Source organism: Aptenodytes patagonicus, chromosome 7 (genome assembly GCF_965638725.1).
Source record: "Aptenodytes patagonicus chromosome 7, bAptPat1.pri.cur, whole genome shotgun sequence".
NCBI lineage: Eukaryota > Metazoa > Chordata > Aves > Sphenisciformes > Spheniscidae > Aptenodytes > Aptenodytes patagonicus.
This window is the reverse complement of record NC_134955.1, coordinates 30,765,327-30,907,753: the sequence shown is the minus strand read 5'-3', so window position 1 is coordinate 30,907,753 and position 142,427 is coordinate 30,765,327. Positions and strand designations below refer to the sequence as shown.

Genomic DNA, 142,427 nt, shown 5'->3' with positions numbered 1-142,427 from the left:
TCATATTAACATGGCTCTTTTCAAGCAAGTGGTCTGGTTTTTTGTCAGATGGAATCCCAGGTCTCTATTTATTCTTTTTCTAAATTAACTTTTATTCAATGCTATTGATTTATTTATTAGACATCTTGTATCTACAAGCCCATGTTTCCTACAGGCTTCCCTGCTCCTCAGTTCTGCTGTAGTATCTTTTGTCAAGAGAACCTGTTATTGTGGGCCAAAAATGGAAGCCTTACAAATCCCTTTGCCCTCAAGGTTGAGGGTCTCTTCCCAGGTGGTGCACAGAAACATAATCCTTCTGTTTACCGCTTAGGTCAGTGAACATTTACCTGTGGTACATATGACAGCAGCCCATACAGCTCCTGTACAGGCTATATGCCCAGGGTTTACCTCCCATGGAAACAAGAGAGCAAAAACGGCAGACGTGCTGATGTGTGCTGGATCTCATCACAATATAGGACGGGATGTAGCCAGAGGGCACAGCCAGACCTGGGAATTTGGAAGCACTCCCAGGTTCCCGTATACAGTTAGAGCTTTATTGTCTGAAGGGCAAAAATTATCCCACTGACAGCAGGAAGCATCTAGGCAGGAAGTCTGAAGACAAGCAGAACGAGGTGTGTGAGTGCAAACGCTTTCCTGCCCTTCCTGCAGGTCTCCAGCAGCCATGAAGGGGTCACAGAGAACAATGAACACTTTACCCCATTTCAAAAAGCATACAGTGGAACAGAAATAATTATTCAGTATCTCTGAGTTCTCTCTCTTCAATAAGAATACAGAGGAAAATGTCAGGGCTGATCAAAGAGGTAGAACAGCTTCCACGCAAGGGGTGAATAGATAAGGAATCTGCAACCTAGAAGAAGGACAAAAGGAGTAAAGGCAAAGACAGAGATCTACGAAATCTGGAGTGCCCTGTGGGAAATGAACAAGGAGTGACTGGGCACCTCTCTTCTAACACAAGACCTGGACGGGATCAGACAAAATTAGCAAGCAGCAGGTTCGAAGTTAACAAAGAAAGGTAGTTCTGCACACAACATCTAATTAAGTTACAGACCTCTTTGACCCTGGATGTTGTTGTTGATAAAAGTTTATGAGTTAAAAAAACTGATTAGTGCATTCACTGGAAAATTTTTAAGGACTAAAAAATACAAAGGCTCCACATCTGCCTCAGTCCTGCACTGAATCATCAATTCCCAGAGGCTGGGAGGACAGTCTGAGACAGCATTGTACCTGCCCTCTTTCTGTGATGTCGCCAGTCACTAAATACTGGATGCATCAAAGACAAGTGCGAAAGCGTTCTCACCCCAGACTGCAGTACTTAGGTTTTCCACAGCTCAGATATTTTTGCAGATAATAAATGATCAGGAGTAGTCAGAACTCCTAAAGATGTGGTGATACAAGACTCATTTAAAAGCAATTATTGAAGTAACATGGAGAAGATGTAAGTAACTGCAAGGATAACTTAATTACCTATGGATTAACCTATGGGGAAAAGTCATGAAAATGAGAGGAATGCAAAACCAAACTGTGACAAGGGGATTTAAAAAAATGAGGAAGCCAGTCAGCAAGACCCTACATGAAATGGTATAAAATCTTTAGACTCAGCATGGAAATTGCAACAAAAGAATTGCAAAACACATGCACAGCCCTAAATAAAATGTGAAGTAAGGAACCAAGAAAAGGCAGAGTGGTTAAATGCTCAGGACTGAGCGTTATTAAAGTCTAACATCTTTTCTTTGAGGAACAGCATGGGGAGGAGGGAGATGGAAATGGCACATCTAAACCTATTGATGTATCTAGAAAAGAGCTGGAGCATATAGAGAAAAGGTGGTATTCAAGATGGAAATTAGGAGGAGGAAAGGTACATAGCTAAAACCTTGAATCAGTAGATGTGCCGGACCAGCAAAAAGGGATTTAAATGATAAGGACGTTGCAAAGGAGCCAAGGCCATAAACGTGTAACACAAAAGATGATACACTTCTACCATAATTTTTACACACAGATTCAGCAAAATATCCCCCTCCTCCTTTTGTTTTTAACCAGGAGCCCAAGCTTTTGTTTCCTAAGTAATGAGTGAGCACAGACGAACCTTTATGTCAGAGAAAACAAATATTCATTTTACCAATTTCTTCAATGTTTTAGTGAATATGGTATTGTATTCCATTAAAATCCCTTGTAACATCGTTGGAAAAGGTGATCCTCCCACGTGGCTTAACACAGTATCAAGACTTAAGGTTAAAACTAACGGCAGTATCTGCCACACACGTCCCACAGCAAAATTTCAATGTTATACTAAGAATTTTCACTGTGTTTAAAATCGTTGCCTAATGTCGTCACTAACCCCCACGGTGCTTAGTCACACGCTTCTTTGGCATCCAAAGACAGCAACCATCATCAGAAAAACATGAAAAGCATTTGGGCGATTCTATGTTCAGATCCGAGTTGTCAAAGGGTTTCTGGATTTCATTTCAAGGGGCTGAAATTTTAGCGTGGAAGAGCAGCAGGTGCAATTAACCTCCGGGGGCGGATTTGTGGTAAGAAAAAAAAAATCCTCCAGTTCTGAAAAAAGAACAACATCCCCCCCCCACAAAAAAAAAAAAAACAAAAAAAAAACAAACCAAAAACACAACACCCCAAGAAACCCACCAGTCCCCAAGGGGAGAGGCGCGCTGCCCAGCCCCGCCACCCAGCCCGGCGCGGGCAGCGCTGCTGGCGCCGCCCCCGCGCCGGGGCCGGCTCGGGGCCGGCTCTGTCCGCCCGCGGCTGCGTGCGCGGAGAGGAGAGGAGAGGAGAGGAGAGGAGAGGAGAGGCGCGGCGGCGGGCGGGCGGCAGTGCGGCGGGATGTTCAGCTGGCTGGGGAAGCAGGGCGGCGGGCGGGAGCGCGGCGGCGGGAGCGACGTGGTGCAGACGGTGACCGGGGGGCTGCGGGACCTCTACCTCCGCAAGCTGCTGCCGCTGGAGGAGCACTACCGCTTCCATGACTTCCACTCGCCCGCCCTGGAGGAGGCCGACTTCGAGAACAAGCCCATGGTGCTGCTGGTGGGGCAGTACAGCACCGGCAAGACCACCTTCATCCGGTAGGCGCCCCCCGGTGCTGCGCGGTTCCTTCTCCCGAGGCCGCCGCCGCCGCGCCCGGCCCCGCTCGGAGAACGCCGGCCAGCGCCCCGGCCGCCTCGCCCCCGCCGCCTGCTCGGTGATCCTCCCTCATCTGCCCAGGGCGTTTCTGCTGTGCGATAAATACCTACGCGCTAGCAGCTCACCCCGCGGCGAGCTCTCCCGTGCGGGGCAGCGGCCGCCCAGCCTGGCCGCCCCCTACGGCGTGCCGAGCCGCGGAGCGGGGAGCGCCCGTCTCGGTGAAAGGCGGCTAACGCCCCGCAGCGGGGTCGGCAGGGCTGGCGTCTGGCTGCTGGGAGCGCGGGGTAGCGGCGGCAGCCCGCCGGCCGCTGTGCGCCTCCCTGCCGAGGAGCGGGGCTTACCCGGGTGCCTCCCATGCCGTGTCGAGGATGGGTGCCGCTCCCCGGCCTGTTACATGCTCTGTAACTCCCCTGCCAACTTCCTGTTTAAGAATGTTATTTCGATTTCATGTTCTGCTGAGAAAGTGTAACGTCGCTGTCTACTTCCTCTTAACTTTTTTTTAATCTCTAAATTATTTCAAAGGAAAAATAGGCACTTCGAGTTAAAACGGCATGACTGCCTCGGCCGTCACAGACCATTTAACCTTATCTCCTCCCCCTTCTTTCCCAAAAGTAGTTTAATGCATAGATCGGATGTGAAGATAAGAGAGAAACGCGACAGCAGTTTTGGGCAAAAACCACGTGGTATCTGGAAAGACCTTTTTTTTCCCTCAGCTCTTTCGGTCAATTGCATTGAATGAGCAATATCGCTAATAAGGCAGCTTAACAACGTTGCTGCTGTTGTAGTATTTTCTGTCTTTCCTGCCTGTCTTATTGCTAAGTTGGTTAGTAACTGATTTTAGGAAGCTGAAGTGTGCCTCGGGTATTACAAGCTTGTGAATATTTTGCATATATTTCAGTGTGTTTGCCTCTCATATGCCCCTTACAAATCAGTCTAAGGTTATACAAAACTCTGCAAAAGACACTGAGAGGTCACTTGGATCAAATTTTGACCTACGTATTGTATCTGAAAGTCATTATAGTCCTTCTGTAAATTTTACAAATGTTTCTCTTTCGGTTCCAAAGGTTACTGTCAGCCTTGCCATAAGACTTTTCTTTCTGCAGTGTGAAAGACCTACCTCCCTTCTCCATTGAAGAGCGATGTTTGCCTTTACTCACCTGAGAGCTTTTCAGATGTTTACAGAGCTAATCATGTTTTTTTTTCTGAATTTACAACTAGCTAATTGGAAGCTTAAAGTTGAACTTGGTTCCTTACCGATTATTACTGAATTCCTGCAAACACTTAAAGTGGGTGATTTGGGTTTTCCTAACATTTCTTTAGCCATGCTGATTCATTTTCTTTAAAAGTACAGCTGCATTGTTAGTCTGTATATATTTCTAGATGTGTTCTTACCTGGCTTATGGACAGGGGATGGTGAGAGCATGGGTAATATGGAGACGGAACGGTCCCAAATACGTACATACCAGAACCTGTTCTGCCTGTCAGCTGAGTTGCTGTGTCATTTGTGATTCATAGGAAACTTTGTTCCCCTCCTGTAAGTGTTTACCTTGGATGAGAACACACGTTCTTGATTTATGGACATTCAACTTTTCTGTCCTTTACAGTTGCCCATATTTGACTGGAGTGCAAGTCAATATTGCATGTAGAAACATTAATATTCCTTGCAGTGCCTTAGATGTATTTTTGGTACTGTTGCTTTGTGAGTGTAACTTATGATCACCTTAACCATAAAATACTGAGCGATAGGGTTGATTGATACTAATGTACAGTCTGAATGAGAAAAGAAGTATCATTTATTACAGCTATTTCCAGCTTTTTTTAGCATTGGTCACTGCTGGGCGAACATGCCCAGACAAATTTGGCAGAGATAAAGTTTTCAAAGATGTTTTCTCATGTGTTTTATTAAAATACCTGACTCGATGGAGGAGGTGACTTCTACTGTGATGTCCCTTCTCTTCACCCACTTACCCCTTTCTCCTGTCCCCATTTTAGGTAGATTGCAAAGTGGTTTAATCCCTTACTAGGTATTGGAGAAGACGGGAATTGACTGTTGAGCCCCAATCAGTAATAGAACAGCTGTTACTGTTTCTAAAGGACCACAGTCTGACCTCACCATGATGAACGTTCATTACATCAGCGTTCTCTATAGAATACATAATAATTGGCTGAATCAGCATGAGAAAATGCTCCATTCAAGATGGGCAGCAACTTAGACAATAGTGTCACAGTGACTGCAACTCAAAATCCAATTTAGAGGAGAGAGAAAAGCAAAAGAGAAGTGCTTGTATGCTGAAGGCAAGACATAGAAGAAGACATGGGAAAATATTATAATGTCTAGGTCAGCCACAAATAAATTTCCCTTGTGGTAGGGGAAATTTCCCATGGAAAAATGTCATACACTCTCAAGATTGTTATAATTCTGGGTTTATTATAGATAGTTTCCCTTAGAATGAAGTTGGACTATAGGTTTTTTTTCCCCGCTAGCCTTTTAACAAGCAAAGATTACTTTAAATCTTAATTAAAACTGCTTTTTGTTCCACATTTCTCCTTTTCATAGTCAGGAGGGCATACTAGATCTACTTAAGTGTTTAGTATTAGGTTTATGGATGAACGTAACAATTCTGTTTAGCTGACAAATAGTCATTTGGGGTTTACTTTGATTTAGACACTACCATGCAAACTTCACATTTTCATACCTCTGACACATCCACATCCACCCAGTTCCTTCCACTGAGTCTTCATGGAAAACACTGATCTAGCAATGACTGAATGTCCCTGGGGAGTAAGATATACAAACAAACGCTTCCAGGTTTCTCTCAGCTCTTTTGGTTTTTCACTTGATGCTGTTTATCCTCTTTGCACTTGGAACAATGCAGTGAAACCAGCCAGTTTGCTCTCTAAGGTGCTGATATTGTTTTATTCAAGTATTTGACAATGCTGACAATTCAAACAAATATATCCAGGCCCAAATGCTAATACTTCTCTGATTGTTTTTAATGGGGTGGGAGGATGGGTGAGAGCCAAATGCGTATCTTGCATGTGAGCTGCTTGGCCTTGCAGCTTCCGTAATTCTCTCAGTTTCTCCTGGCTGCTTTAGAGGAAGAAATGGGGAAAGCAGAGACAGGAGAGGAGAATTGTAGTGCATGGGAAATAGAAAGGAGCTGGTCAGTGCAAGTTTGTAGTTGCTGACCTTTTTCTTTCCTTCTAACAATGAATTAAACTTCTAGTCTAATAATGTTTAACTTATTAATAACTTTTCTATTTTAAAAGTGTAAGAGACTGACTTTTTTTTTTTAAAGAACTTATCAAGATGAGGAAAAACAGAAGTAAATTCATCAGCTTGCCAGACTGTGCTTTTACTTTGCTCTGAGGTATTACTCAGAGGTTAAAATGGTAAACTTCCTTCTATTTAACTCAGCCAGAGCTGGGTTTTGTGAAAGCAGCCTTTTGTATGCATAATACCTGAAGTCTGCAAGTAGCATGCAATCGCTTGTATGGCAAGAATGGGCTGCATCTATTTCTTCTGGGGGGAAAAGGTCCCTCTTAATTTCTTCAGGTGAAAGCTGAAACTTCTTTGTTACTAGCTCTACATGAAAGTTTTATTTGAGTTATTTGGAGCAGAATTCTTACATTAAAGCAAATGTGCTAGTTCTGTTGTGTTAAAAAAAAAAAAGGTGTGGAGGATTTGGTGCAGTATGTACTATGGAGGTGAGCAGCCTTATGAAAGGAGACTTGAGTTTGTCTTCCCATGCATCAGATGGTATCCCTGCCCAGTGCTGCTCTGTCCAGCTCACCTGTGTGCATTATAGTATGGTTTAGCTAAAGCATTTAGACTTCCAATGATTATCAGTATCCCAAACTGTGAGTAATCTTTGCTATCTCTGGAACTTTGTAAACCAGTTTCCCATAGTCTGGCTATAGATCTTGCAAAGGAACATAGATGAATGTTTATTGGCAAAGCAGAAAGGTTATAGCCCAGGTAAAAACAAAGGGAGAAGAGTCAACAGGATGTCTGTTGTTCGATCTAGATTGTCTTTGGGATGTTCGCTATTTTTAAGCATTCTTCCTGTGAACCTTTTTGAACTCCCTTTCTGCTGAAAATTCCTGAGAAGGACGTGCAGTTGCGGATGTTAAACATCCAGGTATCTTCCTGTGTTAATGTAGCATACTATAGAAAAACACTTGCAGCTTTTCACTTTACAGAAGACTACTCATCCCTTTTGTGTGGCTAAGCGAAACTGATATTTTCATGCTGAGGGGAAGTGTGATATAGGTTGTACAGCCAGTGCTCAAGAACTAGGGTTTATTTCAGTCTGTACTGATTCTTGATGTGCAACTGTGAGCCAGTCTTAATGGAAAATACCTGCCTTGCAAAGTGTTTCCTGTGTCTGTTGAATAGGTGTACCAGGCTCAGCACTGTGACTGTTGGGTGGGACTTGGTATTTGGAAGGAGATCTTGCCTTCCTGGATTGTTATCACTATAAAAGCCTGGTTTTTAAAGCTGCATCTGTGAAACTAACTTGGAAGTATCATTGCAGTTCAGTAGCACTTTATTCTTGTTTAGTCATTTAAATAAGCAGCTAATCTGAATTTGCGCTGTTGAGTTCTGAGCTGAAAATACAGATGTTGGAAATCCTGAAAGGTGCTCCGTACTTCCAACTCTTTGTAAATTCTGCAAGTGTTACATGTGCAGCAACTTCATGAGCAGGCCATGAGATTATTTTTTTAGTCATCTGAAAGACCACCACCACTGAATGTCCATAACCATGCCTGGCAGGTTCATGAGCTTATAATGGATAGCACTTATCCTATTACACTGGATGTGTCCTATCCTGCATTCAGATCCCATCGTGTAGTTTTCTGTGACCTGGGATCTGGGACTTCTCTTGTGTGCATTTGATTCAATACAGTGTTCTTTACTGCTGCTCTAGGAGCTTCTTGTCATATGTGTCGCCACCTTATGAATTGCTGCCTCTGTCAGCAGAAGTCTGGGAATGACAATTCATATCAAGAGAAGAACTTAGTGACTTATCCTTTCTCTTTTAAAAGAAGGGCAGTGAGGAAAAGCAGGCTTGAGAGACTTTGAAATAGAACATTTTATTGTGGCAAGTTAAAAATCTTATTTTAGAAGTTAAAAGTATAATTTATCTTTCAAAATCAGTGCTGTGGATAAGTCCAGCATGGCCTTAGTGAAAAATGGTAGTGGCTCTTGTGAGTTAGCCTTTGCATCCTGTTTTAGAGGGCTCTAGTCTGCCATGGTGTTCTGTGAGGAGGCAGGAACACACTTTAGTGTTTCAGGTGTTTAGCTGTTTGCTACAACACTTGAAAGTCCTGGGTTTCCATGCATAAAGGCTTCAACTGCTGAACTATCAAAGGAGTTTTGTCTTTGCTTTGATACATGATCTACTTCGTAAAGATGAGGGGTCTGCTGCATTGTACACTCCTGCATGTGCGGAGAGGTTTGAGTGTTGGTTTTTTTTGCTTTTGGAGAGGGATTAGTTTTATTTCCCTGTTACTGTGCATTAGGTACAGCTTATTCTAGAAGTAGAACAAATCGACTTTGGCATGTTCTGGCATGATTGTTCTTGTGTTCTTCCCTTCCCACAGTTTTTAGCATTGGCATTTTTTTCCTTTGTTTGTTTGGAAGCAGAAAGCCGCAGGAAATCACATGTAAATAAATGTTTATGCTTTAAGCCTCCCAGATCAAAGGTTGAGCTGATTTGAGCCAGTTTGCTAAGGCTAGTGAAAGAGATCTTTGAAATGTGTAGTATATATGTGGTGGAGTCCCCATCCCTGGAGGTATTTAAAAGACGAGTAGATGAGGCACTTAGGGACATGGTTTAGTGGACATGGTGGTGTTGGGTCGACGGTTGGACTCGATGATCTTAGAGGTCTTTTCCAACCTCAATGATTCTATGATTCTATGATTCTATATTTAGTTCCTTAAATTTAGCTTCTGTGCACTGATCTATAAAGTCTGTGAATGTTTGGGTATTGAATTTAAAGACAAACAGAGATTGTTCAGCAAGTACAGATACTTTGTAGAATGGTTTTTGCAGCAAAAGCAGCCTGCAAGTCCTCTCAAATCAATATTGGTTATGAAATTATAGCAGAACAGGCATAGTGCTATTGGATTAAGGGCCAGAACAAACCTATTATTCAAAGACCAATGTTAATATAATGGGCTCAAACCTAACTAGTGCTGTCATTGAATGCGGGACCATCATTTATGCCTGAAGAAGAATTCTCATTTAAATCCAGCTTTGATTATGTAAAAAGTTAAATTGTACTTGGTTAAAATTGTGGGGTTTGGGTTTTTTTTTTTTAAGAATTCCAGGGTGACTTGGAACCCATGGAATTAATAATTACGAGATGACTTGATTGGAGAATGTTAATGCTCCTGTAATGTCAAATTACAGCATAATTGAAAACAATTTGGTCTTAGTCTTGATGTGAACATTTTCAAGATGGTGCTGTTGTGAATGAAGACAATAGCACTCATGCTTTAAGGTTAAGCAGGGTTGTCTGCTTCTGTTTTTGAAAAGTGGCAGTTATCATAGTGTAGGCTGGAAGAACGTTGTAAGATGGAGGCTTGCTTGATAGGCTTGGGGCTCCTCTTGCTTCTCATTTGCCATCCAGGAAGGGATGCAGAAAGGCTTTTTCTGTAAATACATGCTCCGGTTCCATTAAGTTTTAGCATTTAAATACGCACATCCTTCGTTTGAGACCTTGTTGTCTGGAAAGTCAAGACTTGGTGTATCACGTTTGGTCCACTGAGTATGTGCTGTCTGCATCTGTGAGTGGATTACTCAAAGGGAGGTGCAGGATGGTTTCTGTTGGTACAGCGCTGCCTGACTTGCCTAGTGGAAGTTACTGTTGGGCCTCAAGTTCTGCAGGTCTGACTTAGTTAACAATTACTTTTTGATATGCAGATCAAAAGAAAAAAATCGTTTCCTCACTCCCAAACAGATGTAACAATTGTCTCATGACTGTGTTATCTCTGCCTGTGGTAAGATGGGTTAAAGTTAGTAAAATCATACTGAGTTCATCAAAGGGTTAGGTCTGTCAGCAAACTGACACTGCTGATGTACTGTTTCAAACCGCTCCCTTTTAGTACCAGCAGCACTTGTATAGGCTTGAAAACACACACAAAAGCAGCAATGTCTTGTAGTGTAACCTACAGCACTGCGATCATTGGTAGAAGCATCCACTTGAGTGGTTGAGGGAATATTTCCACTCTGTTTTTGTAAAGGGATTTACTTTATCCTTTTACCTAGTTATTGTGAAAAACTGGAATTCAGTTGTGTGTGGGGGTGTTTTTTTCTCCCTAGTTAATAGAAATAATGAAATGCAGGGAAAATGTAATTTTATTATTCTAGAGTGTGTATATCCTTGGGAATTTTCAAGTGAATTACAGGTATTTGCTTTTGCTATAGTTCCCAGTCATTAATTCTGTTACTTTATGTATTCTCCATCTCTAGATACCTGCTTGAACAAGACTTTCCAGGCATGCGGATTGGTCCAGAGCCTACTACAGATTCTTTTATTGCTGTGATGTATGGAGATTCAGAAGGAAACATTCCTGGAAATGCCCTAGTTGTGGATCCTAAGAAGCCGTTCCGCAAACTCAGCCGCTTTGGAAATGCTTTTCTGAACAGGTGAGACCTGTTTGCATGTTGTCTTTTGATTTTTATGTTTAAATTTCTACTTGATACCATCTTCAAGCATCAATGTTTTTTACTAAATTTTTTCTGCTGTATTTGTTTTGAACAGCATGGAATAAATACTCAAAGACAAGCAGGAGTGGTGGCAGTTCAAGTGAACTAAAAAAAAAAAAAAGGCAGTACTAGGTAGGGTAGTACTAGCATAGAGCTGTGTACCCTTGGTAAAACTAAAAAAAAATTTAAAAGGTAAGGAGTGTTACTATATATTCAGTTATGAGAACAGAATCATTGTTAAAACCAGTTTACAGAAAACTGCTGAAACGCTCCAGCAGCTAACTTGTTTGTAAGGCATTACGCCAGCTGGAACTCAAGATCAGTTTAGGCACAAATTTCTCTGCTCAGTAAAACTGGTAGATTAGTAATATTATTAAAAACTACCATTCAAAAAAGGAAAAGATCTTTTCCCTTTGATGCTGTCTTGTTCTTCCTTTACGGTGGTCTCCCCTGAGGTCTTGGTGGTGTAGCCTCTTGAAGTTGTGAATTGCTGGGATATGTAAAAAGGCCTATAAGAATGGAGGCTATTTGAATATGCCTTCTGGATTAAGTACATATTCAGCTAGTTAAAATTAAACGCTTAACAGCTTGGTCTTCAAGCAGTACCATAGATCAGGATGATAGTGTTAGCTTCTGGATGGCTGCTGGATATTTTCAAAAAAGGGGAGAGTTGTTCAGGGGCTGTGAATATTGCCATGGGTAACTTAAGTAGCCAGCTAAATCTTTCCAGTTAAAAGTTATTAATAACTTTGCATTGTGTGAGCAATCACCTTGTTTTCTTCCTGTATTTGATGGTGGCTTGACATGGAGGCCTGGTTTTGCAAGCCAATTAATCTAAATTGGTTCTCTTTTAACAATAAACTTTCCTGTTTGGCTGATAAACACTGGCGTATGTGTTAAAAGTTCGTCATGTACAGTCTTATCTCTCGCTGTGTTTATTCACAGAAGAAAGTTTATAGCTTCTAATAGTTGGCTTGACTATCACTTTGCTGAGAGATAAGAATATGTGCTGTGGGAAGATGCAGTCAAGTCCCATTTTAAATAATAATTTTGTGGTCCAGGACCCCTTTCTGTGAGATTATTGGCTAAGTCTTGTCCTCCAGATCACTGTTCTATTTCTCTTTCCCCACCATCGTGCTCTCTGTGAAAAGTTAATATAATAATACTGTAAATTGTATTTTGCACAATATTCAAATATTGACACAGAACCTGTAATAATACTAAATGTTTGTTTGGATGAATGGGTTACATAATTTTTGGCTAAATCATCTGCCCAGCTAGTTGTGTCAGATCCTGAATCTTAGGCAAGCAAGGTTATTTGCTAGCTAAAAAGATGTACATTGAAAGTAACTGACTGAATTATTCCAGTTCTTTTGGTGACTGTGGTATTGTTGCATTGCAGTGCTGTAAGAATCTTACCTTCCCCAGCATTCACATTTGCTCCTTAGTTTTACAGCAGAGATCTAGGTGCTTATATTCCCCTGGCACCATACTTGGTCTGCCACGCTGATCATACTGCTGCTTTTTCAAAATTGTCAACTCATTTCTCTTTCCTACTTTACCTAGTTGAAAATGTCTTAGGCTTTATTTCAGTATCTTTGAGTAACTTGTTCCTGTTGTCTTTACTTGCAATCATACTACATATTTTGCTTTGCCTTCTCTCATTTGCCATACTGGCAGTGACAATGCTTTACACCCAATATTACATTTTTCACTCCTGTCTTAATATATTTCTCTCTACTGCTCTCTCCCCCTCACCCCTACTTTTTTTTTTTTTTTTTTTTTTTTTTTGGAATGATTTCAGAATCCTAGTCTTTTGTCTTGTGGAAAAACTAAAGGTATTACTTTTCCAAGGCTATGGACACTTAGACTATGAAGTAAAGCGCCCTTTTCATCTACATGAAAGGAAACAGTGACTGAGGTAATGGAGAAACTAAAACCAAACAAGAGCACAGTAGCACAGTCAAGGCTTGTACTTACTAATTAGCTGCCTTAATTTATTTATGTTACCTTGCCTCTTTTTTCCATGACCCCTTCTTATTTCCCCCTGTATCTCACTGCTTGTGATAGATGTCTCTGTAAGGCTTCTGAGTGTAGAAACTTGTCTCTTACTTCTCTTGTGTACTTTTAAGGAAAGTTGAGGGGGGAAAGGGATGGGGACAGGACCTAGTGTGCCCTTGGATGCTGGTGTAAGTAAGTGAGGAAAGAATATTGCAGTATACCAGAAGATCACGGAAATAAATTGGTGCTGCTGTGAAGAAACGCATGGTCCTGCTCTATTCTAATGGGTATCTGAATGGACACAAAAAGGAGTATAAATTCTTACTAGGTTCTTTGAGTCATCCAAAGTTAATCTAAAAAAAAAAAAAAATCAACGGATGATTACAAGGTTGTTGATTTCATTTTTGCAAACAATGTAACTTATTTTTGCAAGATAGTCTAATATTGCTGGTTTTCTTTAACAATAGTTTTATAATAATATGAAAAACATGACAGTATCAGATGTGTCATAAGCAGTTACAGTCATCTCATTCGCACAACTATTTTTGTAACAGGTTTTTTTTTGTGAAGGTCTGTTGTCATTTAGGTAGATAGTATGTAGTTTTTCTTTTTATGATGCAGCACTTAAAATCTCACTTCGTACAGGTCATGTAAGAAATAGTGGTTCAGAGCCAAGTCTCAATGTCAAAAAGAGATACTCAAATACGACTAGCATTACAGATTTAAGTTGTCTGAAATATTAGTTTGATGTAAGATTTTTAACCCATCTGTTGTCTTTAGATTATGGATATATTCTAAAAGCTACAGCCAGTTAATTCCAAGTTTATCCTTCTATTTCATCCTTTTCTTATATACTTTCCTCCTCCCTTTACCACTAATGACTGCTGCGAAGACTGCAGTGTCTTTACATTTCTAAGGCCTGTAGTTCTCTCTTTTCTTGCACAGCCTTTTCCAGCTGTCCCAGTTTGGGTGATGCCTAAGTGAAAATACTGCCGTATTGTTCAGCTGAAATAATGGTGCCAGTCTTCCTGTAAGATAAGCCTAGAAACATCTCAGTGATACTAAACAAGTGCTGGCCTTTCTAAGATTGAAATAAAGTGATAAGAAAAAACACGTATGAAAATTCAGTCTTCAAACTTCCAAATTTATGAAAACTACTTCATGTTGTACATACTAGCGATGTATTTTTTTTTTTTAATGGTTGACATGGTCAAATGTATTTTCTTTGTTGCTTATGCACATCCACTATGCTTCCACAAAATGTGTTTGCTTTAACATAGTGTCTCCTTTAGGTTTTGGAAAGTTCAAAAAAATGTTATTCAATAGTACCTCACTGCTCTTTCAAAAGCATCTCTTAAGTTAGTAGAAAATTAGCCTTAGTGGAAGAGTTTGCTTCAGATATGCAGTATTTTCTACACCTGGTGTTCCACTAAAAAAAACCAAACCAAAAGGGGTAGTGCTGTTTACATACCCTCAGGTTTTATCAGGCCAAGATGGCTGCTGTTTCCTTATCCCCTCTTGGGTTTCAGGGAGAGGCGTAGCTGATGCTGCCATTTCTGTTGTACCCAAGAAGGGACGCTGTGTTACAGACTCATTACTACAAGGTCACCTGAAAAAGAAGGTGGAGCGAGGTGTAAGGACTTTTTTCTTCCTGATTTCCTTTGAATCATCTGAATCGTTATCTGTCCAACAACATCTTCCAAATTTTGATATATCTTACATTTTGTATCTGACTGCCTGAACTCTTCCTAACTCAGACTATCTTTGGTCTTAAAGTTCTTGTTTGACTTTAGCACGGTTAAAATTTGCTGTCTGTGATATGCTATTTCTTGAGGTAGTGTGCCTTCTAAAGCGATGGGTTAACGCAGGGTGGACATCTTACAGCCTGAGCCTGCAGCTTAACCCTCTGCTAGGCTACCTCTGGGCAGCTTCACAGGAGGAGGGTAGGTTAGTTAACATTGTGGGGTTGTTAGTATGGTCTTCAGCTGCTACCCGATAAGAAGAAAATCTCTTAAAGGCAGTTTATGATGAAAGCAGGTGAAGTTCTTCAGTCATGAACTATCCCAGAAGCATCAGAGTAGTTTCGATTTAACATAGGAAGTGTTCTGCATGACTCTCAGCAGCCTCATGAATTATTTATTTTTCATAATACCACTATTGAATTTGTCTCCCATCACGGAGGCAGGAGGTTATTGTTTAGAGCATGCTGTGTGTAATTTGAACTCTTGGCTCTGGCAGTGTGAAAGCTTTTGCTCCGTTTGTAGGAGAAATTGTTGGTTTTGGTCCTCCGCAAGCCCCACGTAAGGAGGGTTGCTGCTGGAGCAGGTGAGAGGGTGACTTGCCAGTGACTGGAATATAAACATACCGTCAGCATGGCTTTCTGCCTGCTTCCCTTTTCTTTTGAATCTCTTTGAATTTGGGCAGAAGTTGGAGTACATAAAGAGTTGTTTCTTGTGTATACTAATTTTGGTGCTAGCAAAATGTTTATTTTATGGAGTCTTTTTAATGTTGCATATAAGGCCCATGTTGTCAGCTCTTGCAAAATTTGGAATTTTATCAGCACTTAGGCATATGGTTTTACAAGGTTTTCCTGTGGTTTTTTTATGAGAAGCTCTCTGTTTACATTTTGTTTTCTTTAACATGTATGGTTGCCAAACATAGGGGTTCATTAGGAATTCAGAAACTTTTTTTTTTTTTTAAATCTCACTTGAGTCTTTCTAAAAGCAGATACATAAAGGGGAACTCTCAAGGGACAATCTACATGTGAGCTAGAGCTATCGATAATGTTTTTTTTTTCTCCTCCTTTCCTGCAGGTTCATGTGTTCTCAGTTACCTAACCAGGTACTGAAGAGCATCAGTATCATCGACAGCCCTGGCATTCTCTCTGGAGAGAAGCAGCGCATCAGCAGAGGTGAGTTGCAGGGCTTGAAAATAACTGAGCTATTTTTGCTGTACCGGACAAGTCATCATCCTAATCTGCTGGGGGGCCTGTTCTAGTGGTATTGAGTGGTGGCGTGTCCCAAACTTTCTTACTACAAGGCCTATTACACCCATGTTTTAAGGCTGGATGTAGGATTTAGAATTTTTTTCTCTTGAAATCTGGTGGGGTTGGGATTTCCATCATCCTGCTGCTAGGGCTGCAAATGGCTATGGTTTTATGGTCTGTTGAATAATTAGTGCTTTGACACTCCTGAGAAGAAGCCTTATTTCCATCATTTTAATTGCTTTCCACAAAGTAATAGTGAATAGACTCTTATATATACTATTGAAGTTCATGAATGAAGAAATGTTTCATAATAGCTGTAGCTCTTCAAGCTGGTCATGTTTAAAAACTGAGGGGGTTGGGCTATAAATAAGGTGCTTTTATTGTGGGCACAGCTGCTAGTGTTGCTTCCTAAGGTTGCTCAGTCATGCTGTAATATAATTTTCAGTCAAAAGAGTAGCAGGAGGAAGAGGGAATGAGAATATTTTTAATAAAATGAAAATTCTGCAAAGAAATGAACCCTGTTTTTAACATGCTGTTTAAAAATAAGAAATTAGCTTGTCTTTGAGAAACTATTAAAACAAAACAGCATAATGTAAATAACTTTCTTCCCTGGTTCCTTGAGCTGCATTTAAGTGCGTATCAGAGACTTCTGTGGAGTTGTAAATGGTAGGGATCCAGTGTGTGGCTTATGCTGCCCTCTGTTTTCAGACCTTTGCTTAAGAAATGGAAACTTTTGTGTTTCATGTCTGTGGGAAGGGAAATTATCAGTCCTTTAACATCTCACACCTGGGATTTTTTGAGGAAAGCCTGGAATGAGCACAATATATGGCAGCTGTGCAACCATAGACTTTACATTGCACTGGCAGAATAAGAGACTAAATTCTTAGGACTGTAATCTAAACTATGCTTGCTTAGTAAACTGGTCTACTAGATGTTTCTGGATTCTTTGTTCAGTGACAGAATGTGGGGGGTTTTTGTCCTCTTTATTGCTCATATAGTCATGTAAAGCATTCATCATGGGGAGAGAGCTGTGTTTTCCTATATGTGATACATTGGTGAACTAGTAGAGATGAACAGCATGAGTGCTCTACATCTGTGCAAGCGAAGGCTTGAATGTTGTGAAACCAGATGAGTAAAACAAATACTGCATGTTGGCACTCTTATTTCTAGGCAGAAATAACCAAGTGTATAACTAATGATTTTTAATGCTGAAAAATCTTTTTATAAGATGTCCACAAAATGTTTGAGTCGCAGTTTACACAGAGAGTCTGATAAAATCAAAGATGGTCTTAAATCTCCTATTTCTGCTTCTCCATTGTGGATTCCAGCTCCCTTTTTCCTCTACCAAGAAAAATTAGGTGCATCGTTCTCCCTCTCTGCTTGTTAAATCAAGGGAAAATGATGCTTGGCAGCATTCAAGTATCTGTTGCTACTTTCATAACAGTATGGAAGTGAACATGAACTAAGCAGAAAACTAGAGCATCATATTAATATGCCACTGAAAAACTGAGCAGTTGGGTGACAAAATTCAACACCATTAGGGATTGCTGTGGAAGTCCCAGACTTCATGTGTGGGACAGAGTTGTGTTTCACTCCACGTTATGTTTCACTGATAGTCCTGTGTTGCTTAAAGGACCATGGCTCTTCACTGCCATCTAGAAATGCTCGTGTCTTAACAAAACATATGACTGTTGTTCCTTTATTGTTCAGAAACTCCATTTCTTGATGGTATGTGCCTTATCAATTGTTTTTATGGCCTAGCTGGCCTGCCCTTTGGTATGGTAGACTTTCACCTAAGTTGACAGTGCTCATTGATAACCTCAAACTCTTATCTGTTTCACAGGCTTTAACTTGACTAGTTTGCATTTCATGATTTTTTTTTTTTCAGTGTGTTAAGGGTTGTCTTGAATATGTAACTTGGCATAGTTCTTCTATCACAAATGTGGTTCTCCTGTGTGCTGTTTAGCTTTAACCAGTGTGGTTGTACCATAAGAAAGGTTTTGGGAGTCAGCTTTAGAGCATTGTTCTCTGTGTGCCCCAGGGTTGTGGGACAACTGCTGCCAAGGCTTAAGGTTTCGTATACTTAGGCATCAGCATACATGAAATACCTACAAGGCACTGTATGGACTTACTGCATGCACCTATTGCATGCTCTTATGATTAGGCAATACTGCACTCACTCATGTCTGAAATATTGCATAGTCAGATACATCTCCTGTGTATGACTTTTGGGTTGCTTATGCAGTTTCCATACAGGTGGTTTTGTGCAGTACAAACTTGACTTGGCCTGTGGTGCTGCACACAGCAAGGCCTGTCTGACCTGCTTCCTGAAGGAGTTGGACTGACTTCAGCATATTTATGCTACAAGTCTTAATTTAGCACGTTTTGAAGTTTGAGTTGCTTAGATTACTTTTTAAATTACTGTGTGCAAATATAAGTAGGATTCTACATGATGTTTTCTGCTGTCCCTAAATATGCCTCTGTCAGAGCAGGTTCTGTTTGCATACCTTCAGACCAACAGAGGTGTTTTCCTACAAAATGTGTGGTGTTACCCCTTAAATTCACTGGCTGCTTCTCACTGAAAAAGGTTGCAGCTTCGCTATGGGAACCGCTATTTCCTTTCACTGTAAAGGTGATTACAGATTTAAACATAGGGATACTTTTCTGTGCTTGCCAGGAAAGCTCTAAATATACAGGGTGATACTTCAGAATTTCTGTTCTGACAATTTCACAATTTTGTATTTCAAAATTTTATAGTTCAAACTTTTTAAGCTTTTGGTTTCTTTATATTTCTCAAACTTATAAATAGTATAAACAAGATGAGATTTTTCATAATTCAGTAGTGGAATATGACATTTAATAACACCTGATAAGTATTCTTAGATGCTTTCTATTCTGCACATTATTGGTGTCTGTTCATATCTGAGTTTTTAAATTACCTTTCTAGAAGTTTAGCTTGTTTCTAACATCGGTGAGTAGCAACTTTTCTTATTGGTGATGTTTTAATGTGCTCAATGGAAGAATAACGTTACAGGAGCTCAGTGTAAAACCTTCACTCCTTGCTGTTGGTGTTTTTTTCCATCTTCCCATGAGCAACTGCTTAACTATTTACCTATGAATGGACGTAACACCTGCATAATGATAGAATTTTACAGGTATCACTAGGAGTAAAGTGAAGCCTTCTGAGACCAGCAAAGCAATCAAATGTTAACTTTCAGTTTTAAAATGCAGGAAAACAGTAAAGGACTATGTAAAAATACAGGATATGCACTACTTCCCATGTTTTATTTCTAATTCTGGAAAGCATCCAGGCCATGGATGAAGGAGCTGATTGCTTTCTGAAGGGTCAAAAATATACAGAGTGCAACATTCAAAGCTGTCTCTCTTGACGCACCTTTCCCGCTTCTGTTGTTGGCAGAAGGGTGTGCCAGAAGCTTCCCGCCTGTCAGTTCAGGGGCTGCACAAGTGGCTGGAGGAGAATGTGCAGACGTGTGCCAGCATTGTCCCCGGCCAGACAATGCCTATCCCTGTGCTGCTTCTGCAGCATCACTGGTGACGTTCACAAAGCCCATGTCAGACAGAAACGTGTGTATAGTCTGCAAGATGTGGAAGGAACAATGAGTGTAAGGAGAAGAGGAAGGAGAAGCAATGTCTTGCAGGGTGTGGGGAGGAACTGCTTTTAGAAAGGGAGAGGGTGTTTGGTTCATGATTGAGTGGCATGAAGGCAAGGGTTTCAAGAAGTACGGGGAAAGAGCTCAGAGGAAAATGGAGGATATCAGGTAGCTTGCATTTTTAGAACTGGAGTTACTTAAATACAGGTAACTTTCTCAGTTCAGTCTGGCTTATGAAAATGTAGTCGTGGATTAAGTAAGGTGATGTATATAGTTGCAGCATTGTGTCAGGCTTTCCCTTGCAGTGAGACACTGTACATTCTCCTTAGGATTAGTCCACCAACAGGAGTGCAGTAAGAGTGTTATCCAGGAGTGCTGGATTGAGACAGGCTTTCATCAACATAGCTGGAAACTTTCACCCCAGACAGCAAAAAGTGCATCTTTCCATGTGGGACTGAGCTCCATTTGAAAGACTGGGAAGTTTAGATGCTCACCTGTGGCAAAGCATTAGAAGAACAGCAGATTGGGCAGGGGGGAAAGGCTGCTCTTGTCCGTGTCCAAATTGTGTGTTGTAGCCTTGGTTGTGTGTTGCTTAGACAGCACTGGCAGGTGGGATCACTCCAGCACTCTGCCCACCCCGATTCCTCTGGTAAGTGGGTACTGTCCTCTGAGCTTGGAGGCTCCTCATTGCAACATTCATCTGAGAGGTGCCTCTCTTCTGCTGTGCCAGTAGTGCCAGCCCCAGGGGTGGAAGAACTGGATGCTCTGCCTGTCTGTGCTTGCAGAGGATGGGTGGAGCCCATCAAGCCTCCCTAATTTTTTTCTGAATTGCAAAAGCTTTGGGAGATGGTATTAGGGCGAGCTGGAAATTATTTACCTTGGGCCCACAAGGGAAAGCCTACCGTTTGTTTAAACCTTTATTACTAACTGGCACAGAAAACTGACCCACACTCATATTGCACGATTGCACAGCTGTATCTTTTGAGTATGGCTGGTGGCTGTCATGCACAGGGCTGATACTCTGCCCTGTGCTAATGACACGAGAGCTCATGATAATTCCTCTCATCAGTGTTTCCAGGGCTGTTAACTGCATGCAGTTTCTCTCCAACTTTTTCATCTCTTCTGCATTGTTTCCTTTTATTCTCCTCTGTGGTCTCTGCTCAGCCCATTACTGATGCCCGACAGTTATGCCTCTGTCGGAGGCATCAGCTTGCTCCCTCCCTGCAGCTTGGGAGGAGCTCAAGAGCTCTGCAGTGCTGCTGGCGGATCACTGCTTTCCTCTCTCCCTTAGCTGGGTACAAGGGTGACTTGTGACTTTCTAATATGCATTTGCTCGTAGATGTTGTACCTGGTGAGACATAGATCCTCAGGCTGGATATAATTGCTGACATCAGTCATTGGGAACAAACCTTTGAAGAAATAGCAATAATAGAGCAGCAAGAGGCTGCGAGGTATCAACCCCAAATTTTTTTGGTCAAGTTTTCCAAACTGATCAGTGTTGACCTAGTACTGATCAACTTTGAAAGCCCTAATCCACACATATGTATTGTATGCGACAGGATCCTAAATGCATTGTGTCTCAGTGCTGAAATATTTAACCATATATCACTTCTCTGTAGTTCAGGTATACTCTAATGTGTAACTACTGAGTCTGTATATAAAATAGGTTCACTTCTAATGACAAATTTTCATTAAAAAGAACAGACTTTTTCAGGTTTTTTGAGGTCTTTTTCTTACCCATTTTCAACAAGCAGACTTTTCTGTCTTAAAGCAAATGCTTCATTAATATTGAATTCATATTTAAAAGAAATTTATTGCTAGTTAACATACACTTGTTGACTGTACAATTGTTTTTACAGTTCAAAATCCATCAAATGTGTGGTGGGAATTTATATATTTATTTCACCAGCCTTATAAGTTACCTTCTCACATATCCATTTGTGGAAAACTTAATAGACTTTAACTTGCTTCATTTTGCAATTTTATGTATTTCATTTCAAGCGTATTTCCTTCTACATGAGTGAAATCAGAACAGGTTATTGCATACCTCAGACTTGTGCACTGTTGCAACTATGTTGTGACATGCAAGTGACGTACAAGATCCCGCTTCTCCCTTTCTTTCCTGCTAAATTTTTAGAAAGATAAATTATTCGTACTGGTTTTGATTAGATTGTTAGTGTAAAGTGAGAAGAGTTCTCTTCCAGCTGTGTTTTGTGCAGCTTTCCTCCTTGCCTCTACCTTTCATCTCGCGTTCCAGTCCTTCAGGAACTGGTCACAGGAAAAAACGTATGAAAGCGCCAGAGCAGCATTATCTGGAAAGGGGCTGGATTTTGCATTCCTTACAAAGTAATCCTTTTAATGGGAAAGGTTATGTTGGCTTTTTTTTGTATAGGCAGTTAATGAGTCTGTCCTGCATCCTTTTGGATCCTAAAATAACGCCTTTTTAACATAGCGCTATCCTTTCAGTTTGATGTGCCTGTGCTGGGTTTTTAGTGAAGTTTTATGATCTCTTTTTTGGGAGCGGGGGGCGCAGGGAAGATGGGTAATTGGGGACATTTTCTTACTATTAACTAGAATTTCTGGATTTCATTTCATATGCTATTTGTAATTTTTCAACAAAAGATTTAGGACTGAATTCTTTCTTTGTTGCTAAACATGCACAAGTATGCTCCATGACAAATCTGGAGTTCACCATTTTTTCCCGTTACTTTCATGTATGTCTGCTTTTCTTGATGTTGGCCCTAGTCAGGTTCTACTGGAAAGCAAAAAAAGCTGATGTGCTTTTGGGTTCCCTCTTAAAGACCAACAACTTGAAGGTACAATGAATAATGACTTGACTGAACCAGCACTGTTTTAAGAAAAGCTAAGCAACTTTACAATGTCCCCATACCCTTTTATTTATACTGTTTAAAAGATGCTAGGGAGAATGAGGAGTGGTGAAGAGTCTTTTGCTTGTATCTGGACCAGGTGTATGAAGTGTTTGGATAACTGGTTCATGTATGAGTAGTCTAAGTGGGTTTTCTTTGCTGAGGGATTGGAGGTTTAAAGGCTTATCTTGCACAGCTGACAAATGACCAAAGGCACCCTGGAGGGCTCACTGGTGGTAACTGAGCTTTCTTTGCTGTTGGCCTTTAAATACATGCTGCTGGGAGCAAAGCTGTTGATTCTGTTTGGGTTACTTTACACCAGTCCTTGCATTTTGACTGCTCCCTCTTTTAGCTCTGATTTGTTTCTGAGAGGAAGAGGAGGGGTGGGATGTTGGCTCCCAGCTCATACCTTGCTGTTCCTTACTCAAGCAAGGTGAGTTACATCCACGCCAAGCCCAATGCCACATCACTAGTGGTGAGACTCTGCGGATTAAATGTGTCACTTCTGAATAAGGAGTTCCTGAATACTGTTTGTTGTGTGGATTAGGTATCAGCTGCACTTACAAAAGTGTTCAGACAGGTGCTATGAATAGGCTTTCCTTTAGAACATCAAAAAGTTTGGTTCAGATGATCAGAAAGGTCACTGCTCGTGTTCTGTAACCTGTCATGTCTCCAAAGCCATCAGCAATGCAGGCACATTACTGGTAAATTGGATCTCTGAGTCTGCTGTGGCAGAAATAACAGCAAGTGTTGCAATGCAAGGACAGATAAGTTTGGAAATGGTTTTAAAATCCAAATATTTTTGGTTGCTGACTTAACGCTGGAGTGCTGCACTTCCGCTGTTTTCCTTCTTTGTACAGATAGGCAATGCTACCAAAGTTGCCAGTGTTAACAGGGGTGAAGAGAGCTTGTGATAAGAGCCCCAGAGACCTGCTTAGCTTGGGCATTCTGCTGGAGCCAGAACTCCTGGGAAGAGGCAAACATGGGTGTGAGACAGTAACTCACAGCAGCACAAAAGATAGTGACATAAGCTATGGATGGCAAGGTTGAGGGAAAAGCAGCGATAAAAACGAAAGGCAGTAGTAGTGAGACTGGTCTAAGGAAATGTAGGATACAGTTGTCCTGACCTCATTGTCCACAGACAGTCTCCTCCAGGTGGTCCATCTCCTCTTTTCCCCCAGGTAGATGCTATGATCCCCTTGTTCTCTATCCCCAGCCCTACCTTCTCTGAGACTTGCTTTTGTGAATGCTAGGAGTGTAATAGTGTATTCTTCCTTCAGGCTACGACTTCTGCCAAGTCCTCCAGTGGTTTGCTGAGAGGGTTGACCGCATCATCCTCCTTTTTGATGCCCATAAGCTGGATATATCTGATGAGTTTTCAGAGGCTATTAAGTCATTCCGGGGCCAAGATGACAAGATTCGAGTGGTGCTTAATAAGGCTGACCAAGTGGACACACAGCAACTGATGAGGGTCTACGGTGCACTCATGTGGTCCCTGGGAAAGGTGATCAACACTCCAGAGGTGCTGCGGGTCTACATTGGCTCCTTCTGGGCCCATCCTCTCCGAAACACAGAGAATCGAAGACTCTTTGAAGCCGAGGCACAGGATCTTTTCAAGGATATCCAGAATCTCCCACAGAAGGCTGCTGTGCGGAAACTCAATGACCTCATTAAGAGGGCAAGACTTGCAAAGGTAAGAAAAGATAAAAACCCTAAATTAATTGAATGAGCAGTCTCTTCTGTCTCTTTCAGTGTGTGCTTTCTCACCCTTCCCAATCTTCCTCTACTTATAAACTGTGTGTTTTTCAGCAAATGGATTGAATTGTCAGTTTTTCAAGGAAGAGGTAGCCACTCAGGATATAGAAGCAAGTAGGAGGAAATCGAGACTTGCACTGGCATGCCTCCCTAACTTTAGAGAAGGGATTTGATGCCTTTTAGGCCATTAAAGCTTGGTAGGGGAGTGAATTTTTTTTTACACTGTGCAGCGAGGTAATCTTAATGTTACTTTTTGGAGATACACCACTTTTTTAATAATAGTTGGTATGTAGAGAACACTTTAAAAAGAAGGGGGGGGGGGGGCAAAAAACCACAACCAAAACTATTCACTTGCAACCTTCCATATGCTTTTTTGCATATTAATGCTTTAATGCATACTGTCAATCAGCTGCTGTGGAAAAACACTTTGACTAAATGCATTTATGTTATACCCTGGAATACAAGACTGATTAAAAGCCTCACTCTTGGCGAAGGACAGGTACTGATGAATTGGAGAGGTGCTTGTGCATTAGATTGAAACTCTTGAGCCTCTCGGATTATATCTTCTTCATTCCCAGTCACAGAGACACTTGGGTGATACAGACTTTGCATCATAATATCCAGAAAAACCCATCTCTCGTTATCCAGGAACATGAGTTATGTGCCCCACTGTAGGTAGCCCCTGTCACTGTTCCCCTTGTTTTCGGCTCTGGAGGAGTACATGCATTGTATGCAACTTACAGTCACTAACTAGTGTGTGTGGGCAGGCTGTGTGTGACAATGCTGTGACTGTCTACAGCTGACTGTTGAAAACCCGTTTAATTTTTGTGATATGTCTCTAGTTATCTTTGATGAATGAGTGGATGTCACTTTAAAGCTTTGTGAATTATCACCAAGTTTTAATTACCTATTTGTAAAACCTTCTGTTTATATTTTACACTACACTAATTTTCAGACTCCCTGCTTAGCTTCATCTGTCCTTTCTTCTCATGGCCTGACTAGAATAAGCTTTGGTTGCAGTCTGAAATATTTCTTTGCCTGTTTCTCTGATTCTGCAGTGAGTTTCTTTTATTGTAGCACTGCAGCTGCTGTTAGAATAACAGTTAAAAGCACTGCCAAGCTTCTTGTTGTTTTGAAAAGCTCAAGAACAAAATGAAAATTGGTGGTTCAAGAATTACGATTTGTCATTTGGAAAATTGGAAAAGAAGGAAAACTAACCTCAGAAATACTTGGGGAGAAAGCTGGTGGTACCAGACAGAAATTCTAATTTCTTACGCAGTTATCAAACAGAATGTGAGTTAATGCAGTTGTCTTGGAACGCATTTTCATGTGGAATTCTAAGGAAAAATGAAGAGGACTTGAACTTACATTGATTGAAGAATAGTTGTGTGGGGATGCATACCACTTCCTATGTTGACTTAATTAACTCTCAAAGTTTTTTTTTGTGGCCTGAGCTTTAGGGCACCCCATAGCAGTTGCTTCTTTGAAAATTCCATTTAAAATCATGTTCCTGATGATGATGTGTTAAAAGTTGCTATGATCTCAATCTGTTTTGTGGATGTTGTTGGCAGCTTTTTGCTTTCATTTGTTACAATCGTTTTGGAAGTGGAAAAGTGTCAGATGGATCATCTTTAGGTGTTTCTATGTAATGTAAAATAAAAATGGATAAAGGTGAATATAAAATACAATGCTCATAGGGCATGCTAATTAGACAGCTATGGAAGGGGGATAAACACTTTATCTGCAGGAAAGCAGCAATGTAATCTTGCCAGTGTTGTCTTTCTATGTTCTAAACTGAACTTAAAACTGACACTCAAAAATCATTTTTTACAGCATTGCCTGGCATTTTTTTTGTCCTATTTCTATGCCACTCTGTTCTTAATCTCTTCTAAAACATATACAGTAACGAAAACCAAAAGCAAACTGTTAACTTGCTGTCAAATTTGGGCATTAGGCTTTTTTCTTTCTTTCTTTTTTTTTTTTTTTTTTTTTTTTTAAGTCCTGTGGCTCACTATCCCATTTTGAAGATGTCAACTGTTCTTATCTACAAGAAACACATGTGCGTACTGGCAGACCTTGGACCACTTAACATATACATGTGAAACTGTTAGTGCTTGTGAACTATAAACATACTTTTCTGGTTTTGCTAGAAGTATTATTTTAAACATAAGATACATAAAATTACTTACAATGATTTATAAACTCTCTTAGAAATATCCCTGTTGAATGAGTTCTGTCATTCTGGAGAAATACTCATATCTGACCTATTAGAAAATTTCATGGTTTTATGCAGAAACCCTGCTTCTTTATGCTGTTTATTTTTTTTTCTCCTCTGTAAAATTTAAATTTACCTGCAATTAAAACGCATGCACTCTTTTTAGACATGAGGAAGTCATGTTGTGTGAAAGTTGTGATCTTAAGACGTGCAAATAAAAACTGGTTACACCGTTTTTCTTTAAAAACAAAGGGATTTTTTTTTGTTTCCAGTAAGCCTCCTAAATAAATAAGGAAAGGAATGGGAGAGCACTTCTCCTGTACAGATTGTGTAAGGTTTGTACAGAATACTATAAAGCACATTATGTCATGTTTTGGTAGGTATTGATTATTATACTTACACCACATCTACATAATCTACACTTTTTTCTCCTGATGTTTTCTTGTGGTAGTCTGTCTTCCCCCAGTCTTCAAAATTTCAGCTTCTTACTGTTTAACGGTTTGATACAAATTCTTACTTTTTAACATTTTTTTTTCTCTGTGTGTGAAAATTGTAAGTAACTTCTGTTTTGGGAACAGCTGCATCCTTTTTTAATGAAGAAGGACCTGAGTTCTGTAAAGATTTATCCTGTTGTGGAAGTCATTTGACTTCAGTGGTCCTGGCCGGGTCGGAGCTTAGGAAAGCAGTTTGATTACGTCAAGTTGTGATAGATGTGCATTGCTTCTAAAAGAAGGCTGCCCTTGCGCTTCCCTCTCGTGTGCAGAACGAGTATCAGTGTCCACACAATGCACTGGATAAGTGAATTCACCTCAGATACAAAGTGCAACCACCGTTTCTGTCCTGGACCAGATCACTCTCTGAGTGGCCAAGCAGATCCTTTTGGTGGTGAAAGGTGGTGGGAGGGCGGTAAAGGGTAAGAGGTGAATGGTTCAGGGTAAGGGTGGCAGGAGGGTGCATGGGCAGGATGGATGTTTTGATGGTAGTGCTGGATTATCTTGATCATGGCGGATGGGAAACTGATCTCTGCAAGTATCAGTGTTTTAGGACTTGTCATCCTAAATTAATGTCTTTCCATATATGCTGTAAAGGTTCTACTTTCCTCCCTAAGGCTTCGCAAGGCAGCCATGGCATGCTGTTCAGTATACTAACTGCTCTGTCATCCTCTGGTGGCTGCATAAATATAGACCATAGGTACTCACTTTTCTGGGAGTAAATAGGTAGGAATGCAGTGTCACTTCAATTAGATAGCCCTGCCACTTAGCACACTTGGATTACTTGAGGCATTATCCCATTGCTTTCCACAATAATTGGTGAGACAAATGGAGTTAGAAATCTCTACCACTGAGACAGGTGGACCAGTATGGCTGGCGCTCTGTGTATGATCCATGCATGTAATGTCAGGACATGGTTTTGGGACCTTGCTTTTTCTCTCACTGTTGGTACTGATAGAATGCTGTACCGTGCTTCTCCTTAAACTGCAAGTGTGCATCTGTATTTCTTTTACATGTGTTTGCTTTCTCTCTGCCCCTCACAGGAACGCTGAAAGCAGCAAAAGCTAGTTGATTAATTGTTCATGTAAACATGAAGTTCCAGAAACAATCGTTGATAATATCTTATCCTTGAACTGACTTAGAGAAACATAGTTTTTCTGTTTCTTTTTATGACCTGGGTGAAGAACACTAATGTTAAGTGTAGATAAACAGTAGTTTTGATTTCAGTTTTGCTTCTTTTTAGGTTCACGCTTATATCATCAGCTATCTGAAAAAAGAAATGCCCTCTGTATTTGGAAAAGAGAACAAGAAGAAGGAACTGATCAGCAGATTACCAGAGATCTACATCCAGCTGCAAAGGGAATACCATATCTCAGCAGGGGACTTCCCTGAAGTCAAGAAAATGCAGGTAAGATGATAGATTACAGTTCCACTGAAATAATACTAACTTCCCAACAGGATTGCCAGATTGGAAAAGGTAGGACAGAGTATCTCAGCATTATAGTTTAGAGTCTTCAGCAATAGAGCAGCTGAAGTGACAGTCAATCGTGTCTGTTAGCATGACTTGGAAGCAGTGCAGAACAAAAAAACCTGGTAACTTGCTTAGTGTATCCACTGATACAGGACTACAGAAATTGCCATGAGGAATCACACCTTCTGTCCTTTTAGTCAATATTTGGTCCCTCATGGCAGACGATACTAAAGGTTTTGTGCAAGTGAAATGGCAGTGGACACTTGGGGATTAAGCTGGTTCTTGTTTTGTGTCCTAAATGTGGGTATTTGTATTGCTTTTGTAATGCTATCATATGCTTGTGTATGTGAAGATATCCTTAGTCACATATGACTCATTTTTACCGTACTCTGTTCTTGCTCTTACTGGTACTGTTTGCCAGTAAGTAATAAAGGCAATGTGTTACCTGAAAAGTCCAACTTAAAACCTATCTCTTCTGAAAATGGTGCCTTTCAGTTTTTTCCTGTCCTTTTGAGCTTGTATTCTATGAAGAAGAGAGATAGAAGTTCTCAATTTATACTCTTATTGTTAACTTTTCAATACCTTTTGTCTCTTGTTCCTCTTTTGAACTTTATGCAATCTTACTAGCAACTTTTTGTCACTTTCTCACCTTTTTGTTTCTGTCCTCTGATTTGAGGTGATTTGTTCAGAGAGTATCCTAGGGAAGAACAGCTAATGTTGTGTTAGCAATGCTTTTCAATTTATTCCTCAAGCCTCAATTTGCAACTTTTGGATCTCGGATCATAGGCTTCTTAAATGGCCTTTGAATTAGAAGATAATTCAGCTTGGAAGCTGAAGAACAGGAGATCAGGAGCCTGCAGTTTGGTCTGACCGTGAGTTAGTCATGAGCGTGATGGAGGATGTTTTCCAGATTGACACTTGCGTATCATTCTGACAATTTATGTGGTACACTTACACTGCTAATCATAGGTTAATCAGCCAGTCATTACTCTATCTATAGGGGTGCACAAGTTTCTTTTATGGACTAAAATATTTGACTTGGGAATCAATTATTGGTATGAGACAGTAAATTATAGATGAAGCACAAGATCTATTTCAGCTAGGTTTTCACAGGCAGGATTGTTGGAAGAGTTTCATGAGTTAGGCTTTAAAAGGGGGTTGTGTGGAAAAAGTTGACTCTTTCTTCCCTTGCCACTTTTGTTGGTGATGCGAAATGAGAGAATGAGAGGTAATCATTTGTCAGTTTGAATATTGAAACAAAATTTGAATGGAACTTTATCAAACTAATAGTACATGTTGCTAAGCCTCAGCAGCAGATGGCAGCAAATATATACATGAGAGATCAGTCACTTCTATAATGAGGAGCAAAATTGTGAGAAAACAAAATTGTGCCAAAACTGATAGCAGGTTTGACCTTTGCTTTCTAAGATTTATTGCAGATCATAAATTTATACTGATCAGTTGCCGTAAATCAGGTGATTGTGTATAAATGTCACCTGAACAGAGTGATGGTTGCTGGTTGGTGGTTTTCCTCCAAGAAATCCAAAGTTCTGTGTGCATGGGCAAAGCCACTTGCCTGTGCTTCAGGTTTCTTGGATTCATATCATTATAGTTCTGATATGTACGGGAGCAGCTCCCTGAGGTGATAGATGTGATTTGTTAAAGCAGTTTGACACCATTTTGAGAGGGGTTTTGGGTGGGGTTGTTTGGGGGTTTTTTAATAGTTTCCACTGTAACTCTCTCTTCCCGGCTAGTATTTTGCATGTAGAAATCATTTAATAATTGCCTAAAGCATTTTTAATTTTCCAGTGCTCTGGTGTAAAACATGCTTGGGCTTGTGTTGGAATAGCACATATCGACTAGTTAAACATCTCACTGAGGTTAGTAGGAGTTTATGTACAAGATGAAAAGTCGGCAGGGACCATATGATTTCATAAGTTCTGGCAGCACTTCTATAAATACGCTGCTGCTGTTATCCCAACTCAGTTTTTCTTTATTGGCAAAGGACACTTCTTCATGACCTAACCACAAACAAGAAGTTTAATCTATAAAATCAGATTAGTCCTGCAAACTCTTGGATTTATTTTTAACTTTAAACGCTTGCATAAGTGCTAGCAGGACTGAGGACCTACTTGCGTGCTTTCTTTGATCTTTGGAAGAAAATCACCAAATGGAAAGTTGTTGGGTAACATTCATCAACTGCCATGTTTTTATGCATTGCCATTTTGAAAATTGTATTGTAAATGTAATTTAATATACAAGCTCATACACTGTTGCAAAATTGTCTTAGTGTGTTTGATCAATATATTGGGTGTATGGTACATATGTGTCAACTCTTCTCCTTCAAGAGGAGTTTCAGTTATGGAAACTGCTTCAGAAGATAACAGATTATTTTAATTTGAAGCCCATTCTTTAACCTCTTCAATGTATTGGAAATGTTTCTAATTACTGTCACTGAAACCTTTGTCATTGGCAGGAGCTGTTGGAGACTTGTGACTTCACTAAATTTCATTCTTTGAAACCAAAGCTAATTGAAGCTGTGGATAACATGCTGGCCAACAAAATTGCCTCCCTGATGAGCCTGATCAGACAGGAAGAGAGCAATATGCCCACAGAGATCGTACACGGTGGAGCATTTGATGGCACCATGGCAGGACCTTTTGGCCACGGATATGGAGAAGGTGCTAAGGAAGGAGCTGATGAAGACGAATGGGTTGTTGCCAAAGATAAACCTGCTTATGATGAGATTTTCTACACTCTGTCACCAATCAATGGCAAAATATCTGGGATTAGTGCAAAGAAGGAGATGGTGACTTCTAAGCTACCCAACAGTGTCTTGGGGAAGATCTGGAAACTTGCAGACTGTGATGGTGATGGGATGTTGGATGATGAGGAGTTTGCATTAGCCAAGCATCTCATCAAGATTAAACTGGATGGATATGAACTGCCTGGCACACTACCTTCCCACCTGGTGCCACCATCTCACAGGAAACCTTTCCAGACAGTAGAGTGAAAAATACAAGAAGAATGAGGATTTTGGAAATCTTTCAACAAACGTGTTGAAACCACCAGAATTTGAAATTAGGCTTAGATCCTTAAACCTCACAACGCATTTCATGCAAGTTACTGAAATTAGAAGCATGGTAGCAGGGAAACATTTGTGTAGCTGTCCCTGCTGACCTTCACTCAGACATGCTTATCACAAGTGCCTTGTATAGATCTATCGTAAGGTGAAAATGTTTATGTAGTCCTGCTTCTGTGTCTTGCTGCCTTTACAACTATAAAGGAGAAAAAGCCATGTATAAAAATCACTGACCTTCACCAAACCTAAATACTTATCAACTGTAAGTTTCTCCAAACTATTTTAAATAGCACAAGGAAGCTCTACATGTTAAATTCACCTGCCTATGCAAGGAACATTTTCTATGCTAAAACATACTTTAGGCATCGAGTGAATGTCAGCATCTCTATAGTTTAAGAAAGGGCCAATATAAAAGGAAATTTTATTTTTGCTCTTTTTATTATTTAATAGGGGGTTAGAAAAAGAGAGAAGAGTAATGGGGAGAATCTTTTAAGTGCTCAGAATATGAGCAGACTTTTTTTAGAACTTTACTGATTATAGTTAGAACTGCAAAATATTAAAATGATTCTTTCAATCTGTCATCATTGTGTCTTGTTATCTGAAGAACTGCTGCTTCAGTTTTATACAGCACTATATGCTCAGATTTATCATTAGAAGAATTGAATCTCCTTTGTTCCTTGGATTTGGAGTTTCTTTTGAGGTTTCAGTTTAGCTGCTCTGCAGACAAAAAATTCCTAAATTGTTCAAAGTGACAGCAGAATGTTTTCATAAGCTAAAAAAAAATAATCACACTTCCACTGAAACCAAGCTTCACTTTCTGTTCAGAAAAGGTGCATTGCTCAAAGTCAGCCTCTTCAAAGCACATCAAATTGTCTCAAGAAATTTTCATTGGTATTTAATTTCTATTTACAGGTAATTATACAGTTATCTCTGTATATTTTTTTATATATAATATTTTTAAGAAAAGTTTTTAACTCTTTCTTTTGCCAACATGTAGCTGACAACCACAAAAGAGAGAGATTCGATTCCTATGGTGGCAGATTTGAAAGACGGGGAGGCTAACAGGAATCTTTACATTGACTGTAATAAATGATAGGCTGGTCCCTCCAGATATTATTCCTTTATTGAAAACAATCCATGAAAGGAATGGATGCTTAATAAGCATTCATTTTTCTGACAACACAAAGTTGAACATATCAGCTGCTTACAACTGATTTTTATCAGTATCTGAAAAGACCGCAGATTTTTGGCCCTGTGAACTTGAGTCTTTCAGGGAGGGCCAATTCTTTTCTAAAATCAAACTTGCAGTCAGATTTGCTCTATGCATGTGAGCAGGAATTGACTTGTATTCCATTTGTAGTATGAAATACCTTACACATCAAAGGTACTGTAGTTTTGAGCACTTTTTCTTTGAGTCTCAGTAAGTGGTAGCAGTAGTGCCTTCTGAGACAGAGCAAGCCAAAAAGTGTTTTAGCATCCTTGCAGTAGGGGTGGGGAGGGAAGTAGTTTGGGTGTTGTCTCCCAGTTAAGATTTTAGTACATGTTCAGATTTCATTTGTAGGTGACCTAAGAAGAGCCTCAGCTTCTTTTTTCAAATCGTACATTTGTAGGTTGTCAGTCAGGCTTAATACTTCAGATCTTTCTGGACCTCTTGATCTTTCTGCATCTGTTCTATTCTGATGTGAAATTACCATGAACTTTGCCAGGGCTCTCCCATGGGAAAACAATGAAGCTATTTTAAGTAATGACAGAACAACACCTTTACCTTGCCAGGCTTCCAGGCCTGTATCAGGGATATCCTGGCATAGTTAAATTGTTCTTGAGAACTTGCTTGCTTTTTTTTTTTTTTTTTTTTTTTTTTTTTAATTCTTAGGTTTTTGTCTTATCGTTCAAGCATACCAACTTTGGGCCTAAATTAAGAGCCAAATTAGCCTTAGTGCATCTCTGTGCACTTTAGTAGAGCTGTGAAACTTGACCATGAGTCTACCTGTGTGACTGTACATCTGCAGAGTAACTGATTTTCTATGTAATTTATTTTTAATTGAACAAAAAGTACTCTATAGACATTGCAGGAGTTGTTAAAGAAAACAGGCTGCAGAAGCAGTAATGTATGCTTGTTTGTGTGTAGTGTCTGCAGTCAGTAACAAATTCATACACCGATGACCAACCTGACTAGCTTAGTAAGGAAAGCCACCAGGAGAAAGCAAGCAAGCTTGTGTATTGTGACTGCTGTAGTGTGGGCAAAGCTGAGAGGATCTGGGAAGTTGCTGGTCTTCCAACTCTGTCTGCCTTACCTTGCTCTTCAGCAGCACAGGGTTCCAGGGGTGGACCCATGTTTGAGTTCCCACTGTGTGTATCTTCCAGGGGTGATGCTCCAAATGCATTGGAGCCATGTGATCCTATGCCAGTAGAAATACCCTCCTTCAGTGAAAGGAGCAGGATAGGTTCTCAGTGATTTTATTTTTCTAGCTTTATTGTTAGTAAAATGGAGAATGCAGCCTTTTCTTCAGTCTCCATGACAGTGTGCTAATTTGGGCTTAGGGGAGACAAATTGAAATGCATCATTTTGATAAGTTAAAATATTTTGTCTAGATGGGATTGAAATGTTTTGCTTTGTTTTCCTGTAGAATTTGGAAGGGGAATGCACAAAGCATGTATAGGAGTAGAGGTGGATTTTCTCTGTTATCTGGTGGAATAGAAGTGTTTCAGGATGGCATGCAGAGCTACATGCATAAATGTATTTCTAGATATGTGGTGCAGTGCACTAGCATCGTACTTAATTGATAGGAATAAAGTACATTTCATGTGGACTTTAAACAGCAGTTTCTTGCACAGCTAAACTGATATAGTAGGTTGCTGTTGCTCAGGGGAAGGGATCTCTTTTCTTACTACCTCCTCGCAGACCCGTGGGCCTACTCCATTTGCCTTGCTGGCTCTCTTGGCTTGTCAGATCCTGCGAGCCCACTCAGTTAGTTAAACCAGCCACACGCAACAGTTTTCGGATAATGTTCTGTGGAGTTTGTGAGTCCATGTGTTAGGAGCATGAGAAGTAAGCAGGATTACCTTCTCTGATGAAATTGTCCTTTTGGTAATTATTGGGAGCTTTTGGTGTTCAGTTTGATGTTACTAACATCTGCTGAAGAAAGACTAAGATGTTGGATTTGTTGGCAATTTTATGCCTAGGATTTTGATTACATTTGCTGTGAGATCATTCAAAACTGTTAATAATTCATCCTGTCTGCTGCCATAAACCAAAATAGACACTGCTGCTTTTACCTCTTCTCCAACTATTCTGCAACACAGTTTTAATTCCCAACCCTAATCTGTTCCCACAGAAATTAATTAGAATTTTGTTATAGATTGGAACAGAAAATGTGGGGCTGCCACTCATAACCACACTACAGGACAGCGAGAGCCTTTTAAAGCTGTGACAGCTTGAAAATGGTGGGTTTACAAAGATTTTTAGGTCAGGGTGAGGTCCCAGTTGTTGGTGATGGTATGGATTTGTGAGGAACCTTGTCTCAAAGCAGCAGTATCGGTCCCTGACTTTCAACAACATCATTCATCCCCATTACTTGAAATGTGCCCTCTTTTTCTTCTCACTTCCTTTCCTTCACAACTTGCACTCACTTTGGTGGCTCTCTGTATTGTTGAAATTCAAGCAGAGTTTGAAGTGTATGGTTTGATGGCTATGTGTAACTTAGCGCTAGGAGAATGAACGTGAAATTTGTTTTCTACTTCACATGCTTACCTTTTCTAATATATTTGTTAAATACTGTGTTTTCACTTCAAAGACCCTCTAATATTTGAGGGAAGGCTTGATCTGTGCAGTATGCTTCAGTCTGTCCAACCAGGCAAACAAAGTTGTAAGTTCATTATTGTTGCACTTTTATTACACAATAAATTCCTTGCAGATACTGTAATATATTTTAATATGCTTTGTAATCATTTTTAGAAAGCGGTGATAACAATTGCTGATTTAATAAACTAATATTGAACTACCTGAGATTTTTTTGTAAGCTTCTTTCTGGAAGGTAACCTTTCAGTGACTAGAATTTTGTAATCCTGCTACTTAAGGCTCATGGGCATAGCAGCTATTTGGCAAGCTGCTTATTTTCTCACCTCAGTTTATGTATCCATAATAGGTTATGGCTATCTCTTTTCTGTGTCCTTGAACTTGTTGCTGAAATTACTGCCCACACCAAGGCTTGAGTCCAGAATTAAATTTATATTTAAAAAGGAAAAAAAAAACCTCTAGCACCTTTCTGTAACTAGCTTTTTATAGCGGAATGTAATTTTGGAGTTTCTTAATGTCTAAGCATGGAAATTTCTTAAAGTCCAAGCGTGGGAGATAAATCAAAAACTTCCTGTGAGGATTGAAAGCTTGAAACTTGAGCTGAGAGGCACTTCTTTTAACTTCAGTGGGGGTACTAACCTTGAAAAAGAAGAGTAGATTAAATAACAGTTTAGCAAAATGTACTTTGTTGATATGTTTGTCCCAAAAAATCCAAGGGCATCTTTCACACTGTGCTACCTACTACTTAAAAATAACCAATTATATCAATATAACATATTGATGTTGTGCCTAAATTAATTCCTTCTGCCCCTCTCCTCCTCTTGTATACACACAACTTACTTGAAGCATCTCCAAAGATACATCTGTGCCACCAGGATGCTACAGTTTAGCTATTGCTCCTACTATTAGCAAATCTAAGATGCTGCAGAGTTAAAAGGGTTTGTATGCAGCAGTGTTAGCTGCTAGTTCCTGGAGGCTACGCTGCTGATGAATTGCAGTGGCTTGTTTGAACTGTTCCTTATAAAAGTCAGAAATAGCTTGGAGAAGATGAAGTTTTAATGGGGTTTGGAGGTGAGGGTTTCTTTTTTTAGTAGAATGGTGTTTTACATACTCCACACATAAGACATTTCAGACTTTGAAAAATTTGCAGCACGCTTCATAGTCAGATGTTCTGCTCTAATCCATGATTTATATTTGGACAACGGGAAAAGTGGATGAATGTCCACACTACCAATTCGACTGTAAGTTTTGCAGTAATTGTTACTTCTAATGTTTGGTACCCTTAAACTGTGAAATACTTCTATTTATGCCTACCATACCATTTAGTTTCTCCAAACCTTGTTACTGGCTCCCATGTTTGATCTATTTGTAAGGGCTTTGGAGCAGACACCACTTTATTCTGAGCATCTCTGGTCCAAGGCTCTATCGTGCTGCAAGTACTAACTGTGAGCGCAGAGGACCTTTTAGAAAGCTTGGCCCTTGGGCTAGCCTGCCTGACTTGGGTAGGAAACCCCAGGACAAAGAGTTGGCTTGCCTTGTGCTGCTAAGACAGATGAACAAACGCATCTGCTGAAGGTGCCTCCCTTCACTCGGGATTCATGGCAATGAGCTATCTTCTGGAAATAAATGCCCAAACCCAGCAAACACCTGTTGTGATCAAAGCACAGTCAGGAGGAGGTGTACATGTTTTTCACAATTATATTCAGAAGTCCTGTATCTATGCAGCTTTTCTGACCTCTGAGGGAAAAATACCTTCTCTCGTGGAAACCATGGTATCGAGATGGGTTCCTCTCCCTTTCCCCACAGGACTTCATGCTAGCACAGACTTGCACCTGGTGATAGACTGTGGGCTCACAGTTACTTTCTGGTCCAGTGAATACTAGAAATTCATTAATGCCAAGTCTATCTTGTTCTCCCACCTATTCTTTTCTCTGAGATGGTCCTCCATGTTCTTTCCAAGGTGTTGCTAGCTCAGCCTTCCATGTTCCACTTCAGTCTGGAGCTCTGAAGATTTCATCGTAATGAAAGTAGCTCATTTTACATGGATGGTATGTATCTCTCACCGGATGCTGTATTTCAGATGCACTGTAAGGTTTCTATGTATGATTATCATTTTTTAAACTTTTTAAACAAGGAACTGATGAAGGATGCTGCTCATGCTTAGTGATTTCCTATTTCGGATCATTCTGTGTTTTTTCTCAACATGCATTCATTTAATGTCTAGTCTGAAAGTAAGAAATTAACCAACAATGTAACTATAACCAGTAAGTTCAGGGTTTGGCAATTTTAGCCTACAATGGAGAGTAATTGCAATTTTTCTTCTTTTTGCACTACCCTGTCTTATTTCTTGTCTGCTAAAATTCTCACCCTTAATGTTAACTGTTTATACAATGCTGTCTTTTGCCAACTACCTTCAATCATTCCACGTGACTGGGTGGCCTTCACAATGAAACTGGGAAGTCGGCTGGGAGGGAGCTGTGATTGTAATCGGTAATCTGCTGACTGGGGCAGTGAGGGACCAAAACCTGAGAGCACACTGTGGCGTGCGCCATCCCTGTGAGTAGGGTGCAGTGCTCTGGCACTAAGGGTGCTGGGAGCCAATCTGCCTGTAAGTCTCACAATTTTATTTCATCGATAAATAGAGCTAAATGTTTTATTACTCCAATATACAAATAGTCGCCTAAAATACAGCTGTAAAGGAGAAGTAGTTTTGCCCTCATGCAGTGGTCTTCCTTAGTAGCAATGAATAAAAATGAAAAAATATGAACCATATGATAAAAATACACTAGTTAGATCCGGCATTGCCAATGCAGTGATTTCTAAGGCCCATTTTCAGTATGATGTTCAAAACATTAAGGCTATTCTATCACTTGAAACCCTTTATCTATGTTTGTATGAAACAAAAAGAGAATTAAAGTCCTCTGTCCCATGTGTTCCTCCCGCAAAGCCTTTGAAGCTCTTATGTTAACTGTTTGCGATTCAGAAACAGAAGGAAAATTTCAAGATAATATAAACAGCTCCAAGAAAAAAAATGTCTTTAATTCATGACTAAACAAGCAAATGTATATTTTCTGTTTCAAAAAGATGACTGAACTTCTTTGTGCCAGGAAAAATAAATCCATCTGATTTTGCTTTAAGCTGTCCTCTTTTTCAAATGCAGTGAGGGGCTCCAGTTCCTTTGGATGATGTAATTCGACTGTTCTGCTTGAATTCTGCTCCCTATTGATGTCATGTCACTGCTAGCCAACTATTCAAAGAGAAAAGCAACTTCTAGTTTAGACTAGAGCATGGGGAGGCTGAGATTTGTAACAGCCCAGCATCCCGGGATGCCGGTTTAGATCCTCCCAGGCAGAGCTCAGCTTTAATAGGAGCTGGGACTCCGTCTGCTGGCACCCTCCTGCCCGCGGGTGGGTGGAACCCTGGGGCGGCTGGTGACGGTGGCACTGGGAAGGCAGGTATGTGGGGAGCAGACGGGGGCTGTGCCTGGGGGTGGTGAGCTGGAGCCTCTCGGGGAGAGAAGCTGAGAGAAGTATTTGGCTATTTAGGGACAAAGTTCAGCTGAGAGTCCTGTGAAAGCAGGGAATCTGTGCAGACTGACGGCTGGAGGTCTCCATGCCTCTCCTAAGTTGCTTTTGACTAACTCCCCAACTTTTCTTCAGTCTTAGTATCCCAAATGAGCAAACAGCTTCTTGCAATAATTACTGCCTGCTGCTTTCTGGTGTTCTCAGTATCCAAAGCGTAGCTCCTCTGTGCCATGATGTGGTCTAAGATTTGCTGTAATTCAAGATGCGGTTAGGAAATATTCTGGGATCACAGTTCATCTCACCTGTGTCCACACTGCCTTGATGAAACCGAACATCAGCTGTTTGTTGGAGCTGGGGAGGGCGGCAGAGGGGAGGGACTGTGGGACCCAGGCTGCAGGCTAGTTTCTGCGCTTACTTGGCATGCTGTGGGCTACAAGACCATGGCCCTGAGAGGGGGCAGCCTTCCTACTCCACAGAGTCAAGGCCCAGATGTTTGTTGTTTTGAGACTTTTACATGTGAAAGCAACATGGCTGGAGACACAGTGGGGGGTAGAAGGCTGAGCTGTCATGCATGTGTTTGCACTTAACAAACTTATTTTCTCTGAGATTTAGGGAACCTTCTCCTTAGCAGAGATCAGACAGGATTTTCATGTACCTTCAGGAATGTGTGTATGCAAAACATATGTAATGGAGGGTGACAGGCTGTGCCAAACCTTTCACCTGAGCCATGTGAATAAACTCAGTCCTCTGCAAGAGCAGGCATGGGTATGGCCACATGGCTTTTAAATTGGAGCTGGCTTTGCTCAGTGGCAGCTCAGAGCATGGATGTAGTAGCTTGGTACAATGAAGGGCTCATTTAGTTACAGGATTGTCAGCTGTGAATGGCCTTACGTAGGGACACTGGCACACAAAGGCATCTGCATCCACCTGTGCAAATGTATTCCCCTCTGGCAGACTCCTCCATCCCAGTGGGTGAGGGCAATGACGGGGGCAAGCCAGTGCTGCCACCTGGAGAGCAGGGCAGGACCTCCACAGGACCAGGGGTCTGCTGTCCTGGGAAAGCTCATGGCTATCAGCCCTCACTCAGGTCAGGGGTGGGAGTGTGAGCAGCAAACTCAGCATCTGCAACCCTCTGCTGGTCCTGTGACTGTTGGTTTTATGCTCTTTGCGATGGGGATTAAACATTTCTTTCCGTCTCAGAGAGGAGCTGGGAATTCACATACGTGTTGTGGGAGGAGGAGGACAACTATGTTTCAAAAAAAACAAATAAAATTTCAAACAGGTAGAAAGGAAGTGTCACATCCCTCTTTGTTTTACATGGTGTTGCCAGGAGTGGAAGAGCAGTGGGGGAAGGGCTGAGGGCAGAGGAGCTTTGGGGCTGCAAGCCAGACTGCTTGGGCATGAGGTCTGTTTGATCTCCATGGTCTCCGTTTCCCTCTTAGGCAGAACAAGGTTGTGGGCAGATAAGAAAGGGTGCTAAAAAAACCTAACATGTCTTACGTGGCTGCTACTTTGCAGAAGGGAATCCCACATCAGGGTCCTTTCTGTTAAGAAACAAGAAAACGCTGCTGCCATTGTGAAAAACCGCTCCAGACTGAAAACAGAGCAAGGGAAGGGTGCTCTTCGGGCCCTTTTCCTCCTTCCTGAGGTCGGTGGCAAGGCTCCCCTTTTCTGCAAAGGCAGCAAGAGAGGGCTCGTAATTAGCCTTGGAGGGGTGATTTTTTCCTGGTCCCTCCAGGAAACTGCACACAAATATTGTTGTGCCCTTCCTCTCACCTTGTTAGGATATGAATAACTGAGGAAATGGCTTTATTTATAAGTGTCACATAAGCATCCACCATTTTAACTTTGAACTGTAGATAGATACTACAGATGGAGATAGATACTCAGGAGTTAATGAAATTTTATACCACATCTTTGATTGCTTTGTATCATCATAAAAAGCAAAGCCAGTGTTTCACACACTTAATCATTTAGATAATAATTAACTTGCAATAGGAAGAAATGCCTGCATCCAGGGCCAATTCACCTACTGGTCCTCTGCCTTCTATTTGATAGAAGCCAAGGACATTTTCTCAACACACACAACCTAGTCAACCTGTACCAGATTTAAGCCAACTGCCTATAATCCTACCTTTAGAAGAAGAACATAGGTATAACTAAAAGCAAGACAGAAAAGAGAAGGGTGGAATTACAACCAGGCAATGAGCTTACAGAAGAGATGTAAACCGTTGCTGAATTTATATTCCTTTCCTCCTGTCATCCTATTCCCGTTTAATGATCATTAAGAATTACATTGTAGTAGTTGGCTGGTGAACACAAGTCCAGGAATATGGAGGGAATATTTTGAGTAATAGCTGTAATATATGTATTCAATTTTTTATTTTTAGCTGTCTTATGTGACACTGTGTATGACATTTTTCTAGGGTGCGTACGAAGATACAGATTTTGTTGATAAAGTTTTATCTGTACTGAGGTTTGGGGGATTTGTTCACTTCTTCTTTTGTGTTTCCTCCCATCACCTCTGGATGCTAACTAAACTACACTTGCCAGAAGGGAAAAGACTGGTATTCCCTTACCTCATCTCTGAGCTGGACATCTTCATTTACAGCTTCTGATTTCAGATGCCTGCCCATTTTCTAGCGGTGATTCCCAGCAGCAACCCTCTGGTTCCCAGCAATGATGCCAGGTCAATACGTTCTGTGCTTGTGCGACCTTGTAAGTGACAGAAAGGACTCATTGCTATATAAGTTACCAGAATTATTTTCCCTTTTGTTATTAATGAGAAGTCCACAAATTCAGAAACTTTGGAAGCAGCTGGCACTGCCAGCTTGATCCCAGTTTGCCCCGCCAGCAGCAGGTATCTGTGCACATGAGCTTCCCCAAAGCAGTGACTCGCAAATTCCTAACACTTCACAATTTCACCTTCTCATGTGCCATATCCCAATTTAACCGCTTGGGAATTGCTCTGATCTTTGTATCCTCTGTTGTTCTTTCATTTTCACACTCCATTATCGGGTTCTATTTCCCAGGTAAGAATTCCTTTAGAAAAGCAGCCTGTGATCAGTCAGAGCCTTCAGTGAGACTGTGAAAGATGCTCTTTACAAAAGCATCAGCATGGTGGATGACTATTTTCACTGCTTTATAGCAATTTTGGTGCTGTTCATACATTATTTTTGAGTGTAAGAATTAGACCAGGCCTGTGACAACCTTCACTCCTTGTGTTCTAATGGGTTATTTCCTTCAGATCAGATGAAAGGTTCATAGGTAGACCATAAATACTTGGTCTCTGTTCCTGAATTCAAAGGTCATTTTGCATGAAAACAGCGAGCTGAACATAGCAATACAAGTGGATCTACAACAGAAAGTCATTCTCCAGAATGACCAGCTGCTGAATGTCAGAAAGGAGTTCCTCCAAACCCGAGTAAGTCCATTTTTTTTAACGTTCTTTGATCTTTTTTCTGTAATGTATCATTATAGCCAGATTTGGCTTTTAGCACTGCCTTTGCATCCTGCAAATGCAGATAATCTATTACAGATCTGTCTTCAGGTAATCATCTAGCAATGCAGGGAGCATTTCTAACTTAATTTAATAAAACAGGTGAGCTATTGTGTGAGGCAATAGCTCAACAAATAAGCTTCCTTTGCACCTAAATGAAATCAGTTTGATCATTGTTCAGGGTGGCTGTAATGCTTGGATAACAACCCTTTTAAAAAAAGGACCCCACAGACATTCTGAGAACCATTTGGCAAATTCAGAAATGGCATTATGGTATGGGTTAACTGTATGGGTTTATTACATGAGAGTGAGTTAATATCACACCTCTGGCAGGGAAAGGCAATTCTTTGAATATCTGCTCTCCAGATGGAGAAAGTAGGCAGTGCTGAACTAGCCCAAAAGGTCAGAAAATATTGTGAGGATCTTCTTTACAGTTCCATTTCAAACTTTGCTAAATTCTTTCTTTCTTAAGGTTTTCATCTATGGTCGTGATCCTTCCCTGTGTTGCTGCTGAACTGTCAGGCTTCAATGCTGTCCCTGTTTTGCAGAAGTCAAGCACTGGGGGTTAAGAAACATCTGCCCCCCCCCCCCAAAAAAAAATAGAAAATGCAGTAACAAATCATTGCTTCTGCATTTCCCACACCTTTTCATCTTGTAAAATGGCAACATTCTTCATATTTATTAGAGCACGGAAAACTATCAGGCAAGCAACTTCCCATTTGCAGTGGCTGCTGTTGCTAGTTCCCTATTGCTGTCTTCTCACACTAGGACAGATAATGTTTTTTTTTTCAGTATTTTATGTTTAATGAATTAAAAGGGCACAGAGCCCAGGATAGTTCAGAACTGGGCCTTCACAAAATGGACACGGTATATTTGGGAAGCAGGTCACCCTGCTCCACACCTCTGCAGTTTGTCAGTTTGTTAATTTTTCATTCCCTTCTCTTTGCAGTGGGTTGACAGCAGCAGACACCTCTCTCCTCTTCCACCATTACAACAGGTTTCTTGGTTTCACAGCTAGGCTGATATCCAGGTAATACTTACAATTATGGCAGTAGTCCAAGCAGATGATGTTTGGTCACTAAAGATGTCTGTAGTTATGGATCTTACACTGGTTTGTTTTTTTTTTTTAAGTGATTCTCTTGCCTTCATAACAGCAAGGTCACTGCTGTTATAGATTTACACCGTAAGCCAAATGATGCCCAGAGTTGTTCAGTTAAGCTGAAATCCAGTTTATTGTGTCACAAACTCTAAAGGGAAGACTCCTCCTTTCTAATCTTCCTGAATGTTCAGCTTGGGTGCTGTGATGAATTACAAGCCTGATTTTTCACTGATATGGATGAGGCAGACAAGTCTGTGATAGCCTGGGGAAGAGGAATAACACGTCCCGACTTCCAGCCCAGGACCTTTTCCATGTGATTATGAACCTGTGGCACCATCCTTACAGTGACATCTCCTCATGAGAGGAAAGAACCAAGTTGGTTCCATTTCCTTTCTAAGCAGCTATTTGATTTCTGTTGGAAATACTGTGGTCTGAAAGCCAACAGCAGCGTCTCAACCAGTCCCCAGAGAACATAACACACTTTCAAGCACTACATTGGAAGTGATTTGCAGATCCCTCTTTTGACAGGATCTAAGATCAGTTCTCTGTCATGTGCTTCCAGCACACCCAAGGAAGTTATTGATAGCTTTCAGATCATGGTGCTCCTCATGGGATCAAGTGACGGGGGAGAGACTGAAAGAAAGAAAGTAAAGCTGTGCAGGTACATGTCACATTTTCACCCTGAAACTAGAGAAGCATTTTAAAAGGGAGAACTCAAGTAAGTTAAAAATAAAGTTGAGTGAAATTAAAGTGCAAAGTACAAGCAAAAGGAAATTAAGGTATTATACTGGGTGTGGTATTGAATCTTGTATCTGTTGGGGCTGTGTTCCCTACATACACTGGGCATGTTACTGGTTTTTTTAGCTGACCAGGCAGATCTCTTCAGCACTGAGCACCTCACTGGAGTTTCTGACTTCCTAGGTGACCATGGGTACCGAATATGAAAAAGATCATATCAAAAAGCTGCAGGAGCAGCGTATGTCCATGCAAAAGAAAACCTTCACCAACTGGATGAACAATGTCTTCTTCAGGAATAATGTAGGTAGCTCCTTCAATTTGGGGATTTTTTTCTGTTTTTTAGTTTATTTCACCCACTGTATTCTTTTTTTATGTTCTTTTTTTACATATTTTTCCTGAGTGTTGTCATTACACATATATGCAAGCAAGGAAGGCTTTGACTAACCAGAGTGCTCCAGCCTGTATCTTTTACCTTACATCTGTCTCCATTGTCCATGTTACCAGTCTTCCTTGAAATTAGGGTTCGCTTTTGTAGACTTTATAACCCTGTCATATAGTGATGTCCACTGTATCTTGGTGATCATTTCAGAGGAAGATCTTTATTTGCTCTTCTTTTTCCTATAAGTAAAGTGTCTGGATTTCCCCAAACAATGCTCAGTTCTTAATTGCCTGGCCAAAATTTAAGACTTTCTGCTTTGCCTTATCAGTCCAGCTTGATTTGCCACTCAATGTCTCTGAAAAAGTTGCCTTAAGTGTAGCAATTTCAGACATACTACCATGCAAGTATAGACCAGTTTGTTTTCAGTAAGCCTCAGACTTCCAAAAAGCTTCAGAGCTAGCGTACAGTTGATTTGTGTGTGCAAGGTAACTCCAACATATTCCAAAAGTCTCTAGGCTTACTGCAGATAAACTCATTTCAGGCACAAATGATGTAGCTGTGTCACAGTAGGGAATTACATCATCCAAAACCAATTCCCTTTTCCAGAGTCTGTAGTTGATATTAATGTAGTTGATATTAATGAAAATGGACCTTGGCGACACCAAGCAGGACAAGGTCTCTTGGTTCCATTCTACCTCATCACTATTATATGATGTTTCAGTACTAGATGCATTTTTTTCAGTGTAATGTTTTAAGCTGGTGATTGGTGCAAAGGCAGCCTCAGACCACAACAAACTTTTAAATTTATTTTTCTTACCATGAGAGAAGAACTGCAAAACACATTCTCATTTTGCCACCTGCAGAAAGTTAGGTTTTTATGCTGTAGCAAATTATTTCTGTTTATCTCCAGATAAATACATATACTTTCTCATTTTAAAAACACCTTCAAGTTCAAAGATTAAAATGCCAGTCTTAACTGCCTGCACAGTACTTGTTCATGTATCATAAAAGCCTGCGAGAGCTTTCCGAACCATATACGGTAAGAAACAGTGCAGAGACTGACATCTTATCTAGGTCTTCCCAGCAACGTAGTCTCAGCTTTTCAACACACGCTTTAATGTGATTGGATCATGCTACAGCACACTGCAGTATTCTCAGTTGCACTGTTGACTACTTCAAGTCTGGCACTAAGGATGCTATTGGATTGAATTTGTTAAGCAATCTGTGATTGGTATCTTTATGGGAAGAATGATGCAACAAAGCTATTAAAACTATTGCTGGCTGAGGCATAAAGCAGATATATGAAGACTGTCTCTTTACAAATTTAAATGGAACTATTCTTCATTTATAGAAGTGTCACAGAATAGAACAGCTTTAACTTTTTTTATGGTAATATACCGTAGGCAGAATTTTAAGTTTATTTAATATGCAAAAAGAAATAAAGTTGGCAACTAAACAGGGAGTTTTTCATGGAGATAATCAGTCAGAGAAAGTTGTAAATTCTTGTTCCACACACAGTACAGACTTAAAGTCTCTCTGAGTTGCTTTTATACTTTCAGTGTTTTCTTCTTTCCCTGGAGAAAAGATCTGTTAAACGGATTAATAATTGGTCAGGAATGAAAAAGTGCGTGTCTGTTACTTGTCCTTCTTTTCCCCTACATGTAACTATTCTCTGAATTAAAAAAAGCTGCTATTTAACTTAAGAATTTTTTTTTCCCTGAAGACAAAAAGATTATTTACCATGATTTCAAAATCACAGTAAATTATTGTTGGGTGTGTGGTATGGTTTTAATGTCACTTCTCGATGGCTAGTGGCATAAGGCCAAAAGGAAACACCCAAGGCAAGTTCTTGTTAGGTCAGAGTACACACTATGTCGTGTTGTATCACCTAAGCACTGGGTGACCTCACTACTGGCAGAAATGAAATACATTTTTGTAAAAGATCTTAATCTTTTGCGTAGTGTGAGACTGGCTAAAAATATGGTGACAGCACAGGTCTAAGCAGGATGTAATAGACTTTGTTGAGACTATGGAGTAAGAACTGAGTCATTGAATGGGATTATCAGCTCAATTTTTAAATGAAATGCATTGCTCAGAATAAAAAGTTGAAAAGATTCATTTGAACTGAAATAGAAAATGTCAGTACTTCCAAAATGTTTGATTTTGAAAATGCTGAACTTTTTAATATTTTTCAAAATCTCCTTTTTTCTTTATTTGCCAGTTGTGGGTTTGTTTGGTTTTTTTACTTCAGCCTACTTTCATAAATAATGTCAGTCCGCCTGCAAATCCATTTTTTGTGAATTAAGATTCATCACTTTTCGCTTATATGCACCGACATACAGCAGGCTCCGTGAAACAGCAAGAATGTGTTGTTTGTTTAGTATTAGAAGTAGAGTGTTCTGTGGGCCAAATGTTCAGCCAGAGTCTGTATTGTCTGACGGGTCTTCACAGGTAAAGGTTGAGATAGAAGATATTTACACAGACTTGAAGGATGGCATCTCTCTCATGCAACTCCTGGAGCTGCTCTCTGGAGAAGCTTTGCCCAGACCGAACCGGGGAAAGATGAGAGTGCATTTTCTAGAGAACAACAGCAAAGCCATCACATTTCTGAAATCCAAGGTAAGTTAATATTGATATTAGAGATCACAATAGCTTATGTATGTTACTAACTAATTATAGAATTATGTTCATTATGATTTCCCCCTCTAATACACAGTAAGATATTCTTTGAAGACAGGCCAGGGGTATTATTAAAAGAAAAAAAAAGTCATCAGATTTGAATTTCTTTATTTGTGTAACATGACTTATAAACAGCTAATGTTCCCCCAAAACAAGTCACGCCTAAATGAAAACATACTGCATTTCTATATCTTTGTAGATGTTGTGTTTTCCCAGATGTTGGGGGAGAGCAAACATCATTAGGCAAAGGTGAAGCTACCTGGTATAAAAATGGAGATTTTTTTAGAGCTCCGATTCTAACAGTTTCAGCAAGTCATTGCAGTGGTTTTATTTATTCCAGTTGTGCATCCTCATTTCAGCTACAAATTAGTATGTAATTTATTTTCTTTTCCAAGCAAACAATTTATTGTAGACCTCTCTGGAAAATCATCACACAAAACTCTGTGCTATGAAATCCAAAGGAGCAGAGGGGTTTCATAGCAGTAGACGTGGGAAAGTATATAATGTCTGGATTTTTGCTAATTACAAAATAAATGCAATACAGCACGGGGCTCCAGCTGACATATGCCTGCTAAGGGTACACACCGTGTAAGGCCCAGTGGTATGTGCACATCCAGGCTCTGCCAGCTGGACCAGCCAACCATCACTTGTCACATGCACTTGTCACATGAGTCCAGCCTCCAGGGAGGGGATCATGCAGGTAGCAGGAGCCAGTATAGCATGCTCAGACTTCTTGAGGAGATACCGCCTTGTTGTCATAAACTACAACCCTGCTTGCTGCTCAAGTAATAGTGGAGAAGGCAGCCATGGCTTGTTTAGTAGGATGTTTGTACTGTTTGGTGAGCCCAAGAACTATATGTTGACTAGCTGACTGGAGACCAGATAGAGGAGATGATCTCTGAGTTTGCCCTGCTGTCACTCCTTTTGAGGAAAGGAGCGCTGAATTGTGTTTCTTTCCTCTCCTTAACCACCAGTTTTCAAAACCCTTATAGGAACTTTAAATCTTTGAGACCACCATCCCTTTGCCAGGCTTTTGCTGAAACACATCCTTGGTGCACGTGAGAGCTAGGGGGTGAACATGGGAGCTCGCAGGTATATAGACAAATGAAGACATCACGTAAAACCTGTTTCCGTAAGAAAACAGCCTGAACACCTTCTTCAATAGCAGCTTGTTACACAGATACCTCCTTCAGAGAGCAGGACATGAGTACTTTTATGCTGAATGGGTATTGGTTTATTAGCAGGTACAAGTAAAAGTGATTGGTCCTGAGAATATCGTAGATGGTGACAGAACCTTAATCCTGGGACTTATCTGGATCATTATACTTCGATTTCAGATTTCGTCTATCAAACTTGATAAGGTAAAACAGTGTCTCTGTCTTTTTGCCTGATTAGAGTATTTCAGAGACTTTGTAGAGTTTCAGGCCAGCAAGGATCATTTTGATGATGTTTCCCCACCCGTTTTGATCATGCAGGTCTTATAATATTACCCAGTTACTCAGCCAGCTATTTCTAAAAGCAATTGAATCCATTTTATAGTTTCTCAGACAGAAAACAGTAACTTGGAGGTAGACAGGATATCTATGTTCCTTACTCTCTTCCACAAACTTTTTACTGGCTTTTGACTCCAGAAAGAATTTCTCTGATGACAGTTCTCTCTAGATTTGAACTGCATGCTTCTCCTTTGCTCTTTCTCTGAAGAAAAGTATTCTTTTTAAAATTATTTAATATGTACTCTAAGTACATGAAAGATAAGATCCTATGAAGGTATTATGAAATCAAAGTTAATAATTTCTAACATTAGACCTGGATACATTATATTTGTTTCTGAGTTCTAGTTCACAGCTAAGGAAGCAAACAAACTGAGCTTTGCTTTCCACTTGATTTCTACAAACGTTGCAGAAGAGAAACATTTAAAAACTTTTTAACACCTGCATTTCATGTTATAATTTTTTAGTTCATTCAATTCACTTTTACTTTAATAGAAAACTTCTACTTTCATGTTAAATCAGTCTACCTTCATGGCAGATTCTGTCTGCAAGTCGTGACTTTAAGGTGATTTGTGAATAGGGCAGAAGTAATACAAAGTGATCTTTGGGAACATAAGCGTAAACCCACTGATGCTACTTCCATAGATTGTTCACACTGATTTTTCTTTTCCCTGCTCTCTTCACAGGAAGAATTTGGAGGCAGAGCTGACGTTCTGTTTGCCAATGAAGCCTTACTACTCTGGTGTCAGCATAAAACTGCCAGTTATTCCAATGTGAATGTGAAGGACTTCTCCAAAAGCTGGAGTGATGGGCTGGCCTTCAATGCTCTCATACATGCTCACAGGTAAGATCTGATGGATCAGTTCAGGAGGAGTTGCTCATTGCTGTTTCTAGCTCCGGCACAAGTTGTTCCAGGGTCTGAATTACGAGTATTTGTCGAGAAACTGTCAAGTTCTCCCTTTGCCCTTTCTCACTGAAGACTTTCCTTTCTTAAATGGATATTCTCTCTCTGAGGAAGGAAGGACCAAAAGCTCCTGTTTGGTAGTTCCTTTTGTTGGGCATAAAATCGAATTTCCAAGGGAATATCACACATTTGAACAATGCTGCCCATTATTTGGTCTTAGCCCCTCAATCATGTTCCCATTGCTCTTTTCAAAAGTCATTATTTTAGAGACTGGTTTTATTGTATTAACTTTGTGAGCATGTATACCTTCTGGTTCAACTGCAACAGAGTAACAACTCCTCAGTCTCTTTCTCTGGCCCTTTGAAAAAGTGTGAAGAAAACAGCCCAAAGCAGAAGAGAGAAACCACTTGGGAGAACCTCGAACATTTCTTCTCCCATTAACAGTTCTGCTGAATGTTCTAGCAGGATACCACTGCGGGATCCTCTAATTTACCCAGCTGGGAGTCACCTCCCTTTTCAGAATTGCCTCTCTAGTGGGCTTTGGTTTTCACCCATCAGTGAAGAGGATAAATAAGTGAAGGGCAGATTTGCTGGGAGTGGTACTTCAATTTCATAAGGGACAATTTTCTTCCTGTTATCTAGGCAAGGGGTGATGCTCTTGAATGAAGCTCAGGGTCAAAGTAATGTCAGCGTTAATGTCACATTCCTTAGTCTAATAAACAGTTTATGGTTTATAATCTGAAAGAACTTATGACAAACATAAATCTTTCTTCCCCTCCACGCCCTGTTCTTCTCCTTGCCCAGGCCTGATCTTATCCACTATAGTTCACTGCGGCAGGACCAGCCCATCAAAAACCTGAACAATGCCTTCGATGTTGCTGAGAAAGAGCTAGGAATCAGCAAACTGCTTGATGCTGAGGATGTGGCAGTACCCTACCCAGATGAGAGATCCATCATGACTTATGTGTCACTCTATTACCACTACTTCTCCAGACTGAAACAAGGACAGACAATACAAAAGCGACTTACCAAAGTAAGTGCATTGCTAACTTCAGAAGTTAAAAGTTAAATACATAAAGCTAAATTTATGTTGGAATTTTTTTTTTTTTGGTGCGAGCTCAACTTCAGGATCATTTGAACTGAATCAAATGGCATAGCCTTTTGAAAGACCTCTTATCGTCACTTGAATCTTGAGAGGTGTCTGTAGACTCTCTGATCTCTAAAGGGGATTGTATTTATCTCACTGAAAATGAATCCCTTTTTGACCTCACAGTTTCTGTTTGAAAACTGATGTGGTTCCAAGGCAGCTTGAGGCATACAGATCTCATTAATCTTGGGAGGATTACTGCTAGGCAAAAGCAGATCTAGTCAACAATTTTCTGATTTAATAGGAAAGATGATACCTTATTCTATGAGACTACTTTGGATTTTTATTTCCTGTGAAAATCCTCATCCTTTCTTTTGAACTCCTTAGTCAGGTACTAAATAAATAAATAAATAAAAAGACATGAAAAAAGAGGGAGTGCAAAAGAAGGGGAAACACTCCTAGGGGAAAAAAACCCCAAAGCTAAAAAAAGGGGTTTTTTCAGTTTCAACATACCTTTTGTCTCACATATGATCATGAGTTCTATTAAAAACTACTTGCATCCTGTTGATGGAAAACTGAAGGAATTTTGTGGTTGTTCCACTGAAGACCACTTTCCTTAGAGAGAATTTCTTTTCTACCTTCAGAATAACCTATTCTGGTTTTGTCAAAAATACAAAACAAATAGCCCACAGAAAACCTACCCACCCAGGATGGGTCCTACATGAACATCCACATGTGCATGAACGTGCAAAAAATCCAAACTAGACTTCCCTGGTGGTGACAAGGTGAAAAGCTTTTGCAAAGCAGGGCTTGCTCAGCTAACAAAGTGGTCTGGGACAAGAACAAGACGATCCCGAAACATGTATCAGTAACAGTGATGTTCTCTGAAGAAAAGTGTTAGATGAGAGCAGGACTTGGAATTCGGTCAAACAAAGACTGGGCATCAGTGAGGAGAGTTGGCAGTAGGATTTGACTGATCTACACGCGAGTCTCTGGATTTTGGCCAGGAGACATTATATTTCTTCTGATAAACCTGAAACGGTCCTTGAGTCACCAAGCATGTATTAGAGGAACTATAAGGATCAAATAGGACATAACTTTTGTATTATGGGAAAAAACAGAAAGAGTATTTCTTACTCTGTTCTTTTTCAGTTCTTGTTGTGCTCCACTGTTTTTTCCATTTTGTATAGGTATATTTACTCTTTCTTTTCTCTCTCTCTTTTCACTTACCTGCTTCTTTTTCTCTCTTTGCCTCCTTCCCTGTTTTTAGCCCGTCTCTAATATTGCATTCCTGTCTTCCTGCATTTCTGACACACACAAACATTCAGAAGGAGAACAAAACAGATGTTAATCTCTTCATGTCCTTAGTCCCCTCAAATAGGCAGCTCTGAATTTACTAATAGGATTGGGGAGGGAAGCCTGAATGTGTCAAGTAAGCTTTTGCATTCAAACTAAGTGTGTGACCAGGATGGCAGAGAGAATCAACCCAGGGAGGTAAATCTCCTTTCCCCCTCCCATGTGAGGTGACCATGCATTTGCTAGGATCTTTCAGCAAGAACTGGGTACGATGGCAGAAAATACAGAAGGGAGCCCTGATGTCACGGGCTGCTTTTCCTGCACTAAAGGTTGGTGCTGTTTTACTCCTCTTCCAACACTGTGACACTTATTCATTGCCAAGTGCGCTTTGTGGTAGGTAAAAGCAGGTTACCTACTTATCTGCCTTACTAATTACCCTTACTAATCTGCCTGTTTGGAGCAGGCGCGCTCAGGGGAATGATAGAGGCAGACAACATTGTTCAGCATTAAACCTGACGTCTGCAGGAGGGCTACTGAGTTAGGGGGAGGAAAAAATATAATATAAAGTAAAAAGACAAAGATGGAAAAAAATGTAAAATGGAAAGAAAGGATGATTTTATTCTAACACTTTCTATTTCATTACGGATTTCATTCTAAATGTTTGCCCCAGTGTTTACCTGAACTTGAAATAAAGGCAGGTCAGACCACAAATGAAACAGATATATGTCCTGGACTTGGAAAATTAGTATTGAATCAGAGTTAACTTCCTTACCAAATCCCTGTTTGGCTATGAGTCATTCTCTAATAATTTATATAAAGAAAAACAGCTCCAACAGAAGAAATTGAGAAGGGGCTTTTTGACCACAGTCTGCTGTGGGCATGTGAGAGAACCAGGATCTTGTCAGATGGTCTCCTGCAGCCTAAGGTGGTAAAGCTAAGAGGGGGTAGTTGCATATTAGATGGGATAGGATTGCTTTGTTTTTAGGAAGGAGAATGGGGGAAAAAAAATCTGTTTTTTTCCATTGTGAAACAAAAAATCTGAACCCTCAGTTTGGGATTCTTGCTTTCTAGTCAGCCTGCATAGAACTGCTGACAGTCTCCACATGCATGCTGTTTATTCCAAAATTAACCTTTTCTTAAATAAAAACTGAAATGAGACATTAAATAATATTTATTTATCTGTGCTTTATGGAAGGTTATTCTAGGATTTCACCTGGCCTCAGATGTGACAGCTATATCACCACATTGGTATAAAATTGCCACTGTGGCAACCTGCTTGTTAAATACTATTTTCCTGACATATATTCAACTGTTTGAATCCTAAGCTTGGTTTATGAAGATGTTGTTTTCTGTTCACCCACCTTGCTTTGTTCTGCTTCTTATGTGGCTTGTAACTTCATATTCCCACCACAGATCATGTTCTTCCTGAAGGAGATAGATGACTTGAAGCTTCTGTATGAGCAGATGGTCTCTGACCTCCTGAAATGGATTAAACAGAAGGTGATGGAACTGGATGACCGTCATTTCCCCAACTCTCTTCAGGAAATGTGGCTGCTCATGGCCAACTTCAAGACCTTTCGCACTGTGGAGAAACCCCCCAAATATCAAGAGAAGGGCATAATTGAAGCTCACCTCTTCAACATAAGGACCAAGCAGAGAGCCAACAACCAACGGCCATACTTGCCCCCAGAGGGGAGGATGCTGCAGGATGTGGAAAAGCACTGGATTATCCTGGAAAAGGCAGAGCACAACCGGGGAAAAGCACTGCAGAAGGAGATGCTGAGGCTAGAAAGGCTGGAACAGCTAGCCCAGAGGTTCATGAATAAGGCAGCCCTGCGTGAGTCCTACTTGGAAGACATGAGGAAAGTGATTGGGAAGCAGGACTTCTGGCCGGAGAGCGCAGACAGGATGGAGGCTGCCAGTAAGAAGCTGGAAGCCATTGTGGCAGATGTACTCCCCAGGAGGGAACGCTTCACAGCTTTGGATGAAATGGCCACAGTCATCAGCCAGGAGAACTATCATGGCAAAGATCAAATCGTGAAGAAGTGAGTGACAGTCATGAGACTGTGTAGTGGTGGAGGTTGAAATTAGCTGAAATTCTGTGGTGTGGTGGAAGAAAATGAATTGTAGCTATGAATTGTAGCTCTGCTCTTCTTGAGTAGGACTGGCAGGAATTTCTTCTACCTGTGAACAGTTTCAGCATATAAGACAAATGCTTCATCATCTTTAAAATTTTATTTTTTTTTCTTGAATGATCAAACCCTCAGGCTGATTTCTGTTGAAAATTAGTTTTAGAATATTTTCATTATATATGAAAATACTTGTTCTGCCAAAAATCCTATCTTCCATCAAAAATGCTTAGAGGGATACAATTTTTTCCAAATCAACACATTTCTGTTTGTGTGTTGTTTGGGGACACACAGATTAGTTAAGGCACAAAGTCTTCTCAGATTGATTCCAGTTTGGAGCAAATCTTGAGAAATTATGACTTCTCTGAGTATCAATATAGTCTGATTTGGGAATGGCTAAGAATGCCGCACAAATAACTTCTCTTGTGGTATTTCAGTGCTTTTCAAAGTTCAGACAAAATCAGAAACCTGTGAGAAAACTAAGAAAAACAGTTATAAAAGAGTAAACCAAACTCTTTATGAGATCAGATTGTGACTCATGATATGGTTTAGATTAATTTTTTACTTTAAGCAGCCATTTAAAGACCACTTCTTTTTTCCAAGCCTTTCCATTGTATCAGATGAAAGCAATGTGGGATGTCAGGTATGAGGATCCATAAAAAACAATGTCTAAATTAAAAAAGTCAATGACAGTTGATGTGCTAGTCAAAATTCCTCCTCGTGATCACACTAATTAGATAATAGCATTGCTTTGATCTGTTTTGTGATCATGGCCTGTCCTCCTGCACTAGTGGCAAGAGTTGTGTGTGTTCATTTAGCTCCTCTAAAGCTGCAAGCACCGAGAATCTCCCAGTGCTGCCCAAAGTCTTTGGTCCAAATTGGTCATTTCTCTCCCTTCCTTTGTAGGCAAAACAGCATTTCAAAGCAATGGCAGGATCTTTTGGATCAGCTGCAGAGACGACAACACTCCCTGGGTACAATGCAGGAAATTCTGGGCCTCCTGAGAGACATTGATGCCATTACAGAAGAGCTGAAAGAGCTGCAGGTACTGAGCCCTCTCGACCGACACACAGTTTGTACTGCTACCAGTGTGTGTCCCTAAAAAAGCCCCCATGTTCCCGGGACTGCCTGGTCCCAACAGAAGACAAACCTATCAGCTATAGAAAAAATACACCATGTTTACTTAGATGCCTAACTATGCATTTCAGTTCATCATTGCAGGTAACTACATGAGAAGAAACAGGCTTTGCTACAGGGGCTCTCCCTAATCAGAAAGCGAGATATGATATTATAGGGAGTGCACTACAGGTTCAAGTTATGTAGTAAAATAAAGATGGGAGATAATCTTCATCTAAATTTAGAAGTGTAAAAGCGAAAGTAGAATAAAACAGCAACCTGTTCCCATTCCACATAATTCTTCTGGATTACCTTCTGGAAGTACCTCCAGTGATTCTACAGTTGGGGACTAGCTCAGGCATATGTCTAGCTTTCAGGTACCGAAACTTGTGAGAGCGAAAAGTTCCACTGTAAATGCACAGTGATTGCTTTTAGCAAGAATTTCCAAGTGTTACCAGAGTGTCAGAGCCCAAAGTCTTCTCTTTAGCATAAGAAATAACTGGTTTCATATTGATTTTGTAATGGCAGGAAGTATATATACATCCTTTGGTCTTGCCTTGTCTTATTTAAAGACAGAAAAATCCTTACAACTAGGGGTTGCCTTGTACCTAAGTTGAAAGAGTCAACAGGCTATAGGAAGTTGTGAATTTCAAACTAAAGATAAGAGCTATCCATAAGTTATGAATCTTTCTGTTCTAATGTTAGTAAGCAAAGAACACCTAATGGTAATAATGTTGTTGGAACCGTGATAGCTTGAGGATATGGAGAAGATAGGTAAGGAAAGATAACATCCTACAATAGGATTGATAATTGTATCCATTGATACAGTTAGAAAGAGGACAGACTTTAAGCACTTGGTACCTTCATCAGCCACCAGTTAAATACTATGAAGTACTTATTTTCATTATTTAGATAGCAAAGGCAAGTAAGTCCCTCAAACAAAAAAAACCATTGCAGTCAAAACATACCATAAAATGGGATATTATAGAATTCTCCAAATACAGACTGTGAATCAATCTGCCTACAGATGGGTGTATAGCAAAGGGCTATTCCTTGCGCCCACAATTCTGAGACCTTGAGTGCTTAATCAATAGAAATAACTTAGGTGTGAAAACAGATGCTTATTTGAAGAGACCATTACTTGTACTGCAGTAGATAGAAACTCTGGATTGTTGCCACTAGCTTGTGAAATTGAAAGAAAAGTATGATTCCTCTAATTAAGCAGCTTTTCAGCTTCACCTAGCTGAGATCATTCTTTTACATTTAAAAGCTATAAGAGTCAACAGGAACCTTTCAACGGATTTCTTTGTACTGAGCCCCTGGATGCACTCTCTGCCAATGCCTTTTGTTTCTCACTTTGTTTGCAGGTGCTAGTGAATTCCCAGGACTGTGGGAAGCAGCTCCTGGAGGTAGTAGATTTGCTGCAGAAGCACAATTTGGTTGACTCACAGATCTCTTCCTACGATGATAGATTAACACACATCACCCAGAGGACAGCAGAAATCAGCAAGGACAGAACAGTTAAACCAGAAGTGCTTTATGCGAAAGTTCAGATGCTTCGTCAGCTGTATCAGAACCTTATAGCTGTGAGCAAGTCACGGTAGGGCTGCGCTTATGGCTTTTTCCTTCTATGGCCAATCACTCCCTTAATCAGAAGACACAGCTTCCCAGCATTTGAAATTTTTCATTTCTCCATTTATAAAGACATAACACAAGCAACTTGAGTGTCTTGATTGCAGTTGACTGAAAAAGATCACTCGCTTTCATAGGTGAAGAATAGCTTCACTCTCAGCATTTATTATGACTTACTTTATGTGAAGTCTGAATAGCATGTGATTATCTCATCTCCTAGAGGAAGAGGGAAATGTAATTTTGTTTCCTTTGTCTTCTTCCATGAATAAATTAATCTATGACAAAGAGGAGTTAAAGGCATTCAAATTTTGGATTTTCTAAATTCCTCTTTGATTATGCTATCATTGTCTCCATTGGATCCTAATTCTGACTGAGATATACTGTTTGTTTCTTTGTTTCAGAAAATCTCAGCTAGAAGATGCTTTGAAGCTTTTTGAATTCTTCCGTGACTGCAAAGAGGAAGAATCGTGGATCTCTGAGAAATGGAAGCTAGCAAGAACGACAACATTAGGGAAAGATGTCAGCCAGATTACAGCCTCTATTCAGAAGCACAAGGTATCTTACTTTGCTGGTGGTGCCTTGTCTTTGTATTATAGCAAGGTTTTAGAACATCTATGTCCTTCAGTTCAGTCAGCGCAGCACTTCAAGAAAGCTGTCAAACCACTCGTTATCTCAAGTGTCATGACCAGTGATCGGAATTTTTAAAAAATGTATAGGATAGGGATTTTTCCCCAAGAGGGGAAGGAAAGGGTAGAGAAGGAGTATGTTTCAGTATACTGGAGTAGAAGTGCAGCTTCTAGTGAAGACACTGGGCTCCATATTAGCTCACTTTGGATGGGAGGGAAAAAAGGTTGCTAGTTTTTTGGTTTTCCCACCCACCTTTCCTGGCCAAGAGAGATGTGGGGAAAGAAAGAGATAGGGAAAAGAAGACAGATATCCACAGACAGGATGGATAACATTGTGTGAGCTTACAAATCTGTTACCACTTTCCCTAAGAGCTTGCTGTGGGCTAATATCAAAAGTTTAGCTATATGAGCTACTACCTTCTTACGGCAAAGAATCACTGTGAACAAGTGAAAGAGACCTGTGGACTTGAGAACCTGCATGACAAAACTGAAACAGGAGCCTCTTCTGTAATTTTTATATACATTTGTGTGCATCTGTTTGTGTATTTGTTGCTTCTGGAAAGCATAAGACAGCTAAATTGGTGGACGACAAACAAGTATCTCCTACAGAGAAGACTGCATAACAAGCTTCACATCAAAGACAAAAAGTAGGACAGTAACTTGTGTGTGGGGAGCCAAGGGGCAATCATCTCAGGGCTCAGGGAAAAGTCATAGGCATGGATAAGACACAGGGCTCTTGGAATTGTATGTGTTACAGTAGTGGAGAATAGGACCCCCTCTTTGCTCTCAGCTGGTGGGGAGTGAGTTTTGCTGACGTGTCTCCCATCCTTCTGCTAGGCTCTCGAAGTGGAGTGCAATTCCCACAGGGCCGTATGTGCAGATGTGATGAGGAGGGGCTGGGAGCTCAGCCAGAAGAACCCTACGCACCAGGAGGACATTCTGAGGCAGACAGACAACCTCCAGAAGTTGTGGCAGCAGCTTCAAGATGAGGTGGCTGATCGCAAAAGCCGCCTGCAGGCAGCAGCTCTCATCAAACAGGTAAGCAGGGCTCTGCTGTGGTGTGTGGTATGGGGGGAACGGATGTGGTTCAGTTCTGCCCCGTGCCCCTGCATGCAGGGCAACAGTGGCAGGAAGCCTTCAGGTGTCAGTCTTCAAAAAGATCTCCAGCAGCAGTCTCAATCCTCCTGCAAGCCAGCCAGGCAGGAGATTTGAGCAGCTGGGAGCTACTCTAAGTTAAAAATGCTAATGGAAATAGCTCACATAATAGTCCTGATGCAGTCTTTTCTGAGGGTGGGATCTGGGTAGCTGTGTGCCATTTTTCTAACATGGAAAAAAAAAACCAACCCAAAAACCAACAACAAAAGAAACATGCCATAAGACTTGGATTGACCATGAACTTCCCAAAGCCTGGGAAACGTTTGACCCTGCCATTCTGATCTACACTTTTACACCTACAAACATTCACATATGTGCAAATAAAAAGCTCTTGTAAAAGCAGCATTCACAAATCACGTAACTTCTCTCAGATATTCTTATTCTCCCTTTCCTAAGTTTTTTGCTCGGTCTGTTGTTCCCATGAGACACTTGAACAAAACTTAACAGCTTTGTTCTTGACAAAGTCTAAATTCTCTCTTCTGTCTAGTAAGTTTAATATCATTATGGTGTTTTCGTTCTTTCTTTTTCCTTCACTACTATAGGTTTTCTTTTTTTCTATTGTACCTTTATCATAGATCTCAAAATCGTGTTTTGCCTTTTTACAACCCTAGCCAGACAGACCGCAAATTCTGGAAAAAAGAAGAAAGCTTTTGTTGTAGACTGAGTTAATTGTTGGAATATTCCTTAGAACCTTTAGTAAATATCTGTTGGAATTACATGGTGCCTACCAACATCATACATTGTGGGTTCCTTTTACCACTGCTATTAAGCACCATAAAGTTTTAGTTAGTTAGGAGTTTTTAAAGAGTTATATAGGCAATCCTTGAATCTATTTGCTCACTGTGATTCTGTGAATTATCTGTGCCTGATGTGATCATGAAATACATCACGGATTTAGAGCTACCTTATTCATAGCTTTCACAACACCTGGAAGTAACCTTATAGCTACAGACCTAACGGCATTTCTGCCTTATTCATTATTTTCAAAACAAGAAGGAGCTAGATATGATACTTTCAGGATGAAACCAAGTGTTTTCTTCCCTGTGTTCCTTCAGTACTTTGCTGACATCGATGAAGCAAATTCATGGTTGCGAGAAAGGCAGCCCCTTCTGGCCAGCAAGGACTACGGAAAAGATGAATCGAGCGCCGAAGCACTGTTGCATCGTCACTTGCGCCTGGAGAAGGAGATTGCAGCCTACTCCTCTGAGATGAGACGCCTGAAAGAGCAGGCTGACGTTGCAGCAGAGCAAGCTCCAGCTGCAGTAAGTAGATGAGGGGTTGTGTCACATTTTGCTGAAGAATGTAAATTAAATGTTTTTTAATTATGTAAAATATTTTGATTTGGCCAGAATAGAATAGTCCAAAGGACCTAAACAAGAACATTTTTTTAATTCAAAAGCAATTTTTAATTAGAATTGAGGCAAATTTTTAGGTGACAAAGAAGTTCATTGACCACTCATAGCCCACCTAGTTAGTGTTCTGTGAAATGCTAGAAATATGCTATATTAGTCTATATTAGTTCCCTCTACCAGTCCTCACAAATACCTTCTCGTTTTTTATTCTCATAACATTATTAATTTCAATCAGCTTTAAAAAGCAGACATTTAATCTAAACATCTTTACAAACTCTTTCTGCATCTAATGTAGTGATGGACCATCCCACAGCTCCAGGAGCAATTCATACTATCCTAGGACGGATGTTTAAGGCACATGGGTTGAAGTCAACCTCTGCAGATGCCCCTCTTTTTCACTGTCTAGAAAGGGAACTTTTGACTTGAGATCAGCTCGTTTGATAATGGAAGTCAGGGGAGATGAATGACACATTTCATAGCTTGCTTCTTTCAGACTTCTATGATCACTCAATGTTTAGCCAAACCAGTTTGAGAGCTATGAGCACCACTTCAGGTCTTTCCTTTACCTCATCATTCCAACATTAATTTTCATTAGAATAAAAATTGTATTGCTTTGTCATTAAACATGAAAAAGCATGTGACAAGATGGTATTGATGTGCAAATAAAAGCATTTATTCACTAGGGCACTCACAAGCTTTGAAACTGGAAACGTTCAGGTACTAAAACATCACCACAAAGAGAACTGTGAGCACAGTCAATTCCTTGGTTTGATGGCAATTTTAAAAGTTAAAAAAACAGCCACAACAACCTTGATGTGGGCACAATATGAGAATTTTTACTGAATCAATATATTTTAAAATGAGCTAAATGAAGCTTCTTCTTTAAACAAAATTAAAATGTTTTTCAGTTATTTGGTTCATTCAGAATAAAACAAAGGAAACAGATTCAAATAAATACTGGAAATGTTTTGTTTAAAGGGTCAGAATGCTGTGATTTGAACTAGCAAGTCCAAATTTTCCTTCCATCTGAAATTTTTATCCAAATCAGAAATATTCACCCACTGATTCTGTCAAATTTTGCTTAACAGATGGTGAAGACGGAAGCCCCAAGTGAGTTAAATCAAAAGACAACTAAGCTACCATTCAGTCGAACCTGGGCAACGTCTGAAACTGCATTCCCTGGAACCTCCAGTCCAGATGTTCATTTTCTTCCAGAGAACATCTGGAAGACCCAAGACGAAATAGATTCACTTTATGAAAATCTACAGAGCATGGCTGAGGTATAGTATCCCCTCCAATGCCTCGCAGTTCACAAAAATAGTCAAGTCCAAAGCAATGCAAAGTGAGGTTAAGTGCTGTGCCGGCTTCTGCTTTTCAGTTTAATAATGTGCCTCGACCCTGTGAAGGCCTGTGGGACTTCAAGGCTTGAGATTATCACTGAAGTTTTGTATCAAAACACATTTTGTATTGGCAAACTTCCCATTTACCTTCTAGTCTTTTTACTTTATGAAAAGTGGATTCTTTTGTGTAATCTTTTTTTTCCCCCCCCCCCCTAATGTTTGCTCGCTGCAGCTCCTAAATCTTTGGGCTGTCTTGCCTGATACCAGAAAAAATAAACAACCATAATCTGCATTCTCCATTTATTACTTTTCACTCCCACCTGCCGCAATCCTCCCCTAAAGATCAACAAAAACGTGTTGTATGGGACTTTTACATATTCCTGAGATTACTGAGGTAAATCTTCAGTCAGCAGCAGCAAGCAGCACAGCAGCCTTGCTGCCTGTCAGGGGCTGAGCACTCTCCAACTGCTTCTTTTATGCTTTTAAACCACTGTTACGCTGGGAAGAAGTATTGTGATCTTAAGATAATGTGTTCTGTTCTCTGTAGGCAGTGCCTGGCAAAACTACTAAGCTACCACCTGTGTATTGTAGTTTAAATGCAAGGATCTTTTTTTTTTCTTCAAACGGCAAGGCGTTATTACAGCAATACTTAAGTCTTCATCTGTTTTACAGGACAGAAAAAAGGCTCTGGAGGAGATGATTGGATATTACCGCTTCTGTAGCTCTTGCGAAGAATTTCAGTCATGGATGAAAGATAAAGAGAACATTTTCCGGACTCTTCAGCCTCAAGCAGACAATGTGGAGGTCATGCAGCAGAAATACCAGGTACCCCTTTTCCCTGCTCACAGATGACACCTTTTAAATCAGATTGACATTGGGAGAATAGATAAAGTTGAGAAATAAAGTTTTGAGAGTCTTTTCATTCATTTCAACTTATGGAGTCGTGCATAGATCAGATATTTCTTTTGTATAAAATATGCCAAGCTTACTGAAGCTGATGTAATTATGTCCCTTTAACTTCTCCCGTGGATGTGGTATCCTGTACAAATATCGTGGTATAAAAGGACTCTTTTTGTGGTTTATCTTATGCCACTTGAAGAAAAATGCCAGATGATGAAAAAATCCTGCAGTGCACTTGCATCCCAGTGGAGTGAGACATAAGTGCATAGGCATAGTGTGCACAGCAGAGGAGGTCAGGAGGGCTGTAGGGGAACTACATGTGCAGGTGTATACGGTGTCAGCAGACAGGTAAATGGAGAAGCCAACTGTGAAAGTGGGAGATGAGTGGATATGACGGATTATTGAGAATTGTGTCCATAGAAATGGAAAAACCTCAAGTTCTGCATTCTTGTATCTTTCCTATTTTAGAGCTTTTTAGTGGAACTGGCTGCAGGCAAAGGCCAGCTGGAAGATATTGAAAACTTAGCTGTTAAATATGGAAAGATCAGTCCCAGCAAATACTCTGAGATCCAGATTTGGCTGGATGAGATCAACTGCAGGTAAAGGTGCTACTGATAAAACACAAGATTGTCTCATGGGGGCAGTTGGAGAGCTGACCTTTCACACCCGATCTAGACTACGCTGAGAGAATACCCGTCTGATAGATTTTTAACTCTCAGAATTGGCCTGAGGGGAGGTTTTCACATGTGGCTGAGGTTTGCTGTATCCAGGTGCGGCTGTCGCCATCAAACAGGGACTGGGGCAAAGGGGAAGGGGCTGCTCCCTGGGGCCCGGGCTGGGCCTCGCAGCCGGGGCCTATCCCACTGCCCCAGCCAGGGAGCAGGGCAGGCGGGGGGGGCAGCCCATAGTCCCCACAGCCCGACTAGTCTGTGGTGAGGTGGCAGGGCTGCAGCCTGGCCAGGAAGCCCATTTTTGGTGTGAGGCCTGGGCCTGAGCCAGACTGTCAGGGCACAGTGAGGGACGGTTGCTGCCTTTGGGATGGGGAGTTGGCATGGGCAGAGGGGCTCAGCATGCAGGGCCAGTCCCACAGGGAGGTGAGCAGGGCAGGCCTGGGATGGTAGCCAGGGCCAGAGGTGAGTCCTAATCCTCAGAGCTGCCTGGCAGCCTGTTCCCACTGTCACCAGTGGGAAGGGAGCAGCCCTCAGCTGCGCTGGCTCTAGGCTGGCCCTGAGCCTGGTGTCAGGCCTTCAGGACTGGGGGGTGCTTCTAGGCCCCCAATACTGAGATATTTAAACTGCAGAAATTTGTGTGTGTGTGTGTGTGTGTTAAAGGACAAACTGAATCTACCCACAGATGACAGCGATGGATTCAGAGCAGTTCTGTCTGTATTGCACTGCAGCAGCTGATTGGGTTACTTAAACATTAGGGTGAGGGTGCCCTTCACAAATACTGAAAGGAACATCAAACCCTGTTTGACTTCACCAAGTATGTTTAGCACCTGTTGTGTACGTACTCCTGGCACCATGCCACCCAGCTGGAATTGAGAGGCACAGCCAGGTCCTGATTTTGACCACTGTTGTTTATTGGCATCGTGTCCGGTGTGTTCTTGTCACCTGAGCAGGATCCCCTTGCTTGAGATGGCACTGAGATGAACTTTGAGGCTGTGGGGGAGTGCTAGTGTTCACCCCCTCAGCCCACTTAAGTCCTGATGAAATCTTTATACAAGACATTTTCTGAATAGAAAAAGGATATAGCTCATGTATAACGAAAGCTATAAATTGAATCTGCTCTCTAGGTGAAGGCAAGTTTTGGGGTAGTGGCTGAGGCTAGATGCAAGTAATCGGGTTATCTCTCTCCAAGGTGGGAACGCATGGAAACTCTGAAGGAGGAGAAGGGCTCTGAGCTGATTGGAGTGGCTGATGTGAGAACATTTCTTCAGGACTGTCAGAGCATAGGAGTACTACTGCAAGACAAGATGGTCCAACTCAGGGATCTGGAACCAGGGAACTCACCTGCTGGGCTGGAGTCAGACAAGCGCAAACTGTCTACAGTTGAGAGAGAGGTCCTGGTGATAGAGAGGAAAATTGAATACTTGAGGAGTGTTGCAAAATCGTAAGGAACCTGCTCTTTGTTTCCATATTCTTTGCTAGTTCTCTAAGATCATGTTGTAAATTATGGCTATAAAAAGAATGACCAGCTTGTGAAGTTTCTTGTGAAGTTTCTCTTGAAGTTTCCCTTTCTAGCAACCTGAAGAACTGACTTGCCTGCTGGATTGAGATCATCTCTCTTGAGTATGGCTGGGTGATTGGTGAAGTGATTGCTTCCAGACATCACTGTTGTAGGAGGATAAATACCACAGGATTGTTTGTGGCTCTAACAAATTATCTCTACTAATGGGAGTTACTTCCACATTTTGAACTAGGTATCATTTAGGTCCTGAAAGAGGGTAATTGGAGGAAGCAAGAATGAAGGGAGAAAGACAGAGAATTGTGCACAGGAGTTTGAATTTGAAATATGAATTTAAAGTTTTTTACTTCTTTAAGTTTTCTGTACATTCACAATGGGAATGAATCATTGAACCACTACAGTGTTACCAGAGTCTTTCACAGGGATGCGCTTTCTTCAGTACACCGTATTCACACCAATATTTCTTGCTAGTGTAGAGCATTTGTTGCCTTAGCTGACTTTCTTTTTAATGGAAGTGTAAATATCCAAATCCATTCCTTTTAAAGAGTATTGGTTCAAACTCTAAATGCCTGAAGTGTTCATCCAATTGAATGTATTTTATTTCCTCTTGTAGGATTAAGGACACCAACCCTGCAGAGAGCAGGGCCATCACTGAGCAGGTGGAGAACATGGAGAGGCTTCTGGCAAAGCTCAAGCTGGAGACCCAAAAGAAGCGGGACATTCTGCAGCGGGCCCAAAATCAACAGTCCTTCCTGAAAGACAGTCGCAGGCTCCTGCTGTGGGCAGAAGGCATTCGGGAGAAACTGAGCAGTGAAGAAATGGGTGTGGACGTGGCTTCTGCAGAGCAATTGCTAAAGGAACATCAGGACCTGCTGAAAGAAATTAGGTCTCAGAAAGAAAGGTAGAGAGATTCTGTCAGGGTGGGCAGAGTGGGGTGATATGACAACAGTACTGTGAAGATGAAACATGTCTATCGTGTACATAAATTGTGTATGAAAGTGATGCTGAGAGTTTATTCAAATGCTTTTGAATCTTAGTGTCAAAAGGAGACTGCAGAACACAAAATCCAGTTAGCTTTTGCATGCTCATCCTTATGGCTGATGGAGAGGGAAGGAGGAGCTGTATGTTTGCAGTAGTATTCCACAAGCTCTCCTGACACTCAGATAGTGCCATCTGCACTTTATTTCAGTTCCCCCAGTCCTTCCCTTCTCAGGCCTTATGCTTCTAGTTACCATCAACTTCAGTTCTCTTTTTGCACTGTTATGAAATTCCAGATACTGAGTTGGCCCTCCTTTCCCTTTTGATGGGAAAGCCTGCTTATACGGGCTTTCAGTCCAAATGGGGAAATCTCACCTACTGCCTCCAGCATGTATCCCTGAACAAACAATCAGCTGCACTTTGTAGTGCACAGCCATGGCTCGCAGGAAAAGAGTGAAAGGGAGGGAGGGAAGCTTAATGTCTAGGCACTGCCGAGAGAGCAAAGAGCTCTGATGAAAGAGAATTCATATTCCCTCATGCAGTGAGGTCTCACTTTTCTTTTTGACTCTGGGAAGGTTTGTGCAGCTGGAAGAGCTAGGGCACAAAGTAATCCACGAACAACCCAGTAATGGCAGGACCATAGATGTCTACCAGTCCATGGAGAGGCTCACTAAGGAGAACAAAGAGCTGGAGAAAATGTGGGAACAGCGACGGAAAAAGCTGCAGGACGGCCTGGAATTGCAGAAGTTCAATAGGGAGGGAGATCGTATCAATGCAGCCCTCTCTGGCCATGAGGCCTTTCTCCGGGGGGATGACCTTGGGGTATGTACAACAGCTGATTTTGTTTTCTCCTACTTCGTCTCCCCATCCAGGGAGTAGCAACAATTTTCTTAATTAGATCAGTTTCCTCATTCTTATGGTCATGGCATTTTAATACTTGGAAACTAGACTTTCAGGTTCTTATTAATGTTCTTATGTTCTTACTCATCTCAATGAGAATGAAGCTCATTGTCTCTCAAAAAAAATTTTAAAAACAGCTAGAGGTGTGATTTGTTGCTGTGTTTGTACATGTCAGATGGTTTATATGCAATTGACTCATCAGTTTGGTGGATAACCATTAAATAAAAAGGTTTCGTCTTGAACATAATTAATATCTTTTTTTGTGAAGTAAAAACCTGACTTTAAAATAATAAAGCTTTTTCTTTTCATTGAGTATTTTAAGAATATTAAAGCAAATTAAGGGAAAAACCAAATGCAGGCAATATTCACAAGATCAGTGATGGAGGAGGTTGTGGTATCTCACCATCTTTTATGTTTTCAGCTGAAACTAACTTCGATACTTTTGGGTCAACTAAATGGAATAAAGTTTTACTTAGTTATGGCCTTTCGTGTTGCACGTACCTAGATGAGCCAGAGTGCTGGCATAAATTCAGAATGCAGATTTTCTTAAAAGGTGAAAATAGAACCATAATGGAAACATAAAACAGAAGAACCAGATATGATACAAACCTAAACACCTGCTGCTTGTTTGTAGCCCTGAACATCCTTAGACACATGCAAAATGTACGCTATATCTCCTACCTGAAAGAGAAGGGGGAAAATAAGGTCCAAAATTTTTTTTATTGCTACAGAAACAACATATGACTAAGAAGAAACTTGATCAAATTTTCTTTCTTAAATGTAGGACCACGTAGATGCTGTTCGAAGCCTGCTGAAGCAACATCAGGAATTTGAACAACTGCTGATGGCGCTGAAAAGACGAGTTGAAGCACTTAATGAAAATGGGGTGAACCTAATAGAAAGCAGACACTTTGCGTCCAGCATGTGAGCCCAAACTCCTTCCTTTTTTATTTAGCTTTAATAAACGATGCAGTGTGATTAGGGTGAGATTAAAAACTTTCTCTGAGCCAGGATTTAGTTGACCTCCAAGCTGTGATCTGCTGGATGATGGAGGGGAAAAGGGATTTTTTCAAAAAAATACAGACTTCCTGTGCTCTCAGGACAAATAAGCTAAATGCTTTAGGTTAAAAGTGGCATTGGACAGAATGCTGGAATAATTCGCCTTGTATCATAAATTACAAATAGTGTTAAAACTTCTTTAATGTAAACTCACTAAATGCCTACATAAAACAGATTTTCCTTCATTTATCGGTATCACATATTAGAATTAATGTTTGCTGTTAAAAAGTTACAGAAGACTTCATAAGGAAATAAATCATCAGGAGCAGCTCCTTCATGTTTTTGTTGAAGCTGAACTTTCATCTGTAATTCCTTTACTGTGCTAGAGCCACTGAGATCTAGTAAGAGGGCCTCTGCATAAACAAGAATTAGAAACATACAGTCAGAATGGACCTCTTGGGTCAAAAAGACTATGTTCTCGTGATCACAAGTGATAATGTCTTGAAAATTCCCTCCACAAATTTATAAAACCGCTCTTAAAGTCTGATTTCTTGCCAGCACTACTATGATTAGAAGGTCATTCCAGAGCCTCATTGCACTTACATCGTAGAGAAAATTATTAGTTAAGGTGGAATATTTGAGAAAGAGAAAGGTCTGGGTGTTTTAGTCGAACATACGTGACTGCAATTCACTGGTGTAACACAGCCATACAAAAGGAAAATCCAGAGCAGCTGGCAAGCAATAACTGCTTTCCAGATGAGTCCAACGTGGTCATGGGACAGGGCCGTATATCCCTTTGTCCTGTCAAAAGAGGTGTTGAACTAGATTCCATTTATATCATAGTCATGACTACAGTACAACCAAGGGGAACCAATATAACTAGTACTGCATTGGACTTCCTGTTTTTCTTGGTAGTATTGAAGAGAGAATGGTCACTCTCCGGCGAAGGTGGGAGCGGCTGATACAAAGCAATGCTGAGAGAAAACAGAGGTTGTTGGATTCCCTACAGCTGCAGGTAAAAGGACTGATACTGCAGATTTGATCAGGCACATGTAAAGTAATTTTACCCTTTGTCTTAATATGGGACAAATCTCAAACTGCTGAGCGTTCCTACTGCAGCTCATTTTCTCTTTGGCTATGAGACAGAGAATTTCACTTTCCAGGCAGCAGGTGATGCATTGGTGATAAATCTTACAAAGCCATAACCATAGCAAAATACCAAAACAAAAATGGAGATATTGAATGAAAAATGTCAACAGAATATTTTGTCTACTGGATAAGTTTATTCTGCTCATTACTTATTATTGTTCTGGGCCTTAATAATTTGGCACAGTTACTTATAGTAACCATACTTTTGGCACCAAATTTAGCTTCTAGTGCTGAGATACAAAGTTATACTGGAGGATTGGACCACTTATGGTTAAAATAGTCTATCAAAAATGCAAAACTTCACTGACAATTAAAGGCAACAGATTAGTAAATATGGTAAAAAAGGGACTAAGATATTACTCTGAGGGCTTAAAAACTCATCAATGCTTCAAGATCATAGCTCTTCAATTAAGAGTGTTGTTTATGTAGAACAACTTTTATATGAAAATATATCACATTTCCTAACTGTTAGGGAAAAAAAAAATCAGGGCTTGATCCTAACAGCAAGGATGCACTGCAAACCCACACAGAATCAGAAGTTAAATCAATTCAATCCTGTTTGTTTCTGTTAGGAGTTTAATCGTGATGCTGCTGAGCTTTTGATATGGATGGAAGAGAAATACAAGATTGCATCAGATGAATCCTATCGTGATCCAACAAATGTTCTACGCAAACTGAAGTGGCATGAGGCTGCTGAGAAGGAAATGATGGCTAATGAGGAGCACTTTGCAACACTGATAAAGGTGAAGGCAATTGTGGAGCTAAGCCTTCCATCTTGTCCCAAACTTCATAGATGCTGACCTGCTCAAAAAAATGATGTGCTGTTTTTCTCCAGAAAGGAAATCAACTGATTCAAGACAACCATTATGCTGCAGTTTCTATCCAGGAGAAGATGTCAGAGCTTCAAAAGAAGTGGAAGGAATTGTATGGCAAGATGATAGAGCGAGGTGACAAGCTGAGACAAGCTGGGCAGCAAGAACAGCTCATGGAACTGCTCCAGGTCAGGAGGTGATGGGGAGCAGAGGGGAAGAATGGCCTAGGAGCCTAGTTCCTCTGTTGTGTGGTCCTCACAAAAAAGAACAGAATACCATTCAGATAAAAGCATATTTTAAGGTGTCCATTTTGTCTACAGTCTCAGGAGAGAATACCCAATATAATGCTGATCAAGCTAACTCCAAACCTATGAGCAGGATAACAGTGCCAGCACAGCACCAAGACACAAAGCTGTGGAACTCAGGCTCAGCACTGCATCTGTGTGGCCATTCTGTACTGGGAAAGCAATCAAAACTCTCTGCATGGGTCAGTGCTGTGCAAACATAACTGCTTGCTTGGAGTCAGTTTGGGCGGTGGAGGCATGGAGCTGTATTAAGTACATTGTCATCCAGGCAAATTGTATAAGAGGAACAATGTGCTGTGAAGCTGTTTCAATACCAGTATGTAATGGAACTGCTGTTGTGTTGTAGCTACAGTCTGAAGCCTTTGAAGATTGTTTGATTGTTTTGTATCATGTCACTGAAGATAGTTCAAAGAGGCTGGTTTTAACAATGTGCTTTAGTGTCTCAGAGAGAAGAGTACTCCAAAATAGTGTGCAAAACAAAATATTCCCAGGAAATGCCTCTTAGAGACACCTAGCCATCATGTTACCAAGAAAGGACATATGGATTTAAAAATTATGTCCAGGAAGCTGTCATGGGAGGGGCTGAGTGAAAAAAAATGATGTTGAAAGGTCAGTATGAATGTGCTGTAATCTTTTCCTGGCAGGATGCCAAAAAGAAGATAGAGAAAATTGAGAAAGTTCTTCAGGAATCCGAGACAGGCCATGATTTGCGCTCCAGCCGCGATCTACTCAAGCAGCACAGACAGCTGGAAAATGAGACACGTGAGCTGGCAGACAAAATGAACTCTATTGTATCTCATGCAAGGAAAATGGCCACCAATCACTTTGACTCCCAGAGGATTCTGGATGAAACACAGAAATATCTGAAAAGGTGAGGTGTCACTCTTTTTTTTCCACCTCTTGTGACAAATAGCATTTTTTGTTCTACCGTCTAGAAAACGTCTTTTGGTTGATTAGGTTTAAGCCATATTCAGGAATGATTTCTCCTTCCAGTTGTACCACAACTGTGCTTTGACCTGCACCTACACAGCTGCCTGTTGACCCACCTCAACCTTTATTACTGGACCTTGCTCCTTGCCTGACGCACTCGTCCTCCAGTCCTTTGCTTATCCATAGGTCATCCACTGCTTTCTAAGAGATGCAGTGATCCAGCATTCAATACTGACTAGTTCCTTAAGACATGACAGGACAAGCCTAGGACTTCAGAATTGTAAATCACTTCTCCTCTGCTTACATTCAGTGTTATCGTATCAGTCTACTTGCCAAAAGTAGCCTTCTGGAGAAGGGATTCTTGTATGTGCAGCCAGCACTAACCATAGAATTTTAGTTGCAAAGAAGTGTCCAGTGTTTTCTAATCTTCACAGTAGTATCATAGCCTAATTCCCTTGGCAGAATCAGGATAAAGCTTTGTTTTAACATATATTTAATGGATGACCCCTAGGTTTGAGTCTTTGCAAGCACCTCTTGATGAGAGGCGTAAATTGCTGGAAGCTGCAGTGGATCTCTATGAGTTCTACCATTATCACAACATGGAACTGAACTGGATTAATGAGCGATTGCCTATTGCCCATTCCACCAAGTGTGGGAAGTCCTTGGATGTGGCTCAAAGCCTGTTGCAAAAACACAAGGTAACTCATTTAATCAAGTGTATTATAGCATGTTGGCACACTGCATTTCACCTCAGCCTGCAAACCAGCACCTGCACAGTTCTCCTTTACATTCAGGAAGGCCGTTGCAAGCAAAATGTATTGCCACACTTTCAATGAGTACATTCATTGTAGTACATTTAGCACTAGCCCAGCTAAAATGGTTCCAGTGGATTGAGACAAATCAGCAATGTGGTGACGATTTTCAAAGCAAACATGAAATTTTTGTGGGAACTGCAAAATCTGTCATATTTTGCAGTATTATTATTCTGAGAAATTTTGTATCTCTTCCCATTAAAAGTGGATAAAAAGCTAGTGTACCTCACACTAAATAGAAAAAACGAGGTTTTTGCTTTATGGGTTGATCTGGGTTGAATATTTTGACTGTTATATGCTCATCCTATTTTAGTTCTATGCTTACTGCTTCATTATACATGCAGTCTTGAGGTATGTGCATGCTAGATTCTCTAGGAGAGCATATAACAGCCATTTAATATTTATTTTAGTTCTGTACTGCTTGTGAAATGGTTTGAACGAGCCACAGTCAATATATTTATAAAGACAAGTCAACAATGATTTCTGGAGAGTTTCATTCTTTGTGGCAGTTCCTCACAGCTAGAGGGGCACCTCAGAGCTGCCCTGCACCACAGGCAACACTGGATTTTGCAGCACCTGGATTGCAAGTTCCATGAGAAAGGTTTTAAGACCAGTGGGGAGGCTTTATGGAGCAGGAGTCTAATGATTTTCATGGTACTGTTGACAATGTCTCTCTTCCCATCATCCTCCAGCCCATTCATCTTCTGGGATATTTTATTTTCCTATCAGCAGTTCAAGACTCTCTTCTGAATCCCCCAGCTTTGTGTCTCATACCTTGTCCTGCTCCATCTCCCAAACCTCCCTGGCTGCTGGGCGGGGGAAGGGGCAGGTGCATGGTAAGGAGAAGGGGTAGAACCAGGCTAGAGCACCAGGCTGAGGACTTCGGTAAGTAATGCTGAGGGTGTAGGGAAGTTAAGGGATGTCTGCTGCCGCCTTACAGACTCTTATTTCCTCCCTCAATGGCAGCACCAAGAGCAGAGCATTATACAAGCGGGGCTGGGACCAGTGGCTGAGGCTGCAGCTGTTGTAGAAACAGACAGTCCTTGTGTCCACTGGCTATACTCTGCCCACCATCACCAGCTGCCAGTTTTGCTTAGGACTAGGAGCACATAGAATTTCTTTGTCCTCACATACCTTTCCTTTATTCCTATTTTTTCTTTTATCTCACTCCCAGGAACTGCAGGCAGAAGTGAATGCCCACAAACAGCAAGTCCAGCGGGTCCTGGATAAAGGCAAGACAATGGTTGTAGGCCAGCACCCATCAGCTCAGAAAATAAGTGAGAAATGTCAGGAGCTTGTGACTGCCTGGCAGGGCTTGGAGAAGGCCTGTGAAGAAAGGATGAAGCAGCTGCAGCACTCAGTTGGCTTCCAGGAGGTACAAATTACAGCAAAGTGCTTACACAAGTAGCTTCTTCAGATGAACAAGAGGACTAAAGTTTTAAAGTGAATAACAAAACAGCTTTGCTGGGACTGGTATTCACTTCAGTTGCTTGAGGCCAGACTCGTGGGAATGGAGAGCTGGGTTGCATAGCTGAATGCAGCCCCCAGTCTAGAGCTGCTGCTCTAGAGGTTTGCCTTGGGCTCTGTACCCGTCCCTTACGGTTGTGTGTAGAACACTCATTTCTCCTAGTAGTAGCTCCTTTCTCAGAATCTTTATACAGCCTCAGGCTTTGACTTAAGTAATGCAATGGATCCTGAACTGGCCCTTCATACTGGAGAATTATGACAAGGAAATCAGAAAAGAAAGGATTTCTTGTGTCATCCAATCTTTGCCTGTTCCAGGCAACAATGTTCCAGGCAACAAAATGATACTGAGAAACTGGTAACACTCTTTCACTCTCAGAGCAAGTTAGGACTTTTGGCCCTATTATTTTCAACAGGATACTGGACCTTTATGTTTAGCCTGTTTAAAAAAAAAAATTGCATGCAAATATTTATCTTGATAATCCAAATTTTCTATAATCAGTGGGTCATGCAGGACTGCAGTTAGTCAGATAACACATGCAGTTTTGTAGACATAAACAGCATTTGCACAGAGTTCACAGGCTCACCTAAAATATGTTCCCTAGGGAATTTCGTCATCTGGCTCTTATTTCCTCCATCTATAAAAAGAACTGTCCATACTATAGCCTTTATGAAGCCTGATTTTTATAGGTGATTTGAACTTCCAAGGAAGGGGAAGGAGAAATATCACACTGATGTACAGTTAGCCCCTGCCCTTAGTGAATAAGGTAAAGGAAGAGTCAAGGATAGTGATGTGAAGAAAGAAAAGTGAGACAACTTGAAACTTACTGCCAGAGCTTTGATGCCTGGAGAAGACCTTAGTTATCCTGCACTGAAGCCTTCCATCTGTGGCCCCCTTCATCTTCATATGATTTGACAGAACAACAGTGTGGAACAGTAGTTCTTGGGATTAAATGTTCTTTATTTGTTATTTAATAAAACGTCACAGTAAATCTTACAGTGTGCCCTTCCTTTAGAATTTATTAGGTAAAAAAAATGACATGAGTATTTTGAAAGTTGAGGTAGAAACTAATTTGCTTTCTCTTTAACTGATAGTTTTTAATGAATACTTCAGACCTGGAGGCTTGGATAGCAGAAAAACATCCACTTGTGACAAGCAAGGACTATGGTAAGGATGAAGATGGAACACTGAAACTCATCAAGAAACATAAGGTATATCTCTGTTTAAATTCTGTACGCTGGCCTGATCTTCTGGTCTGTCTATGGTTGTAAAATTGTCTATCTCATTGGTACTTAAGTGTCCAGCCATCTACAAGATATTTCACATTGTTGTATGTCTACATGTGAATGGGCTGATAAAAGAGATAAATGCAGCTTACTAATATGGTTGGGAAAAAAGTAGTTTGGGGAAAAAGGAGAATGGTGAATATTCTCATCTTATTCTTCTGAGGCCAAAACTGAGTATGATCTGATATCTGCTTTTCAGTCTCAACAGATGCATGCAGAAGCCTTATTTTTTTTTCCTAGAATCGAAGATACAGCTAGAGTATTATTTCAGGAATACTTTTCTCTGCCTAATAATGCATCAGGAATTTCTAATTATCTTTATTCACCTAACTTGTTTGAATTTATGTACACTTTTTTTTCCAAAAAATGTTGCTAGAAAATGATTTAAAATTGATCAAGTCTTGGAAACGTCACATGCTTCCAGAAAGTTTTTCTCCTTTTTTAATGTCTCGTTGACTACACCATAGGCTGGTGCAAAAGTTCAAACAGTGGATATCTTGGACAACTGGCTCTCAATCCACTCTTTTCTCTGCCAGGCACTGGAGCATGAGATTGCCATTTACCAAAATTTGATGAAGGAACTGAGTGAAAGTGCCCAAACTCTTCCTCTTGTGGGCTCCATCCAGTATGTCGAGGTTGATGCACCAAAGGAACAAGTTCATTCAAGACTCCAGGAGTTGCAGGAACTAGCAGCAGCAAGGTATAAACTAGAACTGCCCCTTGGATCCTAGGTTTGATTCAAAGCCCACTGAAGTCAATAAAGGATATCTCCAGTTACCTCACTGGAATTTAGATCATATCCATTATCTCCTCTTTTTTCAATTGTATTTAGGAAATTGCTTGTTTCTATTAGAATTCTGTGCACCTATGAGCTTTTCATTATTGCTAAGCAAGAACTCTACATTTTATTCAGGGGGTTTTGCTACATATTAAGGATTTGAAGCCCCCAAATTTCCTCTTTAACCTTCATCATCCTCCTGTAAAGTGACTTGAGATGCTGGATTCTGACTTGCCTTTGTGGTATTTGGAATCTGCTATCAAAAGGAAAAAAATGTTTTTAAAACGTTTTCTTAATGTTGCTTGAAAATTACTTAATTCATTACATAGCAGAAGGGAGACAATTACAGTTACACTTATCTTTATGCCCAGTGGCTGTGCTAGTATAGGAAGAGTTTTATTCTTGAATGAGTCATTTACTTTTCATTTCACTTCCTTTCTGTTATTGTTACAGTAAGATGTTTACAACAGGACAGTTTGTTTGTACACAGGGTTTTTAAACACTTCTGGTTTCTTGTCAGGAAGGAACAAATGTCTGAACAGTTTAGGTTTTTCCTCCACAAAAATCTCACTCAGAAAAGGAATGGGGCTCTGCAAGTAGAGTAACAAATAAATGAGTCTGAATACTAGAATAATTAAGCCTAGAGGAAATGCTGATATTTTACCTTTTGTTTTTATTCTTGTTTACAATTTAAAAAGTAAAAGCATCAATAGAAAATCCTGTGAATGAAAAGTTCAGAACAAGAAATACTCAATCTAGAAATATCAAAACACTTGTGTGTGTTGAACACAGAAATGTTTTGTGTTCATTCATGCTTAATGTTAACCTGGGTCTCATGGTGCCTTATTGGTGCTCTGGTTTGTACCTCTGATCTGCATTCTCCTTGGCGGGCTGGACTCTCTCAGCAGGCTACATCTCTTGTGATGAGCATTTGTGATTCAAACAGGGAAGCCAGGTTCATCTTCCCTGAAATATTTGCAAAACGGCCAGGCAGTGTTAGCAGATGGAAAATTGGTATTTTGTTTACTGTGGAAGGCTTGTAACATGTCAGGCTGTATTATAAGGTACTCTAGACGATCACAAATATGCAGCAGGTTGCAGCGATTTTGCTGAACAGCCGATATGAACAGAATTGCATAAAGTGGCTTTCATAGCACTTGTCTTCCTGGTGCACCATCCTCAGTTAGAAAAATTTCATTCTCATTTTCCTAAGTACTATAATTATGTTTAGAAAGACAGATGAGGACAGAGCTGGAAAAAAATTAAGGGTATTCTCATGGGAAGGAAAAAAACAAAAACAAAAACAAAAAAAAAACCCAAAAAACAAAACCAGGGAGAGAGCTCAGCTAGGCACAGTGCTTTTCTGGGAAGCTCAGCCAATGAGTCTGACCTGACTGACAGCTGTCATCCTACAAACGTAATTTCCAATCTTGAGCAATAAAGTCAGCTCTTTCATTAAAGAGAATGAGTCTTGATGGTGAGAGGTTTTGGGGATTAATAGGAAGAAAGTTATTGATTGCCCTCTTCTTATATTCCCTTGGTCTAATTGTATTTTCTTTTCTCCTTCCCCCAACAGAGGGAAGAAGCTGGATGAGACTCTTGTCTTGCATGAGTTTCTACGAGAATATGAAGATCTGCAAGACTGGATCACTCAGCAGAAACAAACAGCCAGCTCTGAAGACTATGGAAATGATTATGAACATGTCTTGGTGAGTTTTTGAGTAACAGATCGAAAATCAACCAAACTGTATGTAGCAAGACTGTGAAAAGATTCTAAGGTTGTCCTTGAAAACTTATAAGACAGAGTAAGAAATAAGTATAAATAACTGGGAGATGGGAAGAGAAAAGGGTGAAGGGCGAGTGGGAAGGATTGACTCGTCATGACAGGCAGGCAGCATTGCCTAATACTTGCATCCTGTTACCACAGGGGCTGAGCTGCGTGAAACAACTGCATGCTAAAATATCTATGCCTTCAGAGAGCAACTCCTTTCTATTTTTAATAACCAGATATTTCAGTGTGGTGTCCATTAAGGATTTTTCTCGTCACAAATGCTGATATACAGACATCTACCGCTATACCTTTTCACATGGCACAGAAACTAATCTAACGTCAGCCTGTTCAAAATCAATAGCCATTCAGAATCCTCATTTTTATAATTTATTTCAAAATATCTTGAGGCCTAAATCTTAAAATTGGACTACATTATTCAGTTATAGTACTGAATACATATTTACATTCATGAAGTGAAAACATATCATTTAATAATTGAAATTCATTGTACATTGAATGTTTGTTTCTATCCCGGTAATAACGTTTCTGCCTCCCATCTGCATCACAAACCTCATGTTTTGCTAATAGTCTGGAGCTCCTCATGGTCTTTGGAGGTAAAATCCGGTCATTCTCTGCAGTTTCTCCATCTCCAAATATGATCAGCTTATTATGTATCTTTTGGCTGTGCTCTGATAACTGAGCAGGTATGTTCGGGAAAAGGGAGCCCTCAAAATGCCTTTTTGTTATTGTTGTTTTTCCTTCAAAAGCAACTTTGTGCCAAATATGACACATTCCGACGCCAGTTGGAAGCAGCTGGGAAAAGAGTTGTGGCTTGCCAGCAGCTGGCAGACAACTTGCTGAACTGTGGGCATTCTGAGTCCCGGGAAATTCGGCAGAAGCAGAAAGAGCTAAGGTAGGAGACTTGTGTTAGCTTTATAATGCTTTGTCCTTCCAATTCACTCTCGAGGAGGAGGAAGTGAGAAGGAATTAGAAAAGGATAAGGCATGTCCTCCCAATTCTTTAACTGCAAAATACGCGGTTTGCTCACTGATACAGAGCTCCTGCCATGTCTCATTTAAAAATAGACTACTATAATGCAGACATTATCTGCTTGCTGATTTGACTTCTTGTAAATTGCATCAGAGGTGCTTTACAAGTACGGGATGAGTGAACTTCCTTTGCCCTTTGAAACAGGATCACCTAACTGAAAGGCTAGGAGTTTAGTTGCTTCTTTATTGCTTCTGATTTTCAAGTTTGAATCCCATGACTGCTCTGCAGAACAATGTTAAGTTGTTCTGAGATTCTTATGTCTGGCATCGGTCCAAACTGGCCCAAAAGAGAAGCATGAAGGAATAGTAGGGTCTGACTCAGTCCTCCAAGTCCTGCATATAAAACCTGAAAAGCATATCGGAGAGGGGCACCCTTATATAGGACCATCTATTTAAGTGCCTGGAGCAGACAGGAGGACATGGACAGAGTAGGGTGAAGCATGCTGCCCCTCAGAGTATCACTCCAACAGAATTTAATGGCAGGAGTGAGAAACAAAGTAAGAGGACGTCTTGTTTTCATTCTTTCTTCAGGCTGTTAATTTCCTTTACTCCTAGTTTGAATGTTTTACATGGTTCTTTTCCCCATTCTCCCTTGTAGGAACTCCTGGGAGGAGCTATTGGAAATTACCAGATTACGAGGTGGGCGGCTGAGAGATGCTGAGGCAATTCACAAGTGTTACCAAGATCTGACAGATGCTCTGGCACATATTGAGGTAAAAAATAATGGGAAAGTCTCGTATAATGAGAACTTCATTTCAGCTTAATTTGTGGAGTATTTGTATGATTCTCAGTGTGTTTACTGCTGACTTCTAAAAAAATCTCAGTAAGAAACCTGTGTGATTACTCAGTGTTAAAAAAAAAAAAATCCTGGGTAATCCTTAGACGCCTGACTGGTCACCTTATGAGAACCATTGGTGAAACTAGGTGCAGCTAGAGTTGCTGATCTGTGGGATAAGCTGAGAAGACGAGGGCTTGAATTAAGTTGTCTCACTGTGCAATGCGTATAGTAATGTTGTTTGCAGTCATCAGGCCTGACTAAGAATCTGTTTACTGCCCCACTGTGGTGGTTCTTTGTACACCATTGTAGCTTTATGTGCTGAAGAAAGAACTGTCTTGTGAAAAAGGCATTTGTCTGGATTCTAGTGACCATTAGCCTGGAAGGTTGTCAGGCAATCATGTGACCTGATGAAAAAAGCTGGGCCAAAAATCTTTTTCTCTCATTTCAGTGCCCAGTAGTGGCAATAATTTCAAACAGTCCCAGTGTGAAAACTGGGGGGAGAAGTACCAATGAAAATCCTCAGGCTTCTGTTTTATCTGAGCATACTGAAGAATTTCATGGAGAAACCACATCCTTGCTGTAATGAGAGGTGTGGTTTCCCTAACGCAGATGTGTACAGGAGGCAGCGATCCAACAGAGCTTCCACTGTTTGCAAGGCAACAGGGCTTTGTTAGGTTACACGTGGTAGATTTTCTACTTGCTTGTGCTGGCAGAGGCTACCTTATTCAACTATGTTATTCCTGTTTTCTTTCCCTGTTGTGAATGGAAAATCAAACGTCATAATATCTCACTGTATACCAGCTGAGGTTTTCATAACCTGGTGCATATTTAACTTCAATTATGAAGTAGTTAATTCTGTGGCAGTGACAAGTGGTAGTTCAGAGACCAGCTGTTGGTTTATCTCCATGCCGAGTTTGGCCCAGGCAACCAAAAAACACTTCTTACATTGCATCTTGTTAATAAGCTTCACTACTAAGTGGGAGAGCAATTCAGTCATCTAGCCCATCCCTTCCTGTGTACCCTGGTCAGATGTCTACCAGGGAAAGCCATTTCTCATAGGAACACTGTACTAGACGATCTTGCTTAAATCACCAACTCCAGTGCCATCACATCATAGGCAACTACAACATGCACCTCCTTCTACAGCGCCTCACCAAGATGTGTTGTTGGTACCCCAAACCACCCTGTGAATTTGTTACAGAAATGCACTTCTCCAATGGTTAGGAATGTTGTTCTGATTTTCACCTAAATTGACCTGGAGCAAGTTTCTAATCATTTTATTCTAGCAACAGTGTTGTCCTCCAGCTGAAATGCTTTTTCTTTTTGCTTGCTGTGTTCCCAATGCATGTCTGTGTAGCAACTAAATCCCCTCAGAACCTTTGTTGAGCTAAATAAATGTTTGTCTCTTTCTATGTGATGGTTTCTCAGTTTCTCTCATCTTTACGGGAATCTTTCTTTGCATATATGCCATTTTTAACTCATCTTTCCTAAGCATGTGTAACTAAACTTTTATCTAAAGGTGGTTCACAGATAGACCACCTGTATCCCAAAAAATGGCCTGAAACTGTTGGTTGTTAACGCTACTTCAAGAATTCACTGTATGTCACTGCAGTAGCTATTCAAGGTTGATTCCCAACTCAAAGCCTGTAAGACATTCTCCTGTATTGTCTGATCAAGGAAAGACTTGAACCTTCATCTCTCACAGTCCAGTTGGGTAGCTTAATCACTAAGATACTTACAAGTGTGTTACAAGTGTCTGTACTAGGATAGATTTTTCCAGCTTCCTTTTACCTATCATAGTTGAGTAACGCAGGATGTCCTTAACTGTGCAGTATGAGTTGCACTACACAAAATGATTAAGGTAGGCTTGTAGTGTGTTTTGCTTGGAAGTAGAAAGTAACAAAGCTTTCTCTGATTTCTTCCTTCTAGGAGAAGTCCAAAAGTATTCCAGATGATGTTGCTAAGGACATGAGAGGTGTGCAAACCCAGCTCCGGAACCATGTGGCCCTGGAGCACGAACTCTCTGGGAATGAGCAGCAGGTAATGAAAGCCATTTGTGGTCTTTAACGTGTAGCCAAAATTCAAGTTTCCAAGACAGTCATAGTAATAATTTAGTATTGTGAATGAAATTATTACAGGCTCTCTGTGAAAGTCTGGAAATCTCTAAGGATCTTCCTTAGTCGTCTGCTTTTTTAATATGTTCAAGGTTTGATGGCAATGATAAAGTAGGTCATTTAAAACCTTACAAATAAGGGACATATTATAATGAGCACTGACTATTGAAGTGATTCACAGGGGTATTTCTGATCACTGTTTGAAATGTATGATTATGCCAGGCTTTATGATGTGTTTACCGCCTTCTTCAAAGTGTTCCAGGTGATTACAAGGAAAAATCCAGAATCTGTTCTAAGTGCAGAGAAACTGAATATTCATTGAACACAAAATGCATTGATTAACTATAGAGAATTATAGAAGGAAGGATGGGGCAGCAGTCTGGAATTTTCAAGAAGTTTGGAGGGGTAGGAATTGGACTGTGAGAAAGAAGGATGGGGCTCATTATACAAACTTGTGAAAAGTTTCAGCTGATGAGAACAGCTGTTGTTTAGAAAGCTTCCTTGTATATAGGAGATTTGCTTAGCTTCAGCTAGACCAATAAAACTAGTATGAGTTTTCTTTTCATCCCTTTGTTTAATAAATGTAATGGTATAGTTAACACAGCATGTGTTATATTGAGATTGCTGAAGTAGTTATCCCAGTATCACTTATCAGTGGCCTTGTATCTTGGCCTTGTGGCAGATAACACTAGAATTGATCCCACCAGCTGCTTGTTACTTTTAAAGGTGAAAAAGCATGAGGTATGCATGAAGAGAATGTAGTCACAGTTAATATATATGGTCACTGGGAAAACAAGGTATGGTTAGCTATTATTTGCATTACTCATGTAATAAATGGTATATGCCTGTAATATGGTAATATATGTAATTGTATATAATGTAATATGGTATATAAGCCTGCCTATTTGAAAAAACACCGTTGTGATGAGCCTTAACAAACACTGGATGTCACTGTTACTCCGTAGAACTGAAATTAGGGAAACCTGTTTAGTATGAGAAAAGTTAGGTCAGAAAATGTTGCTTGAATTGTAGTTTTATGTACAATTAACATAGCTGTTATCATAACTTTTCTGATATTAGCTAGATCTCTATGACTTTCTCTTTCCTACCCCCTTCTTTCATCCCTGTGTATAGCTGCAGGAGCTGATCCACTCTGCAGATCACGTGCTGACCCATTGCTCAAAGAAGCAGGTGGAAGATCTGAAAGCAAAGCAGCAGGCAATAGTGACCAGCTGGAAGGCCCTGAAGTCTAAAGTGGAACTGCGCAAGAAACTTCTGGAACAAGCATATAAGCTTTACCAGTTTCAGGCACATGTAAGCACTTCTGCCTTCTGTCCATTGGTACACAGGGGAAAGCTGCCTTCAATGTGTGTGAATCATAAGTGTACTTCCAAGCTGCAAAGGTTGATGTAAAAGGCTGCAGGTGCTGTGTTAGTAATCAAGTATTTAAGTGCTTGTAGCTATTTAGAAAGGTGTTAGAGGATAAGGATCTTTTACCTTCTAGGAAGGGAAGCTTGTATCCAGCTGTGTATGGGATAGTTGATAGTTGTCAGAAACGGTCATCGGTTCGCAGGAGTAGCAGTAGTCTTTTCAAACACTGGAATTCCCACTGAGTAAGAGTGATAAAAATAGATGTTAGACTCCCATTTATAATGGCTAAAAGATTGTTCTCTCTCTCTCTCAGGGCATGCAATAACCCTCAGTTAACTTACTTCATGGAATGTGTCAAATACAACTCACTGGTCTCTGCAGTAATCTCTCAAGTTGCTTAAACACAGTGACATGCATAATATCATCATCTGCAATGCACAGTAGTTTTCTCTCCAAAGAACTCAGTAGGTCACTGAGCTATGATTTGCCACAGAATACTCTGCAAATGTCAGTAGTCTCAGTGAACGCACTTGAGCTACACCACTGCAAATTAGTAGATTATTGCTGCAAGTACTGCATTAGCAGGTACTAAAACAGCAAGGGTGCCCCCCTCTTATCATGAAGGAAGTTGCTAATGTAGATTTCTAGAATACCTTTACATTCTTTGTATTCTTGAACTGTTCCAGGTGTAACTTCAGCGTCAATGAAAGATACCTCTGGTAGTTCACATTCTGTTTCCATGTTTGCTGGGAAGCAGAGAATTACGAGGGTATGCTTACCTGGAAAAAACCTTCCCATAAGTTTGTCTTAAGGTTGTGAGCTGGGATCAAGACCACAATAGAGTGTTCATGATGCTTTTGTGTTAGCATGAGAGGCTTCTGCATGTTAGGATAATCCACTTTAAGTCTCTTAAAAGTGTTCAAACCAACATTACCAGTCATATTTCATCCAAAAATATATTGTACAGTTACAGATAAAGGATGTTTATGGCTCTTTGGTTTTTTGAGGGTTTGGTTGGTTTGTTTTTTAACTGTTAAGAATCCATTATCTTGTGCAGAACTGTTGATGGGGAAATAAAATTAATTAGAATTTGACTTAAGCCACTTAGAGTGGCTCTACTGATGTAGGTGAAAGGTTCATTTGTCCTCTGTCTTTCTGAGAGTGACCTAGGGATGATAGTAAGAACAAGGCAAACTTCTTCTAGTATGTATTCTTCTAACATACATTAGATTCTGGAAGTGTTCAGGCTGGGGGGATCTTCATCAGGAGATGGATCTTGATGGATCCATCCATCCATTTATCCATTAAAACGTAGTCACTCAGAGTTCACTTTGTTATTGATTTGTTTCATAACTTATGTCATAAATTTAGTTATTGACTTCACATAGAAAATGTCCTGTTGGTAGGGGTGCTTCTTTTTATTGCTGGAACCATACAAAATACCTTTGGTTTGAATTTTGTCTGAAATCTGTGATGCATCCTTTGATCTGAATGGCAAATCTATAACCCATTTCTCACTCTGTCAGTGTGCCCTTTAATCTGCATAGGTAAATTTACAAGCAATGAACACCTTAAAAATATATAAATCTCTCAGTACTTAACAGAGGGCTACGCAGTCATTAAGGTGCTTTCCTAACATCGTAAAACAAAATGAAAAAGCCAGGTGACTGTATTCTCAGTGACATGCCTAGATGGGATTATGCCTTAGGCATCTCCCTGTCTCTTTGATGTCAGTCTGCTGGCAAGAAGTATTCCTGATCCTCTCAATTTTCACCTCCTTTCCTGACAATAATTCCTGAAGAAGTGAAGAGCTGGTTCCACAAATTCAGTAAGCTCATCTTTCTGCCCAGACGGGACAAGGCAGGGTTATACATCCATGTCTAACAAGCGTAAGAATCTCAGTAGCTCTGGGGTTCTTCTGCTTTGCTGCAGAACATTCCCCAAATTGCTGAGTGCAAAGAGGCAACTTTACTCCTTTCCTCTTTCAGCTGTGCCAAGAGGTCCACAAACTTAATGTTAGTCACAGCTGTTCAGTGTACTTTTTACATTAGTATTATTCATATGCAGTCCATGGGGCTTTTTCATTATGAAGTTGTACACAGATTAAGAAGTGAGACAAAAACAAATCAGCCTTTCCATGAAATGAGAATTCTGCACAATCATCTAGTATATCTCCTTGCATCCCATCAAGTATGATTTTAGTCTGATTAAATAGCAGAGCTGGCCCTAACTGACAACACACAGTAACAGCAGAGGGCTCCAAATCTTCCAAGAAACTCTGTCAAGGAAGAGGAATTTAGACATAGACTCAAAGTATTTCTGAATGGTTTGAGGTTCTTGTTCTGAAGTTTGTGCTAGGATCTGCATGGTCTCAGTCAGGCTCTGCTTAAGAGTTTCCTGCAGACTGATGCCTAGTCTATCCTTAAATGTTGCTGGAAGTGGCAGTCCAATAACCTCTTATTGGCTCTTGACTTATTCCATTGCATTAAATATCCCGAGATTTATGGATTTTTTGCTAATGCTTAGCTTAAAATCTCAGGGGGTCTTAGACATTTGCAGTGCCAAGTGCAATGTCAGTGTCTACAGTGACATCCAGCTGTGTGTGAATTAGTTCTGCAAATCAAAATGACGCCAACACGTGTGCACTACGTGGGCCCCTTTAAAAGGACCACAGTCCTTTTGAAGAGTCATTTAGTAGCTGTGTTCACTGGCTTTAAGAAAAGAGTATCTTGGCTTTAAAGCCTAAACTCTTAGCACCCCAAATTGGCCATTTTAAACTTTGTGGTGCTTTTCTGAAAATATTTTTTCCTGGCAGAAAAGCCAGCAACCATTCACAAGAGAAAATTTTTAGTTCTCTGCAGTAAAAGAGCATTTTTCTTCAGCACTTACTATACATAACAGTCTTTTAAAACACACTTAAAAACTAAAAGACCATTTACTACCTCAGAATTGAATCAACTAATCCAAACACAATTAAACTGTAACAAAACTTAATTAATCATCCTATATAATCCCCAGTACAGTCCCTTGCAGTCCTATTTTTTACCAACTGACACATAAGAGCACAACACCTATTACAGATTCAAATGAGATGCCTAAAGTAAGTGGACTGGTGAAGGTGCAGAATCAAGTGTAGAGCAAGACACACAGAAAATGTCAAATTATTTTTACTTGCACAAGTTTCTTCAGTCACAATCAGAAAATAATTCTGAGATTTGTTTAAGAATTTTCTTGCTCCTAATTGCCTCAGCTAAATGCTTCAGACATTTTAAGATATTGTAAGTATGTTTATCGGTTCATCAGATTTTGAAAGTAAACTAGCATTACATCCTTGTTCCTTCCAGAATTGTGTTTCTGTGCCAATCTCAGTCATATAGTTCCACAAACCAGGAGCTGAATCTGCATACCTGATATGCTTAAGCATTTTTTTCTGACCTGTGATTTGCCTTTTTTCCGACTCCATTAGAGTGAGCTCATCTGTTTTTCACCTGAAAATTCTCATTCTCGTTTTAGAATATGTGTACAACTTAAGTTTCAAATAAACTTGTATTAGCCAAAGCTAAGTCACAGAAAAATAGGGTGATATTGTTTTATCCTCTGTGAAGGATAAAACACCAGAAAACACTTAAGGAATGATGGACTAAAGGGCAATAAATGTTATCATGTTGTCATTGATGTCATATGACACAGTTTGATTATGATTGTGATATTACAAAACATGTATGATTTAACACAGTATGTAGAAATTCCTGCAGTCATGTTATCCACCCTTATTAAAATTCATAGAAGTACTCTAAGCCCTAATTAAATATTTTCTTTCTCATCTGTGATTTTATTACCTGCTATTCGCTTAGAGTTGAACAGTCAGCCTATGATTTTCCTGTCTGATAACCCAAGCTTGAGCTCTAACTTCAGCTTTCACATTTTCTTGGGTTCCAGGTGTGGGACTATTTCTCATGGACAGCAGAAATAATAAGGGAAATGAGAGCCAAGGAGACTATTCGGGACATATCTACTAGCAGCCTGAGACTTACCCAGCATCAACAGCTACTGGCAGAGATTGAAGCACGAGAAGAGAAGTATAATCATGTTGTACAGCTAGGACAGTCACTCTTGCAAGATGAGGAAATAGGATCAAAAGAGGTAATTGAAACTCATTTGAGTTCGGTCACACACATTCAGCTACTCAACACCAGTGTAACTATCATTCTATATCATATTGCGCTGTAAGCATACAAATGTGTGTGTACACTCACACATATCCATATGCATGACCTACATTTGCTTCAGTGTGTTACCTAGCTTGGGCACAAAAACATCTGTTCCATTTCCTACCTCAGCAGTAGATGAGTGCTAGCATCTCCCGAGCGCCCACTGCAGCAAAGCTGGGCTTATTCGAGAAGTTCACTATGTTCTGAGCAATGGAGATAATTCTACCCACTTCTCAAACTGGGTTTTCAGACAAATACTATGCTTCACATTACAGTACTATATCCATACCAGACCAGGCTGGACAAAAAACTGTCAACCAAAGAATGAAATCACTCCAACATATGAGAGAGTTTAAAGATTAATTTAAACATTTTCTATAGTAATGAATTATGCTGGTATATTTAACTCCCCGGAAATGAAAGGTGGAAATCAAAATGTCAGTTTACTCAAGACAAAGAGCTTCTAAGATTCTCACAGCATTATTTCTTTTCCAGTACCTACTAGTTTACTTCTCCCCTGACAATTCATTACCGTGTCTCTTTAATATCTTCAGAAAACTGCAGAGTTCATGCAAATTACTCTCTCATCTGACCAAGCTATTTCCTGAAAATTTATTGAATATTGCAATGTATTACTATAGTAACTAGAAATCTTCCTGAATGTAAAGTCCTTTGTCTGTAGAAAAATGTAGAAAAAAATCATTTATAGAAGGCCTGTGGATATACAGAGTTTGGAAGCTGAAATTACATGAAGTCTAACATTGAGGCATGCATTCACTGATTAGGAGAATATGCTATGTTGACAACTTATTTAAGTATCTGTGCTATCCCAATTTGAAGTGCTATAATTGCACCGTTATGACTAAAGATAAGGGAGAATTAGGATTTGATTCTAGAAGGTGAAACACCTGAGAAACAGTTATCTACCTTTGCTCTTGGCTTGGACTGCTATATATGCTGTAAGAAGCGCTCCTCCGTTCCTGAAATGAGGCACCTCTGATTATCTCTCTGCCCAAATATAAGTGCTAGAAATGGTTTTACCTTTTTCTGTTTGATAATTTTGTTGCAATTTAAGGGGCTTATCCACCACTCCACTTAATCTTTTCTCCTTCCACCTTACCCTGGTCCATGGGGTGTAAAGACCAACATGAGTTGGACACTTTTAAGATTCAGCTGGACAGGGTGCTGGGCCATCTTGTCTAGACCATGCTTTTGCCAAAAAAGGTTGGACCAGATGATCCTTGAGGTCGCTTCCAACCTGGTATTCTATGATTCTATGATGAGTTTTTCATTGGAAATTGTGTTCAGATTCAGCAGAAGCTACAGGCTCTGTTGGAAGAGAAGGAAAATGTATACAATGAATGGAAACAGAAGAAGGAGTGGCTGGAGAAAATACATCAAGAACAAATGTTCTACAAGGATTGGGATCACTTGGACAAGCTCCTGAATTCACAGGAGGTACGTGAATTAGAAATAAGCAGTTAAACTCTTCAAGCATTTGAACTCTTCCAAACTAAAAGGGGCACTACTGTTCACCTACAACTTAAAATCCTTGGTCTGTGTATAGACAGTACACTCTTTTTATTGTTATTATTTGCATTGTGGTATCACTTGGAGACTGTAGCAGTGCACAAGACCCCCCCTTTCTTATGGGCCTTAGGTGCGGAACCAGAAACAAAAAGATGATCCTTGCCTGAAAGATAATTCATTGCAAAGAAACATAAGAGCTAACAGATGAGAATCACAACAGAAGAGGGAGACAACGGTCCAGTATTAGTCAGCTTTACAAACAGATCGCAGCATACCAACTGCTTAACCACTGGCAAATTGTTTTGTAGGCTTCAGAGACAAAGGAAATTGTAAAGAGGGTTTGAAGGTAGGACCGGGAGATTACTTTGCAAGTGTTGCTGGAAACCTCACCCTAGGCTGAGGGTTAGTGCTGGGGAAATGCAACTAGTGGAAAATGAATGTTGGCAGTGTGAGTTAATCCAGGAAAAGGAATTGACTTCTCAGTTCTGCAAGGGACTGTATAGCAGTGTGGAGAGCAACTGTGAAAGAATTTGATTGTAAGGAATATTAGTTTCTGTTTAATGCAGTAGAGAAAGATGAGCTAGTGAAAAAAGGCCTCATGAAAAGAGAGGGCTGATGTAGTTAATGCAAAGAGACGGAAGGATGTTCTTATTATCATCATTTTGCAGCTCTTGAAATAGATTTTTTTCACCAATATTAAATTATATTTTGTCTTTCTTGTTCTTCCTGGATTCATGGAACTATTTACAAAGGTTCCAGCTTGAGGCCTGACATGTGCTGTTACAAAACTTAGTGCAGAATTCAGAAGTCTTTTCCAGTCACTCTGTGCAAATTCATGGATTGATAGATTGTTGTAACTGTGCTGAGACTTGGCATGCAAACCACATCAATGGGTTGAACGTTGCCAAACAGAAGGGTTGAAGCAAAGCTGAAGGAGGTTGTACCTATGGATCATTTCTTATTAAGGAAAAATAATTCTTAATTCTCCAAGACCACTAGCAGCATAATATAATGGCTCTCGGTTTGTGCCAAGATCTGTCATCCACCAGTGCTTTGCCACCGGCATGAAATCTTTTGGAAAACTGATCCTGAACTGTGCCATGCAGTGATACTTAACCCTTTGGGACACATGGGCTTGAAGCCTTCTGCTACTCATTCCTTGAAGGAAATGCATATCTTCATAATTCCTTACAATTGTCACCCTTGGCAAGTATGGCCTGCATACTGAGTTTGTGCCAAAACATGAAACCAAGTGAGTTTCACCTAGGTTCAGGTTTCTGGAGTAAAATATTACATAGTTCTGCCCATTAAAAATTTTTATTTGTTGCTTAATTAGCAAACGGCACAATTTGCATTATATCTATCTCAAGTCCCTACCCAGCAGTGATACATCATTGCTAAGCTCCTGCGTGGGGAGCATCGTCAGGGAAAATTTAAACTCTACAGAATTTTGGCCACTGTATTCTTTCTCTTTTCATGAAATGGAGATCAGCCAACATGCAGAGGCACTGTGACTATGGCATCTGCTTTGCTCTATATACCTCAGAGGTAAATACATACAAAGTTACTGTGGGTTAGTGTTTCTTCTTGCCCCTCTGTCATGAGTCCTGGCTGCAAAAGACTGTATTACTCTTACATGAAAGGGATTGCACCTGGCAATTTCAGTATGCCCCCAGCACATTCTGTACAGGTAAACTGTACTTCACATTACTGCTTTATTCAGATGAATTTACCATTGCCATATGCTGTGAGGTAGACTGCCACAAAAGGGATGGGTGTTCATGATAGACTGGGTAAATTCTCTTGGTAGGATCAACCACAGTGCCTGTCTCTACCACAAGTTTCTTCAGCCAAGGCAAAGCCTGAGAATGAAGGCTGTGACCTTGAGGACCATGAAGGGCAGTTCTGTTACCAGAATCTTTGTCTTGTAGTATTTTCTCTATGAACTTCTAAGGAGCCTGGTACTCAGTTGTTCTTACTGTAAGTGTTCAGAAGGTGGAACAGTAAAGTGTTCTTGACAGACACTTGTCTGTCCCTCCCAGCACCCCTTCACACAGATGGTATTTTATGGTCAGGGAGAATGACAAGAAAATAAACAGAGGGGTGTAATGACAAGCTGGTCTCGTCCATGTAGGTATAGAGAATGAGGGAGCCACAGTCATCATATGCTTTTATGTTACTTCCACCACCCTCTGCATCTGATTTTTTTTCTTTTTTTAAAAGAGCACTCAATTTGAAAAGAACACTCTAGCTGTGAAAGAAGATTCATAAATATTTTTTTCTCATTTTTGCTTATATTTAATCCTCAGAAGGTTACAACTGATTGAAGAACTTGCTTTTGTGAGAGGTCTGTGCATGTAAAGAATTGCAGTTGCATGCTCACAGAGTTACTGTTATAAAATGGAAAAGTAGGTCACCATGGTATGACCATATAGACAATTGTCTCTGATATTGTAGTCAATGACCAAGTATCTACCTGCAATCTACCAGGGAAATTACAGAACACCATGGATTTCTGAATTGGTTATCTGTGTATCACAGTCAGCCATATGTCTCCTCCTTCACTGACACAGTCCCTACCATCACTGAGCTACCACAATGCCTGGAAAAGACTGTTATGGATTAGTGCTCAAATTTAATCCAGGAAATGTGTAAATGCTGTTAGGTGGGAAGAAGAGGGACTGAATTTGTCCACATACAAGGATGCAAACAAACAGATCCTCAATGAGCTGTGAGCATTCAGGATGAGTTTCAAATCTCACTACTCTGGATGCACCAATCAGGCCGATACTGTGAACAGCTTTCCTTTCAGGAATCACTAGCTTTCCTCCCCATGATGACTCACTCCTACATTGTCCACTCTTGTCATCCTGGTTTTAACCCACAGCTGACACTGAGCAAAACTACCATGAAGAAAAGGCAGCTGCCCAGGAACATCAGCCTGCCTCAGAGATAAAGAGTATTGGTGACAGCACATCTCATCTGTACTTCATGAATTCTACCGCTACCTGCTCATTTTAAACCACATTTTGCTGTCTTTAGGTCAATTTTACTGATTTGAGACCTGGCAATGTTGGCAATCATCTCAGTGTCCAGATCAGTGTCAGTCGACAGTGAGTATAAATAGAGTGATGCAGGTTTAGGCTATTTTGCTGCTGAGAAGACAGAGAATACATGTATTTAAATACAAAATAAGCTGTATCTTTGAAGAATTTATGGGTTGAAATCAATAAAGAAAGCAAATCATTGCAAGAAGAGGCTCATTTGCTGCTGTTCATGGAAGAACAGGAAGGAATTTACCTTCTACTGGATTCTAGTCCTTCCTTAATATGCGGTACATCAGCCTGGCCCTGAATAGAAAAGGCAACATTGTATTGATTCCTCTACAGCTGGAATTCCTGTATTCCCAGAATATCCTCCATTGCTTTTGTTCTCTCATCTCTAAGTGTGACCATTCTTCAAAAGGGTTATTCCTGTGCTGCAGGACTCCCATCTAAATGAGGGAGAAATAGCAAGAACCGCAAAGCTGTCCTTCGCAGCTGCCACCATCTGCCTTGTGGATCAGTATATACAATTTGACAGTGAACTGAGGTTCCTTAGTCACTATTTGTATTTTACTTCTCTGCATTTGAAGAACAATTGGAAGAGGAATCTGTCCCTTTTGGATGGAGCTCTATTACTACTATATGGAGTGAAAATGTGGCTGCACAGTGACGCAGACTCTGCTCCCTAGGGAGACAGACAGGACGGTAGGAAAGCAGTCCTTTCAAACATGTTTTCAAAAAGTATTCAGCCAAGGCACCAATTGAAGACTCCCAAACCACTTTCCCAATGGGAATATTGTCATTTGCTGCTTTCAGAAAGGACAAAAGCAAACACACATTCAAAAAAGATTCCTATCAGGCAAACAAATATAAACAATCTCTCCACCCCTTGTGTTTCTTCTGCCTTTTGTGTTTGAGGCAAAGCTCAGTCACATGCATTTCACTTTGCACGTCTGCAAAATATGTGTGTAAGAAAGCAGCTTCTGTCGTCCCATAAGTTTTGGATCCTGTTTTCCCAGTACTTCATATGCCTTAGACCACATCTCTCCCCCAGCAGCAAGGAACAGGGGAAGGAAGAAGGCAACAGAGAAGTGTTTTAAACTAAGAACTACTACTGAGAACTGCTCTCTCATTCGCTGTCTGTGCCAGTGTGACAGGTTTGACTTTATGCCAGCATCTTATATTACATCCAAGTTACTTAAACCTTCGAAGGATTTCTGCAGAATTTAGCCTAGGATTGTTCTATGCTAAAGAAAATAGAGCACATGTGGAGAAAATGAGGCACACATCTATCTTTTTAATTTCTTTTTTTTTTATTATGAATTCAGTTGTGCTATCGCATGGAACTGTTGTAGGAAACTCTCCTAAGACCTGCGAACTGAGATCTTGCCATTCTGATTGCAGACAAGCAACAGCTGAAGGAAGAAAAAAAAGCATTTTTGCTTTGAGCAGAAGCAGTGTCCAGTACACTCTGCTCCATTCTAACCTTTTCACGGCAGCAGATGCATTGCTTAGGTTAGCTGCTTTCCTTTTTTTCACAGATGAAATAACAGCGAGTTCACAGGCTGTCTCTGGCAGGCGTTTTTGGCTCCTTCCTACTCTGTCTGCAGTCTCACTGTCAGAACACTCAGGGAGCAGGGCCTCATGCTCTGTAATTTATCTTTCTGCCCATCCAACTCTCATATCACTTTGCAGACGTGACAGGCGGTGGTCGCAGTATTAGAAGAGCTGTGCGTTTTTATTTTGAATGTGGATTTTTTTAGTTTATAATTTTTTTCCTGGAGAATGTTTATTCATCTCTCATTCCTTCGCTTCAGAGGAAGAATGGAAATTTCCAGTGCCAAAGGAAAAAGGATTAGGAGTTGGTTTTAAAAACAGGGGGAAACGCAAGCTTCTGTGGCTTTGATTTTTGCATCGTTTAGGACTAAGCTTCAGAATGTCATGCAGGGACCATCGCTGCAAACTTTCATCTGCAACCTATGTCTCCACTGTGGAAGTGATGCTGTCTTCCAGCAGAATGACCCCACCTCCTCCTTTTGAATCTGCTGTGCGGGACAGGCCTTTTCAAAAGATGCCAGCATCAGCATGGCATCCTCCCACTGGTCAATCAGTTGCAGAGCTCGCTCCAGGAAATGCCAGCTCACCACCAAGCAGTGTGTCTTCTGGAGCTTACTGTTCAAGGCTAGATGTCGTCCTGGCACACACAGACCGAAGGAAAGGTTTTGGGAGCGCTAGTCACTGCGTCAATCCTTCTGATGAGACATCCAGGTGTTCCAGTCCTCCCAGGGACCCTCAGGGCCATGGATATGGGCCTTCCGGCACTCAGTCAACATCTGCATCTTACAAGCAATATTCAGAAAGACAAAAAAGTGTTCATCATATTTCTCCTGAAAAAAACAATCCCTTGAAGCTTGCTGTATCTTTGCCCTCTGATGTCCTTTCCTGCAAAGCTCCACCAAGCTGGACATCACGCCTAGATGTTGATCTGTCTGCTATTCCAGCTGTTTCTACACTCCACAGCAAAAATCTGCGTGCATCCCTGGAACCCTGTGATTCTCTCCCATCCCAACAAGGCTGTAGCCAATGCAATGTCCAAATGCCAGACCTCCATGCTTCAATGAAGCTTCACATTTCAACTTGCAGCTTGACGATAAAGCCTTTTCGAGCAGATTCCCATGGAAGCAGTCATGCTCATTCAAGTCTCCTCATGCCACAACTAGAGAAGGTGCCTGAAACTCCGGCTGGTCTTCCAACAGGATCCCAGAAACCAAAACAAGGCTTCCCTTCAGGTGGATCTCCAGCCCTTCAAATCACAAGATTTCATGTGACTTCCTCTAAGTATCCTGGCCTTCCCCAGCAGACTGTCTCCAGAGATATATGGCTGTCCCCAGCTGTGCTGACCCGAAGAGAAAATTCAGCTAGTGGGAATGAGGTCACAAGCAAGGATTTAAATCCAGAGCTATTTGTCTTTCAGAACCACCCTTCATCTAGGCCGGAGTTTAGGAAGACTCCGTGTGATGGTCTAACACCTGCTCACCACAAGGTTTCCAAAATCACCCTGATACTTGCCACCCCTTGGACTGCTATGCCTGTCCAGGTGGTAAGAGAATTTAGAAGAAGCCCAAGTCCAACAATCTTTATCAAAACACATCATTCAAATATAGCTGGTCCACCCTTTCACCCTGTGGAGATTGGAGCTGGCCTCTCTCTATCAGTGAATCCAGTTTGCTGCTCAGGATTGCTTTCTAGCCATTGGGCAAGAACTGGTTTGAGACCTTCCCAGGAAACATGCACTCTGAAAAGTGTATGCCCCAACAACCTTTTGACAAACATACCAGCTCATTCCACGTCTTCAACTCACAGAGACACGGAGGGTGCATGGTGTCCATCTATCGCTGTCAACATTGCATCCTTTGGATCTGGGAGAAGAGTGGTGAAGATTTCCATTCCATTCTAGGAACATTTGCGAACAGAAGTTTTAAGTTGTGTTAATCAAGCCATGTGGATTTCTTTTTGTATGCTTCCTGCCATGTTCCCACTCCCTAGAGATGACTTATGGGACAATCAGAAAGCTACTTGTGTTCTGCTGTCACCGAGGCTGCAGCTACAGCTTGATCCAACCTAAATGCAGCTGGGCACTGATCTGATCAAGCACTTAACAAGTGTTTCATTTTAACCATTAGAGTACTATTGTCAACATGACATGCTCAATGCTATGCATGTGCTTACAGATTTTGCATAATTGGGCCATATTGCTCAGCACTTTGAAGGTTCAAGACTTCAGGGCCAAGAACTGGTTTTCTTCTCTCCTAGTCGGTCTGGGACCTGGGACAAATCCTCAGTGTAGTTTTTCTTAGATTTTTCTGTTTCACTGTTTTCATTTTCTTACTTGTCAGATTATGCTATGTTTCTAAATGGCTAATTCCTGGTTTTGCAACTTTTAAAAGTAATACTTGTTTCCAAACCCAAAATATTTAAGCGTGTAGGAAGAAATCACTTTTTTCCCCCCTTAGAAAAAGAGAGGTACCACCCTTTCCTGAGGGAAATGAAGGGAATTTAGTCTCCACAGCATCTCAAATTTTTATATCCCAGCAAAGTTTCTAGCAGTGAAACTGTGGGGAGTTTAAGAGGAATTTAGTCTGCCTTCAGACAAATGTTTCAAGTAAATATTTTAATGATGATATTGTATGGGCATAGGATTCTGGTCTAACACCTACTACTTACAGGACAGGGGTCGAATTTTGAGGAAGAAGGGGATAGGTGGGAGGAAGGGATTGTAGCAGTTATGGGAAAACAAACACTAACTTCTCTCTGTGTTTTCCCCATATACATTTCCAATATCAGATAATTATATTCTTATGCCAATGAGACAGCATGCAGTGGGAGGGGGGAAGGAAATTTTAAATACATTTAACATTAGAATTTCGCATCTAGATTGTGAGGTCAGAGGCCAATAATATAGTGATATCAGTATGATGGAAAAGGTGTATGTATTTTTTTTCTAAACAACTTCAGTGTGGTTTATTCCATTTATGGTTATAGCATGATACTTTGTTATAACTTTTACTGAAATGAAGCATAGTACAACATATTTGTGAACCATATATAATCATGGTATTAAGCACATTTATTTACTTTGCTGAAACAAACTTCATTTTTTTTTTTATTTCCTTTTTGTATTTACTTTTATCAGAAGTAAGTAAAATCAAACATTGTTGTTATCTATCTGGGCAGAGAGTTTGGACTTGATTACATGCTTTAAGTGAAGGCATTTAAAACTGGGAGTAATTCCGGCTTTTATTACATGCTTAGAGCTGAAAGATTTTCAGTGGAGTTCCAGCAATCTCAGCAGCAAGCCCAGGGCAGGCAGCGGGGGGCAAAATCTGTGGAGCTTGTTATACTGTGAAGAAAAGAAGCAGGAGAAGGGAGTGGATTTGCACAAATACTTAAAATAATTTTTCTTCTAGAGAAATAAAAATGACACTTCTTGGAAGACAAATTTCTTTTGGGGCTGTGTCAGTTTCCAGTGTGTATAAATGTGAAGTTGTGGCATCCAGAGAGCATAGTTATACTAATGACTAAAATGTTTCATTCAGTATTTCTCCAAAAGCTAGAGCTGGCCTGTGCTGTCACATAAGTGTGTATATAGTACTATTTTATTTAAAATGAACGTTTTTTTTTTTTAATTGTATTTTTCATTTAGTGCTGCATTAACTTGTATGTAAGAGGTCTTACGACAGTGTGGCTAAATCTATGCAATGAGTTCGGAAATAGTGAAAAACACCAGTTAGGTAGGGTTAAAACCTCTGTTTCTGTGCTTTGCATTGTTAATAACTTGGCTATTTGTTACACGCTCCATTTCAAATCTCAAAAAGGGCCAAGTCCATTTTGTGGTTTTAAGCGTCTTTGCAAGTCTTCACTTAAAAATGAGTCCATTATATAGCGAGTGGTCAAGTCTTTGGTGCTTTTTGTGGCTGAGCATTAAATTCTTGATGATGGGCCATGATTCATAACAGAAACAAACTTGAAAGAAATTTTATACCTGCTGTGTGCTGTGGGGAACCCTGGTAGGTTACCTGAGGAGAGCTATGCAGTGTTTTGTTTTTGAAATCAACACGTCTCATTCAAAGCAGGAGTTTGGGGACCTGTCTAAAAATATGCCAAAAAGTGATGTAATTGGCCACAGGCCAGCATTGTGGCGTGGGAGTCAGTTTCCATTCTGCTTTCAGATTGGTATAACAAATGCTTAAATGAAAAAAATCTTGCAGTTCCAATTCTAACAATTGCTGTCATAAGATTTCTGTTTAAAAGATGAATGGAAAGTTTTTACCTCACCAGCTCTCCAAGTAGCACTGTTAGTGCTACTGGGGCTGCTTTCTTCTAAGCATATTGCCATCGCCTCTCCTATAATGTACGCAGACAGTTTTCTTTTGCACCAATTTTCTTTTTGTGCACCAGTTTTCTTTCTCAGTATTAACACCTGGGTTCCCAAGAGCATTTGCACGGGCTTCTATTTGGAGGACCTGGTCCAAAGCTTTCAAAAGTCAGGAGGACTTTTTCCCACTGCTGTAAGAGCTGAAGGGACGGGCCTTTGAATGCTCCGTGTTACTTGTGTGTAGTGATTTTCAGTGGGAGCAAGGCACTGAGCACTCCAGTGGCAGCTGCTTATGACTCACCATCCTACACCCTTGCTCTACAATGTCTCTGTTCTCTTTTTCCGAAGAAAGTAACGATCTTTACCAGTAGATGTCCCTTGCCTTTTTCTTCCACCACAGATACATGAGCAGGAAAACTAATGGCTGGCCATTTCTTCAAGTATCACAGAGTTTGCAGTTTCACTGCTAACAGTTACTAAATAAAGGTCCTGGAGTGATATGTGGAAAATTATGGGAATTTTCTGTTTCCTCATGTAAATCTTTTTTGACCAAAAATGGTAGATAATCCACAAAATATGACAGAGAAGCTACAATGCTTTTAAAGCAGCATTTAAAACACCGAAATAGAGATACAGCATGTGGCTGTATGTTTGTGTACCCTGAACAGGAGTTAGTTAGATTCAGCCAATAACTTTTTATTTCAGTGCTATTAACAGCAGTGTAAATATGGATGGTAATCATAAGTGGTTTAACAAAGCATTACAGTAGACAGACCTGGAGCCCACACATGTGGAGATCTTCCTCCGCAAGAGCAAACCAAATCAAAAAACACTCTAAAAAAAAAAAAATCTGACATAATTTCATGCACTTGATGAGTAGGATAGATCAAAGGATTAAAGTTTGAATGACAGAATATCTGCCTTCTGGTGGGGGTTATGTTTCATTTAACATACAGAGGCATACCAGAGGTGTTAATGTATTGCTTTAGGCATCCTGGTGATTTATGGGCCAGACTTATTAAAAAATTAGGCCTGTTGTACAGTGGTCTTCCTCTCTTCTTCACAGTGATTACTGTGTTGGGATTTATTCACCTCTCTTGCGATACTCGGCATGGATTAGTATAGAGCAGTTTGAACATCTGGCCTGGGCATGATATTCTTCTGTGCGTTTTTCTGTACATGCAAAATATTCCTCTCATTAACTCCCAAAAAATGAACCAGAAAGTCAGGCCAAGTCTGGCTGTCAGTCCTCTTAGCCACAGCTGCCAAGGAGGGCTGAGTGGCGGCAGCAGTAACAAGGTCCATCGACCAGCTGGAGATCAAGGCGACAAAGCAAGGTAATGACTGAAATCTGGGGTCTGTCCAGGAGGACCAGGGCAGGGCTCAGGCCTCCCCTCAATGTGGCTCAGGCAGGGCTGGGGCCAGGGCTGAGCCTCAGAGGGACCCCCAGGTGGGAGCAGGGGGGCCGTCCAGGGGACGGTCAGGGTCGCCTGAGCCTGTTGGTGCACTCAGACCCTGACAAGTAGGTGTGGATTCCCCTGCACATAACAAATGCCTGGGAAACCTCTCCTTCAGAAGGTGCCCTGTGGGGTTAAACAGTCATCCAATACTTCTGTCCAGACAATCATTGCTGGTTTTCTAAAGTAGCTGCCGAAGAATATCTTTTCTCTCCTACAAAAAATACCCTGTCAGACTGCTATAGAACTGTAATGTTTTGCAAAGCAAGAGATCTCTCTAGATGTTATTTTTCCTGTGCACGTCTATGGTTTTAAGGCACAGATTTAACTATGTTCTTTACCAGCCCTCTTCTGAAACTATTAGCAGTTGTGTTGTTTCACTGATTCTGTTCTGTTTCTTTCCTGCCTCTTAATTCTTTCACACTGTATCACTGATCTCAAATTCTTCTTCCATCTCTGCTAGTTGCACTTTACCAAGGTAGAGCTACTGGTTGGAATTTCTCATCCTTATCCAAATACTCATGATTCCATGAGTTCACACAATGGATTACACAGTGCTATGTCCCAACCGATAAATGCAGTCCCTGGTAGCAGCCTGAACTGCAAAAGTCTGTCCAGTCATACTCACTCCACTGTGAACCTTGTCCACAGGTAATTTTTGCTCATGTCCCATGAGAGCCTCTGATTAGGGTTTTTGTCCTGCTGTTGTTTTGTCATTGAATAAGGGAAGAAACTGTGGGCAATTAAATCCACTGGAAAAGAATAAATTCCTACTGGCCTGCAGAAAAGCTTTTTTTTTTCTTGATAATAGATAAGTACATTGTTTATTCTTTTGCACTTGACAAAACTGAATGTAACAGAATGCATGGGAGAAGTAATTGGGCAGCCAGCTTTCTTAGCACCAGAAAAGAGTGAAGAAACACTGCGGTGCCTTAGAGATGTATGTAGATTAGTTAGAAAAGGTCCTCACAGTGTTAAAAGCTAATAGTGCAGAGGTCAGTTTCCTTAAAACTGCATTTGTTATTTTAGACTAAGGTCTTTCTGCATCAAAGACTGACAGACAGTAAATAAAATTAATGCAGGCAAGTTGGAAAGATGGCCTGAAAAAAATAACAGATGTAATGCACTTGGTACAGGTGCAAGCGATGACATTTTTCAGGAATAATCAGCTGCATAAATACAGGATGGGGACAAGCTGGTCTGATAGCAGTTCTTCTGAAAAGTTTCTGGAAGCTTATAGTAGATTGCAAGGTGAACTTGAGTTCATGGTATTGTGTAAAAGGTAAGCACCATACACAGATACATGTGGAAGATTACAGCTTGGAAAGCACATATAAGCTCTCCGCTGCCTTAACTACCTTCACTCTGGCAGCCTTATTGCTTATTGCCACTTATTGCATCAAGTAATAGGAACCCTTTTTCAAAGTAAGTGGAAATGGTGAAAACCCAGAGGAGAGCAATAAGAATAGTCAGAGTCAAGAAGACAGCCTTTGTGGAATGACTGATCAGATCAGGGTTGTTTTAACCTAGAGAAGATAGAAATCCCAGTATGCAAAAAGCCTACAAACATGTACAAGGCTGAAGCAAATGTAAAAGGAATTATCTCCTTTCTGTGATGAAGAGGGCAGTATGTAATGAGGTGAAGTGTTAGCAATGCATTTTCAGGCTAGATATTTGGAAAAACTTGCTTATGGTAAAGGTAACGAAGCACTGGAATTAATTGCCCAGGGGGGCTGCAAAGTCTCTGTTATTGGAAGTCTTCTAAGAAGGAATCATACAGACAGATGTCAGACACGACACTGTTGATCTTCCTTTGGATTGCAAGGGTGGCTTAGACCTCTGGAATTCACTGCCAGCCTTGTGACTTAGTGATTGTGATAAGCAGTGATAGGTTGTTTTCCTTAGCTGGACCTGTTAATGCTTCTCTTTCTTGCTCAAGACCACGGAGCTCTACTATTTAATGTCCAATTTCAGTTGCCTTCTGTTCCTTTTTTTGCCTCTCAAGTGTACTCTCAACTGCAGAGTTAATACCTCTTCTCACATTTATGAATCAGATTTATGTGATAATTAATCCACTGAGAAAAATATTAAACTTTTTTATAGATTTATTTGAAAAGCAGTGACCTCGGAAGCTCTGTGGATGAAGTAGAGCAACTGATAAGGAAACATGAGGCTTTTGAGAAGCTTCTGGCATCACAGGATGAGAAGGTACGAAAATCAACAAATATTCTATCAACTCATGAGCTAGAATGATTTTTTTTTTTTTTTTTTTTTTTTTAAGTATGGCAACACATTAAATTGCTGACAGGTGTGATTTGCCTGATATGCTTGAACCAAAGAGAAAATGGGGAAGCTTAGTGAAATCAGAGGCAGAGCAGAGGAGAACTAAGTGTTAAACGCTCCATGCCCAAGTCCTGCCTGTATTGTCTTGCAGTAGACAGGAAAACCACTTAGTAAGTTGAATAGTGGGACTTACAAGAAGAAATATTTAAAGGAGGCCATATTGTGTGTTATGGATATCATTTTTCATTAAAAAATCAGTGGTTTTTAAAGCAAGTAAAATACAGCAGGTCAGAGTGGATGACTTGTCTAATTATTTAAATATACATTTGGTATACAATGTCTGTACCAAATTGGCTAGCCTCTTTGCACCTTTGGAATAGATGCTGAATTGCTCACCCACATGTAAAGGAATCTGCCTGGCTGGTGTCCATTGCTGTAATTCACCCAGGCTAGGACTAAACTCAAACCTGGGGCTGTGCCTGGGTTCCCCAGAAGGAATGAGCTCCCAGAACCCGTGCCAGCTCCCTGCCGGACTTGATTGCTCATGTTGAGAGCTACCTTCCAACACCTGATTTCCACAAAGCAATAAAACCTGAGCACTCATGGGTGTCAGGCTTGCTCCATGATTCCTTGCGCTGGATGATCCATGGCACAGGGACTCCTGGAGCTACAGCTTTAATTCATTTAAGTAGCCAGGGTGCACTACAGAGACCAATCACAAGGACGTCATAGATGTAACATAGTACAGGGTGAGCGTGGAGGGAATGCTGGTTAACTTGTCCTTGCTATTCTTGGTTCATTCCAGAAAAAAAGAGAATCTTTTAGGTATGGAAAGGAGCCTGGTTTTTGTTTCTTTCACACCACTTGGAAGCATAAAAGTAATTTCAGATTTGTTGCCTCCTCAGATGACGTCTCTTCAAGAACAGGCAAGCAGGCTAGAAAAGGTTGGTGGACTGGAAGGGCTAAAGATCCAGCACAAACTGAATGCCATTCGTGAGAGGAAGTGGCAGATCAAGGATCTATCCCAGAGTAGGAGAGAGAAGCTGCAGACCGCCCTTCTTCTGGCACTTTTCTACCAGAACTTGGAAGAGGTAAGAGGGTTTTAGACTGGGATGGGGGTGGAAGGCAGAGGAGCTGCCTACCTTTGTTGGATGAAGTGCTTGCCCTTGCCAGGGATTAGGTGGATTGATAAACTACTCTGGTATGGCAACTCCTCTTCTGCTACCCTCACACAAAGGGGTAGGTGCTCCAATGCCATTGCTGTTACTATACCATCGTTGTGGCATTGTGCCCATACAGCTGCTTTACACATCAAGAGCTCTGCTAAAATAAAACTAACAAAAGGAAAACTGCTAGATACTGCCTTATGTTTCCTTTGGTGGGAAAGAAAAGTTATTTCAAATCAGGGTGAATACAAAGTGGAAAGCATTATGATAAAGGCACCAAACTTTACTAGTGAGTGTTCACTGAAGGCCTTCAAAACAGTGCTGTAACTTAGCATAGCTCTTCAGCAACTGTAGACTGGTCTCTGCAGAATCTGTTCGTCTCTGTCTCCTGTTCTGGCCTTAGTCCTGTAACTGCATAGCTCTGCTCCTGGTACTACTGTTGGAAAGACATACTAGGTCAGTCTTTCAAAGGGCAGCACAATGTGTGTGACTGAAAAATGTGCTAGCATCCGGTGTGCTGACATAAACAACAGCACACAGGCCCAGAGGGACATTTGCAAACACTCTTGCTGGTCTGGTATGCACCCCTTCTGCTGCTGTGTGCCATGGAATATCCTCCATGGTTTAAAGAAAAACTTCAGGTGCTTGTCACCTCCCAGCCCATGAAAAAGACACATGTCCTAACACAGGTCAAATTATGATTGTCACCAAAGGTGAATGAATGCCTGTAACACAGCTGCTGCTTGACAACCAAATTTTTTTTTTTTTTAAAGAGTAATCTAAGGAATAAACAGCTGCTAAAATTCCATTTACAGCACAATATATTTGGAACTCCTCCCCCCCCCCAAAAAAATAATCAAACATTTAAATACCCTCTTCTTTGGCTACACTAAAGAGTCAGAGCTGCACGCTGTTTTTTTTAAAATAAACTTTGTCAGGAATTCTTTACACAGCCAAATATTAACTCGTATTATTTGGCTGTACTTTTCCTATCACATGAACCAGTCCATCAGTAATGGCCAGTCCACCTTGTGGACTAGCAGAGGGGAATGGATGGAGTGGACGGTGCATTGCACAGTGCTAACATTTTCAAAAGAGCATTGTACCTCTGATGGAAAGGTCACAGAACTGCCAACATCCTCTTTGGTAGAGAAACTGTCAATGTACCCTAGAGATACAATCAACCCATTAGGTAGGAATACTTCTGCATTTCTTCCCATCTCTCTGTAATTGTCAAATCAGTGCTTGGGCTGGGGTCCCCCTTCATTCTTGAATCACACACTTATAGCAGAGGATCTGGCCCTGTATAGTAAGGAACATTTCCCTTTTCTCATCCACTTTCTCCACATAAATTCAGCCAAGAGTTCTATGGGGAGTTTTTGCTCTCAAACTGTCTGCTCATTTACCTTGCCAATCTAAATTCATTGCCTACTGCTGTAGAATGTGAATGCCACCAAGGAATTAAAAAAACCCAAACTTACAGTAATATCTCTCTTCCTCTTTGTTGGGTAGAATGGAATGTTTAATTTGATTTTAATGATGTTCTGGGTGTGTATGTGTTTATATATAGAATAGTCCCCAAAGGGATGTTAAATTGCAGAGATGAGTTTTGAGTTAGCTGTGAAATCAATGAGGTCATTGCTTATTCTTACTTATTAGGAGAACAAGTCCCATAGCTCAGGTCCCACTCCCCTGAAAACTCTCCCTCTTGCAGTCATCTTAAGTAATTTCTATTGATCAAACAGAATTTTTTGTGTGAGCAGAAAACATTTTTTAAGATCCCATAGAAATAAGACTAGTCCCATGTGCCTACACTGAGTATAACACTAGTCTCACTGTTGTCTTCAATAAAGTCAAAATGCCTGTCCAGACAACCGTCTTTCCATAGGAAGATCTTGGGACAACAGATCAGCCTTGCTTCACATCTGAATGTGGACATGGGGCCAGGAGAAGGATCTCTCACTCTCTAGAGCCATCCTAAGTAAGCCTTAAATAAACCAAGCCACTAAGAGTGCAGATGTGATTTTTTTAAATGGCTTTGTTCAGTCTGTCATTAAGCCATTGCTTATTATTAAAAAGTAGGAGAGAAATTGCCCTTTAAGTGGCTATAAACAGGAGATACATTTGTTTCTCATCCTAACTGTATGGATGAGCCTCTCCCATACAAATGAGAAGTCAGTTAAGTGATGTTAAAGTGTTAATGTGTGGCTGGGTAATGGGAGAAGGCCCTAGCTTATGAGGAGGGTGTCAGAAATGAAAACAGCAGATGACAGTGTGCTGTCCTGGGCAACCTTGACATAAGGCTCCTGTTTGAGTGTCTAACTGTGCTTTGGAGGGGAACAGTTTCTGGAGAGCGTGCTGCTAGTGAAAGCTATTTCTGTTATTGTTTATAGAATTTCAGCAGCTGAAACAACACTTCAAGTCATTAATTAACTGAGAAAATCCTCCAGTTGTCAAGTCTTGTGTACACGTAGCACAGTTTCACAAGGACAGCCAAGATGCTTTGAAACTGATAAAGCTGGCTTCAATTTGCTGTTCTTGTGTTGTCAAAACATTAGGTTACCTCAGTGGTCTGAGGACAACAGGATCAGTTACAACATATGTCAAGTGTTCAGTTCTCAGTGTTTTGATGGATAGAAAATATTTCCTTCAGTACTAAGGGCTAAAGTTTAGCAGACTTTAAAGAAAATTATGAAAAACTTACTATTCTATTGTCCATTTTATTCTGCATACATTTAAATCCCCTAAAAAAAGAATTTCCTAAGAGAAACACATGATCCTTGCTTTGTTAGTCCTCATGGTTCACCTGCTTGTCTGAATCTGATGTTCCTGACTAGACCATTTTGAATTTTATGAAGTGTAAAAGCAAATAGAGTTGTATTTGCTTTCAAATAATCTGACTAGTGCTTGGCCCCATCAGTAAGGCTTTATTTGCTTGACATTTTCCATTTAGGTCTCGCAACATCACTGAGATCAGGAAATGTTAGTGCTGTTTTATAGGTGAGGCACAGAATTCTTAAGAATCTTAAAGCAGCTTACAGGTAGGTCAATGACAGAGATAGGAGATGAAACTCAGAGCCCTAAATCCAAGGCTCAGCTGTCTTATTTTAAATATGTCTACCATGTCAAGGTTGCATATCTGCTCAAGTATTCTCTATATCTAATCTAGAATATTGTATAATCTGTTTATGGCTTGTGGTAAAATTTGGGGTATTCAAGGAATTTTTCATTATTCTTATGGTCAGATAAAAATTATTTTCATTCCTACCTGCTTTTATTTCCTAGCAAGTAGAATAGTTCAGAAACTGGAGAGCCACCTCAGCTGTCAGCTTCCAGCTCAATCTGCCTAGCCCAGGCATAGGCAGTTGCATAGAACAATGACATGTCTTGGGAGGAAGCCCCAGGACGGCATGCCATGCTAACTCTGATGCCTCACACTGCTGCAGGCAGAAGACTGGATTGGTGAGCGCATGCAGAAACTAGAGGATCCTTCCATACAAGACCCCAGCAATCTGCAGGACAAAATGAAGCTGCTGCAGAAACATCAGGTCTTTGAGGCAGAGATTCTAGCAAATGAAGAAATCATCACAGCTGTTAATAAGGTAACTCTCTCACTCTGCTAGTGTTTTTACAGATTATTGCTGGTTATTCAAAGAAGGACTGATAGGTGGAATGAAAAGGAAGGATAGCTTGTTCATCACTTCCATATCAATTATCCTACTTGTGTGACAATAACCCAGTTGCTATGCCATGGAAATGTAATGCTGTTAACTTACAACAGAGAGATTTGTTAATCGCTCTAACCAGGGAACGTCCATCTTTCCTTATTGCCCAAATAGGAAGATATCACTGACTTCTTCCTTGCCTGGGGTGATTATTCCTACAAAAGGTAAATAGGATTTCATGCCCAATTTGTGAACATTCTTGTTGAAACTGGGTGAATAACATAGCTGAAGGGCGCAATCATCTGTAATACCTCTCTTGGTGCTCCCACTCCATGAATGTCATTCTTGTCAGGGAAATATTCAAATCCTAGTGTTCTTGATTCCCTCCAGATGTAAAAGTTTTCCAGCTGAGCGGTATCATTTGGGTCGTAAGAATTTATATTAGTAATTTATCGTGCAGTCCAGGTTAGGAAAGTGAGAGAGTCCTTCTAGAGAGGTCATGTAACATGGTAATCACATTAAAAATTAGTGGCAACCTTCATTTCTAATTTCTTCTTCTGACTGCGAAGAAAGGAGAAGCCCTGGTATCAAAAGGCCACCCTAAATCAGGAGAGATCCGTCGCCGAGTCCGCATGCTTCAGGAGTGTTGGGAGAAGTTGAAGAGAGCTGTTGCTGCCCGTGGAAGGATGCTGGAGGACAGCCGTGACTTTCTGGAATTTCTCCAGAAGGTGGACCAGGTGGAAGCCTGGATCAGGGAGAAGGTAAATGGATTCTGGTATTTAACCCAAGCAGCACAGTAGAGACTTACTATTTAGCAGTGAACATGACATGTTCTAGAAAAAATATGGAAGGAATGATTCAACAAATTCTAAAGATTTTCTGGAGTGTTTCCATGCCAAAGTCTGTTGGACAGTATTAGCACATGTTCTCATGTAAAATGTGCACATAAAGAGACTGTGATTATTGGTGGTCATCTCCTGTGTCTCTATCAAGACAGAGAAATGAAAGCATACTAGAATAGAAGAGACTTGAAGCATTTGGCAACTGGCACTCACTCTTATTGTGTATCAAATCTGAAAGTTTCTCTTTGTAAGAGTGAAGAAAGGGTCACTTGATCCACTAAGTTTTTGTTCAGATGTTGCTTCTATAATCAGTAATAGATTGGAAAGGGAGTTGGGACTAAGTCTCATAATTATCTAAAGATCAGAAGAGACTACTTCAGAAGCTGTAGGTCAGTGATTTACAGACACATCACAGAACTGATTGCATCAGCATAAGCGTTGGGACGTGCTGTGTTCTTGCACTCCTAGCCTGAATGTTTGCCTGTCTGCTGCTTATTTCCCCAGGAAGTCATGATTAATGTAGGTGATGTGGGAAATGACTATGAACACTGCCTGCAGCTCATGAAAAAGCTGAATGAGTTCCGTGGAGCAACATCAGGGGTAAGAGGTGTTTTCCATGCGTGTTCCTTGTGTGGCTGGAAACAGCAGTTACCTTTTCAGCCCAGCAATATATCCAGGTAGCAAATACAGTTCCAGTACCCTGAGGAGGCAAAAGATCAGGGGGGTAGGAAGCATTACCACTTTAAAAGCCATTAAAATAGATAGAATTTTCCCTCATTGTGCCTTCTGCTTTGACGATGTCTAAACAGAGCTGTCAGGCACTCATGACACAACCTAAAATTTTTGATTGCATTACGTGACTGGAAAGCTGGCTATGTGAGCCTGAATTGGAGCAAATTTCCATTTGGTTCATGCAGTCCACAAGTCACAGTGAGTTCCACCCAAAAGTGGATTAAAAATGGTTGTTTAAGCCATGTTTGTTTGAATCTGAAAGTTGATATAGACCTTCCATGAACAAGCCCGTAAAAAAAAATTGACCACTTTCTTCATTTCCCTCCTTTACTTCTCCTTTCCCCTCCTCCTGAGGAACAGTCAAGTTTCTCATATCCCTTCATCCAAATGAAGCACATATATTTGGGGGACTTTGTTTACACAGCACATGTGGTAGGTCATGAATCATAATGTCAATAATCAGACATTTAGTAAAATAGAGCAATGGTTTACACTTTGGATAGCAGCCATGTGACAAGACAACTCCACAGTTCACCTTTTTGTGCTGAGATCTCTGACCCTCTTTTGTGGTGCTGAGCCATGCCAGCTGCCTCTCTTGCCCGCAGTGAGATGTGCTAACCTGGGCACCAAACCTTGGGCATGCTGGGGAACAGACCCTGCCACAACAAAGGCCTCCTTGTGATGTGCTTCAGCTCCCACCGTGAGAGCTGTGAGGCCATACATCGAGGGGATGCATTTGCAGCAGCCTCTTGTTCTGTCTGTGTGAACTGCTACAGATGTGGACTAACAGGTCTGAGTGTCACACAGGAAAGATTACTGTGCTGATCTGCTAGTCTGGAAGCTGTGAAGAAGATCTGAAAAGAGGTGTATTAGGACTTTGTGAGTGAGGCTTACTCTAATGTTCTCTCCTAATATTCTTTATCCTTTGTTTGCCTGTTATTTTGTTGCCAATTCCTGTTATGACAGCTCCCATCTTCTATTTCTGTTGCCTAATAGCAGAAGGAGACAATCCTCTTCTATGCAAAGTAACAATATAGATATGCCTGACACCTGGGAGAAAACCCTGAGCTCCCCTTTCCAAAGGCCAGCAGAATTTCCTGTGACAGTGCATTAGTACTGGATTTCGGTAGAGAGCCAAAATACTCAAGCTTCAGCACCAGGGAATTAGTGAAGTGAAGAGACCTTCATTGGCCCTTCAATCCTCACCAGCTGAACTGTGAGCTAAGGGATGGAGCAAGGGCTCTGCTACAGGTTGTACCAGCCAAAAGGAGGATGGTGAAAGAGACAGAAACAACCCAGTGTCCCAGTCAGCATAAGGTAGATTTTATGTGCCACAGGAAACTCTTGGCCTTAGATACTATTAGCTTGTAGCCACTGCTCCTGTACCACTCTGAACATGACTCCTACAGAAAAAGGCTGGGACAGTGATACCCTCATAGCTGATGCTTAGTTATACAGTACTTCATAGGGTGATACAAACAGAAGCAGGCTGGTCCTGGCACAGTGTGTGCATCCATCCAGTCTAGGTTTCCCCACTAGACAAATCTGAGATCAGGGTAGGGAGCAATCATCCTGCATTGATGGCTGCCAGATTTCCTACTCATATTCTGTCACGTTGTGCTGCTATTATTTCCCAGAAGAGGAGACTGCAGGGTTTCTGAAGAATATCTGGCTGTCTGCTGGTTTCTCTTGTTTACTTTACGGCTGTGTATAATAGTAAAGCACATATGGAAACATGCACATTGGTAAGGATGTAGCATAAATAAAACACAAATGGAGCCAATACTTCTATTAACAGTGTGCTGGCATCTTGCAGCTGTGCTTCTACTACACCAGTGATTAATGTCTCCCCACTAAGCTTATGATTTACTGGTCTTAGAAAAATACAGAATGTTTTTGAATCTTGGAGCAGTGTTCAGTGTTGGCCATCCGTCATGCTCCAAAAGAACAATTATTCCACTATAGTCCAGATTATTTGTGCAATGTGCAAATATTATCCTTTCTATGGTATGTACATAGGAAGCAAGTTGCCTTGAAGACTTAGCATACCTTTTAAAATGCAGTGATGTTATTTTAGAATAAAACGCAATGGCATGGGTTGTCTGAGTTTCTCAAGGCTGTATGGATTTTAAGCCTGTTGTCCACAGTACAGAAGGCACATCTGGACAGAAGCCTATCTCGAAAAAACAGTGAGTAGGCCTAGGAGCCACAAGTCACTACCTGTTTGACAGACAAACAATCTGCCACGCATCAGCTGTTCCAGAACAGCCACCTACATAACCAGCAACTGCACCTATATTTCTTCAACAAATGAGCCTCTGCTGGAACGCCTGGCTTAGAATGAAGCTTTGAGGGTCCTCGTCTAGTCCTAGATCATTGTTGTACCTAGAGTCATTAATGTCCTTTCTTGCCTTTACTGTCTTCTCATCAGGGACTGGTAACACCAGCAGTTGTAGCAGAGCAAACCCCATGTGTCTGAAATGTTTGGTAGTGAGGTAAAACTCTTGCTTGTTGCTGTTATTGTTGTTTTTCATGTCTCAGCGGAAAACTCAGTCACAAGCATTTTGAACACATACCTTTGTTCCTTTTCTCACTTTACAGGAGACGACAGTGGACGATGCTCACATCAGGGCTATCAATGCCCTGGCCATGAAACTGGAGAGACAGAACAAGGAAGAAACAAAGACAATATATGAACGCCGGAAGCAGCTCAATGAGAAGTGAGTATGCTTTTAAAGCTTCTGCGTAAAGCAAAAACAAGAAGGGAAGATTAGGTGTCTTGGGCTGGTACAAATGGAGGAATTATGACATGTATTTTCTTCTTCAACATCGTGACTACCAAACACTGGAGTTGCCTTTCAAGACTCTCAGAGCAGTTAGCCAGAAGGATTTCTAATCCAGCAGGGCCAAAGTCACCTTTCTAGCCTTGGAGGCAAATATGCTGTTTCACAGCGCTTTACACACTAGATCCATGAAGCTAAGACGCTTCCATCTGTTCACATAGTTGTCCTGGTGAAGTGCATATTGCTTTTGCTACTTCACAGCCCACTAGCTAAGAACCAAAAGCATGAAGATAGGGATTGTGAGGTTATTGAGAGTTTGAGGAAACTGGATCGGTACTTTTTAGCTTTTAAGCCCCATGCCATCCTGAAAACTTGGAATAAATATAACCAGATAGTCTTGTCAGGATAATGCTTTATCTCTGTGATGTGTTCCCTGTTGTGGGGAAGTGGGGATCAATACACAAGGTAGTTCAGAAATCCTGTCTTTTTACTTAGATCTGAGCATCATGAAACTCAGTTGTGGAAATCCTCACCTCTGAAATACACCTCTAAAATACTCTTTTCAATAAAAGGTGGAACAGTTTCCATGGTAACCTGAATGCGTACAGGAAGAAGTTAGAGGCAGCCCTAGAGATTCATGCCTTAATCAGAGAAATTGATGACATCACAGAAAGAATTACTGAGAAGGTGAGTTCTCAGATTTTGATTAATTGAAATGGGAAAATGTTCTATTTTGCTAACAGTGATAAACCCAGGCATGCCGGTTGCTAGAGAGTTACTGAGTATCCAGCAATGAACTTAGATAGCTGTCTGTGTGTCAAGTTTGCATCTCCTTCACACAGTGCTGAGCTAAGTCAGTTCACATAACTAATGATATTAATTTAACTATTAAGTCAGTAGGCATATACATAGTCATACTACTTAAGGTTACAAGGCTGTTGGTTTGAAATTTTTATAACAACTTTTACAAATGTATTTCTTCATTGTCTGGGATTTCATTTCTGGTAGGATTCTGAGGGTCAATTTTATTTTCCATATTTTCATAAAACACACTTGAAAATTTCTTTGCCACAATTTAATAGGAAATATTTGGCTGTTTTGGTATATGGAAAAAAAGTGAAAAGAAAGATTGAGAAATGCAGGGAAGCATTCCTGTCTTTGTTTTATATGTGAATTGCCAGAGGCACCTTAAGTAGAACTGCGACTGTTCAGAGAGTTGTGAATTCTTGTTACATCTCTGTAAGGAGTGCAGACAAGGTGCCCTGTTGACGTTTAAAAAGACAGTAAGAACATTCAGATAGCGATACGAAGAAGGGAAGGAGGAGAATATTTGAAAGAATTAAGGTATGATCCTTTTGCTTTTTGTCATCTTCACCACTTGCACATCCTACTGCCCCCTCCAGAGTGTACTGATACAAGCACTGGATTATGGAAAAGATGTGGAAAGTGTGGAAAACCTGATTCGAAGGCATGAAGAGATGGAGAGAGAAATCAGCGTTATTAAGTCCAAAATGGAGGTAAGAAGTGGGGAAGTACAGAGGATACTGTAAAAAAGTTCATTTTTGCTTCCTGGAAACATGGTGCAAAGATCAGCATGACTCTTCAGATTCATTAGGTATGAATTGCACTGCAATGCAAATGCAGCACAGATTTCTTCTCAATAAAATACTGTGCTGCTTAATGCTACTTTATTGTGTCAATAAGAGAAGTCCCTTTTTAACGTTAGCTGATTCTCTGACCCTCACCTACAAGCCAGATTAGACTGTCCTATATCTTTTGGAAAGTGTGGAATCCAAATTTAATCTCCATCTTTCCCCCAGTTTCTGTACTGACTTGAACCAAAATCACGACTCTAGTTCTGCTTAGAACTAAAATGCAAAACCCACAGAACATGTAGTTTTCTGACATAGACGTCAAAATCAGAAATCTTAATTGCCTGCCTGATCAGCTCTGGCTTTTGCAAAATGGCCAGTTTGCATCATCTAGGACTAATCTTGAGCATTAAATATGGGTCTGAGCTCCTATATAATTGCATATTTTTAATAAAAAGAAATGTTTTCAGCTGAACCACAGTAGTAGAAATCCTATGACAACCTCTCATGGTTTTCACTGTTGGCCAGAGTGTTAAGCCTTTTTATATAGAAAATATTTTTGCAAACTTTCTCTAAACTTTTTCTTCACAATAGTATGCAAATGGTGACAATATGTGTGATGCCTTCACACATTGTGACTTTGTTAGCTAATTCTGATATGAAATGTGGGTGATTACTAGGCAGCATTCCACAGATAGCGTTAGCAAGGCTGCATGAGGGAGTGCTGCATGGAAACAGAAAGATGAGCAAGGTTTGGGTTTGGGGTTTTTTTTGATGCTGCCACAAATACCATGTAGAAAGTATATCATCTGTACTTTTCATATGGATTTAAACCAGCCTGGCATATTCTCATTTCTGCATAATTAAAATTCTTCATTTTCATCAATTTGATGGAGTTTTACAAGAAAGATACCAACTTTAAACCTGGGTTGGTGCGTGTTCATTACTGTTTATCAGGCTGTATTAAGGAAAACAGCATCAACTAGAAGTCTACACTGAAAGTAGTGTTTTGATGCTGCTGTTAGCTGAAATAGATACAAACGACTTTTGAGTCTTCTGCTGAAAGGCAAATCTGGTTGCTTCTGTGTACTGCTGTATTTTCATGGCTTTTGTTACCCATCTTAGTTAGATTAAGGTAAGAGAGGTTACAATTAACACTTCATTTTCCTGTATCTTTGTCCCTATTCTGCAAAACTACTTTCTTAACTGTAAATTAACATTTGTGCATATGAAACAACACACACATCTCTTTATTCACATGGATGATTGCTCGCAAATGCGTATGTATGTTTTGTGCATATAACAAGTCCCTTTGTATATTTTGTTATTGTAATTTAAGTACCTGCTTTTGAAAACTGGGATCTTAAAATGAACTACTTTTCCTGAAAGGCAAACTCAGGAATGAATATAAGCATTTGGCATAAATTCACCCACTATAAATCTCTTCCCAGCCATTGGAATTGGAATCTTTCCGCCTTTCCACAAGGAATCCATCCATAAATGACAAACTGACTATGAAGCAACAGGAGATGAAAAACAACTGGCTACGACTCCAGGGACAGGCCAAGCAAAGGTAAAGAATTCTAGTGCTCTGAATATCTCTCAGCAGGAGCAAAGCTGCTCCCTGGGGTCTCAAATCTACTTGCCAGGGGCCTTTTAAAGGTTTTTGAGGATCCTTTACAAAGTTTATACAGGCAGCTAAGACACCTGCATTGGAACAAGTATGACTTGGTACAAGAAAACTTCCACTGATGTGACTTTGCGAAAACTAATACACTGAGTTTGTGGCTTATCCCACTAAATAATGTTACTAAAATTCCTCCAGACCATCAGATTAAATCTATCATGAAGCCTTTGTGAAAGGCTTACTTTTGGATGGTTCTAGAACATTTTTTTCTTTCGTTGAATCTTTCCAAAACAAGAAAGGCTTAGGCCTGAGCTGTAATCATTGCTGGAAGCAACAGCTATGAAGGCTTTTTCACCTTTCTTTTCCTAATGAACTGATGTAGAAAATAAGGTAAGCATGTTGTCTCCAAGGCAGTGTGCATCTCCTGTGATTTTGGTTTAACATGAGGACTGTTAGGAGCTGTAAGGGAAAGCTAGGAGGCTTGAATTCACTTCATTTGGCTTCTCCTAGGATACCTTCCTCTGCAAATGGGGAGGGAGAGGCAGCTAGATAATTCTGTGTTGGATAATGCTGAACTGCACATTGTGTGGCAGGAAGGAGAAGCTGGCAGCCTCGTATCAGTTGCAGAAGTTTAACCTGGAGATGAAGGAGATGCTAGATTGGACCCAAAACATCAGAGGCTTAATGGAAGCAGGGGGGCTTCCTAAAAGCGCAAATGAAGCGGAAAGCATGATTGAGGAGCATCAGGAGAGAAAGGCAAGTATCATCATTGCTTCCAATTGAACATACTGGGAATCTTTCCCATGGGAATTAATTGCTGCAGACACAGCAGAATTTTGCTGCACGTGTCTGTCAATAACGTGGTGAAAAGACTGTTTTCAATAACAGGCTAGGGACAGAAGTCACCTACGTATTGACAGAACTCTATCCCATGGGCTGTTTGGCAGCTTGTGTCTCTGCAAAAAGCCTCAGAAAGCCCCATTAGCTCTCACCTGTACTGCTGTCCAACCTGTAGGTAAAAAACTGGTTCAGTATCAAAACATGCTCACTGCCAATCTCTTTATTCAGACTGCCAAAAAGTTAATGACAGTTAATTCTAGCTTTGAGTTAGATTTTGTCATGCAAACTCCATTTGCCTGAGAGGAAAATAAAAACAGCAGTTTGTCTCACACAGGCAGTGAATTACCATTGGATGGTACTACACATTCAGTTCTGAAACACTTCATATCCCAGTACTGATTACTACACAACATTTTGGCAGCTAATTTGTCTAATATTTTTGGTGGATTTTCTAAAAGGAGTGATATTGTTAATTAACCTTAGAAAAAAATTAATATTTTACCTTTTCCCAAGTGTCATAGCTATCTTTCAGTTGTTGTGTTACCTTTTCTTTGCAGTTATATTACTTCTTCTAAAAATCATGTTCCCAGAATCATGACTAATATCCAGTGCTTTGTGGGTCCCATTATTAGCACAAATAGTTTGTAGATTCTGATTCATTTTCTAGACTTGAATTTAGTATGAAGTACCTGAAGTCCCCTCCTTTTTCAGTCTTCCATTTTAACAATGCTCTCTCATGTCACAGACTTAACAATGTTTTTGCTAATAATTCTTTTTCACAATAGAAATACCCCAAAACACTGATGTAGTGTACTCCAAATTTAGATGGTAGCAAGATCCAAGTCTTTAATATCTGTTAGTAAAGGAACCCAAATGGCTCTAAGGAGATAGTCACATAAAAAAGGAGGAATCCAGGCAATATGTTCTTTTGTGTTGGGTTGACTAAACTAAGATTATAGACAAGACAAGAAAAATGGAGGGGTTTTTTCATTCAGGTTAATGGCTCAAACCAAAGTCCTTAGGAGAGATTAGAGTTGAACACAAGGTGCTAATCTGAATAAAAAAAATAGAATGGCTATCTTACAACTGTGTTATCTATGATTGGGCAACACACACACACAAAAAAAGCCCTAAAACCAGCAGTTCTAATTTCAGACATTTAATAGTACATGCCATAGTTTTAAGGCAGTCTGTGAGTTAATACATGCTATTATTTCAGCGCATCGTTATTTTTATTTTCAAATTGTTTACATTAGGAATTCCACATTCAGTTTGCAGGGTCATAGTTGCTTGTAATGCTTTCACCTTCAGGATTCAGTATACAGGCATAACTCATTCCTCAGACCAGGTGAAAAAGTTAAATGTATTTCATTTTAACACCACAAAATAAAGTAAAACCATGTCTTTAATAATCTGATGCCGACTTTTTTGGCAAGAGAAGAAAAATTCTAGGCACTGTTTCTCATAAGAACCACCTTTATGTAGGAAGACTGGGGGTGGATACGGTATTATGGATGTTCAAAACTGTGTTCATTTATATCTAAGCATTTCCTAATCTGTTTCTAATCTAATCCCAATTTTGATTTGTAGGAGACCAGTTGTTCCTAGAGCAATAAAGTAATTTATTGTCCATGTTTATTTTCTCTTAGGTAATTCTATGCTCTTTCAGTAACATAGCTCAAAGATGAATGATTTTCCATACAAATATTAGTGTTGGAAAGTTACAGCCCATATTCTTCCCCTTAAGGCTTGTATTCTGAATAACTGGCGTTCCGTAAACCCTTGACATCAACCTTAGTAATATATTTTAGGAGGAGATTGAAGCACGAGTGGAAAGATTCAACTCTCTCAGTAACTATGGTCAAGAACTTGCCAATTCTGGTCACTATGCAACCCCTGAGATTCACCAGTCCCTCTCCAGACTACAGCAAGCCTGGTCTGAATTGATCCAAGCGTGGCAGGAGCAATATATAAAATTGCTTCAGGCACAAGATTTACAGGTGAGTAAAAAGACATTCAACAGGGAATGCACATGCCACTGACAACTTTCCTCAGTATAAATAGCAAATTTATAAGATGGTGTAATGAAAGATATGCTAATAATACCCAGTGTTTAATGTATATTTCACCGGTTTCCAGAAGGCATGCTGAGGACCAAGCACATTCAGTGGTGGTAGGACTTTTAGAAATTGTACCTTTACAAATCAAAGAAATTTCTGTAGAATATATGCTCATAAGTTTTTCAAAGGCTATAAAACTTAGCAAAATTTGGTCAAACTCTCATGCAGCTGGCAAAAGGCACATACTTAAATGGAACATCACTACTCTACCAAATTCTATAACCTCACCCATGAAACATGGAGGCAGGCAAGTATTTAAAAAAAAAGATCTGAAGAAAAATTTAGCATGGACAGAATACTGTATTTTTCCCTGCTTTTTTCTAAGAACAGAACTGTTTTGGCTGCAGTTTTCCAGAAATACTTCCCTGTAACAGTCATCTCACTTACAAAATTTCTGCTCAAATGGCTTGTTGGCAAAAGTTAGAAATAACTGAAATGGAGATTTTACAATGGGGAATGTCAAGTACCTTAAATAACAGCTGGTGCTACTAGGCCGATCTAAAAAGCTTCATATATATGAGAACTTAAACCATATGGTAAGGGCTGCTTTCATGCTTCTTTATGTATTACATTCTACTTATTTCAGGCCATGTTACTGTCCTTTTTATTGGCCAGTTACCTTACACAGCAGCTCTACACTATTAGCAAACAAGCTACAAGTACTTGTATTGTATCCTACGTCTTAGACAAAAAGAAATAGTCATAAAGGAGAAAGTCACAATAATAACTGTTACACGTGTGGTTTTTGTAGCATCTAATGCTTATTGCCATCCAGTGCTATGCAGTTAATTTTTGGAATAGACCTGGAAGTTTGGTTTTTTCAGCATACTCTGCCAAAGTCAGGTTTGCCTCTTTTTTACACTATGTTTATGACTGCTTTTTTCCCCTAACAGAAATTCTATGGCTATGTGGAACAGACTGAGAGCTGGCTCAGCAGCAAAGAGGCTTTCCTAGCCAATGAGGACTTAGGGGTACGTGCTCCAAGAAATTACAATTTTCTCTGCAATTGGTCTGGAGGAAAGGGAGCTGTGAAGTATGAAGATGTGCTCTGAACCTTCCTGTGATCTTTCTCCTTCTGAAGTTACTGCTCCGTCTTGTTGATGGTTTAGGTTTAAGATCAGATTTCTTCCTTGATACTTTACACAGGATAGGATTCTCAGGCGCAAGAGTAATGAAACAGTCCAACTACTCTGATTATAGCAGGAAAATGAGACTGCATCTCTCTAACTGGTCATATCTGACCCAAATACATTTACCAGCAGTGTGCAAGTCATCACTTCTGCCACTGCTGACATACCCAGTGTAACTTTAAATTACCTACCTCAGGTACCAGTAACACTGCAATAACTGAAACCGCAGACTGATGCATGGGTTGCACAAGCTATGCAGGATGCTGGATGTACCTTCTGATGCTTAGCTTACCCTGCACCTTGTATAGGTAGTGCTACCAAATTAGTTGTCTCTGCAGGAACTACAATTACATCTCAGAGTTCAGGGTAGCCATAATTGGTACAAATGGTAATGAAAAACATATAAATGCTAGTGGCTGGTGACTGTCTCTGTAATTTTCAGCATGGAGGTATGTATTTACAGTCCCTTCATTGAAGTATATGAGACTTAGAAGGAGCCACCCATTTTCCAGTCATATTTAGCTCAGCAATGCACAGAAAATGTTCTGTGAGTACTTTCCCTTCCAATGACTCATGTAAGCACCCAGAAGTTTAGATTTTTTTTCTGACCCATTTGATGTGAGCTTTATTGATTCCTTTAGAATAGTGGGAAAGCAGAGTTTATTGTGGTAACAACATTTTGACATCACTGATTCTAAAATTAAAAGTGCAGAGTGGTGCTGAAAAGAGAACTCTGAGTCATTAAGCTTGGGATTCACAAATGTTACAAGAAGTCAAATTCTGTGTTTCTCTCCAGATTAACTGGAATGTCAGACTCAAATTCAAATCTGGATGTGAGCTCTTCCACATGCCATGGGTTGAAACCGAGGCTCTAATTTTAATCTCTTTCTGTGACATATTTGTTCACTTAACTCTGATCTCAGTTTGGCATCCCACATGTGCTTCCAAAATAGCATGTCTTAAGATTGATTTACAATTAGGAGCTGATGCTTTATCTCTTGCGAAGTGATATGTTCTATGCAGCACAACAACATGCAGGAGAAGCTAAGCATCCAGCAGTTAGTTCAGTTTTGACCCTGAAATAATGGCCTCAGACCATGCATAGAACATTATTTAGGCCCCAAGTCTCAGATTCAATACCAATACATTTCAAAGACCAACAAATTTTCTTGACAGCTTGCAAATGTGGGGTAAATGCCATTTAGCTTCTGGATTATCAGTATTGTGGATGGAAAAACTCTGACTGAAAGCAGCTTCCCTTTGTTGAATTCCATCCAGGACTCAGTGTCTAGTGTGGAGAGCCTACAGCGGAAGCACATGCAGTTTGAAAAAGCCCTGGAAGCTCAGATGGAGAAAATTGATGAGATGGCTTCATTTGCTCAGCAGCTAACGCAGAACAAGCATTATGACTCGGACAATATCACCAACAGATGCCAGGCTGTTCTGAGGAGGTGAAGTCAAACCCTTCCCATGTTAGCCACCCATCTCTTTTGCAATGAGACTCTCCCCATGTGATTAATATCTTTAAATGTTTTAAGAGAACCATAAATTGGTTTGCATTTACTCAACTTTGCACCTTGCACTGTGGTCTTGCCAAATCAGTCTGAGTCTAGTCAATATTTCATTAGGAGGTTTCCAAAATACAGTTAAGTGGAGTGGGAGTGGGATTCAGAAAAAGGCAGTTTTCCTGTAATTCTGTATCCTGGCCTGGCCTTAGGGACAGTGCTGCAAACAAAAGATAGAGGCCTACTGTGCCATTAAATACTTCATTATCATTAAATACAATCAAGAAAGGTCATTTGCTACACAACTGCTTTTTCACTGCTCTAATGGGGTTGATCTTAAAGCCCTGCTCAAATTACCTATTAGGGCATTTGCAATTTTTCTGATCAGATCTTGCCCTTTCATGTGAATTACTTTATTTCTCCTAGCACGTTGCATATTGTTCATCTTAAACAAATGCTGACGGTAGAAGCAGTTGTATTCAGTGCTATGGTAGATGAAAAGATAAACGTAAAATTTACAAAGAGAGATTGGAGATCCCTTATGATTAAAGTGAACATATGCATTTATTAATATGATCAAACTATTTCATGCCTGCATTAACATGAATAAACTGCTGCAGGTCCACATTTGGAAAAAAGATGAAAGGATGGTGTAGCTTTGGTTTGTCAGTAACAAATACCATCATACAGGCTTTCCATATAAGAAATATGCTGAGTCTTTGTTCTCTTGTACCCTGAAAGGCAATAATGGTGATTCCTAGAGGCAGATATCATATATACAGAATTTGTGTGTACTTTGAACATACCTATCTGCTAGTAACCCTTCCTATAGTGTCCTGAGCATCTTCTCTGGCAGTCCAAATCATGGGAGGCTGCATATTATGGACAGTTCTCTCCTAGAGAATGGAGGCTTAGATCACGTGTGTTTTAGAGATGAAAATTGAAAACCCTTATCCTATGTAATTCACTCTGTGGCTTTTACCTCACACATCTGTCTTCATCTCAGAAAAGAGAAACTGCTGGAGAATGCTGCTGCTCGCAGACATCTGCTAGAGGAATCAAGGCTTCTGCAGAAGTTGCTGAGGAATTCCTTTGAGGTACAATTACACAGGATTCATGGTATTCTGGTTTCTTAAAACATACTGCACTGCATAGATCTAAATCCCTGAAGGGATTTACTGTGAGAAAAATCAAGGGACTGAGTCTGTAATGAGATGATACTGGGAAAGGTGAGGATAAGAGTGAAGGGATATTTTTCAGCTTTCAAGTCACAGCTTCCCTCCAGTCACCAGATGAAAGATCTACTGTGCATTGGACACCAGCAAAATGCAGAAGAAATAAATGCATTAAAAGGGAATGTGCCATCATTTTAAAATTCATGGGAAGAGACAAATTACTTCTTTTCTTGTGAGATACTGACAGTGGGTTAGAAATAGCGAGATAATTGCCCTTTCTCCCCCATGCACACATGTGTACATGCACACATGTGCCCACACACTTTCTTACTGCATGGGGACTACGTCATGGAGACAGACCCCTTTCTAGGTAACAGTGCTCGTAAACAGATATATAGGGGTGACTTCATTATGAAAGACAGGAGAAGCTTAGGGAAGCAGCCTCAGAAGGACAACTCATTTGTGTCCCCACTCACTAGTCCTATGTTGTATATGTATTAGAGGAGAGCCTGGCAGGTTGGAGCTTAAGAAACACTGAAGGTTTTGTCTACTTCGGTTCTTTCCTCCCCAAAGGTGGCTGCCTGGATCAATGAGAAGAATAGCATTGCCCAGGATGATAGCTGGAAGGACCCAAGCAATCTGCAGACCAAACTGCAGAAGCACCAGACTTTCCAAGCAGAGATCATGGCCAATAGAAATCGCCTGGATTCCATCAAATCTGTGAGAGAAGTGGGGTTGGTGGCAAGGGTGGGCAACTGGCATGAAAGCCTCTGCAGACAGTCTGAGTTACAGTGATCTCAAACAAGTGAGGGGGAATCACTGTCCCCTCACTGACATCGTTCACACTGTCTCTGAGGGGACTGGGAAGCTTATTCTTTTAGTCCATCAGTAACTTTCTGTATCCACCGGTTTCTTTCAACTTCTCTCTTATTGTCTAGTGTGAGCTTGCTATCTATATTCACTGTGCATGCAATGGAAAGAGATGGGTGCTTTCAATGAAAGATTCAGTCCACTGACACTAGGGACTTCTCTCTGGGGTGAAGGCCACTTTAGAGATACACCTGTTTCTTTCCAGCAGGGAGCCTAGCTGATTCAACAAGTCGGATAAGATGTATCCAATGAAAAGGATCAAGAAGAGTTTTCAAGTGTTGCCTTTGCAGAGACATGCTAGTAGGAGAGAGATGAGGGAAGTCTGACAAGCTTTGTCAGATACTTGGCAGAAGCTGTGATCAGATGATGAGTTTGGAAGGACAGACTGTTACATGTTTATTAACCTTATTTTCAGCACAGTGCTTACTAGCTGTATTTTGCAATAGATAACTAAGCGTTAAAGGTAGATTCCCTCCTCAGACTCACCTGCATCCAGTATTGTAGAAAAAAAAACCCTTTTTTTTTTTAAAAAAAAACCTTTTAACCCCCCTGTGTGCAGACACAACAGGGGATTAAAGGGTGGAGTTACAATTCTCTCTAAACTAATCTGTTTTTAAAGAGTTGTTTGCACAATATATTTCTCATTATTTCTTGATGCCCTGTCTTTTTTGTTGGGAATAGCCTTAGTAGTTGCTCTTTAGAAGATAATTAACATCTGCTGTCCTGGTATAGCACCTTTCTCTTGCTGTGCCTCCTCTTCCCCATTGAAAAAGGTAAAAATACCTCCATTTAGCTTTCTGAAGTAAACTTGGTCCCAGCTTAAGGATATACCTACAGACTCTTCTACCTGATGGAGGTCTTGCTATGCCCCCTCTACCTCTTCTTCTGCCAACCTGTTAAGCATCTGCAGCTCAGGGATTAGAAATGCAGCTAGACTTTTATTATGTAATACAGTGGTACAACAATACATGGTTAAAAGAGGTTTTATTATCTCATATGGTGGTTCACTTGTATGAGATAGTTCTCTCTTAACTTGCAAGGAAGGGAACAGAAAAGGACAGGTGGCAGGGCAATCTCAAACAGTGATCATAGAATGTGGGACATCACAGAAAAAAATGAGTGCTTGCAGACTAGGCTGCCAGCTTTTAGGCAATGTAGCTGTTGCACAATGAAGATTCTTTTTACTCATTGTCTTCTAGTATTGCCTTCTAGCACTTCAAATAATTTTAGAGGCTAGAAAAACAGGAAAATCAGTCTCTTCCCCAGTTTCAATAAGCATTTTGCCTTTATCTGTTTTTTTTTCATCTCTGCAGCCTCTACCTGTTATGTCAGGAAGCGATCACTGCAGCCGGCCCTTTACATAGCAGTGCAAGTAGACTTTGTTTATGGAGGCAAAAGTGATATATTCTGGTGCATTCAGCAAAGGAACAAAACTTTGACTGTTCTCTCTGCTACAGGAAGGGGAGAAGATGCTCTGTGAGAGGCACTATGCCCCTGAAGCCATTCAGTCCAGACTACAAGAAATGGAAGAGCTATGGGAGGAACTGCTAGCAAGTTGCCAGGATAAACGGGCCAAGCTGCAGGATGCTTACAAGGTAATACAGGGATGCCAGTGGTTGGGTCTTGGTGTCATTTCCAGAAATAGCACGACTGCCTTGCTACACACCTCATCTACGAGTGTATCACTTGATACAATCAGACCTGATTCCTCAAGACCATTAGAGCAAAGAAACTACTAACCATGGACTGATTGAATGGAATCGTCGGGAGAGCTGGAGATCCCTATGGATCTGCACAAAGGATCTGTAGGCTGTGTTCCCTTCTGCTTTATGCTGCTCGTTTAGATCAGGATTCCAGAGGGGATACTGAGGGAAAATGTGTTCACTCATATATGTCGACTCTCTGCATCTGTCCCAATGGCATCTTTTCTCCAACACATTGAGAAAGAAACCCACAGCTGCTTTTCATTCTTCTAGCTCCAGGCACATGACTTCTCATGACTGTGAGTTTTGTGTGGGCTATCAGACACTCTGTGGATATAAAATAGAGCTCTCCCATTAAATGGCTTCCTTTTAAGGTACTGTGTCCATCATTTGTATTTGTGGAACACAAGTAAGATTAGCTCTTGATGTTCTCTGCATGTGTTCTTACATTCACTCTGACTGAATTCTCTTCTTCATTTGGACCACCATCGTATCTGGGAAGGGTTCACTGAGCACTGGGAAGCTTCTCTGTGTTTGTGTGTAATTCTTACTGAAAGTGGCCAAGATTTTTATATCATATTGTCTGTCCTAAAGGTTTAAATGACCTTTTCTTCCTGCTTGTCCTCAGGGCCTTCAATTTCAGCGAAGTGTAGAGGATATGGAGAAATGGTTGGAAGATGTGGAAAATGAGTTGAAAGCACCATATAGTAACAATGACCTGGTGGTTTTGAACAGTCATCTGAAGAAACAAGAGGAACTGGAGGAAGATATTGCTGGCCATAGGGACCGGCTGCAAGAGCTTGTGGTCACAGCTCAGCAATTCCAGAAGGAGAAGCATTTCCTTGCTGATGAACTAGAAGAGAGAGTGGATCAACTGGTGCAGAGGTGTGTGAGTGCCTGGCCTGTCTCCTGCCATATTTTCCTATTTTTATCAGCCTTTTTCTTCCCTGCATTTTTTTTTTCTTTCCTTCTCTACATCATTCTGAAAAGAATGTTTTGCATTCATTCCTTATCAATCTGCGGTTCTCATTGGGTCCCCTTTAAAACCCACAGATACAAAAGTCTACGTGATCCTCTACAGGATAGACGTGGGAGTCTGGAGGCAAGCAGACTTCAGTACCAGTTCTTCAGAGATGTTGATGAGGAGTTGGCCTGGGTTCATGAGAAGCTCCCCATGGCTTCTTCCAGGGATTATGGCCAATCCCTGGCAACTGTTCAGAGTCTACAAGAAAAGCACCAGGTAATGTTATGCGAGAACCATTCTCAGTCTTTAGAATCAAAGAGAGAACACAGAATTCAATTTGCCTCTGGCAAACTTCATCTGCTGTGCTTTGGCTAACAGAATTCATGATGCCAGGGATTAATCTGATCCTTGTCTGATAATAATGACATTTTTCAAAGGATATGTCCATGACTTAGCAACATGTGGGATTCCATGCTGCTTGTCATTGCAGTGGTGTAGGTACCACACCATATGCTTTTCTGTGGACACGTTGGCTCTTTCTGTGAACTGAGTTCAAAACCTGGCCTTTGCAATACAAAGTAGATTTTACAAACTGTTGTGCATGCTGTCATACCTTCTTTGGGCAACAGATGTCCTAACAAATATGCTTTGAAACTCAGTAAGTACATCCAAGCAAGCTTATTGCTCAAATGTCTCAGCATGAGCTCCCAGGAAAACATCTTTCCCCAAAACTCTTTCTACTCTGGAGGGAGGGAGTTAACATGATATTATGATGATCCTTAGCCGACCTTCATTCCAGTGGTAGCTTTCAAGATAGCTGCTGAATTATTTCGCAAGGTTCAGATGGGCCATCAGAGAAAGCAGTGCCTGGAACACTGTCATCTCAAATACCAATAAAACACCAGCTGTCTTCCTAATCGTTTTGTAATAAGGAGCACTGCCTCTTTGCAAACATGAGGTGGAAGAAAAAAAAAATTCCTGCTAAAAGTTTCCAGCAGCTATTGGTATTTAATGTTAGCAAGTGACAGCCCATTTAAGTGCCAGGTCAAGTGCCTCTGGGGAAAATCTGTGCAATCTGCAATAAGGCTAGTAAAGACAGAGTATCTTATAAAGTGGGAGTCTGTGTGATATATATACAGAGAGAGAGAAAGAGTAAGCCCAAGCATTTGGTGTAATCTGCATGTCTACAAATAAAAATCTGAACTTACAAAAGATTTGAAATATCCCCAGGGTAAAAAGTCAAGACTGTTACAGGTGACATACTAGGACAGGGATGAAGTCTCTTAAAAAGTTGATTTATCCTAGGTGTACTCACAGTTTAATGAAGAATTGTAAAATGTTTTTAAATGCATCTTCCAGAATATTCCTGACTAAGACCCACGGGTGTACTCTGAATAGTTTGCACCTTCTTAGTATTTGGTGTAATTCTTATATTTGTAAACATTCGGTATTTAAGCAAGATGCAGTTGGTGACTTTGAGATTAGACAGTAAGAACAAAAAGCTTGTTTCATCATGATTAAAAGTATAAATGTTGTTATGTGTTGTTATGTATATATGTTTTTAATGCTAAAAATTATGAGCTGATTGACATGGTAGGGAAGTAATTAGGTTCATGGAAGAAAGGAATGTTTGAGCTGAATTAATCTGTGAAAATATTTGGGATAACTGAAGGAACAGTGGAGATACTGCTTTAGGCTGCAATTATCTTTGTGTTAATTGGCCAGGTCTCAAAATATTTCAATGAACTGTGAGAATGGGATATATAGACCATAATACCAGTGCATAATAAAATGCCAATTCTTCCTTCCATTTTGCTGCTTATTCTCCTGGAAACAGGATTAAAATATGAGCTTTGAATTCTCAATCTTTTACTAGCTAGAGTCTCTACACCTTTTTTGTTAATGTTGGCTTGCAGGCAAACAAATGTCTGAGGTAACATAACAGTCAAGAATTGAATATACTATTAATTCACCCTCTATTGTTTGTCTTAATGAGCCAGATTTGCAAAATTAAGTCCTTGGTTTGTTACCACAAAAGAGACTGTGCATGAAATGTATCAACCTAACAAAAAAAAAAAAAAAAAACCTGTCTTGCAAAACTGCATTTACACACAAATATAATATGCATACGCACAGATGTGTGGCTTGGAACAGAGTTTCCCCTCCCCTTTTTTTTTAATTCCTGTTGTTATAAATGAAGTACTGTGAATACTTGTTCCTAAATGTTCAACTGCAAAGTTGTTCTTCATGCTGCTAGCTTATTATTAATACACAGTACAAGATGTTTTATAATCTTTGCCACTGGATTCCATTCTGCTGGGGTCAGATACAGTGTCAATTTTCAACAACATAGTGGCTGTCTTGAAATTAATAGGGGGAAGTTAAAGGCAAGATTAGAATCAGAGCTCTTTTCCAGCCAAGTCTGATACTTATGTTGAAAAAGCAGCTCCTCTCCTCAGAGAGGGTTTCTCTTCTATGTTAACACAGCACTGCAGTCTAACTCTGAAACTGCCTGTCTCACAGCTATGAAAATAAACAGAACAATTGTAAAATGGGGTTTGTTTGTGCTCAAGGTGCTCAGGCAGTTAGCCGTGGAATGCACATCCGCCCACAGACAAATTGATGGCATGGTCCTTGCCCACCCAGGCAAATATCATATGAGGGGGAGGAATACATATGGTTTTAAAATCTACCAGTCTTCAAAAATTAATTTTAAGTCTTTGAAAACTGGTTCAGGTAGTTTTCTTCTCTCCTTGTCCTCTTGGCTGCCTGGTAGTATGTGTACCCACAGTGTTTGCAATGGCTATTATGCAAAGCTGCATCTTCTACAAAGGCATTGGCAAGTGATAAATACTGATGAGCAGGTGAATTGATTGTTCTTCCCTAGACACGTTTTAATTCAAGAAACACCATGTAATGGGGTGGAAATGGGTATATTTCAGTGGAATCTACAGATAAGAGGTTTGTGGTTAGAACCTCTTTCCTCCACACTCTGAGGTGGATACACACCAAGGTCCAAACTTCATGGCTATATTTGATTTCTATAATCACTCCTTCACCCCAAAAAACTCCTCCACTCCACTTCAAGCATTCACTCAGACTTTGCACCTCTGACCCATCTTCTTGTATAGAAAACAGATTTATAATGGAATTACATGACTACATTATCTGGTATAAAAATCTCCATAGCTTTTATTTTTGGTCTGTCATTTTACTCTTTACTCTTTCCAGAATTTGGAGAATGAGATAAGCAGTCGGGATGCTTTGACCAAAGCAGTGCTCAGTACAGGGCAGAAACTGGTAAGGGGAGGCCACTCAGCCTCTCGCAAGATCATGGAGCATCTGAAGGAGCTTGAGACTTCTGTAGAAACCTTGAAGGCAGAGGCTCAAGAGAGAAGACAGCGGCTCATGCAGTCATATGAGGCCCATCTGTTCCTGAATGAGGTAAAGATGGTTCATGAGAGATTTATTTTGGTCTTTCTTTGCTTGAAAGAACCAATACCTGTATTGTTGAATGGATGCAAGTGCTGCGATAGGTGCAGAATTCATACTGTCCTGATTTTTCATATCTGGTAAATATGGATACAGTGGAGAAATAAGTTACTTTTCCAAGTAACTGCAGTGAGGGATAAACATGTAACCTTAATTACTAGGTTCTGGGTACACATTTTTTTGAATAGCGTCTGCTAGATTGCATCACAGGAAGGCACCTAAGCTGCTCTCTGTTTTCACTATGTGTCTCTTTGGGCACCACTGCTTTCCAGTTTTCTTTGTCTTGACCTAAATCACAGCTGTGTTCAGGCTCATCCCTGTATTTTATACAGCTGCTGGAAGTGGAGGCATGGCTGGCAGAGAGGAGCTTCATTCTGGAGACCTCTGATTATGGGAAGAATGAAGAATCCACACAAGCTTTACTTCGTAAACTTGAAGCTACCAAGCTGGACATGGATGGTTTCAGGCCCCGGATTGAGAAAGTACAGGAGACGGGTGCCAGCTTAATAAACAAAGACAGCCCAGAGAGGTAGGAAAGTGAAAACAGGCTTCTGTTCAACCTTCAGCTGAAGTTCAACCTTCAGTAGCTGTTTGATGGCTCATTCAGAAATATGACTTCAGGGGACATCAATCCTTCATTCACCACCATCACACACACTCAGCCTCCAAAAAGCTTGATGATTATTTTAATGTTTTCATGACTGTTGTTTTTTAACAACAGGCCAATTAGTGCAGATCAGCTTCTTTGTCCATTGTCTATTCCCAGGAACTGTCATCTAGTTCTCATTTACCATAAAGGTTCAAAAAACACTGTGCTTGGGAAAGGAAATGGACATTCTTGACAGTTCACTGTTTTTCATTGCCAGTTTGCTTTTATATCTGGGGAGGAGGAAGTGAAAAGAGCAGCCATTCGTATGAGATACTGTAATTTCCTGAACTAGCTGGTTTTAATGGCTTGGCATAACTCACTCCATGATGTTACCTGGTTTCTTCTGTATTTTGAAGGTGTTGCAAATTCAACCTGTCAGAAAAGACAATGTTCAAAAAGAACAGTAAAATAAAGACATACCTTCTGATTCTTGTTCTTTGCAGTCCAGCCATACTTTCAAAGCTCCAGGGGATCCTAGCAGACTATCAGTCTCTCCTACAGAAGGCTGAGACCCAGAGAAAACGCCTGCAAGAACAATTCCAGCTCTATCAGTTTGAAAGAGAATTCCAGCTGGTGGATGCATGGCTTTCCAGTAAACAGTCTGTAGCAGAGTCTGATGACTATGGGCAGGACTTAGGTGATGTTGAGGTAAAAGAAAATAAAAGGTATTGTATGTATTGTGTGCCAAAGCAGGAATATATTTGCTGCAATTTTTGTGTAGCTGCTGACAGTGAAACATGTTACAGTGACAAAAACTAAGCAAACCAGTTCTCTCTGCAGCAAGAACTCAGACTGGTTTCTGTCTGCTTATACAGGGCTCTCTGAGGTAGCATCTTCCAACAGAAAAAGTAGGTGTATCAGAAAGTTAACTTTTTCTTGGCATAAGCTGAGGTCAGCACACTTCACTGCTGGCCCTGATTATAAATTTGACAGGGCCTAAAAAATTTGACATGACCAGGGCCATGGTCTTATAACAATTTCAGTGGAAAACACTTGGATGCAGCGTTCACACCTCTAGCTGCTGATTTCAAGGATAAATTTCTCCTCAGGGCACACAATGCAGAGAGGTATAATTCATAGCGTCCACTCCTCAACAACTGCTGCATATGTGGACGGCCTAACAGGTTATGTTTCTCAGCTTTTAATCTGGGTAGCATCTGTTTCTCAGAATTGGGGTGATTTTTCTGTGTGTCATAAGATGTTAAATGATCAAGACAATAGATGCCTTCTTCTGACTCCAGATCATCCGGGTTTATCAAATGATTTGCACTTGTAGACTGCAATACATAACTTTTGTGTTATACAGTACAGAGAAAGTGATTCCTTCTGCCTCTCTCATAGAGGTAGGCAGAAATTCTTATATCTAAGTCTGTGTCCCCATTTATCCCACAGGTGCTGGAGAAAAAGTTTAAAGATTTTGTAAATGAGGTGAAACCTCTGGGACATTCCAAAGTTGTCTCCTTAAATGAGTTAGCATCTAAACTAGAGAAGGAGGGCCACAGCAAGATGGACGTTATCCAGAAGAGAACAAAGCAAATCAATGAGACGTGGGAGAAACTATGCCATGCCATCCAGACGAGAACAGAGGTAGGAAATACATGAAAAACTGGGGCATTGAATTCCCTGCAGTTTCCCATGTCCATCTCTCTTTCCCAAATCAGTGCATCGCTCATGTTGAAACACAAGGTTTGTAAGAGCAATGGGTTTATTCTGTTCTATTCTTTCTTGATCCATCTCCCTTTATAGCCACTGTTTACCCTACTGTTCCTGGCAAGGCTTATACCTGAAAGATATTTATCAGCCTAGAGTAATTCTGTTTTCCTTAATTCACTGCTAGCTCTGGTTTCTTGAAAAACTAAGCCAATCTAACGGTTTACCACCACTAACAGGAGGCCGGCTCTGGCACTCATTGGACTCTTTATTGAACTACGTCAGCTTATTAAACAAGATGAAAACTGTCCAGATTTTTTTGCTGAGTTAGTTACTTGAAGTCAAAGAAGACGAATGGGAGAGAAGGTGATAGAGGACACAGAGCCAAACCCCCTACCTTTTGGCAGCAGTTAGCTGTTAAATCAGCTTACCCCCTCATGAAACGGCAGTCACAGATGTGTTTGGAAAAACAGAGAGGACACATAGAACTCAACATTTTTGTTTACTTTAAGGAGAACGTGAAATGTCAGATGTCTTCAACTCTTTTTTTCACTACCGTTACATACACATTTTGCTTATGAAGTAGCTCAAGCCCACTATTGTCTGTAAGCAGCAGTAAATGCATGATAATTGTTAATATATAGGTTGAATGTAAAATAGTATTAGAACATTTTTTAATCCACTCATTTCAGAAAACCTAGTTTTCACTTAACTCCTCTTATTTTCACTGTTTGCAGTGTAGGCCTCTATTCCAAGCAAGTTTTTTAGGACACTTTCTGTGGTTGAGAGCGCTACCTTTAGAGGGCAGTTCATGCTCTCCATCTTGATCATTCAACTTACATAGGGATAAACTGCTCTTTGGAGACATCTGTTTCTTTCCATTGACAGAGAACTTGGGGAAATTAGGTTAGCTTGAACACCTCACTTTCAGGTAACTTAATTGGGAAGGTGTTTCACTCCCACTCTTGTTCAGTCTGTACTGCATTAGGACACATTAGGGTTGCCCTTTTTTGTGCTGCAGACATGATATATAGTATTACCATTAAATTGTTTCTTTATTCCAGAATCTAAGAGCAGCCCGGCAAGTTCACCAGTATGATCATGATGTGGATGAAGTAAAGGGCTGGATGCAGGAGAAAGAGGCAGTGGTGGATATAGAAGACTATGGATATGATCTTCCAGGTGTACAGACACTTCTCAGCCAGCTTGAGGGAGTAGAGGTAAGGGGGTCTGTCATGAAGCAGTGGCAGAAAAGCATAAATGGCAAAATAAAAGGAGGCTGATGCTTGATTTGAAATCCTCTCAAATGCTTTGCTTGCAGGCCAACAAAAGATACATTTATTGCACCCTGAAATATTCTTTGTACTTCATAAAAGGGGGCCTTTTCCTCCTGTTTTTAACATTGTGATATTATATTATTAATGCTTTTGTTTCTAAGGATGAGCTTCTCTCCTAAAATCTATTCCAAATTGTTGTTATAATTGCAAGGTGTCATGTGAACTACAAGAGACTTCAGCTCCACACTTATCAAAATAATCAGTGTGTCACATCTAAAGAAGCTCCTTTGATGATGAATATTAGAAGGCATTAGAAGGAAATTGAGAGGAAAAGTCTTGACAGAGTCATGTTTCCAGCCTCGGTGCAGCCAGTGGCTAGAAAAGATATGCACCATCTTTAAAACCTGCTTTTGATAGCTGTAAGTAGTGACTTGGTCTTACAATCCATTCTGTCTCTGTTCCAGAGAGATCTAGGAGCCATCATGAAAGAGCTGGAACGGATTCGGGGAGAGGCTTGGCACCTCAGCCGCACATACCCTCAAGTCAAGGAAAACATCATGGAGAGACTCACAGATGTGGATGAGTGCTGGGAAAACCTGGACAAGAAGTTTCTGGAGAGGAAGGCAAGACTGAGCCAGGCAGAACAAGTCCAGCTCTACTTCAATGACTGCAGGGAGCTGATGTATGTGTTGGCCCCTTGAGTTGGCAGTGGGCCTTATTTTTTGTCTTGCCCATATAGGATTTTCTAAATTACACCTGTCAGTTATTTGACTCCTGTCCCAGGTGCTCCGCAACTTGCTTGCAAATCTCTTTGAATAATAATACATGGCATCTTCTCAACAGCACTTCACAGAATTTACCACACATCAGAGGTGACCATGCCACTCCAGCACAGTGTGCGTGAGAAACCCACATTTTTAGACTATTTCCTAGACAGTTTTGGAGAATTCAGTCACTCTGGATAGATTTGGAAATCTCACAATTCCAATTGAAAATACTGTTGATTCTGTAGGAAGATGGGGGAGTCTCTGCTAGATAGTCAAGTAATTTGTACACCTGTACAGACACCAGTGCCTATTTTTCTCAGAGTCAAAGCAACTACATTAAAGATAACCTTCTAGAATAGGTTAGCACTTGCCTAAGTGCTGAAAGTGTTTTGCACACATGTATTTAATGCCATTGCCCATATGCACATACTCTTCTGTCCATTCTTATTAGGGGTCAATTTTTTGCAAGAATTCAATTGCTGGGAAATCTCATGATTTTTTTTTTTCCTTTTTTAATCTGAATTATGACAAAATGCTGAATGTTTAAAGCATTTACAAAACATACTTTTTAAAAAAAGATATGTTGAGCTAAACATCTCATTTTGTTTAAATCAATCATGCCAAAGTATCTATAAGCAGAGGTCTAATGTAAAAATTGAAATAAATAATGGAAATATGCTATAGTCAAAGTGGCAGACCAACATTAAAATATTACATTTTATCATTTTAATGTAATTTTCATCAAAATTGATACATTTTTGATGGAAATTTTGTTTTTTAAACAGGTTTTCTCACAGAAGAAATATGGATATTTTTAGTTCAGTGTAGTTAATGAAAGAGTTAATCCATGACAGGAGTAGATACAAAGACAGTGAAGTGGTTACAACTGACTATTGGACATTTACTATGCTAAGGGATAGATCCTGAGCTCAGGTAAATCAAGATGCATTGGTTTATGCCAGTTGAGGCTCATGGAGCAGAAAATTTTCCTTAAAAACTATCTATTAATATGCTTCTTTGCATGAGTGCTCTGTATGCATATGAAGTACTTTCATGCATGTTGATAGGTTAGATGGACGTCTGAAAGTTTCTGTGTCCCTGTACCATGTATAAAAGTACTGCGAATGTGTACAGCCTAGGCATTTGCAGTTACAGTTCTTTCTGAGGATTTGAATGGGCAATGCTTCAGTATGCATAGAGGCTGCAGCTGCCTTTCTAACAGCCTATGTATTGAAACAGCACTGGCAATATTATATCAGGTTATAAAAATCCACAGATGCATGAGTGAACTTTCATCAATGTTTTTGTATATTCATATCTTTCGTGAGCAAATAAAAGTCTGTATACATGTGTCCACAGCCACGGGATGTGTGCATTCCTGAGTATCCAATAGACTCAGATTCTTTCCAGTTTTACCCTTTCGACTCTATTCTGTAGGGCCTGGGCCAATGAGATGCATGCACTAGTGATATCTGAGGAACTGGCAAATGATGTCCTGGGAGCTGAACTGCTTATCAAGCGTCATGAGGAATACAAGCGTGAGATAGAGAAGCAGTGGCTAAAATACGAAGAAATGCAGCGGGCAGGAGGTGACCTGATGAAGAATGGACATTTCATGGCTGTGGAGGTATATTGATGAGTTAAATATTTTACAAAAAAGAGTGAACAAAGAAGACATTAAATAGGCAGGAGTTGCAGCTTTGGCTCTCTTTCAAAACAGAAGGACTAAACAGGACAATCAGGTTCGCTACTATTAAAAGCTGCAGACTTCATGTGACATGCAGAAAAAGAAAACACCATTTAAAATTCTTACTCCTCTAAAAACTGATTTTGAAGCTGACCATAAAAGAATAGTCATTGGATTGATTATGGCTATGTGGGGGGGGTAGGGAGGTATTGCTGTTTCACAGAAAAGATGTGCCACATAAATGAGATTTTAGCATTTAACTACACAAGACCTAGGATAAAATACATCACAATGCAATCAGCTATAGGATGGAGTGATGTCCCTGAGTACACCAGAAGGTATGTAATTCTTCAGAAATGTTATAGAGCCAAAGGGGGAAGAATGTTAAAATTTCTGTGATCCTGTTATCTATGTACCTTTAGACTTTGACCTTTGCAGTGGTCCCAAGCTTGTCTTGATACTGTCAGTAGATCCAGAGATCACACTGCCAAAAACATCTTCAGAATTTATGCAAGATTACAATACTTCTGTTGTAGAAAGAACTAGAGAACTTTCCACAGTTTAAAGCTCTCCATTGTTGCCTTGCCATAAATGGATTTATTTGTTGAATCTTCTGGTTCTCGCTAGTTCTGTAATACAAATTGCCTGGGTATAAAGTTTCATCATGGGAAAGCATATAGCAGAATATTGGTCATACAGTATGTGGAATATGCATACAATTATATAGCTATACAACATACAGGCTAAATGAATTTAAGTCAGAAAAATGAGGACTCAGACATCCTTTCTAAACTATGTTAACACCACAAAGTTATCTAGAGGTCATCTTCTGGATCATGAGGGCAGATTACACGCTAGTTGGCTGTCACGTGAAAGTCTGATTGGATTTTTCACCTTCTGGCATTGCAAATGTTATTTCTCTAGATTGAAGAAAAACTGTTAGAGCTGTCAGAGCTGATGAAGAAGGTAAAGGAGAGCTGGGACATGAGGAAAGAGTTATATGAAGAAAACTGGGAGATTCAATTGCTCCGCAGAGAGCTAGAACAAGCAGAAGCATGGCTGGCTGCCAAGGAGAGCTTTCTTTCAGATCCTAGCTATGGGGTAAGTAACGACAGTGCAACACTATTGAAATGTCTCTTAGCATATACAGAGTGCTTGGAGCATGTATCAGCTCAGGCCTGAAGTTAATCACAATCTAAACAATAACGCACCCTTGAGATTACAAAGGGCAGGAGCTCTGTCCTCTTACAGAAGTGAGCCCAGGACAGTTGCTGCATTTTACAGTGATGGGCTCCAGGAGATGGTGGTTTCCAGGGGGTGGTAGAAGATGGGAGAATTCCAGACCATTTTTTCACCTAATAAGATAATTTGCAGAGGGTTCAACCTTCCCTGTCATGCTGAGATACTGTTTCAAAAGGAAAAAGGGTTTTTCTCCACCTTGTGTTGTGTGGTAGAATGTTTTGCACAGATGGCTTGATAGCTGGCTTGTAAATTCCTATTTAAACACCAGCATCCATAGTTTTGTTTTTTTCTCATTGTTGACTGTGTTCTGATGGTTTATAAGATGGGAAAACAATGTCATAAACTCAGGTATTGAAAACTAAGCAGAGAGGAAGACAGAGGTTTAAGATGCATGTGTTGTAGGGCAGGAATAAACTCTGTGTCTGGCACAAGCTGGAATCCAAGTACTTAATCTGTATGTAAACAGTTATAGTTGGAAGCCATGGTACCACATGGCTTCACAGAAAAAAAGAAGGTTGTTATTTGGGCTCTTTTTTTCATGTACAGCAGACAGACTGCAAGCTACAGACATTTTTTTAAGTGTAAATTAAGATTTTTCACACACTACCAGGGGTTTAGTCATTCAATTACAAAAATTTCAGAATCATCATTTGGCTAAATAAAATGGGTAAATCTGAAAATCTTAGGCATAATCTCTTCCAATGGACTTGATTTTGGACTTACGTATCTAATCATTTTTCCATTCAGGATTCAGTGTCTGAAGTAGAGGAATTACTGAAGAAACACCATGATTTTGAGAAGATGCTTGCAGCTCAGGAGGAGAAATTTGCTCAGCTCAGCAGAAAAACTAAGGTGAGAAGTAGAAGGTTGATGAACTGTGTATGAGACAGGATAATGTGTGTCCTTGAATGTTTGGGGTTCAGTCACTCCATGTAAGAATGAACTCCTGTGCTGAGATGGAGTAAATGAGTGACCAAAGCTGAGATATTGCAGATAGAGTAACTGAGAACGAGACCTGTATGTGGATCAAGAGTCCAACTAGCTTGCAAAAGCTCTAGGGGAAAAGTGGAAGCCTTCTTCTGCCAGGAGCAGCAAAAAGGGTGTGTAGTGCATGTTGCTGTGTGAGAAACAAGGTGATCCCTCGCTACATAGGTGGAGAGATTTTGATTCATTCAGGATTTCAGTAGGGAGCTGCAGACACCTGACAGGGCGGAAAATAAAGGGAGACCAAGGCAGAGATAGGCCTTTTTCCTTCTGGTGTCAGAGTTCTACAATGAATTGTATTCACCAAAAACATTCAGTCAGCCTCCCAGATCCTGTTTCAATAGTTTTTTAAGTTATTTTCCTGAAATAACCAGCAAAACATAGCTTTTGTGTTTGGCATTAGGCTAATTATTATTAGCTTAGCTGAGTCTGCCTTTTGTTCAGTGATTTGCAAATTGGCTAAATGAAGGGACAAAGGTCCTCCATTCTAAAATTTTCCATGAGAACACCCCTGGATACTCACTCTTCCTACAGCAAACTTAAAGAAGCAGTGTCACAGAAAAGAAGCATAGTTTCTCTAGAGCTTATTAAAGACTCAGCCTCTAGAGAACTTAGCAAGGGCAGGATTCACTGTATTTGAGATTAACTGCCATCAGTATTCATGGTTTGGGCAACAAAACAATGCTCAGCACATAGCAATTAAGTCCAATTCTAACTCTAAGAATGCCAATGGAGGTACAGGCTTCAAAATTCAATGCCAGGAGAGAGTGTATTTGAAAAACTATTCCTGCTTAAAAGAAAAAAAAATCTTAGGTAAGTACCCATGAATGTAATGAAGGTAATTTTAAAAAATGTAATAATTGTGTCCTACAGAGGGAGATGAATCTTCTGAAACAAGTGGACACAGAAGAGAGTGAGCAGAAGGATAAAGGCAAAGTTGTACGGGTTCCCTCTCTGAAGAGAAAAACATCTGACAAAAGGAATACACCACCAAAAGTGACAGAGATAAAGAGCACAACGCCACTGCCATCTGTGCCTTTACCCAGCCTGTCCTGGAGGGCCCCACTTGAAACTATTTTTTCCCCCATTGAAAAGTCTCCATCAACATGCCAACAATTCATTGCTGGGGGAGTCCCAGAAGTGCTGAGCAGCAGCAAAACAGAAATGAAAGCTGAGAGGAAGCTCAGTGAGATTATCACTCCACCTACACCAAAGACGGTGGGTCCACGAGCTACATCTTTGGAAAGTCGCAGTTCTTTAAGCTCTCCTTTATCTCCTACTCCCATAAGCTGGCAACACAGCAGCAGTTTGTCAGAATCGTATGCTTCAGGCCTTTTATCACCTCAGGAAAAAAGTGCTAGAGGCTCCTCTTTCTCCAACCTGCAGACAAAACTAACGGCAACTCCACCCGAGCCTGGCCCAAGGTCACTAGATAAATCACCAAACTTACTGCTGTCTAACTCCTCTTGGGAGAGATTAGAGAATACATCTGTGGTAAGTCCCAGGGATTCCTGGCTCTCTCCTCACAAAACTGCTATCCTGTGCTAGTTAAAGTAAGGAAATACAGGAAGTTCTGTATGAAAGTCACAAAGAGCACTATACAGTGGGCATTTCAGTGGATACACTCATGGATCCAAACAGCAAGACACATTTTATGTGCCTTTGCAGTTGATACACTTTCCAAAAAGATTGTTGACTTAAGCAGCTAGGTATAGCTTAAAAGCATTTTTAATTTACTCAGCTTTATAGCCTAGGTCCTGACAACTGTATTGGTTTCCGTTTTTCTTTCCCAAACTAGAGGTTATTTGTGCTGCTGAATACTCAGCAGAGCACTTAACAAGAGCCAGGACATGCTGTCTCACAGAGGCAAGACTGCTGATTTACCCATACCCTCTATGTGAGATGGTGGTGCTTAGTGTCCACTGAGTTCAGAAATCAGAGAGAGGCAGGACTTAGTGGCACCCTTGCCAAAGAACTGAGCTGGTGCAAGACCAGAACCAGCAACTCCTGTTTGCTCACCCGGGCAGGAAATGCACTGTTAACTCATGGACAGGTAAAATTCTTCCCTTCCCCTCTTGCACCTTGAGACAAATCTGTTTGTCACATACCCAAGTGTGCCAGTACAACACTACACATTGGTGTAACTCAGTATTATTGCAGGGGTGGTATGAATAACTTCAACAATTTAAGTTGTAAAATGTATTTAATAATATAAAAATAATATTAATTAATTAATACACCATGATAGAGCAAATTCCATGAGCAAATTGTTCTAGGACGTAAATTCTCTTCATTTAGGTAGTATACCAGAGATGTGACTGCAACCTAGAGAGGATTTCTAGCTGTCCTGTGAATGTAAAGGCTAGAGGCAGTAGAGATCAGTTTCTCTGTGTGGAATTTATCTAGAAAGACCTTCTGAAATTATAACAAATGTTTAAGGGCCATTTTAAAGTTAAACAGCAATGTTCTCGTGTGTCTCAGGTTTCTGCAAGTCTCCAGCACATGGAGGGATTCCTAGAAAAGAGAGACCAGCTCCTTCCAGGAAGGCAACAGGTAGAAACAAATGCCATCACTCTGGGTTAATTCATCTTTCCTTGAGTTATAGTCCAGACCTAGTCTTCCTTCTTCAGGATAAACTCTTGCTGAAGAGGAGCTCAGGACTGTGGGTTTAATTCAGTTGCCACTAAAATGCATAAAGAAGAGTCCACTGACTTTGGCAGTACCTAATCAAGTCCTTAAGAGAAAGAGACAATGGAATTTTTGCCTGTCATGGGAATCATGCAGAACAGGGTCTGTCTACATTTAATGGATTTATGAACCAGAGCCTAGGCTGTATGAACTTGTTAATTATGTTCCTGTAATTATAAATACAGGTTTCAATACATCAACTGAACTGGAAAAAAAAAATCAATATTTAAAAAAAAAACAATACAAGCTTGTATCAGCTTGTGATGGTTTGTTGGCAGTGGAAGGCCTCACGCCCATTGAGGCCTGAAATCTAAATTCTCATTCTGGGTAAGAATATCACTTCAGATCAGTAGGCTAATGATAACAGGGCAGGAAATTTTCTAATATTCACCACCAATCTGTAGACATCTGTTTGCTGAGGTATTGCACGTAAGCAAGTTGTCTTGGATTGTTTGTCCCAGAGAATATTTCCTCTGAAACTTTTAACTTGAAAAACCTCTATAAAAATTGAATCTGGTATGGACTCCATCTTCTGGAAGAGAAATTTAGTTTTTCCTCTCTTCTGGATACACTAAATTTAGTCTGCGGTGATACTGAACTTCCATCTTACCAAACAAGGAAAACTATGACTTCTCTTCCTCAGGACTTTTTCCTTCCTTTTCTCTGAATGACCAAATTGTCAACTTGATTTACTGGCATGACAGAACAAGAGTATACACAAGTAATAGGATCTTTCATCCAGAAGGCTCTCATGGCACTAGGCTAACCTTTCACTGGTACATAGTCGGGGTAGGAAATAGCAGTTGCTTTTGCACAGTGTTCAGTAGCATTCCACTGGGGTTAGTTTAGGAAATGAAGAAGAATTCAGCAGCCACATTAGACTGAAACCATGCACTTAACAAAACTAGATTGTGACCAGCAGGCAAGGGCTAGCATTCCAGCTGGGGAAAAAGTGGAGCTTTTAGTGGCCAGAAATAGACATAACTTTGATTACCCACCTTCTTTCAAAGATGTTGCTGACCACAACATGGTGTAGTGCTTGCTTGTACCATGTTATACCATTTGTTCAGTCATGACTCACAGAAAGACCCTTCCTGAATCACCCACACCTGAAACTACAGCAGGTTCTGTTTTTCTAGGAGATAATCATGACTAAGAGAGCTGCTGTGATCATAATCTGGGCAGCTCCTGGCTTCCTGTGGAAGTTGCACATGAAAGATTTTACTACTCCAATAAAATATATAGCTAATAATTGGATTTTATTACTATTTCTATTCATGTAGCCAGGCTCAAGGTCTTGGAAATCCTTCTACGTAAAACTTGATGGATTAAATCTTGATTTCTACAATGATGAAAAAGAAGCATCTAAGGTAACTTGATGTTTTTAATCTTTCTAGTAATCTCTGCATTTACCTATCTAAAAATGCATTTAAAAGAAAATAGAGTTACATTTGCTTTGCTTTTGGGCTGGGGTAATCAGTTCTCTTTCAAACATCAGCTGAGTGAAAATTCAACAATTGTTCAACTGATACCAACTATAAGACAGAATAATAAGCTTTCAGAAATTTTCAAACATATTCCTTAAAAGAAGTATCTTATTCAAGAATTGCCTTCAAGGTATAATGCAATAGCCCATTGTTCCTCTGTGGTTCTTCCTATTCAGTGATCCTAGTTATAAAGCAGAAAAAGAAAGTGTGGGTGTGTAGTCAGCCTGCATGTTGGTATGGATTTGAATCCTAGCAGAAAAGATGCCAAAGAAATTTTGTTATAATTTCATCCTCCTTCAGAATGTATCCACACTCCTGTCCCTCAGCATTCCTGGCGCCAAATGTGAGAGGCTGGTAAATTACATCAGGAAAGAGAACACCTTCATGTTGCGGTAAGTCTTATGGAGAAATGCACTAATAAAAACCTACACAGCTACCTGTGTGGTTGTATTTGTCTACAGTCACCTAAAACTGTATGTTGTTAGGAGGCATAACTGAAATGTCTTACAGTGCTTGCCCCACTCATAAGGACAGCAGGTATAAGGCAAGGCTAACTAGAATTCACCTTCTCCTATCCTTATTTACAGGCTGAGAGATGGGGCTGAGTATTTCTTCGCAGCACCTTCTCAGACACTGATGGAGGACTGGCTGCAATCACTACAGAATAATATAGGTACATTCTCACTTCCTTCAACAATGAACTGTGTTTTTAGCAAGTGATGGTGAGAGAAAGAGAAGAGAATGAGAAAGCGTCCTTAGTCTGGGGCATTTTGAGCTGTCCTTTTTGCCTCTGTTAGACAGAAGTACACAAGTCACCTGGCACCTTGTGATGTAATGACCTCACAGGAGAATGCCCAGGGTGACTTGCAAAGCAGCCTTTCAGCTGCACTGTGGCCGGCATCAGGTTATTGCCAGGGAGGGGCCTTGCCCAAGGGCTGTATTCATCCTTTTATTAAGGAGTTGCTTTGGATCTTGATCAACAGCTTTTCTTCTGAATCTAGATCGCTTTCTGGACACCTCACTAGGCAGTGGCTTACTGGAAAGGAAGCCAGAGCACAATTATAACAATGATGTTCAGAGAAAATTGTTATGGACCCAGAAATGGCAAACTGCCTCTAACACTACTTCAGAAGGCTTTTATTTGTGTTCTTTGACTCTGCAGGACACAGTAACAGATCACATTCCACAGTGATGCTGCAGCCTTTCACTCCAAACACGGAGAACTCCCAGACAAGACTGTGGGACTTTCCAGACAGAGACTCTGCTGAAAGACTAACCAGCAAAAGCTCACTCCTGAGGTAGGGGCTCTGTGCCGCAAGGCTGATCTGACGTCACCGCTGTTAGTGCTTAGGTCACAGTCACCTACAAAGGGAGACTGCCCTGAGGTCAAAAAGTCCTGCTCCTCTGTCACTAATCCAGTATAATACATTATTCTTGAGTATGACTCTGCTTCAATTAATTTGTGTCATTTATGATGTGCTACAGCCAGTTTTTAAAAATGGGCCTCACTGTCTGTGGTTGATGACTTAAAATCGGGACACCCAGAGGAATTCTTGTATCACCTATTGTAGGCACCAAAGTTACTGAAATAAAGTATCTGATCTGAAGACTGAGTTACCTGTATGCTCAGCGGAGAGAGACTTGTTCCAACAGATGAGGGAATCAGAGCAGGAGTCTACAATAGGTGCCTTGGATTTTCCTCCTAACGTTCTCTCCAGCACAGTCTGCAAGGAACCCAGCCTCCTAATTTAAGGAGCCAAACCAGTTGTCTAAAGTTGCACTGTTCAAATACTTTCCTCAAAGGCTGTTTTGAGAATCCAAACACAGGCATGTAAAACACAGCCACAGCCAAATTAGGAAATTTGGCTTGTAGTGTAAATCAATTTCTGTTGCATTTGGAGTCTGAAAAAATCTTACGGACTATGATGTGAAATCCTAGTCCCTCTGCCTGGTGGATTTTTGCAGCTGAGCTAGATGCCTAACAAGTTTTTACATATACACAGTGACTTAAGCTCCTCTAGATTGTACCTGATTTTCTGGTGATGTGTGTTGTTGATAGGAGAACACCTTCCTTCAAAATCAAACCAGAGAGAGAGTCTGCAGAATTTTCCAGAGATTTTAAGGAAGATGGGACTGCAGTGACACGAGCCTCCATCACCACCCTGAGCCTAGAACAAAGTGGTAATAAAACAAAACTGCTTCCATCTCTACTAGAAGCAGGAAGAGAAAAATGATATTTGCCTCAATGAATACCAGACCCTTCACCATTATATATTAACCCAGCCCTCTGGAAATATATTGATATGTTTTAAGTTAATCACTACCCTTGGAACTTATTTTAATTATGTATTAAATCTAGTAAAGCCATTAAATATAATTAAACAGGACTGCATCTGGTATACTTTTGTGTATACGACTCTGTCATTCATCATATCACCTAAGTGGTATCTACTCCAAGTTACCTAATGGAAGAGCAGAAGAACCTTTAAGCCAGACAGCCCAAGTAAAGTGACTCTGCGAGACAGAAATGGGGACCACTGAGCAGAGCTTGAGGTGCAATCTGTGAGTGAACAGCAGCCACCTGCAAGTAGCTTTGCAGATATCAACGGATAAGATTTGAGAGGGTTGGGTGGTCTGTACACCACAGAAGCAGAAGTCCAAAAGGGAATGCTTGTTATATAATTCCTGCAGTGTTTTGTAGTCTCCACAATCTTTCATTTTTACAACACATTAACCAACAATTACTTAACTATTTGCCAATTCTTTCTGGATGAGGTTACCAGGGAAAAAAGTCCTGCAGTTACTAATTTTTAATGGAGTCTGAAACTGAAGTAGAATCATATAATAGTTTGGGTTGGAAGGGACCTGCAATGAGCAGGGACATCTTCAGGTCATGTCCAACCTGACCTTGAATGTTTCCAGGGATGGGGCATCTACCACCTCTCTGGGCAACCTGTTCCGGTGTTTCACAACCCTCAGCGTAAAAAATTTCTTCCTTGTATCTAGTCTAAATCTAACCCCCCTTTAGTTTAAAGCCATTCCCCCTTGTCCTATTGCAACAGGCCCTGCTAAAAAGTTTGTCCCCATCTTTCTTATAAGCCCCCTTTAAGTACTGATAGACTGCAATAAGGTCTTCCCGGAGCCTTCTCTTCTTCAGGCTGAAGAGCCCCAACTCTCTCAGCCTGTCCCCATAGGTGTTCCATCCCCCTGATCATTTTTCATGGCCCTCTTCTGGACCCACTCCAACAAGTCCGTGTCTTTCTTGTGCTGAGGGCTCCAGAGCTGGACGCAGTACTCCAGGTGGGGTCTCACCAGAGCAGAGTAGAGGGGCAGAATCACCTCCCTCGACCTGCTGGCCATGCTTCTTCTGATGCAGCCCAGGATACAATTGGCCGCCTGGGCTGCAAGCGCACACTGCTGGCTCATGTCCAGCTTTTCATCCACCAATACCCCCAAGTCCTTCTCGGCAGGGCTGCTCTCAATCCCTTCATCCCCCAGCCTGTATTGATACTGGGGGTTGCCCTGACCCAGGTGCAGGACCTTGCACTTGGCCTTGTTAAACCTCATGAGGTTCACACGGGCCCACTTTTTGAGCTTGTCCAGGTCCCTCTGGATGGCATTCCGTCCTTCTGGCATGTC

The 142,427-nt window shown here is 40.6% G+C and overlaps 2 protein-coding genes across 2 annotated transcripts; both read left to right on the top strand.

The window, feature by feature from the left end:
• Positions 1-2,824: 2,824 nt before the first annotated feature.
• EHD4 (EH domain containing 4) lies at positions 2,825-35,332 on the top strand. The gene is made up of 6 exons (XM_076344653.1): positions 2,825-3,071; positions 10,611-10,787; positions 15,662-15,759; positions 23,593-24,005; positions 28,017-28,181; positions 30,721-35,332. Exons 1-6 carry the CDS (start codon positions 2,836-2,838, stop codon positions 31,255-31,257), a joined length of 1,626 nt encoding a protein of 541 aa, XP_076200768.1. The 5' UTR covers positions 2,825-2,835; the 3' UTR covers positions 31,258-35,332.
• An 8,839-nt stretch (positions 35,333-44,171) lies between these two features.
• On the top strand, positions 44,172-141,187 carry SPTBN5 (spectrin beta, non-erythrocytic 5). Its single transcript, XM_076344652.1, has 67 exons — positions 44,172-44,282; positions 46,813-46,980; positions 48,282-48,401; positions 49,217-49,374; positions 50,239-50,467; positions 53,231-53,862; positions 54,853-54,991; positions 56,430-56,662; positions 57,096-57,249; positions 58,158-58,358; positions 59,531-59,737; positions 60,916-61,107; positions 61,840-61,992; positions 62,536-62,666; positions 63,928-64,179; positions 64,868-65,155; positions 65,808-66,054; positions 66,917-67,056; positions 68,047-68,146; positions 68,853-69,023; positions 69,116-69,280; positions 70,042-70,268; positions 70,839-71,025; positions 72,314-72,514; positions 73,699-73,815; positions 74,427-74,590; positions 76,245-76,377; positions 77,207-77,352; positions 78,087-78,201; positions 80,196-80,306; positions 81,515-81,694; positions 85,691-85,894; positions 87,271-87,420; positions 99,972-100,076; positions 101,057-101,242; positions 104,764-104,919; positions 105,552-105,743; positions 106,329-106,424; positions 109,158-109,276; positions 109,912-110,026; positions 110,743-110,856; positions 112,383-112,504; positions 113,152-113,314; positions 115,210-115,398; positions 116,412-116,489; positions 117,927-118,099; positions 119,160-119,250; positions 119,902-120,048; positions 121,656-121,793; positions 122,530-122,786; positions 122,955-123,141; positions 126,097-126,309; positions 126,690-126,886; positions 127,450-127,654; positions 128,399-128,593; positions 129,721-129,876; positions 130,398-130,615; positions 132,138-132,327; positions 133,312-133,488; positions 134,377-134,481; positions 135,487-136,107; positions 137,095-137,166; positions 138,585-138,671; positions 139,089-139,180; positions 139,376-139,461; positions 139,951-140,086; positions 140,848-141,187. The coding sequence occupies exons 1-67, from the start codon at positions 44,172-44,174 to the stop codon at positions 141,020-141,022; spliced, it is 11,679 nt and encodes a 3,892-aa protein (XP_076200767.1). The 3' UTR covers positions 141,023-141,187.
• The last annotated feature ends 1,240 nt before the right edge of the window (positions 141,188-142,427 follow it).

Excerpts from the sequence above, each read along its gene's own strand:
- SPTBN5 (XM_076344652.1), top strand. The coding sequence starts at position 44,172 with ATGGGTACCGAATATGAAAAAGATCATATCAAAAAGCTGCAGGAGCAG. Across the intron at positions 67,057-68,046 it reads AGACACTTTGCGTCCAGCAT|TATTGAAGAGAGAATGGTCA; the intron begins GTGAGCCCAAAC and ends TTTTCTTGGTAG. Across the intron at positions 112,505-113,151 it reads CAGGGACAGGCCAAGCAAAG|GAAGGAGAAGCTGGCAGCCT; the intron begins GTAAAGAATTCT and ends ATTGTGTGGCAG.
- EHD4 (XM_076344653.1), top strand. The coding sequence starts at position 2,836 with ATGTTCAGCTGGCTGGGGAAGCAGGGCGGCGGGCGGGAGCGCGGCGGC. Across the intron at positions 10,788-15,661 it reads GGAAATGCTTTTCTGAACAG|GTTCATGTGTTCTCAGTTAC; the intron begins GTGAGACCTGTT and ends CCTTTCCTGCAG. Across the intron at positions 28,182-30,720 it reads CTGAAGTCAAGAAAATGCAG|GAGCTGTTGGAGACTTGTGA; the intron begins GTAAGATGATAG and ends TGTCATTGGCAG.